Source organism: Rhododendron vialii, chromosome 5a, assembly GCF_030253575.1.
Source record: "Rhododendron vialii isolate Sample 1 chromosome 5a, ASM3025357v1".
In the NCBI taxonomy this organism is placed as follows: Eukaryota; Viridiplantae; Streptophyta; class Magnoliopsida; order Ericales; family Ericaceae; genus Rhododendron; species Rhododendron vialii.
In genome coordinates, this window is record NC_080561.1 from 4,359,304 (window position 1) to 4,489,465 (window position 130,162).

Genomic DNA, 130,162 nt, shown 5'->3' on the forward strand with positions numbered 1-130,162 from the left:
TTTGATATTCATATCAGCAATGCTACACACACAGCAAAAGTGCACAGATTTTGTGCACAGATTTTTTGTGGGGCCCACTATGGGTCTCACAAAAATAATCCGAGCCGTTCATTAAATGTAAAACATTTTTTCAAGGGCCCCCGCAAAAAAAAAAAAAGCTCAATCTGATACTCATAGGTGCTCGATTCAATCATTTAACTTTTCATTCGAGTTTCAGGATAATGAAAAGTTAGATGATTGAATCGAACACTTATAGGTGTTGGATTAAGTTGATTTTTTGCGGAGACCCTTGAAAAAATATTTTACATTTAATGAACGGCTTGGATTATTTGTGTGGGACCCGTAATGGGCCCCACAAAAAATCTGTGCACAAAATTTGTGCACTTTTGCTGTGTATGTAACATTCCTGTATTCATATTGAAAGATATAAGGAGTTAAAATTGACACGAATATAAAAAATTGACATTCAATTTGGAACGAAGGCAGTATTATTTTTTTCCCTTGTGTGGGGATTGTGTGTGTTGGTCCTCACATACAAGGTTCCAGATAAGCAAATGCCAGAATGAAAGCAGCATATCACTATATATCAGCATAGAGTAGGGTAGGGGACAGGCTAGAGTAGGGTAGGGGACAGGCCATTAAGGTGTGTACCAATTTATCTCCTGATTATTAAACAACCACCGCTGCATGTACCATACATGCAGATCCCACACACTGACACACATTAGTGCGTCCCTAACTGAGAAGTTTTTGGATGCTGGTAGGGTACCCGCGATCTGAACCGTCTAAATGTGTTTTAGACGGATTGAATTTTAGAGAGAAAAAAAGAGAAGAGAGATGGAATAAATTTGGATCATTTAAAACACATTCGGACAGTCTGGATCGCCGATAAATACTGCCACATAGTACCTGCTCGGCACCCAAAAATTCCCCCTAGATAGTAGGCATTTATTTTGATCTGATTTTGATGCAAAGAAAGTAAAAGCAAATGTTAGTTAGGGAAGATTATGAATTGTGATTAAAGGACCAACAAGGCATGCTAGGGCATGATCAATTAAGAGCTGGATAATTGGGTAAAATAATTAGTCCACCTAACGTTGCATTATTGGAAATTATTTCTCATGAAGAGGGGAATAATGACTTTGTGCACATTTGATTTCTGGAATATTTTTAAAAGATTTGTGATTTCTAGAATATTTTTAAAAGGATTGAAAATTTAGGAATTAAAAGGACAGAGATATACTAGAAGATAGGCAGGTTCCTGAGATAATAGATGAGATTTGTACTGTATTTGATTAGAATGGATAAAGAATGAGACAAAGGGTGGAAGATCACTTTTTTCTTTTTTTGTCAACAAGTAATATTGTGTTGATAAAAGTGTAGCGTCACTTAAGTTCATTACAAATATTGTTCAATTATTCCACTCTAATGGTATTTATAATTATTTTTTTGACAAAATGGAGAAGATTATATTAATAAAGGCCCAACGACACGTACATAACAAAATTCATTACAAATATTTTGGGCAACGTCAAACTAATAATCCAAATATAAAACGAGAACATACAAAACAATCAATGCCTTCTACCTCAACCTAGACATGGAGCCTGACGCAAACAACAACACTCGCTATTAGCCGTAGATTCATACATATAATTAGCAGTCTCGAAGAGATAAAGATAAAATACAACAAATATCCAGACGATTAGATAGATTTCAACTAAGTATAAACGTACTAATAATGAACTTCCAAAAACTGGAGATCTAACAAAGCCATCACGAGTTGCAAATCCAATTCCCTCCCCTTTCTATTTTGCATGACCAAACATGTTCCAAATCGTATGGTCACAAAGGATTAAAAAAACATGTTCTAATGGGCCTACTCTGCATTATCCACAAGCCTAATGGGCCTAGAAGCCTGATGTTGAAAAACTTCCAAAGTCTTTTACCCACGAGCCTAATGGGCCTACTCTTCGCCGTATCAAAAGCCCATTCCAACACATCAACGGGCCCGTACAGAACACAGCAAATCTCGGCCCAGAAGTAAACGAAAGGGAATCTTGAACGAAGGATCTGGCAAGGAGGCGCGACCAACTGCAACCAGGTTCTCAAAACTCAGTTCCGTTTGCCAAAATTGAATGCGGCGCATTTTAGTTCCTTCTCGCTCTTTGTCTTCCTGATTAAGCAATCCCAAATCTGCTTTCTCGCTCAGCTCAAAGCTTCCGCAATGTCTTCCCCCGCAGAGTAATTTCTTCTCTCTCTATATATGTATATGTTTATATATTTACATGTTTGTGTATTTGTAATTTTTTTTTTGTTTCCACGGTAAGGCGTTTGGCCCCCTTACGCTTACATCAACTAATCCTTGGTTCGGTCCTTACGAGCACATCAAATAATCCTTGGTTCGGTCAAAGGTAGGCCATCCACGTCGGGAATAAGAATTCACAATAAATTGTCTGGTCTGAGGCAAGACCATCCACGCCTGGACTAAGAATTCACAATAAATTACTTTCTTGCGGCCTGATCCAAGAATCGAACCAGGTCAATTATGTGGAGAGCTAACCCACCAACCAACCTGACTAACCCTTGGGGTTGTGTATTTTTTATTTTATTTTTATCTGTCGGGTTGTTGCGACCAATTGGATTGGTGTTGTTTTTGTGATCTAGTGTTTTTTTGCTACTTGAACCGTTTTCACCCTAGGAGGTTTAATTAGGGTTTATTTTTATTCCTGTTCTAGAACGTGTAGTTTGAAGATTTACGAACTTGTTCCTAGTTTGAAGAACAATGGTAAAGTTGTTCAGCTTGAGAAAAGATAAGTATGAGTGCAATTTTGTTCACCCTCCTTAAAAGAGGGTGAACGTTACCCTCCTTTCTATTGGTTGAAATGATGTGGAACTCACCACAAAGTGATGTCGTGCTTATCATGCAATACAACTCACTACAAAGTGATGTCATGCTTATCATGCAATACACTTTTTGGTAAGCATGAATTACTTTGTGGTGGATCCACACCATTTCAACCAATAGAAAGGATGGTAATGTTCAACCTATTAAGTGGAGGGTGAACAAAACTCAACTCTGCAAAATGTGGTTTTATATGAGGTTTTGAGATTGGGAAATAGTTGTAAAAATTGAGAAAAATGTGTTATAGAGGGTATGCATTAAACTGGTGTTTTCTATTTTTTTGTTTCTTGTTTTCCATTTTTGGTAGTTAGTATTGATCCAAGTCACATAACGAGCGGGAGCGTTAAGCTTCTTTGAATCACATCTCAAACTACTAAAATCTGCTAGAGCAAGGATTGAGAGCGTGAGCGCAGGGCATTTTGAAGGATTATGTGATTAGGGTACTGATAGAAGAGGAGATTTGAGATGGATTGGAGAGGAGATTTGAATGATGAATTAAGGAATAAACAGACTTGTTTTGCATTTATTGGACGTGATTTGAGATGATAGTACAGTGTGGGTCAGTTCATGTCATGTTAGTCTAATTCGGAAGGAGGCTTGAGTTGTTTGTGGTCTTCAATGTCTGTTTCCTTGCATGATTACGTATGTGCACGGGAGATTTGGGTAAGAGTATAATGCAGTTGGTTGGAGGAAAGATTCTTATTGGAGGACGATTCAAAGGCCATAAGGCAAAACCTACAACAGGGTAGAAAGTGTATGGGTTTCCATAATGGAGACTTTGCAACTTAATACTTACAATCACCTCTTTTAGGATTACGATCCATGTATTTGTAGACGTAGGTAATCGCAATTCCTCTTTCCTTTTGGGAAAAAGTATTGTTGCTCTGTGATGTTTTCTGTTCTTAGTAGTAGAGCCGACAATTCAAATAACCAATTCTTCGCTGTGAAAGTTGTCTTGCGCTTGCAGGATATCTGAAATGATTTAAATATTGCAAATGTAAATGTTAATAAAAGTTCTATGGTAGATGCTGTATTTTTAAGAATCATGAAGTTATAAGAGGATCTGGTCTATGTAATGAGTTTATATATACCAACAATGTTTTGATTCTTTTGAATAAGAGTATTTTGAATTAGATAGTAGATCTTGGCAGGAGAAGAGGAAATCTTATGTAGGAGAGAATATGGGGGTAGAAAGAAAATGTATGTAGGAGAAAATGTCAGCTTGGAGGCCAAGTGTCTCTAAACCTTCATAGTGGAATACACAAGACCACATGTTCACTTGCTTGTCATTTGTATGTTTATACGTGGATTGTGGGGAAAAAAATTCATGTGGGATGAATTTGCTAGCATTGAGAAAGCTTGAAGGAGGTTAGGGAATTCCAAAGGAAATGGATTACATACTAATGGACTCGTTACCAACCAGTGAAACGAAATAAAGTTCTGTATAGGCACAGGTGAATGGATGAGAGAGAAAGCTGGTGATGTGAAGGAGGGGGTCAGAAAGATGCTTACATTAATGCAATAGTATAGTTTTCTTAAACCTTCTTTTTACTGTGGGGATGACAGGCTTTATGCTAAGAGCTAATGTTCCTCAAGTTCCACTAAAGGGACCATCTTAAACAAACAAAACCAAGGGCTGCATTTTGATTACTAGTAGTTTGTTTTTCTAGCTCCTATTATGCATTATTCTGTTGCTCCGTCTACTCGAGTGTTGGGAGTCTTTTGAATGCAGAAATATGTTTGTCTAAGTAGCATGTAATTTGTGTTTGAGAGAGAAGTGATTTCCAGAAAGTTGTTTGAGTGTTTGTGTAAGCACAGGGACTCACGTATGCAACAGTTTCTTATCTAACTATCTACCTGCTTAACTTCGACAACTTCTAGTTGAAGAAGTTTTTACATTAGCCTTTAAATTGTCTGTCTGGTACTTTGGGAAGAGCTCTTACAGATTTATTGTGCTTCATCTTCTGTAATTCGTAATGAATGCATTTTTCTCTTAGTCAAATCTTTTCACCATTACCGACCTTTTTTTCTTTTTTCTTTTTTGCTTTTTCCAGATGGTACAATTCTCTTCCTCCTGTAACCAAGGCTTATGGGACCTTGTGTTTGATCTTCACCACCGCATATCAGTTCGGACTGTATCATCCTGCATATATTGCGTTGGTATATGAACGAGTATTCAAACATTTGGAGGTAAATTTCCATCTCCGTGATCTACTAGTTGAGGAAGTATCAATCCCAATTTTTGTAATTCAAGAAAGTATTTTTTCCCCTATATTTAAGTCCTATCCTTACAGCCTCAGCTCTTTAACTAATTATTTTTCTTCAATATCTAGGTGTGGAGGCCGATTACCTGCTGCTTTTTTCTTGGCCCATTCTCTGTCAATTTTGGAATTCGGTTGATAATGATGTAAGTATCCCATAAAATTCACATTAGCACCACAACTCCCGTGCTTCACTGGTTCGATGAATCTTTTAAAGTGCTGATGCTCTTGTTGTTGCTTCTTGATTTACAGCGCGAGATATGGAGTCCAACTAGAAAATGGGCCATTTCAAAGACGTACTGCAGATTTCCTGTGGATGATGTTATTTGGAGCCTTTACCTTACTGGTGAATGGGATTATCATTTTATTTTTGTTCAGTGTTGTGATAGTGTGATTCTGAGTATATCATTTTTTCATGTCTACCCTGGTAGCGTATTTTGAGCAAGTTTTTGGGACCTTGATTCTGGAGGTCTTGGGGTTATCCAGTTAGGATTTTGTTTTGTTCCTGTGCTCTCTCTCTCTCTCTCTCTCTCTCTCTCTCTCTCTCTCTCTCTCACATATCATCCTTCAAGTTCAGATGCCATTGATTACATTTTTTGGCCTTGAGATTGTCTACTCAATTTCTGTTCTCCTATTTTGCTTGGAAGTGATTCTGTATTTGATGATGTACTACATTATCCTTCTGTTTTTCACTAACTTACTGGTATGTTTAGGCATTATCTGCCATCCCCTGGTTGTGGTCCCCATTTCTAGGAGTGTCACTGGTTTTCATGCTGCTTTATGTCTGGAGTAGAGAATTCCCAAACGCCAATATCAGCATTTACGGTCTCGTTACACTCAAGGTACGTTTGTTCTCTCTCTAGTGTGTTGGTAAAAACCCACAACTTCAGTTCTCTATTTTTCGGAAAATTGTAACGTGCCACTGTATCGTCTTCCAATTTGCAGGCGTTTTACTTACCTTGGGCAATGCTTGGTCTGGATGTCATTTTTGGTTCTCCACTTCTGCCAGATCTGTTGGGGATCATTGCTGGGCATCTGTTTTACTTCTTGACTGTGTTGCATCCACTTGCTGGTGGAAGAACCGTTTTAAAAACTCCCATGTGGGTGTATCCTTTTGCCTCTGTGTGTGTGTGTGTAACATAATTCTCCAAGTGTGATTTTTCCATTGAAAAAAACTTGAATTTTGCAGGTTTTCTCAGTCCTTGGACATTGTACTCAATCCTTGAATCTCTTTCTTTCATCATTTGCTCTTTTACCTTTTTGGGTGTGTTGATTATTTTTTGTTGTGCACTTTGTTGGTAGCTTACTCGTTTTAGATGGTAGTTTTGTCTGCATTTTTTCCTTGACTTCGCATAGACATAAATTGGTTGCAAGGTTGGGAATTGGGGCTCCGGCACCTACCCAGGCTCAGCCTGACAGGAATACTGGCGGGGCTTTCAGAGGGAGATCCTATCGACTGGGGGGATGATGCTGTTTTCTTTCTCCCTCTTTTACAGGAATGAGTCGTCGTCGTCGTCTCAACTCTCTTTTAACAGTTTCCTAGAGAAGATCACTAACAAGGGCCAAGTTATGTGATAGTAGAAGAGATCCTACATGGATACCGACAACCGACAATTTGCAGCACAAGCAGATTCTCTTTGGTGTTTTTGGATGTCCATTTTATACTACATACTACCTAATCTTTTTTCAGTGTATATGAGGAATTTGAATCATTGCTTGGAAATTTGCTGCTGAAACATATTACAATGAATGCTTTAGCTTGGCTCTTTGGGGAACATATGTGACAAATTCATGAGAAATTGGAAAGCTTCAATTGAAATCTATAAGCCCTCGTGGTTGAGGCTGACAATTTTCGGGGAAGTTCTTACTTCTGAGCTGATAGATCTCGGCTGGAAATTTTCTTATAAAGCACCAACTCGTAGTATTTTTCTTGCATTTTGAGTTTGAGCTGAGTATTGAAATGTACAAACTTGGTTTTAGGGTTGGCAATGTGACGGAATGGGGTGGTTACCACAATCTCCGTCCCCAATCCACCCATTCCTATCCAATCCCCATAGATACTTGGCCAACCTCTTGGGATTGACTAACTATTTTGGTCCGGTGCAAACCTTGCAAGAATACCTCTATGTGGAACATACGAAACTTATGTAGTCCCACCCGAAGTCACACAATGCGCGGGTGTGAGTAGGTAGGCGTGTGGGAACGTCAAAGCTTATTTCAAAAACCTCCGGAACAATTAAAATTCTTCAGTGTGAAGATTGAGAGCAAGGGCATAGAGCAAAGGATTAAGACCTGAAGTGCAGAGTGAACAATTAAAATTCTTCAGTGTGAAGATTGAGAGCAAGGGCATAGAGCAAAGGATTAAGACCTGAAGTGCAGAGTGAAGAATTGATTGAGAGCGGGAGCGAATGCCATTTCAAAAGAGTTATGTGCTAAGTCACACAATGTGCGCATGTATACGGGAACGCGAACGTAAAAATGTTTTTGAAACACGTCTCAAACTACTGCATTTTGAATGATTGCGTTTCTGTTTTGAAAGTAGTAGTACAGTAATATGTAACGGTGAATTGGCCTTGAACAAAGGCGGGCGGACGAACGTGAATGGCGGTAATACAATCGAGTGAAAGGGGACGGTCGAGAGAAGATCGTGATCCCAATCATCGCCATCCCCATTTTTAGCGCGCTCTCTCTCTCTCTCTCTCCATTTATAGTATTTCCTTTCACAGACAGAAAAACAACCTCAAACTCGAACCACGGCGACGAAGCTGATCTCACAGACTGAGAGCGAGTAAATTTTAGAGAGAGAAAACGAGAGAGAGAGAATGTCGTGGCAAACTTACGTGGACGAGCACTTGATGTGTGATATCGACGGCCTTGGCCTACACCTCACCGCCGCCTCCATCATCGGCCTCGACGGTAGCGTCTGGGCTCAGAGCGCCTCCTTCCCTCAGGTCACCTCTCTCTCTCTCTCTCTCTCTCTCTCTCTCTCTCTCTACATATATAGATATAGATAGATACATCTATTTCACTCATTTGCTTATTTGTATAGTGTGTACATTTGTTGTCATCGATCGTGATATTGGCGTTTAATAGGGTACATTGCGGGTTAACTTGATCTATACTCATGACATGGACTGCTATTTCGTAAATGGATCACGTCTGTTTTTTTGATCTGGTTGTTGTTCATTGAATCATGAATGAATACGGTTGATCTTAAATTTGCGGAGGTGGCTTGTTTTTTTGTTTTTGATAACTCAGATGTTAGCTACCACTGCGTGTGAATCGATTGGTTTGATACGTAGGCTCGATGGATCTATTCGGTTACAATTTACATGCACTGTTGATAATAAATTGAAGAATGTGATGATCGTGTTGGTCATGTTGATTTTGTTCTGGTTCATAGATATCTAGTGATTTGTTTTTAAGGTTTGCAAATGCATGGCTTGGTTTTTTTGATAACTTAGGTGTTCGGGCCATCTTGAGGCCCAATCTCACCGCCTACTTGTGGAGAACTCAATTAAAGCTAGAGTAAGCTCTCTATGGATTGGTCCCAAATAAATTGATAGTACTTGATAGGTTTTAAACCTGAGACCTTAGGAGGAAGCAAAATAAGTCACAGGCCTTGACTACTAGGCCAACCCCTTGGATTTAATTGCATGGCTTGGTTTATATCTCGAACCGAGTAGTTCGAGAATCGAGACACCAACCCCTCGGGGTTAAAAGCATGGCTTGGTTGATAGCATCTTGAACTACTGTTTAGAAAGAAAGGTTGTTAATTGTTCTAGAACGGGAATTATATAAATTGAGGAGAAGAAAAATGATTTCCTTTAGATTGATGGAAGTGGATACTTCTATTCCTTTTTTCTTTTTTATATTAAAATAAAAAACAGCTTCAAAGCTGAATTGAGATTTGCTGAGCCTTTTTGTCAACATGGTCACATGCTTGATGAGGCTTTACTGAATGTCAAGGCAAAATCTCTGTTTTTTCCCAGCAATAATTCGGTTTGTTCAATATTTGTGCCACAACAAAGGTTTGCTTGTCGTTCTCCGTTACTTGTTGGAAGCCAGTATCGCGTATACTACTTTCCAGCAAAATATTCCTAAAGCCATGAATGGAGCCTTCACGTTCATATGCTCTTCTTAACACGTCCTAAGAGCAAGTGCAAGTTCAGTGCAACAGTCTCTCCGAATTTTGGACCAAATTAGCCATCCAGAAATCACTATTTGAGTTAATTTCTTTTTAGACAAACTCTCATCAGCCTGTCGACTTTAACTCTACTCTACTAAAATACTTTTCTTATTCTATTTTTATCATTCTGAAACACTGCTGGTGCTGCACATGTAAGTTTGCCTGTAGTCCTGTACCCTGTTGCACATGTAAAGCTAATAAACAGTTCCTCGCCCTGTCCGAAGAGTCACTGTGGCAAAGTAAAGGATTTTGGAAATTAGCGAGGGTTTTGGAGGGTCTCATGGAGAACTGTTTTATGGGTTTACCTGGCTACCTTATCAAAAAACGGTGTTTAATGAGCTTGCTGTACATGCCCCAAGGCCCAAGGATGGGATCAGAGGGGTCTAGTAGCGGCGACCGCTACGATAAAAATTTTAAAAAATGCAATTATTATATGTAAAAAAAAATTTATGCCCAATTATATAGTCTCGCCACCACTAAATTTTTTTAGTATACATTTTGCCACTGTTAGGGTAAAATCCTGGTTCCGTCCTTGCCAAAGCCAGTGTATTACTCGTGTATAATTGGAATGCAAAATAAGTTCAAGAATTTGACCATTGTTATGCTCCCTATTGATCAGCGTCAAACTGATGCTCGCCTGGGGTGAATGTGGTATTTATAAACTTACTCACTGCCACTGCGCCACAATGGAGGAAAACCAGAGACGACCAGTTTTTCTTTGATGTGGACAATTAATTGGGAAGTTTCAGTTTGTTAGCAGATTTCTGTTATTGTCTTCAGTGGTTTAAATTTTCGTACAGAAAACAGATAACACTGCTACGATAACAGACTAAAAAATAAACAAATAAATTTTCGTACACTATTTTTGGATAATAGGTGGCAAATTGAACCCAAATCTATTAACAAACTTAAACCCATCAACTAAAAAATAGACCCAATCTAACTCATTTATAAGTTGGGTCAGAATGGGTCTCAACCCATCTAACCCATCTATTAATGGATCTCAATTGGGTCAACTTAAATGACCACCAAATTCTCTCTCACTCTCTCTCTCTCTCTCTCTCTAAAACAAACCCATTTCAAAAGCAGTGAAATCCCTCATAAAAATAGCAGTGATTTCAAAGGATTAATTTCAAAGTTAAAACTGCTAATTCATTTATAATTTGTTATTCAATACTAAAAAAATTCTATAAATGCATTTTCCGGATAAGTCAAAAATCATTAGACCCTGCTCCGAAAACAACTTTCTCTTTTAGTAAAAGTCTTTATTCATTTTTTTTTGCGATTGTTCATTTTATGTTAATTTTTTTTGACTATTTGATTCTTCTTGACGAGACAAATTGAAAAAGTAAATTTTTTTTTTTACTTTTACCCAAATATTTTGGAAAATAACTACTTTTAAGTAAAAAAAAGTCCACTTTTTTTTTCCCTTTTTAGCGGTGTCGCTTTTCTACCGCAGCACTCAATCTCCTATCTGTCTCGACAATCAATGGTACAAATTTTGGAAAATCTCTTCCTGCCCTAGAAGAGTCTTTTAAAATCCCGAATGAGATTTGAGAAGGACCGAAATTTTAGATGAGTTTCGTTTTTTGAAAATTACCGAATTGGACGAGGAAATCGAAGAGGCGGCGGACGTTGAGGTAGATGTTAGAAATGAACTCTGGATTCTCCCAATTTGCTTGAACTGCTAGACCAGTGAGTCTAGAGAGAGAGAGAGAGAGAGAGAGAAAATGAATGCAACTAAACATGCAAGAACGGAAAAAAAAAATGCAACTAAACGAATTATACGGATTAGTAGTATTTATTTATTAAGTTTATATGGTCATTTCATTGTATATGGGTATTTTGGTCATTTTAAAATTTTAGTATATAGTATATAATTGGATTAATGGGAGGGTCGGGTTTGATTTTAAATAAATGGGTCGGGTTGGGTATGGGTATGGGTAATTGAACTCATAATTAATGGGTCTAAATGGGTGACCCATTAAAGACCCAACTCACTTACAACTTGACCATTTTAACCCAAATCCGCCCATTTGACACTCCTAAATTAACAGTGAACTGGAACTTAAAATGTTCTTTTCTCTAATAATGATTCACATTGTAATTGTGCCCGAAATTAATTGCTGATAATTGAACATCTTAGTGTCTGTGCCATTGTTCTTATTTTATATTTCACATTAGTTTTCTGCTTCTACCAATGCAGTTTAAGCCCGATGAGATCACCGGTATCATCACTGATTTTGCTGAACCAGGCCACCTTGCCCCTACAGGGTTACACCTGGGCGGCGTAAAGTACATGGTCATCCAAGGAGAGCCTGGAGCTGTAATCCGTGGAAAGAAGGTGAATGGAAAAAAAGAACATGCCCAACTGTCTCCTTTGACTAATTCCTGCATTTCTCAAGTGACAGATTCAGCATAACTCGACAAAACCTCCTTCAAAGCAATTGTTGTTGACAGTGCTTTGACTGAGGCATAAGTATGTTTGTTTTCAATCGACGGTTATATTTAACCAATGTGGGACGATTTCCAACATCTTAGGTAGGAAATCCATTGAACAAGAGGCGGATAGCGATAGAGACGTATACATGATAATCATACGCCACCAACTTGATTTTGCTTTCACAATTTCAATATTTAAAACGTACGCCCAGTTTTAATGTTTGGGAAGCGAAGATTGGGTACAGACCCAACACCAAGTGGCTGCTCTCAATACTCAAACACACAACGTCAAAGACTAGTTGGCTAAGCTTTAGTCCCATCTTAATGTTCACTGAAGCCATTAGCAGTGAGCGTATAAGCTTGCTCTGTCTGCGTTTATTCTCTGCTACCATTAGTTCCATTTCCAGCCAGAATAAGACCAAGAATCGCATCCAAATGGTGAAAGACAAACATAATCTCTACTTATTTTCTCTGTTTTTTTTTTTTCCAGTAAATTTATTGAAAAGGGACTTTCTATTATTTCTTTTCAAATTTTCATTTTCTTTTGGCAGGGATCAGGAGGCATCACTATAAAGAAGACAGGGCAAGCTCTGGTCTTTGGAATCTATGAGGAACCAGTAACCCCTGGACAGTGCAACATGGTTGTCGAGAGGTTGGGTGATTACCTCATTGATCAAGGCCTCTAAAGCCTAGATCTACTCATGATCTCTACTACATCTTGATCTTCACACTTAAATTCTTTGGGTTTTTTCCCCACCCATTTTTCCCCCACCCATTTTTCCCCCTTGCATCTATGCTCTAGTCTTCTTCCTCCAAACCCATGAGATGGAAGTGGAGTTATTCTGAGTAATAATTTAGGACAAACAGTTATTTGGTGTTTTGAGTCTTTTTTCCTGTGGTTATGGTGATGTGTATTTCGGCACGGTGTGAGCTGTTTCTTTTCGTCAGCACTGCAATACAAATTTCTGATATCTCATGAAATCTCTAAGTCATTTTGCCAATAATTCCATACGGTTTGTTTCGAGTATTGCATTGTCCAAATTTGTGAGATTATTTATTCTAGTAAAATGGTACTGATAATACACACCTAACTAATCCTGGAGAAAATATGAAGCGGCCTACGATTTTTTATTTTTAAATCGATTGGTTTCGTCATTCACTTTTACTCGGCGTACTTTGCTAACTCTTCGTGTTTTTCGATTTTTTCTGATTTATTTATGAGAATTAAGTTTCACATTCGACCTTTAAGTTCTCACTCTTCTTGTGAAACTCTGGAAATGGGGTGTAAGATGCTTTTGCATACTATTTCCAAAGAACTTTTAAATAGGTCAGAACATGATGGGTCACCATGCTAACATAGCATGAGCATGGTGTGGGCTCGTGATGAGCTCAGGTTTGGTCTCAGGTCTAGGCAAGGATAAAGTATTTTGTGTGACATTGACACCACATGGCACGTTAATGTTAATGTAGTATTGCTGCTCTATTCATTCCCTGCTGCATGTGCCTCTCTGATGGGGCCTATGAATGAGCTAGCCGGCCTCTTACCGGTTAGCATTGCCTGCTCGGCCTCGGACCTCACTTCGGACCCATCCAGCCGAGTATAAATAGATAGGTCGTTGCAATATGATAATGTGCGTGTCACGTGTTGTCACCGTTTTACGAAATACTTTCTCGAGGGGAATGGTTGGTATGAAATCTTTAAAAATCAGATTTGGTCCCAAACTAGGCTTTAAGCCCAATGATTAAAACGAATGAAGGCCCACCCCCTCTACCTGCAAGGCTGCAACTGGTAATCAAGGACAGAGATATTCTTTCTAAATCGCAAACAATAAAATAAAAAAGCAGAAAATTTAAAAAAAGAAAGAAAGTAGAGGCAGATGGTGTGGTGGTGGCCTGATCATTAACCAGCTCAACAATAACATTAACAGCCAATAAAATTAATAAGTTTCTGAAATTGATGATAATTTCCGAAGCTGGTGGACTAGAAGAACTAGTTAGGGGTGGGAATCGGACACCATTTTCGTATTTACATCGATGATCGAACTCGTTCATATCGTATATCTTGATAAGTTATATCTTGATAAGTAAAAAATCAAGTTAATCGAATTCCGGGCAATACCTAATAGAAGAATATTTATTTGGAAAGAAAAATATAAGTTGGATGTACTGAATTACATCTTGAAAGACCATTTTTTTTAAGACAAACATGCTTCAATCAAATATTGAACAATGTGCGATCAACTTGACGTCTACGTGGTCATTCTATAGATCTATAATATGAATGTGTTCGATCATCAAAACGACGGAACTGTACTGCTGAGAAGCCTTCTCCATAGAGGTATTGCAAATTGACATCCATAGCTATTAATGGGCATATGTTGAGTGACCCTACAGGCTACAGCAGCAGTGGATTGCTTGCCGATTCCCAAGTAAATAAATGCAATTTTTTACATCTAGCTAAATTTGACGAAAATCAGGGCAGCTTATTTTTGTCTTTATTTAAAAATATTTAAATTTCGATCACAATTATTTACTTTTTAGAGTTTTTTTGTCTTGACGAAGTAATAATTTTAAAAAAAATTGATAAAAAATTAAAAAATACGAAAAAAATTAATAAGAACAAAAATTAATCCAAATGAATTATTTATTCTTTGTTTAGATGAGTTTTTGAGAAATTTTTGATGAAAGTAATAATTGAAAATATGAGTAATGAGTGGAGAAATATAGAGAAAGAAATGATAATAATAATTGGAGATATGAGTAATGAGTGAAAAATAATGATTTAAAGTAGGAGTAATGAATATTTTTTGAGTCGGAATTTAAAAAAAAAAAAGAAGGAAATGAACAAGGCATTAGAGAAAAAAAAAAACCTAGTACTACTCCCTCCGTCCCTAATTAACTGTCCACGTTACTATTCTGGACATTTTAAAAAATCATTTATATCTTTCAAAGTATAATATTTTTTATATGCAATATAGATCTTGTTTGATAGATCTCGATTGATTCTATTAGACAAAATTTTGAAAATTATGAAAAATAGTATAAATTAAAAGATATAACTCATTTTAAAAAATTTGAAAAAAGTGAAAGTGAACAATTAATTAGGGACAGAGGGAGTACTTTACTAAGACCCTAGTTAGGTGTCACCTTGACCTACAAGAGGGTAGGTGCTCCAACACACACGTACTCCGGTCAAATAATTCGAAATACTATTCACCTATTTTAACTTTTTAATTAATAATATGAGATACCAATCAATCATCTTACACATCTGAGTCATCTCAACTAATCACGAAATTCTCGATTAACCCATAGTCGAAAGCTACTTCAAATATTGTTAATAGGGATGCAAATAAGACGAGTTATTAGCGAGCAGCTCCAAATTTAGCTCGTTTGCGGCTCGATTTGTTAGCAAACGAGTCGAGTTTGAGGTCAAATTGCGTCAGCTCGTTTAGTAACTGATAGAGCTTGAGTTAGGCTTGTTTTGAACAAGCCGAACTCAAACACTTAAATGAATAGTTATTTCACATGGAATTATTATTCATGCAAGAATAATTATTCCATTTGAAAGTAAATAATTACAATTCTATTCCAATATCCCTATTTGGATTGTCTAATTACTAATGCCATTCCAAATTTTATTATTGTCACTTCAAATTTTTCTGATGCCACCTCAACTTTTATTAATGTCGCTCTAAAATTTGCTAATGCAAATCCAAATTTCACTGATGTCTCTCATAAAATTATTATTGCCACTCTAAATTCCATTCTACAGTATTAAACATGTGATTCTAGCATACCAAACGCAGAAATCGAAATGTGAATTCAATTCATACAATTGATTACTAGCCACAACCACGCATGAAAATGATTATTCTATTCTCAGATTCCTCAATTCCATTTTATTTTTAAATTCATTCCAATTTACATTTCATTACATGATGTAATTTACATCCAACCAAATGCACTCAAAGTGTAATTATGGGGTATTCCGGTAGTGAATAAATTTAGTGAAAGAATTTGTTGCAATCAAGATGTTAGCTATTTCGGTAGTGAATAAGTTGTAGATGTGTATGTGAGCAAAAAAATTATTAATTTTTTTTGACAAATTAATAATTAGTACTATAAACAACAAGCTAAAATGCTACTAAAATTTATCGATTAGTAAAATAATTCACATTTTTTTCACCAAAAACGCCCCAATCAAAGTGATTTTAGTCGACCCAAAAAAAAGTTCCACTCTGTTCAAAAAAAAAAAAGGTTCCACTCAGACAGACTTTCCCCACTCAATAATGGATTTAAAAATGCACATATCGTTGCTCAGACGACAGACGCCATTAAAGCACCAATCTCGATTTGAATACCTGAAAACAAGAGTCCTCTCTCTCTCTCTCTCTCTTCATTGAGCTAAGCTGAGCTGAGTGCGTGGAGAAACAAGCTCAACAAATCACATACAAACACTAGTAATCAGCAGCAGCAGCATCTTACAGCGGCGGCGGGAAGATGTCGTGGCAGGCGTACGTGGACGACCACCTGATGTGCGAAATCGAGGGCAACTACCTCTCCTCCGCCGCCATCATCGGTCACGACGGCAGCCTCTGGGCCCAGAGCTCCAACTTCCCTCAGGTTTAATCTCTCTCTCTGTGAATTATCCTATGGTTTTGTTTTGATAACTGGGTATCCATAACAGCTTACGCGCGTCTCATCTGGAGTATTCCATCGTCCACTAGCGGGCCCAAAAGTCAGGGTAAAGCCCGTATGACGGTGTGAGTGGATTTTGTTCTGGTTTTGCTTTGATAAATCAGGTGTTTAGGATAGTTTACACGCGCATCTCGACTAATCTTGGGATCAATCCCACTGTCTAGACATGATTAAAATCATGGCAAATCCTACATGGACTGGCTCCAAGAAGTTGATAGACCTGGTGACGGAGGGAGCAAACCCGTAATTGTGCTATGGATTTTATGTTTGGGATGATATACTAAGTCAAAAGCTCCTGTCGAAATCCCGTAAACTCCTTTGGAGCCGGTTCATACGGAGCTTTGCCTCAGCTTTAGTTAACCCCGCTAGTAGATGTTGGGTTCGGTTCCAGCCTTCCAGGATTAGTCGGACCCAATCCATATGGAGCTTTTCTTCGGCTTTAATTAACCACGCTAGTAGATGGTGGGTTTGGTTCCAGAATTATTTGAGGTGCTCGTAAACATGCTAGTCCGGACACCTTAGATATCGAAGAAAACATAAAAGAAAAGAAAAGAAATCCAGTTGGATCTCTATGACTTTTTATGGGATTTGATGGGATTTTAGTGGAGATTTCGTTAGGAATTGGGGATTCCTAACAGGTGATTCAGGTTAGGAGAGCAATATATAAAAAGGAATTGAAAGTCTGATGAATCTATGACTTTGTTGTTGTGTTTTAGCTGTGTTTTGTGGGATTTAGTGGCTGATATGGATCTGATGGTCCAATGAATCTACCAGTACCTGGTTAGTGTTTGTTCAGTTGAACTGGGTGTGGATTAGATGTTAATATGACTTCAATCTTGATAATTGAACTTAAGAACAGAAAAAAGCAGGGGTTTGTTAAGTACAAATTGTGTTTTGTAGATTTGGTTGCTTGGGTTGATTAAATCGATCCGAACTTATAGGCCATCGCTGACCTTGAGTAGAATTCATATGCATCTACACTCGTGTTGAAAGGTTAGAAAATATATGAAATGATTGTTGTGGATTCATCTGGCCATCAATTGGTTGCTTTTGAGTGTAGTTGGATACATGCTTAATATGGTGATGTAGTTGGTGAAACCTCAATCTACTAGCCTCTACGTCATTAGTTCGAGTATTTAGGATAACCAGTTGTGCATTTATGCTAAAGGTTAGGTCTATACCGAATTTAGCTGTTTGAGACACCAATTATTAATGGGTACTAATTGGGCGTACTTGGCAAAGCTTGAGGATTTGTTGATATTGAGTGTGGACACAAATTTTCCAATATTGTTTTGTGCGTATTAGGACTGTGGAGCATTTGAAATACAGGAGTTATAAGGTACGAGTGATCTTTCAGGTGGAACAGTGACAATAGCCCCTTTGGTTCATCGAGAATATGGGAGTTAAAAAGGAACTGATGAATGTACTAAAACATGGGTGGCCTTTGTTAACAATTGATTGTTCATTCTTCTCAATTCTTCTCATGCTTTTCATTGGATCTATGGAAACTGACTGTCTGTAGAATGATGACATCTGAATTTTGAATTGTTCTGCCACCAAAAAGCTCATATTTTTGGGATCTACTTTTTTGGTTTAAGCAAACTTACTTACAAACAAGCCCATCTTTAAAATCTGCAGTTTTTGTCACATCATTGACAAGCTTTTAATTATTATTATTTTGGACTTGGGGTGCTTTGTCTAGTTCAAGCCTGAAGAAATAACTGCTGCTATGAATGATTTTGCTGAGCCGGGTACCCTTGCTCCAACTGGCTTATACCTCGGTGGAACAAAATACATGGTGATCCAAGGGGAACCAGGAGCTGTGATTCGAGGAAAGAAGGTATGAGCTCTTGCTCTCATACTGCTTTGGAACACATTTAATTGCACGCCACATAAGTGAAATGATGTTTCACGCATTTAACAAGGAGAAGATTTTGTGCACTATGATCAAACCGTAAAGATCAATGCTTAGAGGGTGCTGCTTCCCATATATTCTTTCCCGATGCTGATGGTCAAGCAAAAAGTTTGATTTTGCGTTCTGAAAATTGTTTCAGTTAGCCACATGGCTCTAGGAATGTTCTATAATCATTTTGTGTAGTTCATGATAGCATATTTCACACTCACAAAGGCACTTGCCTTCTACCAAGGTTGATGTTTACATATCCACGTCAAAATTCCAAGGCTAATATGATGTTTGTACTTATATTTGTTGCACAAAGTCTAGTTATGTTTTGACAAGAAGCATAATTTTATGCGTGCGTGGAACTATGGATCATGACGGTATATGCCTGCTCATAATTGAGATTGATTGTGACCATGCACTTGTCTTTGTATTTTTTATTGTTTGCTTGAGAAGATTGGATTCCAATTTGGTAAAATTTTCTAATTAGAACCTAAAAGTTCAGGAACTTTCATTTCTATTGGTTTGGCATATGTTTGGGACCCGTCCTTCTGTTGTCTCTGCTAATCATTTGCCCAAATATGATTGTATGTTGATCCTTGGGTAAATTGATTTCAGGGACCTGGTGGTGTTACTATTAAAAAGACCAATCTGGCATTGATCATTGGTATCTATGATGAGCCCATGACGCCAGGCCAGTGCAACATGATCGTTGAAAGGCTGGGTGATTACCTCCTTGAGCAGGGTTTCTGATTGCTTTGGTATGCATTTGTTCTTATACCTTAAAGTTTCCATACTTTCATTAGTGGCTTAAAGTTTCTACCTTCTGTTGAATCATTGCAGTGAAATAATAATGCAAGTGCTTGAACTCGTCCAAACTCCTTGTGGAAACAAAACTATTTGAAGCTTGAGAAGTGCTGCTATGTATGATCTTCTGAATTCCAACTGGATTGTCTTTGTAATCTTATATGACAAGTTCACTCTGATTTCCAGCAGAGGCACTTGCCTAAATTGGAATTGGTTTTCCTTTATTTGTTTTGATTCCTAATTTGTTTGGAACCACTGTATAATATATGGTTTGTGTTTTTGCGGCATTATTATTTTCAGACAGTTGTACTACTTTTCTGTCAAGTTGATTAGATGATGGCAAAGTTTGCCTAATCAATCCATCCTGTGCGTATACTACGAAGTACGAACATGTATTAGATATCATTTCTGATGTTTCAAAATTTGAAGTGCAAACCAATTTTTTGCACAAGTTTGGAGTATCATTTTCAAAAAACAAGGCCTTGTTCGTTTAACATATTTACTTTGTTTTAACTTTGTTTTCAATCATTACCCTATATCTTTTTCCAATCATTATTCTATTTCTCTAATAATTAATTTCATTTTTCTCTCTATCTCTTTCCAATCATTACTCCTCTCTCCAATCATTACTCTATTTCTTTCTTCACCCACTGTCAAAACTAAAATACCCAAAGTTACCAAATGAACAAAGTCAATGAAATTTGGAATGGATAAAATCCCATCATCTGTTACCACCCTCAAAGTGAGCTACAATCATTCCAAGCATTGGGGACCAGATTGTCGAAATGACTGAAATGTGCTTCAAATTTGGGGCTTTACTAATAAGCTAGAGGCAAAAAGTATGTCATGAGACATAGCTGCAACCCAGACTAAAGTCCTCAACACAGCAAGTAGGTACAAGGTGACGATTCACTAAAGTTTAGGTGACAATTCACCAAGTTTAGTAGCCAATCCATGGCTGTGCTATCATATATGCATACAAGAATCAACAAATAAGCGCTCAGCACCAACTAATATCTTACAAAACTAGGGATGGCGATTGCTCCACAGCGATACATCCTTGGCCTTGCAACAAAATGAGATGTTTATCTCATACCATCTTTTGGAGGTGCCGGCCTCTTGCTTGCTCTAGTACCAACACCGGATTGTCTGAGATTCAGCAAAACAAGATGAAGTCCAACAGCAGAAAGGTAGAAACCCACAGAGAAGATACAGTTCGAGCGGAGGAAGAAGTAGAATGAGCTGCTGTTGTTGTCCCATTACTTGTGGCAGTTTTGTTGCTGCTGTAAAAATTGCACAACCAAGACCAGGATTAGGAATATAGAGAAGTATAAAAATGACAACTTAAACTGGACGATTATCTGAAATGGGAAACATACCCGGCTGTCATGTACAAGCACTTGTCATAGCCTGCACAACAAACAAAGGGTTGTTTGGTCAGTCCCCTAGAAAAGGTTTTCAAGCAGATAAGTAAACATGTAAGATTGGCCTGTACTAATCCGCTAATTTTGGAAAACCAAGATGTTAAAGAGACGAGACCAAGGTACACCATATGATAGATCACAATAAGTTGATAGCTTGATTTACTATTCTCAAGAATCAAATGATTAGATCAAACTTTCACCATTGAATCTTTTAAGTTATTTGACAGTTTGAAATGGAATGGAGCCAAACCCAACAGATATGACTCACCCATCTCATTCTCAAGCATTTTTCTGTGCAACTAAAACAAAACAAGGAAAGAAAAATGTATCCCAAAAACTTATCAAAACCAACAAAATATCGAGAGAAAAAGGTTAATTTGTAAGCTACATACTTGGATTCTTGTTTGTTTTAACCCCTACTCCCCCAAAACTGCAAGCAATATCAGTAGCTGCATTTTGCTGGAAATAACTGTTGAACGCATAAGAAGCATGTGAAACTAGATTATCCGGCTCAAAACAAGGCTGACTGGGCTGAATAGGAGAACAGTCCACATTCCCAGCACTACAAGCCCAATCCAAGGCACTCTGTAAATCCACTTCTGAAGCTGTAGAAGAAGCAATACACCATTTTCCACTCGAACTGGAAACATTTGCCTGTGTGGTCGTATCCACAGCACCCTTCCCAGTGAAATCAAGGCTATAGACACTTGTTTGGTCTGGATAAAACAAACCCCAGTTCCTCTCTGATTCCAACCCGGGTTTCCGATTTTCATTAAACAATGAAAAGACATATACATCTAGCTCCTGTCCAGATTTTGCAGGAGTACCTGTATCATTGATAACGTGGCGTATCAGATTGGTATTATACGTTTGGGCATTATCTGGAGTTGCAGCTTTCTCTTTAGCAGACCCTTTAGAAGGCCACCCTGTCTCAGTAACCATAATCTTGATTGTCCGATAGTTCAGCCCCATCAGAGCAAAATAAATGGCATCAATTTGCGCATCAAACATGTTGGTATACAGCAAACCAGTATTTGGGTCGACAACCTCAGTGGACGACTCAAATAGAGCATAATCAAGAGAGACATTATTACGGGAATCACTATAAGCATAATAAGGGTATATGTCGACCATGAATGGAGACTGGTTCTCAGCAAGAAATTCCAACAAAGGCTTCAGAAAGAACGCATGGCTACTGTTAAAAGCACCAGCAGATGGTGGGAATGATCGAGACAAAACACCAAGAGAATGGGTAGTTGAAACCTTAATTTTCCTATGTAAACTGGCCTTTTTTAGAGCTGTTTGAACATTGTGCATTGCCGGTACTACCATAGAAGAAACATTGTTGGATGCTTCTGTTACTTCAGCGCCGACAGTTATATAGGTGATCTTCGTGGCCGGGTAGTAGGGAAGGATGTTGTTCTTTAGCCAGGTGTCTGCGTTGGATTGGAATTGGGAAAAAGGCAACAAGTCCAAATTTGTAATCCCAACCATGAGCTCAACTCCAGTGTTGGCAAAGGCCTTGAGGACCTGGATGTTAGCATCGTATATCCTCAGATACTTAATGTTGTGAAGTTTAACCAGCTGCGCTACCTTATCCGGTGTTGGGAGATCATCAGCATTTCTTCCATAACAAACACCAATTGTGCTTCCCTTGCAGAAATCTGCATGTAATTGAAGAAATTCAAATCCAAGAGTCCAATTGTCTTTTAGGGAAGGGTACGATTACTTATTCTAAGTACATATAAACTGAAGATGGAAGTTAAGGTCCAGATGAAAGCTTCTTCAATATCTTACAGTATCTACCCCTCCTTTAAAGTTCAAAACATAGCAAAGGCATTGCACAGATGTTTGAAAAGATTGCGCCCATCAGTGTTTTGAATTTTAATCATGAAGTTCAAAGCCTTAAATTACAGTTCAAAGTGACCCGACTAAGGTAGACACTGTTGATTTTTGATCTTCAGCAACACAAAAACCTCTTTGAATACCCACAAAACTTAAAAAAGAAACAAAAATTCTCGCGTTCATTGTAGACTGGAAAAGAAAATCTATGGCAATCAGGTGAGCGATCTATATTCCACACAATCAACTTCCTATATCAAGTAACCTTTGAATCTCAAAACGACTATATATATCATGGACCTGTCTTCAAGCCATAGACGACATATGCACGTTAAAAGAAAGTCAAAAAATAACCATAAGACTGATAGCTAACGGCAATTTGACTGCAAAGAGCAAGTCCAAGGGCATGCAAATCCCAAGCCATTGCAAAAATCTGACAAAATAAATATGGCAAAAGGTTCTCTACCAGGTAGCCGAACTTGCTGCCAAACTTTGGCAACAAATTTGGCTTTGCCAAACGCGCCACCCCACCCGACGAATTTCACCTCCCTTCTCTCATCTTTCAAGGGGAAAAAATCGCATTGTGCCAAAATAGCACCAAACGGGAACACCAACATTATGATTTGTTGACGTTTAGAGCTGTAACATGCCAAATAAATGACTTTTAACGAAATCAATATGGTATTTTGGTACCAAAGTGGACTTGCTCTAAGAGATGCAAACCAGTTAGGGCAAGACTGCCAAGGCAGCTTCAATCAATCCATTTTGCTGTCCAATACATTGATTTAAGACCGTAGGATTACGCTGCTAATTCAACTACTACTATTCTACTTTTTTTGGGTGATAACTCAGGTATCCGGGCCAAATTGGGACACAAGGCTCGGTATGGTTTGGGTTTGGTTTTGCAGGTATCCAGGGAAGCTTACGCGCACCTCGAACCTCGACTAATCGTTGGGGCTCAATCCCACTGCCCACTTAAAGCTGGGCCAATGCTTGTATGAACTGGCCCCTACTACTATTCTACTTTACCCTTTCAGAAGCAGAGAAAAATCAGCTACACGTATTCTTGGAACCGTGTAATGCTATATGACTATATGTGCCGTGAAAGAAAACCCAGAAAGAAACAATGTTAAAGTGAGGGAACAACCAAACAAAAGCACCAAAAACCATGATTTTTGGCTCTAAATAAAGCAGAAGCGAATACCCAATTAGTAGATTTGGCAACAATATTCTACAAACCCTTCAGAAATGAGGTGATAAATAGCAGCAGATAATGATATGATCATTGGTAAAAGTTAACCACAAAACAACGAAATGCAGATATACTGCACACATACCCACAAACGCAAACATGTACTATGCAGGTATATACAAACGGGGATTATACAAGAGAGATGAGAAATGAGGGAAGGCAGTACAAACCCAGAAGCATTAGGAGCAGAGAAGTTGCAAATATAACTCTGATTCCTTTTTCCCCCATTGCTCTCCAAGAAAGCTTTACCCTTTTGCAACGGTACTCTCTCCACTCTCTCTCTCTCTCTCGATCAGTCTCGGTACAGCACTCTGTTTATCTCACTAAAATTGGTCGGTGGAAACTGGAAACACTCTCGGAGAGACTGGCTATAGTGAGTGAGTGACAGTGAGAGGACGAGGACAGAGAGAGGGAGGTGTTTTGGGAAAATTATTCAATGCCCCTCGGATATCACCACGTGCCGCTCTAAACTTTTTTTCTACTTGAGATTTGTGCGGTTCATGCCATAAAGTAGGCAGTGAAGAAGAGTTTGAGGAACCGTCGTTTAGTGTTCCAGGGGCATGGAATAATTACTCGGGGGTGTTTTGTCTGTGGGTACAGAGGCGTGTCGGACGTGGGAGCGGACGTCAGGGTAGTTTATCAATTGAAATTCAATGGAAATCTCTCGATTCCACATATATTCTCTGTGGCCCCGATTTTACACAACGGGTGCTATACGCGGGATCGGATCCGGTCAAGTTTCTTCTAATTTTTTGCATCTAGGTCATTTAATTTTGAACGGTTTAGATTTGTTCGATTTGTACGACTCCGATTCAAAAACTTGGCAAAACTGATCGGGAGAAACTTGATAGGATCCGACCCGCTATCCGCACAGGAAATTTGCGCCAACACGCAAACATCTTTTTTGGACCTTTTCGGGACAAAAAAAAAAAAAAATCTTTTGTTTATGCCCTGACAAAAATCAGATGAATTTGAATATTAATAAGGGCCTTTATAAAACATTCAAATTTTGTCTCTCAATTAATTTTTAATCCAAAATGGTTTAAAAAGGATCTGTGTGCACTGGCACGGATTTCTTATCCATGTGGATATCTTTTTTGATTTTCCCCCAACACATTATACGTATCAAGATTTGTATAGTTTTTTTTTTTTTAACCAATGATTCCTGGTTTGATATGATCTCTTATCTGATTCGTAATGCAACAAAAATTAATCACGGGTCTAATTGATGATCCAAGCGGTTCATTCTATAAATTCCGGTATGTTTTATATTGAAGCAAAATATTAAGTTATTGGACATTAATATCCATTTGGATGAAACATATTTGTCGCTAGAAAAATGGTTCAGATGTTTATTTGTCATTACCAATCTCCGGTCGACGTAATTTATTGCATGAACATTAAACACATCGAATACTACACCTGAATGGTTTGGTAATTCGGTTGGCGAAATAAAATCATGGGTGCATGTTATTTGGCTAAATAAGTCAACTGATTTATTTTTTTGTCTTTATTTAAATTTTTTTCGTATTTATGAGTTTTTCGTTAATTTTTTGGAAATTATTGTATCGTCATGACAAGAGAAATCTAAAATGTAAAAAATTACGATCGAAATCTAATTTTTTTTGAATAAAGACAAAAATAAGCCAATAAGTCAATTTTTTCGTCTTTATTCAAAAAAAATTAGATTTTGATCATAATTTTTTACTTTTTAGATTTCTTTTGTCACGACGATGCAATAATCCTCCAAAAATTGACAAAAAACTAACAAATACAAAAAAAAAATTGAATAAAAACAAAAAAATAAGCCAGTTGACTTATTTAGCTGAACGGGGCTAGAATCAGATAAAGAATCTCACACATTAGAGGATAGAGATTGGCTTATTTACGGAGTTGCCATAAATAAGTCATTTGTCCTCCGTAAATAAACCATTTGCGAAGTTGAACGATCTCGGCTGTCTATTTCGGCATTCAACGGTCTACTGAATAACTTTATTGAAAATTTGAACTGTCGAATGCAATTTGTTAGCTCGTGATTCTTTTTTTTGGTCAAACACCTATTGTCTCTTTCGTTAAAAAGTTTTTCTCCAGAGGATATACATATACGCCACCACAATGCAGGACACCATAACCAACGGTTATAAACTAAAGTTACAAATCATCAATGGATTCATCTCTCTCCTCTCCTGTTTTTTTTTTGATCTTATCTCTCTCTCCTCTTCAGTCTTCATTTTATTTATACATTTAAGAGTATTATTTAGGAAAATAATTTTCACACTTCCTTTTTAGTCATCCACATTCCATTTTTAGCCACCCACACTCTTTTTTTTTTGTTTTTATCTACATGAATTTACTATATTGACCTTGCATGTGTGAAGAAGTGTATTGAATAATTAACAAGATAATAAATTCAAGTAAATAACGACAAAAAAGAGAGTATGGATAGCTAAAAGGGTAGTGTGGAAATCATATCATTTATCATACCTCGGTCTTCACTCTCTCATCAGTCTCTCTTCTATCTACATCAATAAAAATTTGTTTTATGCTTCGAGTACGCTAGTACTATAAAAATGACATTGCATGAGTTACTCCTTTTTTGATAAATGCACTCAATTTTTTATTGAAAATTTATAAATTGACGTTTCACTAACGGACAAACACTTGAGTGGATTTGTCAAAAAAAAAAAAAGGAGTGAAAATCACTACATTTTTTATTTGGCTATAATGTTGTGGAAAATAATTTTTGCACTCCTTTTTTTTTTTTTCTTTCTTTTTATTTTCATTCTCTTTTTTGTTTTTATCCACGTAAATATATCAAACTATCCTAACTTGTTTACTTACTTTTCGTATCTGAAGAGAATTTTTGCCATTCACGTGAATAAAGACAAGGAGACAAGTAAAATCATTTTCATAATGTTGTTATGTTAAATAATTATAAATTTTGTTTCACAAGTATAAATTATTTTGGTATAGTCATATTTTTTCTCTTTTGTAACAATTTTATCTCCATTTTGAAGATGATGTGACTCGTTTGATAATTGTCATATCTAGTTAAAGTTAACACTAGAATGACATGCATAATTAAAATTTGACATTTGAGATGATCGTGAGAAACGCAACTTTAAAAAAATTCGGATACAGTTGTGTCCATAGCTGTATAATTGTGTTCGGAAGCGTTCGGTGTACATGAACCCGCTTGTATTGTTTGGTGTAAATAAAAGATCTATTTTTTTGGGTAACTTTATTTCAGAATTCAGAGAGACGCCCAAGATTGAATAAAATGAAATTTAATTGGTCCTCTGAAATCGTTACCTATGTTTGGTACTCTAAAACCACCTCAGAGGGAACCTCTCCCAACGATGCGGTCAAAACGAAATTCTCTATCCCTTTCTCTCACTCGAAATCATTCGTCATTCTGGGAGCACCGTCATTTAGTACTCTAAATCACTCGTAACCACATATTTATTAGGCCTGTGTCCGTATACTTAGTCATGAATCTCACAAGAATGTTAGGTTGGGATACTTAAGGAGTGAAGTAGAACACTACGTAGCGGTGCTCTTGGACTTTCGAATAATTTCACCCCCTCTCTCCCATTTTCTTTGAAGTAGATGAAAAACTCTCTAAACCCACAACAGAAACACAGAGAAGCTGCAATCTGAGCAAAAAAAAGCCAAAAGCAACAAAAACCTCAAAGTTTCATTGATTTGGGTAATCCATGGACGACTGGAGAATCAGACACAAATCAAGGTTTCACATACCTCCCGGGATATTTTTCAAGAAAGGCGATGACGATGAGGATAGAGAACCCTATTGCGAAGACGCAGACGCGCCAATGTATCGATGTTTGTTCTCCCCTGCTTTGGCTAAACTTCTCTCTGCCATGATTCTTCTCTCTATTCTCTTCACCACAACCGTGCCGAGTTTCCGAACCTTGGAACTCGGACACTTGAGGTTGTGGAGGTGGCAACTCGTCGCCGTCTTTCCTTTTTACGGACGCTCTATCTCCCGCGCCATTACCACTCGCGTTCTTCAAGTAATCGAAAACGCGAATAACGCGAGGCTAAAGGGAAATCTCCCTCACGCGTATGCCGTGAAGAGAACCTTCGAGTATGTTCTACCGTTCGCCACATTGTTAACAACCTGGATTTTATTGATAGACACTCCCCTCAAGAAGCTTGGTAAAATGAATATTGCACTTGAAAACGTAACAAAGATACTGTCTTGCGTTGTTGTCTTGACGATAATTTGGGGCTTCAACATCGTTGTATGGAAGGTCGTGTCGATTTCGTTCCACAGGCGAAACTATTTGGAACAAATCAAAGAGGCCATCTTTGCTCTGTACATCTTACGTAGCATGTTAACTCCATTAAAGGATCCAAATCAGATGACAGAGGAGAGAGAGGTTATCATCGCTGCTGCCCCGAAAAATCGAAGGGGACACAAGCTTTTACACGGCCGGATGACCTTTTGTCAATGGCGTCTCGTGAGCGTGGACACCTCGAATGATTGGGAAGTTTGGAATATGGTGAATCTCGTCCGGAACGCGAATGCATTAGATGAAATGTTACGGCTACTTCCCCATCGCCGTTCTACCCGTCCTAACCTCAACCCATGGGATGACAAAGCGATGTCTGTATCCGAAGAGATAATTAAGAAGGTGTCGAAAAGCGAATCCAGGTAATTTACAAGTTATTAACATCTATAACTTGACTTTCTTGATGATTATCACCGTTTGGATGGTTCAACTAAAGATTTTGTGTATACATTCTGTACATTCACCTGAATTTTTATTAAATATGCGTAAACTTACACTGCACACGTATAGAATTTAATCTCTCTATTATTTCCATGATAGAGAAATTAGTCTTGGCGACCTATCGTACTGCATGCCGGAAGAGATTGCTGAGGAAGCGTTGAAGCGGATCGGAGCCAAACAAGGAAAGTTTGGGATAGATGAGCTCTTCATTTGGGTGGTAAGAAATTTTCATCTTCATATATGGTTATCAATTTCTAAGAGTGTTTTTGCACATATTCTTCTCTTGTCTACTGGTTATGCCATTTTTTATTTGACTCTTTGCGTATTTACATTTCTTAAAAGTTTGAAATGGTATCGTATGTGATTGGTACAGTAAGCACATAACAAAAGTAAGCAAAGTACACTAAATGGTTGAGGTGCACGTAAACTAGTTCCCATCCTGACCGTGAACCAAAAAAAGTAGTAGATGGTTGAGAGGGTAAATCATGAGCGAGAACCAAAAAAAAGGAGAAGTTAGGAGCTAGGAAACTGAGAACGAGAACGAAGAGAAACTAGGAGCGAAAAGCCGAAAGCCAAGAGAAACCAAATAAAGCCCGGAGCCTAGCTAGATAGTAGATACCATAAGCGTGTATTTCATGATTTGGGCCTAACCCGGTGGGAATTACTTTGAATTTTTTGTACCTACATGTTCGTTGCCCGAAATAGTAATAACCTAGTCTAAATAGAAAATATAGAATAATTAAACCCACAAATATCACAACACATATGCCAATATACCCTAAAACTCAAGTAAGTCTACTAACTTAAGTTTAAAAGTGAGAAGAAACGAAGAGTTAGGAGAAACAATCAGGAGAAATCATAAGCAAGAACCAAAAAAACAGAAGAAGCTAGGAGCTAGGAACCGAAGAATGAGAACCAAGAAAAACCAGAAAAAGCCAGGAGCCTGGAAATTAACCAAGACTGAGAATTAATCAAGAAAAGAGATCAGCAAGATTGAGACCCAGACTGAAAATATGAAGAATAACCTAGTCACGGATTACATATATATTCCCAATAATAGGGTAGAATGTATCTTTTGTCAACTATATCCAAGACAAGCACAAGAGCTTAGTGAAAATTCCAAGGCATGGCCGGCCTAGGACGATCGATCGATAATAAGGCCACTGTCACAAGTTTCTGCTTTCTCGGTTTCTTGTGGCGCGAAATGTAATCAAGTCTTGCATCGACTAGTCGTTTGGCGCGCACACACACATATTTCATGTACCATGACTTCAAATGACAACAACACTCGATCTGATCTACGCTGTGCTTACAGAGTCGCACTTTTCAGCAGCACAGAGGGCTTGAGTCATCACTCGGCGACACTCACCTTGTCTTGAGAGATTTGCATCGCGCCGTCAATGTCGTTGTCTTGGCAATACTTACATTCGCTTGGCTCGTCATACTAGACACCGTATGTGTCCTCCCAATAAACGAGGAATTGGGACACAAGTTTTACATGGTGATACTGTTTCATGCTCTGGTGGTTGCCTGTGTCTTTCACGTCATATGGAATATGTATGGCGACAGGGTTAGATTCTTTTTCCGCCACTCAATCCAAGTCGGGGAAACTTGCACCATTGACGGGAAAAAGGTACATATGTGCAACTTAGGCCTTGTTCGTTTTGGGGTTTCAAAACTCTTGGGCACGGTCTCCAATCAATTTTCTAATCTAATTCAACCATAAGTAGAAGTATCAATTGTATTCAAAATCGATCTGTAACTACCAGTACCTCAAATTATTGTAGATGCAAGTGGAGGAGTTGAGCGTTTTCAACACACTTTTTCTGACCATGGAGGGCGATGAGGCATTCTGACCCAATTCTGATCTCATGGTGAGGGAAATTATCAAGGATCCTACGTTTCTACTCCCTAGAGCTTGAAGTGATAAGGGTGATCTCTGTACCTCTATAACCATGTAGCTTGACGTTCTTCATAGCTCGTTCGCTCAAACTGGAGTTCCTTGATGTTTTGTTTTCCATACTTGATTAGTGCTGTTTTTTTTTTTTGCAACAGCAAAAAGATTTTATTAATCTTTATAAACGATTACAAAGATTAAATAGAACAAGGGTACACCGGCATAAGCCACCCAAGACCACCGAAACAAAAACAACAAAGAAGGCAAGACGCCAACTGGACACCAAAATTCTAAAGAGACCCGAACAAAAATAAACAAACACCTAGCGAGTCTCACGCCCAAGGAAACAGACCCAACAAACAAACACCCGGTGCTGTTCCATTTTTTATTTATGTTTTTTCCTAATTTCCATAAGTGGTGGGATTCACCGTGCCAAAGTTAAAAAAAGTTCATAGAAGACGATTTGATTAAAGCCTTTAACGGGTCTAATTGATGATCCATGCGGTTTATTTTATATATCCTGAAATTTTTTATATTTAAGCAAAAAATTAAGTCATTGAACATTGGTATCCATTTGGACGAAATATATTTATTGCTAGAGAAATAGTTCGGATGTTTATTTGTGATTACAGAGCTCTGATTGACCTAATTTACTGCATGAACATTAAACACATCGAAAACCACAAATGAATGGTTCGGTAATTCAGTTGGTCAAATAAAATCATGGTGTACTTTATTTTGAGTCAGATATAAAGAATCTCACCCAACACATTAAAGGATATACATATATATATACTAGTTACATCATTTGCCCTTTGATTGATGGAGTTCCCCATTCTTTTTTGATCGGATATGTAGTTCCCATTCATTCATTATGTTTCCAGTTACTGTGTTTTATGGACTTTTAGAATCCGTGGAATTTGAAGTGCCGTTACCAAACCGGCCTTTGGTCCAACGACAAGGAAAGGAAACCTATGTGTCGAGGACTAGGGAGTAGGGTCTCAAATTCGAATGGATAGATCTACGGTCGACCGCATTATTATCTACTAGTAACTATTACCAACTAAAGCAACCTATGGTAGAAAGAGAAAAATAAGAACTTGAAGTGTCGTTGTGCCCAATGGAAACTCTTTCTTTTCTTTTTTGTTCAACGGGTTACTGCCTATTGGTTAGCCTATCGTGTTGAGGTTAGAGCATCTTCAACTCTTACTTATATATATATATATATATATATATATTTGAATATGAGTAAAAACTACATTTACTATGAAACACTTCAATAGGAAAATTCAATTTTGAGTAAAAGCTTTATTAATAGTATTATTATAAATTTGAAAAAAAAAAAAATCTTGCAAACCTTGAGTAAAAATTCGAGTTTTCCTTGAGTTGAGTAGAATTTCAACAAAATTCAATGTGGAATAAGTTTTAGCCAAAGAGTGTAGTGAGTTTTATCTCAATATATATATATATATATATATATATATATATATATATATATATATTTTTTTTTGACAAAAGAAGAGATGCGTTATTAATCTGGAAAGCGTAAAAGTCTAAACACCATACAATTGGGAATCCCCTGGAGACAAAATGGAAGTCCACATACTGGACCAACCATTCAAAAGGGCCTTGACCAACCATTCAAAAGGGCCTTTTGAGCACGTACAACAATCAGATCCTCACTATGTACGACAACGCTTGAGTCCTCGTCGGCGATGGAGTCGACCATGGACGAAACACTACCAAACCGCTGGTACTGCCGAACACGACCTGGTCCAACCGTCAGCGGCGGTAAAGAATTAAAAGAACGGTCCAAGGAAGACGACGGAGTTGAGGAGGGTTGGGTCGGAGTCGCGGGTGCAGATCGCGAAGGTCTTGTTGCAGACAAGGTCATGGCTGGCGAGGATCCGTTGTCTCTGCCGACGTCGTCTCTTCTTCTGTCTTGATATTCTTTGTCTTCTTATCAAAACCTTCGTTGGCGTCAATCGATCGGTCATATTCATGGCCGGTTTTAGAGAGAGAGAGAGAGAGAGAGAGAGAGAGAGAGGATATGGCGTGAAGCGGTGGGACTACAAAAACCAACCACTACAAGAAAAGCCAAAATCAGGGACAAAATTTACTAAAACAAAAACCAAAAACCAAAAACCCCAAGTCCAACAGCTGTAATCAGATTTCCGTTTGGAATGGTTATTTCTCTAGTGATTCTTGAATTTGCTATTTGATTTTGTTCTGGTAGTATCTATTTTAGACCAAATATTTGAATCTGCGTTCAAATTTCTCGAGCGGATTGTGTCTTTTTCAAACGTGTGAATTCTTCATTTGAGTGCAAATTATGTCTTTTCTGAACGTGTGAATTTTTTATTTAGGCGTGAATTGCGTCTTTTTTCAAAGATTTGAATTCTAAGAGTGAAAATAGTGTGAATTCTTGCAAAAGAATGTGAATTCTTGGGGTATGTGAGTTCTTGGAGTGTGAATAGTTGAGATATGAATTCTCGAAGGTGTGAATTCTGCAAAGGAATGTGTATTTGAAGGGTGTGAATTCTTGCAAAGGGATGTGAATTTTGCAAAGTGTGAATTTTTGGAGGGTGTGAATTCTGCAAAGGAATGTGAATTCGAAGGATGTGAATTCTTGCAAAGGGGTGTGAATTCTACAAAGGAATGTGAATTTGAAGGGTGTGAATTCTGCAACGTGTAAATTCTTGAGGTGTGAATTGTTGGGGGTGTGAATTCTTGTGGTGTGAATTCTTCAGAGATGTGTGAATTCTGGGGGTGTAAAAAGTGACAAGGGTAAAATAGTAAAAGCATATTTAGAAAGGGTCTAGATAGGATAGCATTGACAAAAAATGGTTGACATGAAATCCCATCCAAAAAATGGGACCGGCCTGTCATTTCCCGTTACTATTATTATCTAACTATTTTATTACTATTATTATCAAACTATTTTTTTTTAAAAGTGAGAAAATTGTATTGATAAATTCACTGCACTTACACGGACACGGAGATCATTACAAAGAATTTGGACATAGCCAAACTAATCATCTAACAAATACAAAATGAGTAAATCACAAGGCAATTGATGTCTTTCATCATAACTTAGACGTGGCTTGACGCAACAACGACACTTTTAAACTGTTTAACATCTAATTAGAAGTCTCAAACGAGAAAAAGTGCAAAGTTAAAGGACAAGAGACACCAAATACCCTGACGATCAGATGCACTTCAACTAAGTGTGAACGCACCAATGAACTCTCAAGAATTACAGATCTGCCAAGTCGCCACGAGTTGTCCCGCCAAAGACATTGTGTAGGAATAGAATGCTGAAGCACAAATATAATTGTGAAGCAACCTCGATTGAAAGAACCAGATCTGTAGACAAAATTCGTTCAAAGACGAAACTAACAATTCTTGTAAAATGAGAGACAAAATTTTCACAGATCAAACGACAAGTCGTTGATCTGGAGAGATGAAAGAAAAAAATGAAAAGCAACGAAAGGGAGTCGGAATAGTACCATGACCTTCCCCTTCCGCCGCCACACGGGTATGGAACCCACGGGGGGAGGGGAAGGGAGAAGAAGAGTTGTGGTGGCTAGGATTGAGAGAGTGGGAGAGAGAGATAGGGTCGGCTCAATTAAATCTTTATTATTTATTCCCTCCGTTCCATATTGAGAGTCATCATGAAATGTCGTGTCATTTTTCAAATCAAAAAATCAATTAATTCTGTGTATAATTTTTTGAACTGTTTCGCACCAAATTAAAGTACTAATTGAGATCTTTAATACGGTGAGAAAAAATTTGAAAATTTATGTATGGGAATAGTTAATTTTTTAATTTGAAAAGAGATAAGAGAGAGAAAGTGAGACTGTTATTGTGAAACAGAAGGAGCAACATACTACCAATTAAAGCTACCTATGGCAGAAAGGAAAAAAAAGAGAAGAATTTGAAGTGTCGTCGTGCTGCCCAGTGGAAACTCTTTCTTTCCTTTTTTGTTCGACGGGTCACTACTGCCTATTGGTTAGATTATTGTGTTGATGTTAGAGTATCTTAAACCCTTGCTCATGGAATATTTTTTTTGGGATTGGAAAATCCTGTAATCCGGTTTTTGTGGGGCGCATTTAGATTGTCCATATCGAAAATTAATAGTTCATATATGTTTGTTATATTTGACCGGTAATAGTATCCCTACAGGCCCTGTAGGATAGCCCGCCCTACTGGATTCCTGGATCTTTTTTTTTTTTTTCATATATGAGTAAAAACTACATTTACTATGAAACACTTCAATAGAGAATTCAAATGTGAGTAAAAGCTTCATTAATAAGAATTTTAGCAAAACTCAATGTGGTATAAAAAAATAAGAACCTTAGAGGTTTACGAGACAAATAATTCCCTCACAATACATCACCTTTAATTTTAAAAAATAAGTATTACTTATTAATTTCTCTTAGCGGAACGGGGCCTAAGTTTTTAGCGAAAGAGTGGAGTGAATTTTATCTCAAATTTTGAGTTTGGAAAAAAAAGAAGTAACGACGAGATAGAGATGCTCTTATCTTATCAACTCAAATTCAGAATCATTCAAAATCGTTGCACAGCTTTTGCATCACCGTCCAAGAAAGGATGAGTTCGAAACCATTGCGGATAAGTTCGTAAATTATCTTTCTCATTATCGGCAAAATTTTAATTTTTTTTTGATTCACCAAAATCAAATATAATATAGAATGCATTGCTCAGATAATATAGAATTTTAGGGGTTGCTAAGGTTAGTAATGTAGAGGTCCACAATGGTAAAATCAAAATTGAATAACCAAAACTTACCACATCACATTTTTAACTTATAAAAATCTAGAAATTGTGACATAGAAAACAATTTTTTTTAAATAGTTTTCAAACTAATAAAAATAGGTTATTAGAAAAAGAGAAAATAGTTTTTTGAACAGTTTTTGAATAGAAAAAGTTTTTTTCAATCAAAAGAACATTTTTTGAAAAAAAAGTTTGAATAAAAAAACTGTTTTGAAATAAAACTGTTTAAAATTTTTTGGGGAAAAACAGTTTTAATAAAAAAACGTGTAAAAAACTATTTTTGCAAAAAAATAAAAATTATTTTTAAAAGTATTTTTGTTATAAACATGTTGAAAATGGAAGAAATAAGGTTTTTGTGTAATGATGGTATACTGATTGAGGAAATTGAAGACAATTAAATTTGATTATTAGCAAAAGGTTGGTAGTTTTGATTATCCAAAGGCCAAAATTTGATGAGTTGCTAACATATTTCTAAGTTTGGTTATTTCAACGTGAGCTCTTTATGAGCAAATGTTGCTAATCTTGTAAACCTTTTTGTTTTGATTATACAACTGTGGATGCTCTAATCATGTTAAGTTTAACTATTTTCTTTGTTTACTTTTTTTTGTCGACGAATTTTAATGATTTTGGTCAAACAAATATGCAATCCACGTTTGAAAACGCGTTCTCTTGAATAAACTAATCCACGAGGATTGTGGTGAATTAGTCTACTGATTTTGGTCAAACGAATACAATTTGTTAATTTCTTTGCCTCAAATATGATTTGGTGGCCCACAATATGGGATGGGGAGATGTATTTGTTTTGCCTAATAATATTCAAGAGGATTGTGTGGTGAACTTAAAAGGATGTATTTGTTTTGTCTTAACAATATTCGAGAGGATTGTGTGGTGAATTAACAAGGAGCCCCAAAAAATGTGGTAGACAGTTTTACCTATGCCCAAAATCCTCGCGAATAAACTACTTCACCTCAATCCTCGTGAATCTTGTGGGGCTAAATGAATACATTTCCCCATCTCAGTATTATGGGCCACCAAATCCAATTTGAGGCTAGAAATGAATGTGAATTTTTGTTCTCACGTGTATATAAATGTACACATACACACAAACGCTTAGATAAAAAATTCGACTAGATCCTCCTGTCAATATGTCACAATTTGGGAGCTTGCCTCTAGAAACTGTGGTTGATATCCTTTCAAGACTATCAATCACATCGCTTGGGCGATGTAGGTGCGTGTGCAAATCATGGCGCTCCGTGATTGCCGATCCTTTCCTCATCAACAAACAACTCTGTGTCAATCGACACCGGCATTCTATTGATGGTGATCCTAACCATTATTTCTTCCTTGCCTATTCAATTGTATTTGAGAGGGATTGCAGGAATTCAGCGTACGGCCTTGAGTATTTCGATTATTCTTGTCATTCTTTGCAGTGCTCTGAAACCTTCGAAGAGCGTAAGCGACTCCAATTCCCGACGGACATCGGGCACTTCCGCGTCAAGAGTTCTTGTAACGGGGTACTGTGCCTCCTTCGTTCTCATTACATAGGTTCTTCTTGTTATTCCTATGCTATAATCTTATGGAACCCTTCGATCAACAAATTCAAGATCCTCCCGAAGCCCGGTGGCCAGTTCCAAGCTTCGTCCCATGACAATGATGTGTTTGTCGGGATAGGATTTGTCCCTCAAACAAACGACTACAAAGTCGTGCGACTTATAAATCTGGCAACAAATTCGGACGTTTTCTTTTCTCCGCGGATTGAGATGTATTCGTTGAATACAGATTCTTGGACGACGTGGACAACGGGTTACGATGTTCAATGGAGGTTATGTGGCCGGGAAACTACCGATGCATCCGTCAACGGAGCCGTCCATTGGACAGCAAGGAAGACTACTTCGTGCGATAATGATGATGGTGATGATGATGGCTCACCATTTCTGATTGTTTCGTTCCATTTGGCGGATGAGGTCCTGAGAGAAATACGTCTGCCCAAATATCACTGTGCTCATCGTGATCCGTACCGGAAGTATGGGTTTATTTCAGTCATACATGGAAAACTTGCTTTTACGATTGATCGTGGAGACGAAAATTCCTTAGATCAAGAAGTTTGGGAAATATGGCTATTGGAAGATTATGACAACGAGGAATCGTGGACGAAGTTTTGTACCATAACTATGGTTCCTAGATGCAGGCACATAGTACCTTTACAATTTCTGAACAATGGTGAATTTGTCGTCTGCTCAGGGAAGGGCGGATTGATCGTATTTAACCTGGAAACCCAACAAATTGTTGGTAAGGAACTGCATGGCTCGGGATTTGAGGTGGTTAATTACACACAGAGTCTTGTTTTGGTTAAGGAAGGAGTTGATGGCTCGAGTACTGAAATGTCGAGTTTCGCTAAGGAGCTAAAGGAGTTTGAGGACGAGAAAAAAGAGGAGGAGAAGAGGAAAAGGTTGGAATATGAGAAGAGAAGAAAAGAGGAGGAGAAAAGAAGGAAAGAAGAAGAAGAAGAAGAAGAAGAGAAGGAGTTGGCCCAGTTGGGTATAGCAAGAAGGGTCATTAAGGGGGTAATGGAGTTTTTTCAAAGAGATATAGGAGATGATTCGGATTAATGAATTGATGTCATGATCTCTTTTTTATTTTTTTAAACTCTTACGCGATTGGAGTATGTTAGAAATAATTGATTTTGATTATGTTTAATGAATAAATTGATTTCTTAAAAGCTAGCATATTGAAATTAATTAAGTCCTTCACATATGTTTCTTTTTTGTCAATCGGTAGGTAGTTTTTTATTCATCAATGTATTGAAGAAATATCAACGGAAGCGCGCTTCTCTACAAACCCAATTCAGAACATTCTCCTGCCAGGTTATAGGAGCATCGAGGGATAAGGCATACTTGGCTATAGCGTTATCCACCCTATTACAATTACGAGAAACAAAATGAAAGAAACAAGAACAAAAGGTACGAGCATGAACTAAGGTGTCTCTGATGATGACTTCCAAACACGCCTTGACTGTAGCTTTCCCCTGCAGCATATTGATAACTGTTTGCGCATTGCCTTCTAGTAAATCATTTCTTAACTAGTTCTCATAAAACATTTTTTGGTCCAAACGTAAATTCATTTTTAATTCTAGCATTTGGACTGTTGTTTTTTTTTATTTTTGTCAATCGGCAGCCATTTTATTGATCAAAGCAATAACGGGAAGTCTAACGAGGCTTCTCGACAAGCCCAGTCCGGAAAATCTCCGTCTCAGGATACGGAGGACTCAACTGATAGGGCATATTTGGCTATAGCATGAGCAACCCTATTATAATTACGTGAAACAAAATAAAAGGAAGCAGAAGAAACAAAACTAACATAATTAATAGCATCCTTGATGATCACGGCCAAGCTGGATTTGGCCACTTGAAGCTCTTGTAGGCTGTAGCATCAGAATAAGACTTCTAGCATCTCCCTCAATAACATAATTCTCCCCTTCATAGTTCTTCGCAATATCTGCTGCCCATCTGAAGCCCAAGGCTTTAACCTTTTCTGCCGATGTCACATTGGAAACAGGGATAGCAACCATTCGTTGAATTCGCCCCGTCGGATCTCTAAGGCCCCATCTACATTGATCTTGAACCAGCCATGGTTTGGGGGAATCCAGTTGGTTGGAACCGGTAAGGGTGGTGGGCTCGTACCACTGATATCCTTCAACGATAGTAGGCAGAATTCGTTCACCGTCTTGGCTACAATCACTTATTCACTTACACCCATTCATTCCGAGCTTTCCAAATATTCGAACATATAGTCGCAAACAATCCAAGCACATTCCATTTTTCTTCTCCACGGCCCAAGACCCCAACATTTGTCCGCATTTCACTGAACCGGGTTGACGATGTAACCTCAGGCCTAAACCGCAAGGGAGACAGCAGCCAAACTCTACTCGCTCTATCACAACTCAACAACATGTGTGTGTTGTGGTCTCTGGTTCCAACCCACACAACGGACAGATTCTATCCGCCGGAACTCGCCTAGACACCGAAGCACAATCCACCCGTAAAACATCCCTCAGACATATCTGCACATGAAAATTTTAATTTTCATTGGGGTTTTAATGTGCCAAATCTGCTTCCACTTCCCTTCATCGGCCTCACCCCCACTCGTCTGCACCGGTCCTCTATTACGGACCATCTCCTTTGCAATGGCATAAGCTGTTTTAACCGAGAACTTCCCACTTGGAGTCGCCTTCCAAATTCGATTGTCAGATTGTCCCGTGGTGCTCAATTGGAGATTAAGAATTTCGTCTACATCGCGTTTATATTTTAGTCTTTGGCCCATTAATGAATTAGACTTTCCATGATTAATTGCCTTGTCCATAACACTTGTCAGAACGCAATGACCCTTTCTGTTCTTCACGAAATGGAGTCAACGGACTTCCAGTTCATAATGGTGGTCAACCAATCAGTGAAATTAATGGTCGACCACCATTATTGACTTCCCAAGCTTCCCTATTTATTTCTCGGTAACGTTGGGAATAAAGTTTACGCAGATTACGTCTCAACGATCATATATGCAATTGCTGAAGATAAGATTTTTGCAGAAGGAAGATTTTCCCGCAGCAGAAATGTTTCTAACGGTTCGAAATGCTCAGGCTATAGAAAGAACTTCAGCAGAGACTAACAACACCAAGAACCACAAAGTTACACCAGAGCAATTTAAAGAGCAATACAAATTCTCACACTTCATTTTCACAATATTAGTTTGAGGGCTATGAGAGCGAAACTGTTTTATTTCACATTTTTGGAGGATAGAGCTTTTCACTTTACACATTTTTCCTCAGTGGGTGTATTGAGAATGCACAAAATTCTCAGTGAGTATGTGATTCAGTTACAGAATTGGGTTTTGTTCTGTGAGTGATTCTAGAGTTTGGGAGATAAACTCTAGCGGTTCGGCTAACTCCTCGGAAAAGTTAGTGGCACGTTGTAAGGTTTAATCGGCACCAAAAGTTGGTTGATTGGATTAGTAAAACAACGACTCCTTTAAGTCAGTGGAATAGACTGAGCAGTGGACAAAACTTGGACCGAACCACCATACATCTTTGTGTGCTATCTCTCTCCCTTAACTCTTTATTTATGTCTACTGCTAGTTAATTATTTAGTTGCTTAATTCCTTTTGTTATTTAGTCAAGCAAATTTTCATTTGAGTATTTTAATTAGTAACCCAATTCACCCCCCCTTGAGTCTTGAGTTACCTTTTGGGTAATAGGGTATAATTTTTAGATGATATTGATAAGAAAAATTTGAGTATAAAAACATATATCAAAATTGAAAAAAATTCATATAAGATGACGAAAAAATTCAAAAATTCCAAAAGACAGACTTTTTTTTTTTGATTGGCAAAAGTAACATTTTATTAGGGGAAGAGAAATGGAGTCCAACCAAAAGTTGGAACTGAACAGCCAAAGGGCAAAGCCCAATATACACTTGAGGGCCTAAAGTGTCTAGATAAAATAATGAAAAACATAACAAGAACCGCCGCCACCCATCGAAATAGACAGATCCGCCACCACCACCAATCGATTAAACCTCCGACTTCCACCTAGCCACCTTTGGCCAACACCACAGAAGATTCAACCAAACCCAAAACATCACCAAAACCCAAAAGACGGACTTTTGGGTCTTTTACGTCGTCTTAAATGAATTTTTTTAACTTTGGAACAGTAAATACCACCACTCATGAGAATTAGGAAAAAAACATAAATTAAAAAAGGGAACATTACTAATCGAGTATGGAAAACAAAACATCAAGGAATTCTAGTTTGAGCGAACAGTTGAAACAAAACATCAAATTGTAGTCACTTTGGCACGGTGGATCCTCCATACTGGATTTTTTTTATACCTCTATACCAAAATGCATAGTCAGCCATTGGATCACATAAAATTTTTGAAATTTTTTTTGGTCACACATTCTAACGACCAAAATACATGAATATAGAAGTACAGAGGATTTCGGCACAGACGATCACCCTTCTCGCATTGGGAAACTTCAAGCTCTAGCGAAAATTTCCCTCCCCGGCCAGGAGCTTAAAATTGGGACAGAACATCTTGTGGCCCACCGTGTTCAGAAAAACTGTGTAGTAAATGCTCAACTCCTCCACTTGCATCTGCAATTTGATGTACTAGTAATTACATATAGATTTTGCATATATACAACTGATACTTCTTTTGCAATAAGAATCTGGCTTCTCTGCAGTCTGTTGTTGAACTGCAGAGTGCCATCCGCGTGATCTTAACCGTTTAAAAGTGTTTTTAACGGTTTAGATTTTAACAAAACTCATCCAGTCTGAAAGAGTTTTTTTTTTAAATCTGGAAAGATGAATGGTTATGATGAAACGGCAGACCCCAACGACAGAGAAGTTGGGTCCAAAAATAAATACCAAGATGCATGTCACACGTACCGTATCCCCGTCAATGGTGCAAGTTTCCCCGACTTGGATTTGGTGGCGGAAAAAGAATCTAACCCCATCGCCATCCTTCTCCCATACGACGTGAAAGACGTAGGCAACCACCAGAGCTAGAAATAGTATGAAAATGTAAGACATGCATATGAGTCCCGATTCCTCGTCTTTTGGGAGGAGATATACAGTGTCCAGTATGACGAGCCAAGCAAATGAAAATATCGCCAAGACAACAACGCCGATGGCACTATGCAAATCTTGCAAGATACGCTGAGTATCGTTGAGCGATAACTCGAGCCCTTTGTGCTGCTGAAAAGTGCGACTCTGTAAACACAGGGTAAAAGATCTGAGTGTTGTTGTCATTTGAAGCCATGGTACACTTACTGCTATTAGTCGATGCAAGACTGCAATACGTTTCGCGCAATGAGAAACCGAGAAAGCAGAAACTTGTGACGAGTGGCCTTATTATCAATCGCCCGAGGCCATGCCGCGGAATTTTCACTAAGCTCATCTGCTTGTTTTGGATATAGTTGACAAAAGATACATTCTAACCTATTAATTGGCAATATGTTAAACCGTGACTAGGTTATTATTCATATTTTCTTGCTCTAAGTTTCTCTTGGTTGAGTTGGTTCTCGTTCTTTGTTTCCTAGCTCGTGGCTTCTCCTTTTTTTTTGGTTCTGGCTCATGATTTCTTCTTACTTTTAAACTCAAGCAGGGTAGACTTACTTGAGTTTCACAGCATATTAGCATAATACTGGGATAATATTGTGTCACGATAGCTTACAAGAAAAATAAATCTGCAAAACAAGTAGAAAAAAAGAGAGGTTAAGATTCTATTTTTTTAAAAGGTTAAGATTCTATTTTTGGGCGACTGCTTTCATGGGTGATCTGCGGTGGAGAGTTTGGTTGTGGTCTATTGCAAATACGGTGTGGGTGGCGGCGGCGGTGAACAGAGATGCTGCTGGCAGGCGGCTAGGGTTAGAGTTTGGGGTTGGTTTTGGGCTTTGTCCATTTTGGTGTATTTAGATTTGTGTTGGTTTCTTACCAACCTTGGGCTGTTAGGTGTTTTTTCCTCCTAGTTTGGGCTTAATTTATTGGGCCTAAATCAACACCTCCATGTGGTTAGGAGAAGCCTAAATCAATACCTCTATGTGGTTAGGAGAAGAGGGTCTTGGGTGGTTAGGTCGGTATACCCAAGACCCTATTAGTTCTGTACTTCGTGTTATGAGTTAAAGAATTTTTTTTTTTCTCGATAAAAAAAAAGAAGAGAAATCAAAATCAAACGGAGAAAAACCAAAGACACGACTGATCAAGTGGAAGACGATATCAAATTTTCTTTTCATTAGTTTTGCTAATGCTTATGATCAAGAATGGGTTGTAAATCAAGAGAGAAGATACTCTTATTTTACTTATGCTCTGATCTACAAATGTATGTTGAACTGTCTCAATCATTTACTACTTTTTCTTGGTTCAACTTAACGGGCAGGATATTTGAACTAGTTTACGCGCACTTCAACCATTTAGTGATTTGTTTACTTTTGTTATGTGCTCATCGTACCAATCACATACGATACCATTTCAAGCTTTTAAGAAATGTAAATATGCAAAGATCGAGTCGAATAAAAAATGGCATAACCCATAGACAAGAGAGAAGAAGGCCAAAACACTCTTAGAAATTGACAACCATGAAGATGAAAATTTCTTACCATCCAAATGAAGAGCTCATCTATCCCAAACTTTCCTTGTGTGGCTCCGATCCGCTTCAACGCTTCCTCAGCAATCGCTTCCGGCATGCAGTATGATAGTTCTTCAAGACTAATTTCTCTATCATAGAAATAATATAGAGATTAAATTCTATACGCGTGCAGCTTAAGTTTATGCATATTTAGTTAAAATCTAGGGGAATGTACAGAATGTACGAATAATCGATACACAAAATCTTTAGTTGAACCATCCAAATGGTGATAATCATGGATCCGGGGACCGTACTGTAGCTATGCACGGTCTGGACCGTCGGTTGGTGTATTCGACAACCCAGATCTATAAGAGCATCCGCAATGGGTTTGTTAACTAGTATGTTAATTGTGTGTGTTAAGATTTACAGTAACAAACAAAATTGTATTTTTGGTGCCATAATACTTGTGTGTTAGAGTGTACTAGAGTGTGCTAAATGTAGTAGTGTGTTAGTATGGTTATCAAGTTTAGCAAAGAAGTTAACAAACAATAAGTGGGTCCTATCCTTATAAATTCAAACTTCAACCATAAAACATAAATGCCCACACTACTTTCTTTTTTTAAAACTTACCGTTAGCTTGATTTACCGTTGCCTTTTTCATTATTTTTTTATATATGCGTTGAACACCAAAGGTCACAATAAAGGCAAAATAGGCAATGGAATTTCATACTCTAAACATAATTCTTTTAAATGGGAAGTGGAGTGGCAGGAACATGGCCGTTGGCCTTTCCTTCATTACAGAAAAATGACGTTGGTGACATATAGTCATTGTAAAAGTTTTTATTATAGCCATTGTTTTGATACATTATTTTAAAGAGTTAACACATTCCTAACTAACCCATTGAGGTACTTATATATAAACTAACACACTTTTAAGTTAACACACACTTGTAGGACCTATTTTTTATTCTCACACATACTTTAACAAACATTTTGATACACAAATATAACACACCCATTGCGGATGCTCTAATGCGTAAATTACCTGGATTCGCTTTTCGAGACCACCTTAATTATCTCTTCGGATACAGACATCGCTTTGTCATCCCATGTGTTGAGGTTAGGACGGGTAGAACGGCGATGGGGAAGCAGCCGTAACGTTTCGTCCAATGCTTTTGCGTTCCTTACTAGATTTACCATATTCCAAACTCCCCAATCATTCGTGGTGTCTGTGCTCACGAGACGCCATTCACAAAAGGTAATCCGGCCCTGTAAAAGCTTGTGTCCCCTTCGATTGTTCGGGGCAGCAGCGACGATAACCTCTCTCTCCTCTGTCATCTGATTCGGATCCTTCAATGGAGTTAACATGGTACGCAAGATGTACAGGGAAAAGACGGCCTCTTTGATTTGTTCCAAATAGTTTCGCCTGTGAAACGAAATCGACACGACCTTCCATACAACGATCTTGAAGCCCCAAATGAACATCGAGACAACAACACAAGACAGTATCTTTGTTATGTTACCGAGCTTCTTGAGGGGAATGTCTTCTATCAATAAAATCCAGGCTGTTAGTAATGTGGCAAACGAGAGAAGATACTCAAAGGTTCTCTTCACGGCATACGCATGAGGGAGATTGCCCTTTAGCCTCGCATCATTCGAGTTTTCAATTACGTGAAGGACGCCATTGGTAATGGCGCGGGAGATAAAGCGTCCGTAAAAAGCAAAGAAGGCGACGAGTTGCCACCTCCACAGCCTCAAGTGTCCGAGTTCCCAGGTTTGGAAACTTGGCACGGTTGTGGTGAAGAGAATAGAGAGAAGAATCATGGCAAAGAGAAGTTTTGCCAAGGCAGGGGATGAGAAACATCGATATGTTGGCGCGTCTTCGCAATAGCGTTCCTCCCCATCCTCGTCGGCGTTCCTGAAAAATATCCCGGGAGGTAGGTGAAACCTCGAGTTGTTTCTGATTCTCCAATTTTCCATCATTGACTACCCAAATCAATGAAACTTTGGGTTTTTTTTTTTTGGCTCAGATTGCAGGTTCTTTGTGTTTTGGGAGACTTGGATTCTGTTCAGAATGGTAGAGAGGGGGTGAAATTATTCGGAAGTCCAGGAGCACCGCTATGCAGTGTTTAACTCCATTCCGCAACCAAACATTCTCGCGAGATTCACGAATTAAGTATACAGACACCACGTAAATATGTGGTTGCGGTGTGATCCGAGCACCAAATGGCGGTGCTCCTGGAATGTCGAATAATTTCGAGAGAGAAAAGGGGAGATATTTTCGTTTTGACCGCATCGTTGGGAGAGGTTTCCGCTGAGGTGGTTTTAGAGCACCAAAAGATCATCGTGTTGATGTTAAGCATGCATGCATTGGGAGAGGTTCCCGCTGAGGTGGTTTTACAGCACCAAAAGATCTGTCCCTTTCGTTATGATTAGGAAATAATTAGTACTAGAGGCGGGGCACACGCAGTGCAAGTCGGATTTTCACAACATTTGTGAAAATTTGATCAAATAATAAATGAGAAGTATTTTTACAAAAATATCGTAAAAATCCGACTTGCACACGCATCACGTGTGCCCCGGCTTCTAGTCTTCATAACCCAAATCGAAACTTAGAAGGTCATAATCAGTTATTATTCTATTATGTTGGGACAACAAGTCATTTAACTCTCTCAACAATCTGTTAATCAGATATGAAATGTTGGTAGAAATCGAAGATGGGCAGTCTTTACTCGTAAATACATGAAAATCATTTCATAAGTTATGAACACCCGTTATGCGAAAACTCAATGTATAAGTAGCAATTTTCCCCATTATTCTCAACATTTGTCCTTAAAAACTCAGTAAGCATTGTTCTAGCGCACCTTTCATTAGACAAAATGTAGGGAATACTTTTGGTAACAATAGAACGTGACTTGTTGCTTATTCGGTAGATGTATCTGTAAGCGCTCCATGGATGGATACATCCGAGTCATGGGAAATTTGAATATCTTCCATACTGCTTTAGAAGCACAAACCCATCTTGTGTCTACAAACTGTTGTATCTCATCATAGTTTGGGGCTGGATGCACTTCAAGAGATACTCGATTAGGACCCTTGTATACTTGTACAAATACTTCACACTGATAATGCTGCTACAAATTTCAACATTGATGCGACAATTGTACTTTAGAAGGAGCCATGGATTGTAAGGTATGACCCAACTATTGTCAATTACAGTTCTCTCACCATTGTTTGAAGATTTTGGCGGTCGTCTTTGATAAACTAGATAGGAATCTTCACCCATAGTGGTGACATTTGCAATTTTTTTGGGAAATTTCTTTTTGCACACTCAATTTTTCATGCAAGGATGATTGGCATTGTACGAATCACATGGACTATATATGTATCATATGATTCACCACAACATTATAAAGTTCGGGTTCTGTTTCTTTATATCTTTGCTTTGACAACAATATCATAATCATCAGGAGTTTTCAGCTTGTCATTCTCATCTAGGATAGGAAGAGAATATATTCACAAGTAACACAGTTTCTTGTGCAAGTATGAATAATGCAATCGAGAAATTCCACAAAAATTGTTCACTATGCCGCACAAGATCTCAAAAAAGTTATTCTAGGTAAAAAAAAATTCACATTTTTTTGGCAAGTGAGTAGATAACGATGAATTTTTTGAGTTTATGAAAAAAAAAAAAAACTATCTAGATTGATGGATGTTCATAGTATATTGAGGTGAGTGTTCAAATAAAAAATAACGTAATTAGGCTATTTAAATTGGATTGATTTGTGGATTGATTTTTTAGGCATGGTATTCAAATATTTTGGTATCGGGTGTTCAAAAGAAAAGTTGGTGTAAAATTTCTACATGTATTATGAACAAAAAAAATATTTGGGGGGTGTTCATGTGACCATCCAAAAGTCAATCTGGAGCCGCGCAAGTAGTACGAGTTTGCCTCTTTTTGGTTCATACATATAAATTTTGGGTTAGCCCAGAGCGGTATGAATTCCTAGTTCCGCCCTTGGAGTCTCACACAATGGATGTAGTGTCCCGTAGTTTGTACTTTGTATACTTCATATATGATGTAATTATCTTTCCTACGTACCGATTGGAGAACAAAAAAAAACTAGGAGACAGTTGAGGATATATCTGAGTCTTGATTTTATGGGATGGAGGCTGTTGTTTTAATCGGCAAATTTAAAATTAATTTTTTCGATTCGTCAATTATCTTGATTCAAGAATGCAAGGCTTAGGTAAGAGGTTATAGTAATGCGTTTTCAAATTAACCCCCTAATCATGTTAAGTTTAACTTATTTCTCTGTTTAATTTTGGCGTCGCGCGATTAATTTTAATTGATTTTGGTCAAACGAATACGCAATCCTCGTTTGAAAAAGCATCCTCCTAAATAAACTAATTCACAGGATTGTGGGGAATTAGTCTACTGATTTTGGTCAAACGAATGCAATCGATTTATTCGTTTTGCCTAACAATATTCAAGAGAATTGTGATGAACTAAAAATGAGCACCATAAAATGTGATAGAAAATTAATCTATTGTCCAAAATCCTCGCGAATAAACTAATTCACCACGATCCTCGTGAATATTGTGAGGCTAAACGAATACATCTCCCCATCTCAGTATTATGGGCCACCAAATCCTATTTGAGGCTCTTTTCCGTCAAAAAAAAAAATCTATTTGAGGCTAGAAATGAATGAAAATTATTGTTCTCGCGTATGTACACACAAACACATAAACCACGTAGGTAAAATATTCGACAAGCTAGCTCCTCCTAGCAATGTCACAATTTGGGAGCTTGCCCCTAGAAACTGTGGTTGATATCCTTTCAAGACTATCAATCACATCGCTTGGGCGATGCAGGTGCGTTTGCAAATCATGACACTCCCTGATCGCTGATCCTTTCTTCATCAACAAACAATTCTATGTCAATCGACACCGTCATTCTATTAATGGTGATCCTAACCATTATTTCTTCCTTGCCTATTCAATTGTATTTGAGAGGGATTGCGGAAATTCCTCGTTCGGAGGTTACGATTATTCTTGTCATTCTCTGCAGTGCTCTAAAACCTTCAAGGAGCGTAAGCGACTCCATTTCCCGACGGGCATTGGGCACTTCAGCGTCCAGAGTTCTTGTAAAGGGGTACTGTGCCTCCTTCGTTCTCACTATGTAGCTTCTTGTTATTCCTATGCTATAATCTTATGGAACCCTTCGATCAACAAATTCAAGATCCTCCCAAAGCCTGGCGGCCAGTTTGAAACTTCGTCCCTGTTGATGTGTTTGTCGGGATAGGATTTGTCCCTCGAACAAATGACTACAAGGTGGTGCGCCTTATGAGTATGACAAGAAATTTGGACGGTTTCTATCGCCCGCAGATTGAGATGTACTCCTTGAATACGGATTCTTGGACGACATGGACAGGTACTTATGATGTTCAATGGATGTTCCGCGGGGAAACTACCGATGCATCTGTCAATGGAGCCGTTCATTGGACAGCAAGGAAGACTAATACGCGCGACGATGACCTACAATTATTGATCGTTTCATTCCATTTGGCGGATGAGGTTCTGAGAGAAATATGCCTGCCCGAATATCACCGTGCTAATCCAAACCACCGGAGCTACTGGTTTACTTCGGTCATATATGAAAAACTTGCTTTCACCATGGGCCGTGGGGACGCAGGTTCATACAGTCAACAAGTCTGGGAAATATGGCTACTGGAGGATTATGACAACGACGAATCTTGGACGAAGTTTCGTACCACAACTACGGTTCCTACGTGCAGGTACATGGAGCCTTTACAGTTTCTGCACAACGGCGAATTCGTCGTCCTCGATGAAAATAAACACAATTGTGGAGTAATTTTCTGATAATTCCATTCATCGTAGTTGTACAATATATATAGTACAAACATTAACAAGGAAAGAATACAAGATTACATGGAAATATTCTACACTTATGGCATAAAATAAGATTACACAATTAAGGATATTGACCAAATCAAATATTGACTAAATCAAATATTGACTAAATCATATCCTTAATTCTAGCACTCCCCCTCAAGTTAGAGCATGTATATCGCACATGCCTAACTTGTCTAAAGAGTGACTAAAAACACTGCTGGCAACAGCTTTGGTAAGGACATCGGCTAGTTGGTCTGAAGACTTCACAAACGGGAAAGCAATGATTCCGGCTTCAAGTTTTTCTTTAATGAAGTGCCTATCAATTTCCACATGCTTCGTCCGATCGTGTTGGACTGGATTATGAGCAATCTCTATAGCAGAAGTGTTGTCACAATACAGCTTCATTGTCTCCTGAGAGTGAATACCCAAATCCTTAAGCAAGTTCCTTAACCATAGTAACTCACATACTCCAAAAGCCATGCCTCTATATTCAGCTTCTGCACTTGACCTTGCTACCACCTGTTGTTTTTTACTCCTCCAAGTCACAAGGTTGCCCCCTACAAAAGTAAAGTATCCTGATGTAGATTTTCTGTCGTCAGATGAACCACCCAATCTGCATCAGTGTAACCTTCTACCTTCAAGTGATTATTCTTGCTGAACAATAACCCTTTACCCGGAGCAGACTTTAAATATCGCAATATGCGTTCCACAGCATCCATGTGAGGTTTACGAGGATCATGCATAAACTGGCTTACTACGCATACTGAATAAGCAATATCTGGCCTAGTATGAGACAAGTAAATTAATTTTCCCACAAGTCTCTGGTATCTTGCTTTATCAGTAGAAGTTGCATGTAAACAATTAAACAACTTGTGATTTTGTTCAATAGGGGTATTTGCATGCTTACATCCAAGCATACCTGTTTCAGTTAACAAGTCAAGAATGTATTTTCGTTGAGACAAGAAAATACCATTCTTTGAGCGGGCTACCTCGATTCCGAGAAAGTATTTTAAATCTCCAAGTTGTTTCATTTCAAACTCTAAGGCCAAGTGTCGTTGTAAGCTCTCAATTTCTTCTTGATCATCTCCTGTCACCACCATGTCATCAACATATATAATCAAAGCAGTAATTTTACCCATTCGATGCTTTAAAAACAACGTATGGTCTGAGTTGCTTTGTTTATATCCGAAACTCTTCATAGACTTGGTAAATCTACCGAACCAAGCTCTTGGAGACTGTTTTAACCTATACAACGCCTTTTTAAGTTTGCATACCATTGTAATATCTGAGTATTTTTCCACACCTGGAGGGGGATCCATATACACTTCCTCTGTAAGATCTCCATGTAAAAAAGCATTTTTTACATCAAACTGAAGAAGTGGCCAATCTCGGTTCACCGCCAAAGACAGGAGCACTCTAACTGTATTAAGTTTGGCAACATGTGCAAAAGTTTCCTGATAGTCAACCCCATAAGATTGCGTATATCCTTTCGCAACCAATCGAGCTTTATACCTCTCAATTGTCCCATCTGCTTTATGCTTGACCGCAAAGACCCATCTACATCCCACGGTCTTTTTTCCTTTCGGTAGAGTCACAAGCTCCCAAGTATCATTTTTCTCAAGCGCTGCCATTTCTTCTGCCATGGCTTGAGTCCATCTATCATCTGCTAGAGCCTCCTGCATTTTACTAGGAATAGGAACAGATGATAACTGTAGCACATAAGACGCATATGACTTGGACAGTTTTTGACAAGACACATAATTACTAATGGGGTATCTAACGTTGGATTTAGGATCAGGCTCATATTTAACAGGTGGTACACCACGATTAGAACGAGGCGGAAGACGATATTGAGACACTTGAGATTCAGAAAAAAGATCATCACTACCAGTGGAGTTAGGGTTAGTGGATACCTCTAGAGGAATCTCAGAAGAAGACTGGCTCAGTGGTTGTGTTGAATTGTTGGGAGGCATTGTACTATCATGAAGAGCATTATCTTTAGTATGAGACGTCTCTGGTTCAACTACCGATAACTCTTCCCTTTCATCTGAAAATTCACCCTGTCCTGAAGAATCTCCGGACGAAGAAATATTTTCTGAGGTAAAAAATGCTTCCAGTTCTGCATAATTTATCACTTCGTCTGAATTCTCCCCTGGAAATGGTAAATTAGGAATTGGCGCCCTGTAAAAAAGTTCGGTCTCGTGGAAGGTAATATCCATGGAAACATAAAGCCTTCGAGTTTTTGGATCAAAACACTTGTAGCCTTTTTTATTGTTCCCATATCCCACAAAAACACACTTCAAAGCACGAGATTCAAGCTTAGTCCGTTGGCGCGGATGCAAATGAACATAAACCACACACCCAAAAATTCGTGGAGCCAGAAGTACTACCGGTGGGAGAGTGCAATGGTCAGAAAGGGCATCCAATGGTCTTCGAAAATTAAGAACACTGGATGGCGTACGGTTCATTAAATAGACCGCTGAATTCAAAGCTTCACCCCACAAGTAAATAGGAACATGACCCCCAATTAAAAGAGACCGAGTAATTTTCAATAAATGTCGAGGAGATTTTTTCGCTCTGCGACACCATTTTGTTGAGGAGAATCTGTGCAAGATGTTTGGTGAATAATCCCTTCAGAGTGCATAAATTCCATCAATTCTTTCTTTTCGTACTCACCACCATTATCAGAACGAAAGACTTTTATTGGAACACCAAACTGAGTAGTTATCATTTGATGGAACATGCGAAAAATTGAACAAACATCACTCTTGTGTTTCATTTGATAAACCCAAGTCATGCGAGTGCAATCATCAACAAAAGTTATAAACCACCTCATCCCATTAAGAGTAGAAATTGGGGCCGGTCCCCAAACATCTGAATGAACTAATGAAAAAGGTAAATCTGTTTTATGATCACTCAAATGAAATTTAGTACGACGGCTTTTTGCTTTCACACAAGTTTCGCAAACAAAATCTGAAAGATTACATCCATGAAACAAGGATCGAAATAATTTCCTAAGATAGCCAAAGGAAGGATGTCCCAATCTCCTATGCCATAACCAAATTTCCTCCTTTTTTTTATTCATCGAATCTCCATTTACCACAAGAGCGTGCCCTTTTTTATCGGATTGTTGGAATCCATCTTCAAGATAGTACAATCCGCCCATTTGTCTACCACTGCCAATCTTCTCCCGAGTATGGATGTTCTGAAAGACACAGTGAGTAGGAAAAAATAGAGCAACACAATCATGAGATTTGGCTAATTGATTCACAGAGAGAATATTACAATTTAACGACGGCACAAATAAGACATCATGGATTTTTAACGTGGAAGATAATGGAACTGTACCAACTCCAATAACCGGAGATGATACATCATTAGCAGTGGTGATAGTGGCTTTGGAACATTTAGGAGATAAATGACTAAACTTATAACGATCACAAGTCATATGGTCTGTTGCGCCAGAGTCAATTATCCAATTACTATTTCCAGTAAAAGACATACCAGACTTAGCAGTGAATGCAAGGGTTGTGGCTAGATTTGCTTTTGGATCAGAGTTCGCCTCCTTATGAGATGCCTTCTTACCCTTTGGATGCCATTCTGGATACCCATGAAGTCGGAAACACGTGTCCACCGTATGACCAGTACCATTACAGTGAGTACATTTTTAATCTTTCTTTGAGATGGTCATCTTCCGAGAAGCCATTACAGTCCCTTCTCCAATATTTTCTCCAAGCATAGCATCTTGGCGATTAGCTTCCGAACACACTATAGCATAAGCTGCCTGTATATCAGGAAGTGATTTTGTAGACAGTACACAACCTCGAACCCCATCTAAATGAGGATCAAGACCAGCCAAAAACTTATACACCCGTTCGGAATTAACCTTTGTGGTGTATATAGCAATATCATTAGCACACTCCATAATACATGCATCAATATCATCAAGTTCCTGCCATATTTTCTGTAGTTTGCCAAAGTAAGAAATAACAGAACCTCCATTCTGGCGGACAGAAAATACCTCGCAATGAAGTTGATAGGCTTTTGATGCATCTTGATCAACCGAATACGTATTTTTAACTGCCTCCCATATCTCCTTTGCCGTAGACAATCGAAGAAAGAGAGACCGAATATCCTTTGTCATCGCATCAAGAAGCCAAGATTTGACCAAACAGTTTTCATCCTCCCATTCTTCATACTCTTCAGACTTTTTATTTGATGGAGCAGCCTTGGTACCCGAAATATAACCCCAACGTTTTCTCCCACGGATTTTATTTCGGGCATTCAAAGACCACTCCACATAATTGGTACCGTCCAGCCGTTCCGGAGTGATGAGAGAGGATGTTTCCTGCATATGGAGACCAGACACAATAGTCGAAGATTCGTTCTTCTTTGGTGATTTAGCACCACTTACTTCAGCCATGACGGCACTAGAAGAAAATTTTGCAGCGGAATGATATGAACAGAAACACCAACAATTGTGAATACAGGACCTACTTCAATTCCTAGAGTTTAAGAAAAGGAGATTGAAGGTGGCTCTGATACCATGAAAATAAACACAATTGTGGAGTAATTTTCTGATAATTCCATTCATCGTAGTTGTACAATATATATAGTACAAACATTAACAAGGAAAGAATACAAGATTACATGGAAATATTCTACACTTATGGCATAAAATAAGATTACACAATTAAGGATATTGACCAAATCAAATATTGACTAAATTATATCCTTAATTCTAGCACTCGACACGTGGAAGAACAGATTGATCGTGTTCGACCCGAAAACCCGACAAATCGTTGGTAAGGTGATGCATGGATCGGAATTTGAGGTGGTTAACTTCACACAGAGTCTTGTTTTGGTTAAGGAAGGGATTGATGCCTCAAGTGCTGAAATGTCAAGTTTCGCCAAGGAGCTAAAGGAGTTTGAGAATGAGAAAAGAGAGGAGGAGAAGAGGGAATGGGCGGAGGAGAGGAGGAAAGAAGCTGAAGAGAAGGAGTGGGCCCATATAGCAAGAAGGGCCATTAAGGGAGTAATGGAGTTTTTCAAAAAGAGAAGGGATTCTTATATATGAGGGCCGCGGCTGCGACGACAGAGGCTTCTAATGAAAACCAGAACCACTCCACAAAATGAGTTGTCCATAAAGAGATGGGCCGGGAGATGAATGAATTGATGTCATGACCTAGTTTGGGGACCATTCCGGAGTCGTTACGATGCAAGTTAATATTTTAGTTATTCTGGAAATATCTCTATTTTCGTTTATTATTTTGAATTTAGTATTTTAGTAGGAGTCGTTCTGTCTGTTTAAGCGTAAATTGCCTAGAATTTTAGGTTTTGTTATTTGGGTTGATTTTGTTTCCTATTTATTATTTTCTTGTTCTTCAAGATTTAGATTTTTAGCTTTCCCTTTTAGTATTTCTAGGCTATCATCATCATCATTATAAATAAGAAATTAATGTAGGACTAGTTGGTTGTTTATGATTTGATTAATGAAAATTGAGAATTTTTCTCATTATTGTGATGTTCATTCTTGTCATAATTGCGCGTTCTTCTTTTTTAACACGCCTCCTTACATCACATCAGAACTGTCAAAATATCAGAATTTGACAAAATATATGGCAAAATGGTGCTTCATTTGTACCCTAACATTACTGAAACAACTTTGGCTGAGAAGGTTTTAATCCAACTTTTGCTGAAATTATGGTAGATAGAATGGCACTAGAACGATGCACAGCATTTCTAATATGTCGATTTGTCTGTCAATTTCTTACCTATACTGTTCATTATCAATTTTTACTTGTGCGCACAGCAGCGGCTGCATGATTTTAACTCAGAGGTAACTATATAAAAAATTTTGCATGCAAAACACCATGTAAGATAACTATATTTACTTTGTTTGAAGACTTATCGAGCCTAATTTTTTTTATTTTGTTGAACTATATGATCTATTTATTCAACAATGTCAGTAAATTTTTATTTATTCTGCTTTGCACAACTAATTCATTGCCGACAATAGGAAAAAAATGATCAAATTATATGCAAAAATATATAAAATTTTAGTACATTTTTTTGAAGAAAAATAAAAAAAAGTATAAAAAACACAAACCAAAGTTGAAAAAAATCATATAACATGACAAAAAGATCCAAAAGATGGACTTTTGGATATTTTACGTCATCTTATATGAACCTTTTTCACTTTGGCATGGTGAATCCCACCATTCATGGAAATTAGGAAAAAACATAAAATAAAAAATGTCATTGACGGGTATTAATTATTAAAACACGTCTTTGGCCGTCAATTTCCCATTCCAGTTTGAGTGAATGAGCTACAAAGAACGTCTTGATGTACCAAATCTTTTTTTTCTTTTTTTGCTGATAGGTATCATGGTTTTATTCATTCCAAAGACAATAAAACATATCGAAAGAGGCCTCCGCCCTTACCCAGTTTGGGATATTCCCTTGCCATGCAGGGTTGGACTAATTATATAGCTAGATAGGGCATATTTGCCTACTAAATGAGCCATCATATTACAAGAACGCAGAACAAAATTAAAAAGCCGAACTAAATGAAAAATATCTCGATTAATGACGTCCAAGCATGGTTTGGCATTAGTCACTCCTTTCAGCATCCACACGATGGTTGGATCAGATAAAATTTTTGAAAAAATATAATCTCCAACCTTCTAACGACCCAAAATACATGAATCACATAAAATTTTCGGGAAAAAAAAAAAAATCTCACACATTTTGACGACCCAAAATACATGGGTATAGACATACATGGGATTTTCGGTACAGAGGATCACCCTTGTCACATTGGGAAACTTCTAAGTTCTAGTGAGTAGAAACGTAGGATCATGCCTCATCACCCTCCATGGTCAGAAAAAGTGTGTTGTAAACGCTCAACTTCTCCACTTGCATCTGCAATAATTTGAGGTATTGGTAGTTATAGATCGTTTTGAATACATCTGATACTTCTGCATATGGTTGAATTAGATTAAAAAGTTGATCGAAGACCGTGCCCGGCCAGGAGTTTTGAGACCCGAAAACGAACAAAGCCTAAGTTGCACATACGTATGTACCTTTTTCCCGTCAATGATGCAAGCTCCCCCGACTTGTATTGAGTGGTGAAAAAAGAATCTAACCCCATCGCCATACATATCCCATACGACGTGAAAGACATAGGCAACCACCAGAGCTAGAAATAGTATCACCATGTAAAACTTGTGTCCCAATTCCTCATTTTTTGGGAGGACATATATATACGGTGTCTAGTATGACGAGCCAAGCGAATGTAAGTATCGCCAAGACAATGACATCAACGGCCTAATGCAAATCCCGCAAGACACAGTGAGTATCTTTGAGTGATAACTCAAGCCCTCTCTGTGCTGCTGAAAAGTGCGACTCTGTAAACACAGCATAGATTAGATTGAGTGTTGTTGTCATTTGAAATCATGGTACATGAAATGTGTGTGTGTGCCAAATGACTAGTCGATGCGAGACTTGATTACGTTAATGTGTGTGTGTGCCAAATGACTAGTCGATGCGAGACTTGATTACGCTTCGCGCCACGAGAAAGCAGAAACTTGTGACGAGTACTGGCCTTATTATCGCCCTAGCTAGGCAGGCCATGCCTCGGAATTTTCACTTAGCTCTTCTGCTGGTTTTGGATATAGTTGACAAAAGATACATTCTACCCTATTATTATTCATATTTTCTGTCTGGGTCTCAATCTTGGTCTCCTTCTTGATTCTAAGTCTTGGAGTACTATCTAGGCTCCTGGCTTTTTCTGATTTCTCTTGGTTTTTCTCATAGTTTCTCTTGATTCTCGTTCTTTAGTTTCGTAACTCCTAGCTTCTCATGTTTTTTAGGATGAGAACTAGTTTACGGCTTTACGCGCACCTCGACTTTTAGTACTTTGGTTACTTTTGTTATGTGCTTACTGTACCAATCACATAACCATTTCAAACTTTTAAGAAACTTAAATAAGCAAAGAGTCAAATAAAAAATGGCATAACCCATAGACAAGAGAAGAATGCAAAGAAAACTCTTAGAAATTGATAACCATATATGAAGATGAAAATTTCTTACCACCCAAATGAAGAGCTCATCTATCCCAAACTTTCCTTGCGTGGCTCCGATCCGCTTCAACGCTTCTTCAGCAATCACTTTCGGCATGCAGTACGATAGGTCTTCAAGACTAATTTCTCTATCATGGAAATAATAGCAAATTGACATATACTCCCTCCGTCCCATAATATTTGTCCGGTCCGCAAAATGGAGACGAAAAATAATACTATTTTTGTGAGAAAAGTTGAAAAAAAATTCAACAATTTACTAGATTTTGACGAGTTCTTTTAACTTATGAAAAAAATTTAAATTTTTTCCCGAAAGAAATGCATTATTTTGTAGTCCTCGTTTCGCAAACCGGACAAATATTATGGGACGGAGGGAGTATTCAATAGCAGGGATTTAAATATTGGCCGGTACGTGGGGGTTTTTGGGTCCTCCAGTACCGCAATATCCCATTATACCGGTGATGCAAAAAATTCACACCCATATCGACTGATTCCATCGCCGTTTCACTTTATCCTATTTTTTGCCCTCTAGCTTCACGACTGATACGCCCGGTTTAGGTGCTAAAATTCACGGTAACGACACCTGATTCCCTTTATGTATCATTTGCTACTTTCGCCGCTGATACACCGCTACCGCTACCACTATTTAAAATCTTGTTCAACAGTAAAATCCAAGTGAATGTACAGAACGTACAAATAATCGATACGCAAAATCTTCAATTGAACCATCAAAACAGTGATAAACATCAAGAAAACTAAGTCACATATGTTATCACGCGCGTAAATTAATTACCTGGATTCGCTTTTCGACACCTTCTTAATTATCTCTTCGGATACAGACATCGCTTTGTCATCCCATGTGTTGAGGTTAGGACGGGTAGAACGGCGATGGGGAAGTAGCCGTAAGGTTTCGTCTAATGCATTCGCGTTCCTGATGGGGACATGGCCGTAAGTCTAGGAGCTCCGCTATGTAGTGTTCTACTCCACTTTCCATTCAAACATTCTCATGAGCGGAGTGGTCTTGAGCACTAAGTGATGGTGCTCTCGGAATGCTGAATAATTTCGAGAGAGAGAAAAGGGGAGAGATTTTTGTTTTGACCGCATCGACTGAGGACCAATTAAATTTGATTTATTCAATCTTGGCCGTCTCTCTGAATTCTGAAATAAATTAAAGTTACCCAAATAAAAAGCTCTTTTTTCAGAATTTATCAAACTACCCTAACTTGTTTACTCACTTTTCATAAATGAAGGGAATTTTAGCAAAGAGCATCTCTCGTCCTTACTTCTTTTTTCCAAAACTCAAAATTAATTTTAGATAAAATTCACTCCCCTCTTTGGCTAAAACTTATTCCACATTGAGTTTTGCTGAAAATTTTACTCAAAACAAGGAAAATTAGAATTTTTACTCAAATTTTGCAAGATTGTTTTTCCCCTCAATTTACAATAATACTATTGATGAAACTTTTATTAAAAATTTGTGTTTAAATTTGAATTTCTCTATTGAAGTGTTTCAAACTAAATGTAGTTTATACTCAGATTTGAAAAGAAAAAAGAAGAAGAAACATATAAGGGTTGAAGATGCTCTTGGCAATCGACGGCTCCAGGGGCAGAGCCAGGATTAATGACAGTGGAGTCAATTATCTACAATATATAAATTATCTTTTCATACTTGATGATATGAAAAAAACGCATTGAAATGCCAAATATAGAAAGGAGTTTAAGTAACATATATACAATTATGCAGCAAAAAAATGCACCGAAATGCCAGATATTTTATAAAGTAGTTAAGTAGAAATTTATTCATAATGTATAATTGTGTTCGCAACTGACCCAAATGATTTTGTGGATGTAAGTCAATGCACAACAACACAAATTAAATTCTTCTTGCCAAAAAAAACACACAAGTTAAATTCTCACAAGATTCTCAATCGCAAGGTTCAACTAATTAAGTAACACAATCGCGTATAATTCCTTTACCTGCATAGTTTTATAAAAATTGTGGGAAAATTTTTCTAATATGTAGCCAACAACTTTGACTATGCCAAACCCAACTAAAATTTTCCAAGTTGGGGGAAGAAGAAGACAAAAAAACATGAGCTGTGAAAGGCAATGTGCTGTAATTTTTTAAGCTCTTTGGGACAAAATTACATCTTACATATATGGGGCAAGTTAATTAAATTCCCAAAGATATTACACATATCTAATGAAAACTTAACACTTCAGTGGGGTCAAGGGACCTTAATCCCTCCGCCCCTTGGACGGCTGGGATTTTAACCAAGCAATAAACGGTTCAAATTTGTATGTGTTCAGATTCAATTTGAGCCGTACGCGCGTGCTGAGATGAATGGCCGCTCGACACCACTTTGCTGCTCAGTAGCATCCCCGTCATCGGCAACATTTTTTATTTTATTTTTGATTCACCAAAACCATACTGTATAATGCAATGCTTAACCTCCTAATCATGTTGAGTTTAACTATTTTCTCTTTTTATTTTAGTTGTCGACTAATTTTAATGATTTTGGTCAAACAAATACTAAATCCTCGTTTGAAAAAGCATCCTCCTGAACAAACTAATTCACGAGGATTGTGGTGAATTAGTCTATTGATTTTGCTCAAACAGATACAATCTATTCATTTCTTGCCTCAAATAGGATTTGGCGGCCCACAATATGGAGACGGGGAGATATATTCGTTTGGCCTAACAATATTCACAAGGATTGTGGTGAATTAAAAAGATGCACCAAACAATGTGGTAGACAATCAATATATGTCCAAAATCCTTGCGAATAAACTAATTCACCACGATCCTCGTGAATATTGTGAGGCTAAACGAATACATCTCTCCATCTCAGTATTATGGGCCACCAAATCCTATTTGAGGCTAGAAATGAATGGAAGCTTTTGTTCTCGCATATATATAAATACACACAAACACTCGCCTAAAAAATCTGACTATCTCCTCCTGGCAATGTCACAATTTGGGAGCTTGCCCCTAGAAACTGTGGTTGATATCCTTGCAAGATTATCAATCACATCGCTTGGGCGATGTAGGTGCGTTTGCAAATCATGGCACTCCTTGATCGCCGACCCTTTCTTCATCAACAAACAACTCTGTGTTAATCGCCACGGACGTTATATTGACGGTGATCGTAACCATTATTTCTTTCTTGATTCAATATTTCAAAGGGATTGCAGAAATTCCTCGTCCCGCCATGAGCCTTACTTTTATTCTCGTCATTCTTTGCATTGCTTTGAAACCTTTGAAGAGAGTAAGCGACTCCAATTCCCGACGGACATTGGGGACTTCAGCATCCAGATCAGTTCTTGTAACGGGGTACTATGCCTCCTTCGCTGTCACGATCGAGGTTATTCCTATACTATAATTTTGTGGAACCCTTCGATTAACAAATTCAAGATCCTCCCAAAGCCCGGCGGCCAGTTCGAAACTTCATCCCCTGTTGATGTGTCCGTCGGGATAGGGTTTGTCCCTCGAACAAACGACTACAAGGTGGTGCGCCTTATGGATATGACAAGAAATTCGGACGTTTTTTATCGCCCGCAGATTGAGATGTACTCCTTGAATACGGATTCTTGGACAACATGGACAGGTACTTATGATGTTCAATGGAGGTTATGCAGGAAAACTTCCGATGCATCCGTCAATGGAGCCGTCCATTGGACAGCAAGGAAGACTACTTGGTGTGATGATGACGACAATGGCTCACAATTGATCGTTTCGTTCCATTTGGCGGATGAGGTTCTGAGAGAAATATGTCTGCCCAAATGTCACTGTGGCCTCCCTAATCGGAATCATGGGTTTATTTCAGTCATATATGAAAAACTTGCTTTTACCATTGATTGTGGAGATGAAGATTTGTTTTATCAGAAAGTCTGGGAAATATGGCTATTGGAGGATTACAACAACGACAGGGAATCTTGGACGAGGTTTCGTACCATAACTATGGGTCCTACATGCAGGAACATGGTACCTGTACAGTTTCTCAACAATGGTGAATTTGTCGTCTGCTCAGGGATGGGCAGATTGATCGTATTTGACCCGAAAACCCAACAAATTGTTGCTAAGGAATTGCGTGGCTCGGGATTCATCGTGGTTAATTACACACAGAGTCTTGTTTTGGTTAATGAAGGAACTGATGCCCCAAGTACTGAAATGTCAAGTTTGGCTAAGGAGCTAAAGGAGTTTGTGATGGGTGGGTACAGAGAGATTTACTCGCAAACACTACTCTTTTATTAATCTCTCTCATCTCTCTCTTTAACGCCTCCCCTGCTCTCCCTCTCATTGCTTCTTTTTCTAATCTCCCAGTCCAATCGCTACTAGTCGACTTTTGATGAAATCGTCAATCAAATTGTGATTAATCCATATATCATGAAATGGGGAATAAGGGATTTGACCCACCATCAAATATGGAGAGAGAGAGAGAGAGAGAGAGAGAGAGAGAGAGATGGCTAATTGGGTTTTTATTTTGTTTTATGCAGGCAAATGCGTTGCTACTCTCAGGAAATTCTCTGGACGCATGCATCGTTATATTACACAGAATTTAATAGAGCATGGAAGATGACATGCATGATGCAAGAATATTACTTTCTCTTCTTCCACATTTTGTGTGGCGCCCCGTTTTTTTTTCTTCTTCAGATCTCGTTCCTCCTAGGAAATCGCGGGAGAAAAGCCTTGAAGAAATAGAAAGAGTCTAATGATCAAGCCCAAGAAGAAATAGAAAGACCAGAACTGGAGGGACAACAGGAGGAAGTTGAAAGGAATGTAAGCAATTGTCAAATGGCCCTGTTGTGATTGAACCCAATGGAAACTTCAGACTTTCTCAATCGGCAGGTATTGAACTAGCGGTGGAATTGAACCCCAAGTATATATAATCAGGAAAACAATTTAGAAGCCAAGTATATGAAGAGTGCATGAGTACTTCTAATTAATGGAGCTAGCTATGATGATGGAGAATCTATTAATGCTACGCAAGATCGAGCTACAACAGGACGTAGTGGACAGAGAACTACTACAGTCTACTCTCTCAGTTGGCACTATTCTGGGCATCGATTACACGGACACAGATGTTATGAGAATGAGAAAAATGATTGAAACAAGAGGCTAAAGGAGTCCAATTATTTCAGAGGAATAACAGGTTTGCACCACTTCAGAGAAACTAGCTGGACGACATCGAAACCATTGTGAGGTTTATCCTTTAATACTTTCAGTTATGAAAATAATTTCTTGGACCATAAGGGGTTCGGGAAGCTTAGTTAAAAAAAAAAGGTTTTCGTCGAAGCTTATAAAGGAAAGGGAACCTGATATTTTATTAGTCCAGGAAACAAAGACAGAAAATTTAAAAGTAGTGTTATCCAAAGGATGTGGGGTAATTCTAATAAAGAGTCTGCTGAATCTGGAGTTCAAGGGAGTTCAGGGGGGATTTTAATGTTCTGAAAGTGCTGTGATGTTTCTGGTGGTTGGCGCTGTTCAATAAATTAGTGCTAGTTGTTTCTAACGTTTTGGAAGTGCTGTGATGTTTCTGCTGGTTGCTGCTGCAATATAGTGGTGCTAGTTGCTACTAAACGACTGGGATGCAAAGTTTAGTTCAGGATTGTTAGAACTGTGGTTCATATGTTAAGTATGAAGAGATACTAAAGAGTTCTAAAAATAGGCAAGTTGCCTGAACGGAGCGGAGAGGGAGCGAAGCGCAACGAGTGGAGCTGAGCAAAGTGAGGGCAATTGGCCCATAGCTGGTCCAGCAGAAAGGGTTGGGGGGTGCGAGGCCAAATACCAGATTAAGACTAGAATAGAGTAAATATAAATATTCTATGTTGTAAACCCTGTTTGATACTGTGATAATAAAAAATAGCAGCTGCTCTCTCGCTCCCGTGAACGTACCCAATTTTGGGGAACTACGTTATTCTGTGTGTTGATTTCTTTACTGTTTTGATACTCACATATCGTGTGTGTGCGCGCTCGGTCTTACAAGGATGGTTCTATTCTTTCTTGTTGCTATGGAATCTGGTTCTGCTAGTGACTTTCAAGTGCTGCTGCTCCTATATTGGTGTTGTGGTAAGCTATCACATTGTTGTTGCTGACGCTCATGTGAATTGGTGCTTGCTTTCCCTCTGATGTTCACTGGTATGAGTGGTTTTGGATGGGATCAATCTGTTTCCTTGGCACTGTGGTGATCTGCATGCTATGATCTTTTCATCTATGATGAAAGTTGGTTAAGTTTTTGGAAATGGAGTCCTTCATCTCCTTGGGGCTTCTTTCAATTTCTTATCGGATGCATTTTTTCTTTCTTTTACTTTTTCTTTCTGGCCTTTTCTATGGTTCAAGTCTTATTTGTATCTAGAGTTTTGGCCGTCTCGATGTATAGTACCCTTCGTAGAGTTTTAATAAAATCCTTTTTGCTGATCAAGAAAAAAAAAAGCCTTGATTATGGGTGAGTTTGGACGAACTTTATAGGGACTTTTTTGCACGAATTTTTTAGTTGTTTTCTCTCAAGCCCTATGTAACTGGAGTATAATTTTTACATGGTATTGATAAGAAAAATCGGAAAAGTATAAAAAATAGACTAATTATAGTTGAAAAGAATTTATATATGATGACGAAAAAGATCCAAACAGTCCCCAAAGTCAAACTTTTGGGTCTTTTATGTCATCTTACATGAACTTTTTTAATCCCACCACTTATGGGAATTAGGAAGAAAACCTAAATAAAAAAATGGAACAATACAAATCAAGTATGGAAACAGAACATCAAGGAATTCCAGTTTGAGTGATCAGGTTACAAAGAGCATTTTCATGTATTCCATTTAAACACGTAAGAAATTATTAAATCAGTTAAGTAGTTAATCAATAGAATGGAATGATATTGATGTTCACATCGAAATAAGCACATCATATCAAAGATAAATAGAGAAATCTACCGTATGTCTAAATTATGACAATTTGTGATTTTTATTATGTCGATTTTTGGTTTTCTAATGTATATTTATGATGCTAGTTATGATTCGTACTTTAAAATTAACCTGTTGAACAAGTCATTAGCAGGTTACTTATAATTAAAAAATATTGTTATTATGTAACCATAATTATTCAAACCAGAATCCATAATGCTTTTTTTTTTATAGGCAACAAAATTTTATTAAAAACTCGACAAGGGGTATATCGAGGAGAGACCAAATACAGACAACTGAGGAAGAAGTACTGTATAGGCCTGAAGGAAAAGAAAAGAAAAAAAAAACATTCAATGGATATTGAATGGTATCCCCCAAATCAGATTAACTCATTTCAGAGCATCCTCATTATAACATGAAACTTAACAAGAGGATCTTCCAAAAACTTAGTCGAGATCAGCTCCTCATCCAGCTCATTTCCATCGGCAACAAGTGTAGCAAAGCAATCTCATTATATTATGAATCCCAGCTAAAAGATTTGCAGCAAGATTCATCTAAATTGCAGAAAGAGCTCATCTCATAATGCAGCCATGTCCAATAGCAATAGAAGCTTCAGCATTTGGGAAAAAAATAGACAAGCTCAGAACGACAATAACCCAACATCTCTTAGCTAGCCCTCCCCAAGCTTGGGAGTTGGAAAGAGATAGTAAAATACACCTGAAGATCAATAGATCAGCCCCTCATTCAGCTCAGATCCATTAGCAGCAAAAGCCTCAAAAGCAGTCCCATTAAATCGTGAAATCAACAAACTAGTTTCCAGCAAGAATCAGCAATATTGCAGAATCCATAATACTTATATCCCAACCAAATATATTCGTACAATATCACAAATTAAATAATGATACCCACAAATGTTATAACAACACCATAAATTGGCATTCTCTTATCACAATGAGTCATACCAAAAATTCTTTGACAGGTATGATATTTTAACAAAATCAAAATATGTCGTACCAGAATCAACAATTGTTATACCCAAGCAAAATACATGTGTAGAATACCACAATTGTTATGACAACACCTAAAATTGTCACAACGTGTCATATCAAAAGAAAACATATGTCAAATACCACAAATTACGTAACATGACCACAATTGTTATGACAATACCAAAAATTGACGTTTTCTTATTACAACGTGTCATACCAAAGGAAATCGATGAAAATATTCTGTACCAAGACCAAAATATGTTGTATCACAATCAACAATAGTTATACACAAGCAAAATACACGTATAAAATACCACAAATTCAATAATATAACCGACTTTGTTATGACAACACCATAAATTGACGTTTTCATACCCACAACGTGTCATATAAAAAAAATCAATCAGAATATTCAATTAATGATAATTATAATCAACAAAATACCATACCATAATTAAATAAAAAAATCACAATTGTTATAATAAAATCATAAAGTGGCGTTACTTTACCACAACGTGTCGTACAATTTTTTTTGTGATGATATATTCCATAACATAAACAAAATACCAAAGCAAAATACATATATAAATTAAATACCACATATTGAATAACTTAATCACAAATATTATAACAATACCATAGGTTGTCGTTGTACGAAATTTAACCTAATTATTTTCAATTTCCGCCACATTATTTTTTCAAAATTTAAAATTTCCGCCATATATACTTAATTTCCAACTCCCTCCATACTATTTTTTCAAATTTCAAATTTTCCCTATAAAATACCTCAATAATTTAAACCAAAAATGAAGTTCTCACTCAAAATTTTCATCCAAGAAATTCACCAAAAAGTAAGTACTATACCCAAAATTTTGAATACAACTACAATTTGCTCTCAAAATATTCCTCTAAATCAAATTCTTTCTCTACAAAATTTAATTTAAAAAATTAAAATTCCTTTAATTTTTTGTGAAAAAATGAGAGTTCACTAAAAAAATAATTATCCAATTGTCTCAAGATAAGGATTCAGATTCGACATTTCTGATGAAATGGGTTGAGTATGACTGTCAAAAGAATGACCAATTTTAAATTGAGTTCTATTTTTTTTTAATTTTTTTGTTAGGACAATAATTTATTAGCGATGGACAGGAAAGATGTCGAGCATTCGATTTAACACAACTCTTATTATATTCACACTTCTTTTGATGTCTCTTAGCGAACAAAAATAAATACACTTTGAATACTAAAATACAAAAAAAATAAAAATAAATAAATAAAGTGTGAACATCAAAAAAATAAGAACCAATGCCTCGAAATGTACAGCTGTTTTCCCTCCCTCTCGGGAACCTATTTCAGGATCTTCAATGGTTAAGTCAATCTGTCAAAGACAATTCTATTTCCAGGCCCCTCGCACCAAAATAGATGACGTGATTGTACGGTTCTAATCGATGCTAGGACATACTTAATGAGTTTTCCAAATCAATTGATGGGCTCTGAGAAGATTTAGTGAACCTCATTGGGATTATCACCAAAATGAGGTCCACTATAGTAATTGAGCCCGTCACAAGTTGGCTAAACCAATTCCATGATGCCTCAAACATCGCAAATTTTCCCTCAATCCAGTTCCGCATTGTTTTTTGATCCAGCTCCAAATTGTTTTCATCCAGCTCCACATTGTTTCGCCATCCTTCGCTGGAAAAAAAAGGCTGAATCAAGTGAGACAGAATCACGAGCCCGACCTTCACATTAGCGCAGAAATCTATCTTCTTCGCAACCATCCTTTGATACGCATTTGCAGAGCTATCCTATTGCTTCAAGCAATGTTCATTAACCTTAGAGGTAAGCCCATTTTTCTTGTAGTGCATCAAGGTGATATAGATGATTGTACCATCCACTCTAAAACCCGCCACCGGCATCAAGACGCGAAAACAGGTCCAATTGCCCTCCACGGCCCGAACTTTCCTGCAAATGAAGCAGAGAAATCTCAAATCAACATTCCAATAAATATTAATAAGACCTCTATTCAAACTATAGAGAATGGCTTTCTACGACAAAACATACAAAGGAACATCTCCATTTCAGGACAATGAGGTAACATGTTTGCATCATCATTAAAGAGCTCATAAGCCATTTTTAATTACCCATTGATGCTAGAAGCACAATACACATATAGAATAAATCACCAGTACCAAAACTAGATTTTGCTGCAAAACAGAACATAGAGTTCTAGTTTTGCATACAAAAGCAGAGAGGAAGAAACCTTTGCTCGAATTCGTCAGTATTTTTCCGTTCTTCTATTCGGGAAGCAAGCGAGTGGATTTCTACTGAGATGTATTATGATTCAGCTTCGACAATAACGACTGAACCCGATTTGAAGCACAATCGAAATTATTGGCGAAGGAGGATCGAGAGTTGAGATTCTTATACCCGATCGCAGATTCGAAACCAATCGAAAGTATTGGCGAAAGAGGATCGAGGTCATGGGTGTTTGGATTAGGGTCTGCAACATGCAAGATTTATAGGTGTGAATGAATGCAAGGAGGAGAGGGAGAGAGAAATGTACGGGAAGTGGTTTCTCAGTTTCTTGGATACGGGTCATTAGGCCCTATTCCATGGGAAAGACTTTTTCCAACGGGAATCCGTTTCCCTCGAAACCCGCAAAATTAGGGACCTAATCACCTCTATGTTTTTTGATAACTCAGGTTTTCGACGAAGGCGGCCGAACAACTCACAGTCGGTTTTTCCGTGACTTGGGGTTCGGCCGCTTAATCTTCAGGAGATTTGTTGCAGATTCGACATAATTGTTGGAGAGACCATGTCCAGTCATGGGAGTCAGGTAAGTTTTATAGGTGCAATGAATCAGGATTTCGGGCTGCTGTTGTGCAGTGAGGTTCACTGTGTTGCACACCTCTGAGCCATCAGATCGTGCATCACACGGCTCGAATCTCATCTCGGCAACCAACGATCGAGTGCTGCGCACATCACTGCACAACATCATCCCCAATTCAATGAATCAACGGGGGGAGAGAGAGGGAATCGTTTTTCTGTTTGTCGATCAATTTTAGCCCTATTCAATAGGAAAGATTTTTCTATCCTTTCAAACTCGATTTTGTAGATCACACAGGCGTCCTACCCATGCACGGGAGCAAAAAATATACCGTTATGTTTTTTCAGTTTTTGTTTTTGTTTCCGATATTTTTTGAAATAGAAACCATAAACATATTTGTGTAACTGTTTTTGTTTACAAAAAACATAATCAATTCCACTAGTTTACAAAAATTCTAGAAACACAAAAATTGCATTTTCATTTGTTTTGAAAAACACTTTCGGCAGCCCAAAAAATAAATAAACAAAACTATTATGGTCACCAAACATGTTATTTATTTTTATTTTTAATAAATAAACAAAAATTCATTTCTTGTTTTTTATAAACGAAAAATAAAAAACTGACAACTTTACTAAACAGAGCCTTTTTTCTCTTTTCATTTCTTGTTTTATTTCATCTCTCCATTATCGAAGATATTAATGAATTCTTTTTCCAAATATTTGATTGCTACAGTTTTTCTTTGCGACATCTATGAATTCAATGGTTGAGATCAATTAATGTTCTTAGAACCCCGAATGAGACTCGCAAACTCGAGTTTGGAGGGGTTTTGAGAGATGCAAGTATGGAGGTGAGTTGTTCCCAAAAGATCATTCGGGTGGTCGTTTTTGGGCCCTTAACCTAAGCTTAATTTAAGCTATAAATCATTCCTCTTGTAAATCTTGCTTAGAAAATTATTTCAGCACATGGAAAAAAATTGTGAACAACTTGTATCTTTTCTCTAAACTAGGTGCATCGCGACGTGCAAGGCACGTCTATCATGCCTGTTGAATTGAATGGTGTTGAATATTTTCGTAAGCATAGGGTGCATAAGTTTCATATACATAAATACTCCATATTTCTGATGATTACAAAAGGCCTAGTGAAATTAGGCTGAACGTCTTCGATTACAAAAGGCCTTTACATAGTAAAAGGCTTCCTCTTCACTTGTAAATGCAGTTTGTCCATTTGTGTGAAGTTGTTGTAGAGAGTTGACTATTTGTGGTTGCAGCTACCTGCTCAACAAAGTTTAACGATTGTCATGAGGCATGAATTCAATCAACTTGAGTGGTTGTTGCAATTGATACGCTAAAAATAAAAAGATTAAAGTTAGTGTTGACTCAATGAGCCAACGTCAACAGAAGTAGTTACATGGCACTATGTTTCGAGGTTTGTACAATAGAAGCAATAGAACCGGATGGTACATCGACCTGATCTAGGGAGTAGAACGTTGAGCATACGGACCAAGTTAATTTTATGATCTTATAGGAAGAGGGGATCATTTGATAAGTCACAATGCACTGCTTCGCACTCAAGTACAACCAAAGATCAAATGCATAAATATTCAATAAACAATGTGTCCAAAAGTTACTGCATATACTTAAATGCTCTAATGGGAAAACTTTCAATGAGGAATGCCCACTGGACAAAAGGTACAAAAGGTTGTGTGACTTACTATTTCTTTTTCCTCATTTCCAAATTGGGTTGCATTGTTTACTCTAATGTTTCTGTTTTTGATCATTTAAAAAAAAAAAACCTTCATTTAAATTTCCCCAAACCTAAAAATACTTCAGTTTCATTCTTACATCAATAAAGCTTTTAGTAGAATAAATTCAATCGACAAGTTTAATGGCAAGAAAAAACTACTAACAAGCAAAAAATTGTACCAAGATAAAGATAGACATGTAACATATCATCCAATACCAAGTACAGTCCTCTCATCTTTTGAACTTGAAAGGCGATTTCGGGTGCATTAACAAAATATTTCCGTTCAAAGGGGAAAACGCAGACACACTTATGTACTTGTTCTACAAGGGTGAACTTACAAGCAAAACTCTTTTGCTGAACTAAAGCGTACGAGTTACGGGTGACTGACCATGCCTTGGTTCAAACTTGTTGCAACAAAGCATAACTACATGCAGAAAAGACAATAAGCTTACTCACCATCTATAAAAATCAATGAATAACTAAAAATTTGAAGGCCAGCAGAGAGAACTACGGAAACACACCACCTTACAAATCTTATTACAGCCCATTAAAATTGAAGAAAAGCTTATTTTCAGTTCTCAAAATAAAACAAGACTTGTGCTAACCACAATCATAAAAATAAGACAAAAATAATACACGTCTAAAATACCACAAATTCAATAATATAAGAAAACTTGTTATGACAACACTATAAATTAACGTTTTCATACCCACAACATGTCGTATAAAAAAATTCAATCAGAATATTCAATTAACAATAGTTATAATCAGCAAAATACCATACCATAATTAAATAAAAAACCACAATTGTTATAGGGAATTTATTTTGCCACTCCCTTTTTTGTTAACGCCACTCCTCTGCAAGTGTATTTTTGATGCAAAAATACACTTGCAGGGAAGTGACATTAACAAAAAAAGGAGTGGCAAAATCAGCTGCCTTGTTATACTCCAATAAAATCATAAAGTGGCATTACCTTGCCACAACGTGTCGTACAATTTTTTTTGTGATGATATATTCATAACATAAACAAAATACCGAAGCAAAATACATATGTAAATTAAATACCACATATTGAATAACATAATCACAAATATTATAACAATACCATAGGTTGTTGTTACCTTAGCACAACAAGTAATTGCCGCGATGATTGGCCGATCAAGATGAAAATTCGCTAGGTTTAGGAACTACTTTGTACCTGTGCGTGGTCGCATTACAAACAATGTATATCGGTTCGTGTTTAGAACTAGTCTCGCACAGCAGCAAGCCATTGCAGGAGTTTAGAATCCTGGGTTTGGGGTCGTTACCTTGAAGGCCATCGAGGAAGGCGAGAGATGGGAGGTTGTGGTGGCGGCCGTGAAGCGAAAGGGAGTGGAGTCGGTTGTTGCGTTTGTAGAAATAGAGGCCTGAGATTTTAGGCCCGGGGTTTTGGGAGGATTGGTCGGAGCACAATCGGGAATCAGAGATGAGGGAGAGCCAGTATTTGGACACGGACTTGAATCGTACGAGGGATTCCGCTGGCAGAAGCAGTAGGATTTCCGTGAGGAGATTGACGCTGCTGGCGATTGCTTGTGCCGACGGTGAGCTTTCCGATGGAGTAGAGCCGGTAGGGACCTTAAATGCTTTCCCGGCCATTTGTAAGGAGGAACTGAACAAAGTGATCACAAAATGCCTTTGTTTTGCTTTGTTTGTGCTTTCGCTCTCTCTTTCCTTTTCTTTCTCTGTAATTGGGATTTTCTCACCATCCAAACAGCGGAATCCTTTTCTTTCTCTGTAATTGCGATTTTTTCACCATCCAAACAGCGGAAAATTAACCAGAGAGACGGAAGTAGGAGTGGTTATAGGGGGCAGGTCCTGTCCAGTTTACTATTGAATCGTTCACTTTCTAGAGCTCATTGAGAACATTAATCATGCCAAAAATCACGTTGATCGGATATCGTTTGATATGATATCGAAATGTATTTATTTTCAGATAACTGTTTTAAATGGATTGCAATCCAGTGTTATACAATTTTTTTTCTTACGAACTTAATCCACTTAGAAATCATATCAAACGATATCTGAGCAACTTGATTTTTGGTGTGATTAATGTTCTCAACAAGTTTTAAAAAGTGAATGATTCCAATCGTTGTTGTGGACCCGGAAAAGGCCCACAAAGGGTCCAAAATTGGACCGTCCATAGTGAACTGGACAGAACCCTTGCCTGTGGTCATATGGGGGTCGAGGCCCCGCCGTTTGGGGTTTCACAGTTTGGGATTTTTTTTAAAAGAAAATTACATTTTAATATTAATACTTCACATGGGTGGCCTTGAAATAAAAAATTGAAAATAACCTTTTCAACTTCACAAGTTTTCGACTTTGCTAATCTGAGCCCCATAGGAGATGAATAATCCACATTTAAAGCGAAAAAAGCTAGAGTTTAAATGTACTTCCTATAGATATTTTTGCACTATTCTAGATAGGTATAAACTTTTCACAGATATCAATGTATTTTTTGCACATTAACTACTGTCCATTGGGTTGAGGTTAGCATTTTCGTATTTCAGCCCCCCGTTTAGGAAATTCTGATACGGTCGTCTCTGGTAATAACTCAACCCCGGATTTTGCAAGTTAAAAAAAGATAGATGATATGCGTTTGATTGGTTCTTTCAAACACATTCTTTTCCCTTTCCGAAATTAGCAATAAAAACACAACTTAAATCTGCATTTTTAAATTTAAAATTTTTCTCTATACAATACCTCAATAATTTAAACCAAAAATGAAGTTCTCGCTCAAAATTTTCATCCAAGAAATTCACCAAAAAGTAAGTACTATACCCAAATTTTCGAATACAACTACAATTTGCTCTCAAAATATTCCTCTAAATCAAATTCTTTCTCTAAAAAATTTAATTCAAAAAATCAAAATTCCTTTAATTTTTTCGTGGAAAAATGAGAGTTCACTAAAAAAATAATTATCCAACTGTCTCAAGATAAGAATTCGGGTTCAACCTTTCTAGTGGAATGGGTTGAGTATGACTGTCAAAAGAATGACCAATTTTAACTTGAGTTCTGTTTTTTTAACTTTTTGTTAGGACAATAATTTATTAGCGATGGATAGGAAAGATGTCGAGCCTTCGATTTAACACTCCTCTTTATTATATTCACACTTCTTTTGATGTCTCTTAGTGAACAAAAATAAATACACTTTCAGCACTAAAATATAAAAAATAAAATAAATAAATAAAAAGAGAGTGAACATCAAAAAAAAAAAAAAAAGAACCAATGCCTCGAAATGTACAACTGTTTTCCCTCCCTCTCGGGAACCTATTTCAGGATCTTCAATGGTGAAGTCATCTGTCAAAGACAATTCTATTTCCAGGCCCCTCACACCAAAATAGATGACTTGATTGTACGTTTCTAATCGATGCTTGGACATACTTAATGAGTTTTCCAAACCAAATGATGGGCTCTGAGAAAGATATAGTGGCTCAATTACTATAGTAAATTTCATTGGAATTATCACCAAAATGACGTCCACTATAGTAATTGAGCGCGTCACAATTAACCAGTTCCATGTTGCCTCAAACATCGCAAATTTTCCCTCAATCCAGTTCCGCATTGTTTTTTGATCCAGCTCCAAATTGTTTCTATCCAGCTCCACATTGTTTCTCCATCCTTCACTGGAAAAAAAAGGTTGGATCAAGTGAGACAGAATCATGAGCCCGGCCTTCACATTAGTGTAGAAATCTATCTTCTTCGCAACCATCCTTTGATACACATTTGCAGAGCTATCCTCTTGCTTCAAGCAATGTTCATTAACCTTAGAGGTAAGCCCATTTTTCTTGTAGTGCATCAAGGTGATATAGATGCACCATCCACTCTAAAACCCGCCACCGGCATCAAGATGCCAAAACAGGTCCAATTGCCTTTCACGGCCCAAACTTTCCTGCCAATGAAGCAGAGAAATCGCAAATCAACATCCCAATAAATATTACTAAGACCTCTATTCGAACCGCAGAAAATGGCTTTCTACGATAAAACATACAAAGGAACATCTCCATTTCAGGACAACTAGCATTCAACCCATTCTATGCACGGACAAAACTAACTCATTCTAACGTTCTGCCCGTTCGATGCACGGAACAATTAAAAAAAGTAGGTTTGAACGGGCACAACTCTAGAACGGGTTAGTTTTGCCCGTGTATAGAACGGGTTGAACGCTAGTTTATGAAAAAATATACTACAAGCACAATACACATATAGAAGAATAAATCACCAGTACCAAAACTAGATTTTGCTGCAAAACAGAACATAGAGTTCTAGTTTTGCATACAACAGCAGAAACCTTTGCTCGAATTCGTCGTATTTTTCCGTTCTTCTTTTCGGGAAGCAAGCGAGTCGATTACTACTGAGATGTATTATGATTCAGCTTTGACAATAACGACTGAATCCGATTTGAAGCACAATCGAAAGTATTGGTGAAGGAGGATCGAGGGTGGAGATTCGTGTACCTGATCGCAGATTCGAAACCAATCGAAAGTATTGGCGAAGGAGGATCGAGGTCATGGGTGTTTGGATTAGGGTCTGCAACATGCAAGATTTATAGCTGTGAATGAATGCAAGGAGGAGAGGGAGAGAGAAATGTACGGGAAGTAATTTCTCAGTTTCTTGGATACGGGTCATTAGGCCCTATTCCATGGGAAAGACTTTTTCCAGCGGGAATCCGTTTCCCTCAAAACCCGCAAAATTAGGGACCTGATGATCACCTCTATTTTTTTTTTGATAACTCAGGTTTTTGATGCAGGCGGCTGAACCACTCACAGTCGGTTTTTTCGCAGACTTGGGGTTCGGCCGCTTAATCTTCAGGAGGTTTGTTGCAGATTCGACATAATTATAGGAGAGACCATGTCCAGTCATGGGAGTCAGGTAAGTTTTATAGGTGTAATGAATCAGGACTTCGGGTTGGTGTTATACAGTGAGGTTTACTGCACAATTTGCGCACCTCCGAGTCATCTGATTCTACATCCCACGGTTCGAATATCATCTCAGCAACTAAAGATCGAGTGTTGCGCACACCACTGCACAACACCATCTCCAATTCATTGAATCAAGATAGGAAATCGTTTTTCAGTTTGTCGATCAATTTTAGCCCTATTCAATCGGAGAGATTTTTCTATCCCTTCAAACTTGATTTTGTAGATCACACAGGTGTCCTACCCATGCACGGGAGCAAAAAATAATACCGTTATGTTTATTTTCAGCTTTTGTTTTCGATATTTTTTAAAATAGGAATTATAAATGTGTTTGTGTTATTGTTTTTGTTTACAAAATATGTAATCAATTCCACTAGTTTACAGAAATTCTAGAAACACAAAAATTATATTTTCATTTGTTTTGAAAAACACTTTCGGCAGCCCAAAAAACAAATAAACAAAACTATTATGGTCACCAAATATGTTCTATGTTTTTATTTTTTAATAAATAAACAAAAATTCATTTCTTATTTTTCATAAACGAAAAACAAAAAACTGGCAACTTTACCAAACGGAGCCTTTTTTCTCTTTTCATTTCTTGTTTTATTTCATGTCTCCATTACCAAAGATATTAATGAATTCTTTTTCCAAATATTTGGTTGCTACAGTTTTTCTCTGCGACATCTATGAATTCAATGGTTGAGATCAATTAATGTATTTGGAACCCGAATGAGACTCGCAAACTCGAGTTTGGAGGGGTTTTGAGAGATGCAAGTATGGAGGTGAGTTGTTCCCAAAAGATCATTCAGGTGGTCGTTTTTGGACCCTTAACCTAATTAAGCTTAATTTAATCGTTCCTCTTGTAAATCTTGCTTAGAAAATTATTTCAGCACATGGAAAAAAATTGTGAACAACTTGTATCTTTTCTCTAAACTAGGTGCATCGCGACGTGCATGTCATGCCCGTTGAATTTAATGGTGTTGAATATTTCCGTAAGCATAGGGTGTATAAGTTTCATATACATAAATACGCCATATTTTTTATGATTACAAAAGGCCTAGTGAAAAATTAGGCTGAATGTCTTTGATTACAAAAGGCCTTTACATAGTAAAAGGCTTCCTCACTTGTAGTTGCAGTTTGTCTGTTTGTGTGAAGTTGTTGTAGAGAGTTGACTATTTGTGGTTGTAGCTACCTGCTCAACAAAGTTTAGTGATTGTCATGAGGCATGAATTCAATCAGCTTGAGTGGTTGCAGCAATTGATGCGCTGAAAATAAGAACATGCAAGTTAGTGTTGACTCAATGAGCCAACGTCAACAGAAGTAGTTACATGGCACTATGTTTTGAGGTTTGTACAATAGAAACAATAGAACTTGATTCAAGTTAGGGAGTAGAACACTGAACATGCGGACCAAGTTAATTTTATGATCTTATAGGAAGAGGGGATCATTTGATAAGTCACAATGCACTGCTTCGCACTCAAGTACAACCAAAGATCAAATGCATAAATATTCAATAAACAATGTGTCCAAAAGAGTACAATGGAATGCACCTATGGCAGGAACGAGGGAAAATAAAAGAGAGGGAAAAAGACCGATTCTACATGTACTTGAATGCTCTCATGGGAAAACTTTCAATGAGGAATGCACACTCCACAAAAGGTTGTTTGACTTACTATTTTTTTTCCTCATTTCTAAATTGGGCTACATTGTCTACTCTAATGTTTCTGCTTTTGATCATTTAAAAAAAAAAAACCTTCATTTAAATTTACCCAAACCCAACAATACTTCAGTTTCAGTCTTACATTAACAAAGCTTTTAGTAGAATAAATTCAGTCGACAAGTTTGATGACAAGAGAAAACTACTAACAAGCAAAAAGTTGTACCAAGATAGACATGTAACATATCATCCAATACTAGGTACTGTCCTCTCATCTTTGGAACTTGAAAGGCGATTTCGCACTACAAGAAATCAGGCTTTTTGCGAGGACCATAATTCCTCGCAAAATCCGAATTGTTCCTTGCCAAAAGCCTTTTGCGAGGAAATTTCATTCGTCGTCAGTTCCTCGCAAAAATATAGTCTCCGATTCTCTTTTGCGAGGAATTTTTTTTCCCTCGCAAAAAGAATACATTTTGCGAGAAATTGACTTTGTCGCAATTGAGTACACCGTTTAGCGAGGAAATTAATTGAACGCTAGTATTAAACGAATTAGTCACCAAAAGTGGGCAGTTCCTTGCAAAAAATATCTCATTGGCGACAAAGTGTTTCCTCGCTAAAACAATAAATATTTTGGCGAGGAATAGATTTCTCGCAAAAGACTATTCCTGCCAAAATAAGTCTTGCTTTTTGCAAGGAATATTTTTGTCGCAGAAAGTGATTTCTTTTTGCGAGGAAGAAATACCTCGTCAAAGACGATTTCTTTTGACAAACCGGTAAATCCTTTTTGCTAGGAAACTTGCCCCTCGCAAAAAAGGAATTTCTTATAGCAAGGAATTTTTTGACAAAAATAGTTCTTTTTGCTACAAACTAAATCATCACACAAAAATACTAGTTGCTAGATGTTTTCTTTTGCTTCCTGTCATGATTTCAAAGACATAATTCATCAAACTCAAAGGCAATAGAATAACATTAACTTAAACCAGTTAACATAAGTCAAAACACGGTATCTTAACCTTAATCTTCTTCAATACCCAAAACAAAAACCAAAAACCCCCCGAACATAACATCAAGCGTCAATGGCAAAAACCACAATCCAAGGTCTATATATAATGTGTACTGCCTTATACCAAAAACTAAAAGACATCCTTCTTCCATCTAGTAGTACCAAAACATAAGACAAAAGGCAGTTTTGTCCCTCCAAAACATTGTTCATTTCATATCTCCTACTACATTGTATCTTCATCTACCAAATGATCACCATCAATTGTTGAGCAATCTGCATGTAACACAATAAAAAGCTTTACAAATTATAGTCATGAGTAATAATTGATTGCAATATGTCATCACTAATAAACATGAATATCCCTAGTAGTTTAACGCATAGATTGTGACTTAACCACAAGAAATGAAGCAGCAATAGAATTTTCCCTTTTAGCCCCTTAACTGAATTATAGCTGTTGGCCTCCCCCGCCAATGAATTATCCTTCTCTACTTTCTATCTAGTCAATTATTTGTGTCTAAAGGCACAACGCAACATGTTCTGAACACAACGAAAATAAATTACCCTTCCGTGCTACTGACCAATTCTATCCATGAACCCAACTTCTTTAAGAAACCGTTTTTTTTTCTAAAATGCTTCGAACATGATCCCAAAATCATACAACAGTTTACAAAGTAAAAAAACAGTGTTCAACAATCAACCAACTATTCTCTCATGCACCCTCAACACTAAAGGAATAAGATAAGAACTAACATTTTAAAATTTAAGCACACCAGTTAGTTAGTGCTTTGCATCAACGAAATCAAAAAAAATCTAAGCACACCGGCTAGTGCGCTGCATTTAAAAACATAAGTACATCTAAGCACACCAGCCAGTGCTCAGCATAATAAGGGAATACTTACGGATCCGAAGCATCGCGATTCGACGTACTCTTTCCTTCCAATGCGTCCTTCGCTTTTCTTCCATTTCACTTTTGTGCACCTCGTTGCCTACAACAAAAAATCATGCAAGTGTTTTACGTGATTTGTATCATTTTGCTCGAGATTCTTTCAAGCTCCACTGACTTGTCCTAGTTTATTGATGATGTTTCCGAGAAGCAAATGAAAATTAAGGAATGTGAAGTAGAAGTACTAATAAACTTGTTTCCCTTGAATTCTTTTAGTCTGACTTGGCAAATTAGAAACTAAACAAAGGTTATTATTCTCTCTCTCTCTCTCTCTCTCTCTCTCTCTCTCTCTCTCTCTCTCTCTCTCTCTCAAGAAAGAAAGAAAGAAAGAAAGAAAGAAGGGATCAAATTATAGGAGATCATCAATAAGCCAAAGACCACCATTCAGAAGTGCAATTGGCAAATTGAGGAGATTAATCTCAGCTCAGGAAATGAAGGATCTGTTCAAAAGAGAGAATATTGAAAACATTCAAGTAAGACCTATGGGTGGAAGATTTCTGATTTTATCCTTTCAAAATGAGGAATCAGAAATGAAGTTATAAAGAAACACTGGCTAATGGGATGGTTTGAAGAGATCAGTACCTGGAATGGTGAATCAGCTAAACAAGATTTGTATGGGCAGCTTTTTTTTTTTTGTATGGGCAGCTTGCTTTGGTATGCCCCTTAATGCTTGGAATGTTCCTTCCTTTAAAGCAATAGCCAGTAATTGGGGTTATTTTATCGAACTGGATGATAGCACACTGCAAGAAGCCTCTTTTGATAAAGGTCGATTTCTTATAGCTACAAAATTTCTAAAAAGATTGAAGGTGAAGTTCAAGTGGTTGTTGATGGTTCTAAGTATATGGTTAGAGTGGAAGAAGAAGATTCGTTCAGGGTAGTTACATCAAGCTCACAGTTCTCAAGTTCTGGTCCAAGGCCTACAGGGGAAGAAGATGATGACGTGGACGGAACAAATGAGGAGGTGGATGATGATTGCACTGGGGGCAAGAAACAAGTGGATGATTTGGCAATTCAGGGGAAGTCAGAAGCTGACAAGAAGTCCATTAATGCACCTAGTTTGAACCCTGATATGCTCCTCTTGAAGGGTACCTCGTCAGGCACGAACAGAAGAAGAAACTGAAGGGACAGCCGCTACATTAATTGTAACAGGGAACAAGGTCCAACTTTCCTCATTACCAAGGACGGCAGATCAGGTATTTCAAAAAAGGTGGTTGATATCAATGATACTAATTCAAATTCCTATCAGGGTCTGGACTTTTTAGTTCAAGACTCACAAAGCCCATCACAAGTAGAAAGTCAAGCCTCAGAGAGTACTAACAAACCCAAGTCAGTGAAGCCCAAGAAAAAATAAGAGGAAATGATTTAGTAAGACAATAGGAGGAAATGGAAAGGATTGCAATGTTGACATACGACCCAGTGGTGATTGAAAGACCTTCTCAAGTGCCAGGAATTGAACTAGAAGTGGATCTAAACTCAAGAAATATCAGGAAAATAGTTAGAAGCCAAATGTATGAAGAATGCATGAGTTCTAATGGTGTTAATTCTGATGATGAAACGTACATCAGTACCTCACAGGAGCAACTACAAAACTTAGTGGATAAAGAACTACAGCTTACTATCTCAGCTGGTACCATCTTGGGGATTGACTACAAAGACACTGCTGCCATGAGAATGAGAAAGATGATTGAAACAGAGGCTAAGGAACTCCAATTACTTCAGAGGAACAACAGGTTTGCTCCACTCTTCTAGAACCACTAAATGAATTGTGGAGTGAGCTTTTAATCTAAAAGTAGCAAGCCAAATCCCTTGAACGGAATGAAAGTAACAAAGCAAAAGGAAGGATTATAGCTATAGGATCCCAGCAATGCAAAGTTGTCTTCCCATTATGAAAGAAGGGTTCACAGCTGTAACATTGGACTTGCACTTAAAAAAGAATGGTTTTTACGTACCTCGAGTTCATAAGATTTTGGTAGAAATTGGCTTAAAGTGAGGGACCGATTCTGCCGAAGATTCTGGAAAATAATTACACAAAAAAATGAACGAAACCATAAAGCTATTATAGTTGGCACATTTTATCAAACACTTGTTTAGAAATGCTGAAAAACTTACAGTAAGGACACACATCCAAGCTCAAGAAACTGTGAGGCTAATTAACACATTAAGATCTTTTAGTTTCCATATTTCTTTTCCACATTGGTTTGCACGTGTGAGTTTGCTACAACTAAGCACTTCCAAAAAAATATAATTCTGTATCAGATGTATTATAATTGATTCCCGAAATATTACATTCCAAATGCACGTTGTTCTACATAGATTGGAAATAGGTAAGCATTCCTTGGCACATTCTAAAATCAGAACTGCAAACAACCAATTACCAGAATCTAGGAATCCAATCAAGAATTCTCCATATTTTTCTGTTGAGCTTCAGATATGATATACTTAGTAGCAACATCAGCATTTAATCAAACACCTGGAATGCGTTCAAAAAAATGAACGCAGAGAGAGAGATAGAGAGCAGTAATTTAGCCCACGCAAGAGAAATTGTCAATACTAACCCGATTATCCTCTTATTCGAACAACCAATTTGGGGTTTTGCTTTAGATCTTCTACCTGTTTAGTCTACTGACACACACCGGCTTCGAGGACTTGTATAAACCACGGATGGATCGACATACAGTACTTCTGGATTTTCGCTCAAAAACTCCGTACTTCATGCTGTCAAACGACTCTAGCAACGGCGGCAACAGAAGAGCTTCAGATTCAGAGAGATCGAACCCAGAACTTGAGATAAACCATACCCTGTGCATGTGTGTGCTCCAAATCGCGTTACGACCAAACACAGAGAGAGAGAGAGAGAGAGAGAGAGAGAGAGAGAGAGAGAGAGAGAGAGAGATCGTGTGCACTTGCGACGGACGGTGAGAGATGGACAACCAGTGACAGATCGACGACGATTAGAAATAAATCAGGATTTGGGGCTTTTCGTCTTAACCCTCAAGGGATTTTCGTTTTGGGGGCGGAGGAAAATTTTGGAGGGTAGTTCAAAAGAAAGTGAAAAAAGGAGGAGGGAAATATGATTTTGGGTATACCGTAGACGACGGTGTTTTAGGAGGGATGAAATTTCGCGGGTGTTTCTGGAACGATTGACGTGCATAATCAGACCACATTTTCTTGTAGTGATCCGGATCTCTACTCGATTATCCAAATCATTCATGTTGCAGAAATCGTCAAATTGAATCTTTACACAAAAGTTCAAATTGATCGGACATCCGCAACTACCTCATTCGAAATACTTTTACACAATAAAAAAAATTAGATGAGTCTAATCATTTTTTTTTGGCATGAATAACCTATTCCAATATGGTGGTTACATGTGTTCGTTAATCTTATTTTCGGTAGGAATGATCAGCAGTACAAGGTACAAATGATAGACGGTTTTGATCGTGAATAAATACCTCGAGTGGTGTTCAGGTGGTATATTATGAGACTTTAATACCTCCGGACGCATTGAATGTCTTCCGATCAAGTAAGTGTTGATATCCGATGATCTTCTATTTGGGTGACACTAATTGAATTGGTAGAATATGAAATTCTAACGGTTTAGATCATCCATTATAATAATAGACTCAACAATGACCTTGAGAATTTATACGTTTAACTTACTTGATAGTAAACTAAGTCGTGTGCTGTAGGCGAATGTACAGTAGCCACGTAACTACAACACAATCATGACGATCGATACCGTTGATTTCCTTGAGCTTGTCGATTAAATCATTCAAGTGAATTTTTGGCTCAATTGCTTTAGAAAAACCCCTTCATCGGTATGCAAATTTTTTAATAAAATGAAAATTTTAAGTCTGATCAAGTGTCTAACGATATGCGATCAACTTCATTCTTGGTACAAAGTGATTTAGTCCATATTACGAAAAACATAGACGATTTTGATCGCAAAAGAAGTCCTCATGCGGTGCACTATAAGACTTTAATTTCTTTGGACGTGTTAATTTCTTTTTGCAGTAACGCCGATTCCTCACAAACTATGCTTTTAACTATTGCATGGACTAACATAGCCACAAAAAGGAAGTTTAGACTTATAGCGACAAATTTATTATTTTCTAGCAAAAAAATAATTTTTTGCGAGGAACACAATTTCCCGCAAAAAATAACCATAGTCTTTAGCAACGAATTCTTTATTTCCTTGCAAATAACCAATATTTTTACGAGAAAACTAATTCCTCGCAAAAGGTTTTCAACTTTAGCGTTCCAATAAGTTTGCCACAAAAAGTCACTACAGGCTTTTGGCGACAAAATACTGTATTTCCTCGCAAATTCATTTTTCCCGCCTACATAAAAAATTCCCGCCACATTTTTTGCGACAACAATTAGCGAGGAATTTTGAAACTTCGTCGCAAATACTCTTTAGCGACAAGTAAATAGCGAGGAAAATATGCCTTCCACGCAAAAAAAACACCATTCGCGAGGAAACAATAATTTTCTCGCAAAAACTCTTCCTTTAGCGAGGAAATAGACATCCTCACTAAAAATTTCCTCGCAGAAAGGCTAATTTCTTGTAGTGTCGGGTGCATTAACAAAATATTTCCGTTCGAAGGAGAAAACACAGACACACTTATGTACTTGTTCTACAAGGATGAACTTACAAGCAAAACTCTTTTGCTGAACTAAAGCGCACGAGTTGCGGGTGACCGACCATGCCTTGGTTCAAACTTGTTACTACGAAGCACAACTACATGCAAAAAAGACAATAAGCTTAATCACCATCTATAAAAATCAATGAATAACTAAAAATTTGAAGGTTAGCAGAGAGAACTACGGAAACACATCTCCACCTTACAAATCTTATTACAACCCATTAAAATTGAGGAAAAGTTGACTTTCAGTTCTCAAAATAAAACATGACTTGTGCTAACTGCTATCATAAAAATAAGACAAAAATAATACATGTCTAAAGTACCACAAATCCAATAATATAATCAAATTTGTTATGGCAATACTATAAATTGACATTTTTATTTCCATAACGTGTCGTATAAAAAAATCAATCAGAATATTCAATTAACAATAGTTATAATCAGCAAAATACCATACTATAATTAAATAAAAAAACCACAATTATTATAGAGAAATGATCTTGACACTTCAAAATCAATGTAATTTCAAAGTCATTTTCATTTGTTTTTTAGAGTGCTTACATCAATTTTTGGAGTGCTAATATTATTTCCCTTATTATACTCCAATAAAATCATAAAGGGATATTACCTTACCACAACATGTCGTACAATTTTTTTTGTGATCATATATTCATAACATAAACAAAATACTGAAGCAAAGTACATATGTAAATTAAATACCACATATTGAATAACATAATCACAAATATTATAACAATACCATAGGTTGTCGTTGCCTTAGCACGACAAGTAATCACGGCGATGATTGGCCGATCGAGATGAAAATCCGCTAGGTTTAGGAACTACTTTGCACTTGTGCGCGGTCGCGTTACAAACAATGTATATCGGTTCGTGTTTAGAACCAGTCTCGCACAGCAGTAAGCCATTGCAGGAGTTTAGAATCCTAGGTTTGGGGCCGTTACCTTGAAGGCCATCGAGGAAGGCGAGAGACGGGAGGTTGTGGCGGCGGCCGTGAAGCGAGAGGGAGTGGAGTCGGTTGTTGCGTTTGAAGAAATAGAGGCCTGAGATTTTAGGCCTGGGGTTTCGGGAGCAGTGGTCGGAGCAGAATCGGGAATTGGAGATGAGGGAGAGTCAGTGCTTGGACACGGACTTGAATCGCACGAGGGATTTCGCCAGCAGAAGCAGTAGGATTTCCGTGAGGAGATCGACGCTGCTGGCGATTGCTTGTGCCGACGGTGAGCTTTCTGATGGAGTAGAGCCGGTAGTGACCTTAAATGCTTTCCCGGCCATTTGCAAGGAGGAACTGAACAAAGTGATCACAGAATGCCTTTGTTTTGCTTTGTTTGTGCTGTCGCTGTCGCTGTCGCTGTCGCTGTCTCTTTCCTTTTCTTTCTCTGTAATTGCGATTTTCTCACCATCCAAACAGCGGAAAAATAACCAGAGAGACGGAAGTAGGAGTGGTTATAGGGGGCAGGTCCTGTCTAGTTTACTATGGAATCGTTCACTTTTTAGAGCTCATTGAAAACATTGATCATGCAAAAAATTACGTTGATCGGATATCGTTTGATATGATATCGAAATGTATTTATCTTTAGATAATTATGTTAAATAGGTTGCAATCCAGTGTTGCACAATTTTTTATTTACAAACTTAATCAACTTAGAAATCAAATCAAATGATATCCGAGCAACTTAATTTTTGATGTGGTTAATGTTTTCAACAAGTTCTAAAAAGTGAACGGTTTCGATCATTGTTGTGGACCCGAAAAAGACTCACAAAAGGTCCAAAATTGGACCGTCCATAGTGAACTGGACAGAACCCTTGCCAATGGTCATATGGGGGCCGAGGCCCCGCAGTTTGGGGTTTTTTTTTTTTAAAAAAAAAATACATTTTAATATTAGTACTTCACATGGGTGACCCTAACCTTTTCAACTTCACAAGTTTTCGACTTTGCTAATCTGAGCCCTATAGAGAATAGATAATCCACATTTCAAGCGAAAAAAGCTAGAGTTTCAATGTACTTCCTACAGATATTCTTGCACTATTCTAGATCTCTATATACTTTTCACTGATATCAATGCATTTTTTGCATATTAACCGTTATCCACTGGGTTGAGGTTAGCATTTTCGTATTTCGGCCCTCCGTTTACAAAATTCTGATACGGTCATCTCTGGTAATAACTCAACCCCGGATTTTTCAAGTGAAAGAAAGATAGATGATATGCATTTGATTGATTCTTTCAAACACATTCTTTTCCCTTTCTGAAATTAGCAATACAAATTAACACAACTTAAATCTGCATTTTTTAGTTTTCAAAATTCTTAAATAGCCTATATACATATGTTGTTGCAGCTGGTCATCTTTCCCACGATGAAAAACTAGACAAACAATCGTCAAGTTACAAAGAACTTCCGGACGCAGTCTCTATTATATATAGCAGTTGGACGAATTATACGAAGAGGATCTCTTTGTGCGAAAAAAAGGAAGGAAGGAATCACAAAATCAAAGAAAAAAGGTTCATAATGTCATTTATTAAGCTGATGGATCTACCTAACCCTGTGGCTGTAGCACCATTTGCAAGATCCATTTTCGAATTTGAGAATCAAATGGCATGCATCAGCAAATTCACCAAAGAGAGTTATTCAAGTTTTCGAGTATGCCCCTAAAAGGAATGAGCCAAAAAAAATAAATAATAAAAGGAGAATTTAACCCCTTTCTCATACAATTTTCCTGTGCAGTATATAAACAATGAGAAGGTATTATTAAGACCTCTACTCAAACTATAGAGAATGGCTTTCTGCGACGAAGTATTTGCTTTACCTCATTTCCTTCTTCTTGATTTTTCCTGTTATAGGTGGAAATATCTCTGATTAAAATTTTTTTATAATAGATAACTCAAGAACAAACATAAGCCACACGTTAAAAGAAAAAAGTATGTTCCATCTCTTTTATTTTCAGTGTGATGTTCTTTTTATCTCTCGTTTTTTCCTCGATGTACCCCTTCGAGATTAATAAAATTTCGTTTGCCGAGAAAAAAAAAAGAAAAAAGTAATGTCGTACCCTAGCAATCTGAGTACCCCAAAAACATAAATCACTGTTTCCGGTAACTGTTTGCATCATCAATAAACATTGTTTCAGAAAAATTAAAAAAAAAAAAAAAATGCGGCATGGAACCAAAATGAAGAAGATTAATCACCCATTGATGATAGAAGCATAATATTCATATAGAAGCTTAAACACCAGTAACAAATGCAGCAACCTTAGTATAGTTCGTTATAGTTTTAGAGGAGTACAATTTGGCTAATCAGGCGAATTTCAATTGACTTTTAAGCGTTTGGCTGATATTACAAATGGAATCAAATAAAAAGTACAAGAAGATGTATAATGTCTATCCAATATCCTGTTGTTACCACAACTAAAGACTCTCTGAGTGAACTAGCAGCCGACAATAGGCATGACAGAGTGAATGACCTGAGGCACTTATCAGCAGAAAACACTCTTTCACCGTTGTAGGTAGGTAGGTGATCACTTGTCGGCATGGTAGCGGCATAGTAGAGTTCAATGTCAACATAAAGTAGAAGTGGCAAGGTGACAAACTTATGCAAGTTCCAAATTTTCCTCTCAATACACATATAGAAGCACTAAAGGGTAATTTTTCTCCTTGCATGCACTTTTGGTGTGGAGGGTAGGATCTTGAGTCTTACCATCATGTTGGCAGGCGACCATTTGTCAGACGATGATATACCACGGTATTCACGCGAATGAAATGTCTGGGTGATTGTCCTGATCATCCTCAATACAACAAGGGCGGTGGTAATTAGAAGGAGAAAAGATGGTCCCACTGTTGACGGAACAAAAGCTCCAGACACGGAGAGTGGCCTCAGACAACAGATCCCCCAACAGGGTCTCCTGCAACAGAAATGGAGCCTGATAGCGGTGGTGATAGTTCAGAGGCTACGCTAGGTGAGAAGATTGAACAGACACTTGTTTCCACTCCTCCCAAAAGGGTAACTTCTCATACTCCCCAATAGTGCTTGCATGAGCTTCATTTCTTGGTGCGATGCCAGAGCCTAGTAAGGTCTTTTCGTCGATAAGTGATTCTTTCTCCGCTCTTGTTCCATTTTTTCCCTCCTCTATCAAGGTGATATAGATGATTGTACCATCCACTCTAAAACCCGCCACCGGCATCAAGATGCCAAAACAGGTCCAATTGCCCTCCACGGCCCAAACTTTCCTGCAAATGAAGCAGAGAAATCTCAAATCAACGTCCCAATAAATATTACTAAGACCTCTACTCGAACTACGGAGAATGGCTTTCTACGACAAAACATACAAAGGAACATCTCCATTTCAGGACTTTGCATCATCATTAAAGGGCTCATAAGCCATTTTTAATTACCCATTGATGCTAGAAGCACAATACACATATAGAAGAATAAATCACCAGTACCAAAACTAGATTTTGCTGCAAAACAGAAGAGAGAGTTCTAGTTTTGCATACAAAAGCGGAGAGGAAGAAACCTTTGCTAGAATTCGTCGTATTTTTCTGTTCTTCTATTCTGGAAGCGAGCGAGTCGATTACTAATGGAATGTATTACGATTCAGCTTCGACAATAACGACTGAAGCCAATTTCAAGCACAACCGAAATTTTCGGCGAAGGAGGAGAGTCAAGATTTGTGTACCCAATCGATGCAGATTCGAAACCAATGGATGGATGTTTGGTTTAGGGTCTGCAACATCATAAGATTTATAGGTGTGAATGGATCAAGGATGAGAGGGAGAGAGAAATGATCGGAAAATCATTTCACAGTTTGTAAGGGTCATTAGGCCCCATTCCATGAGGAAAGTTCCAACGGGAATCCGTTTCCCTCGAAACCCCACAAAATTAGGGACCAGATCACCTCTAATTATACGATACCTTGACCCTTTCAAACTCAACTTTTTGGATTAAGATACTAACAGGGCCGGTCCTGGATGAGCCCAACAAGCCTCCAGATTTGGGCAACCCCCACCACGGTGTAACCAAAAAAAACTGCATGTAGTTTGTTTGGCCCGGCGGTAACGTAGACACTCTCCACAGAATTTGCAAAGGTTCGAGTCACGTCGTGGGGAATGTCCTCTTATGTTTTTCAGTTCGTTAGGAGTATCTGCCAAAGGGAGCTCGCATCCATTCTTCTTTATCTGTGAACATCTTTATTATTATTATTATTATTTGCTTAAGATTCTTACAGTCTTACTATTATTTTTCGTTTTATTTTTTCACGTGATCTCTAATATTAAAAGTGAAAGAGTTTAATTAGTTGGTAAATAAACTTTGTTGTAATATATCTTTTTTTGTTTAGGTCAAACTATTTTGCTTTCATATTTTTTTTATTACAATTATTGATATAGACATTAAAATGTATATTGGTAAATATTGCACGCTTAATTTTAATCTTTTTTTGGTTCATCTTAATTTTAATCTTATTAGTAGGCTTTTTTTTTTTTTTTTTTGCTAAAAAGGATTTGTAAAAATAGTTGCTTCGGCGGAGAGTAGTTTTTCTTAGTTGAAGTCACATAAAAATTTACCTTCGGACTACTATGTCATACTAGAGATTAAGTAAGATTAGCTATGATCTCAATTGAAAATGAGTACATGAAGTACGATAACTTAATTGAAGATTTTACTTCAAAAATTACAAGAAGAAGTTGTTTTTTTTAAGTCAGATTGTGATAATCATAAAGCAATATACCCGGAGTTATATTTTGATTTTGATCTTTTGATGTAATTCAAGTTAAAAGCACAATCTAACGTTGATTTTTTTTACTTGTATGTTAATGTCATTCTATTTTTTTATGACGTAATGGTATGTGGGCAACCAAACTTAGAGTCGGATTTGGGCAACCCAAACTTCAGGGCTGGCACTGGATACTAACATCCTATCGTTTGGTTAAAAAAAAAAAAAAAAACCCTCAATCTTTTGGAAGTTGCACCTGGACTTGTGAACGTACCAGTGATAGTTGTACCTCATTTTGCAAAGATAAAGTTACGAGGAGAAAATCTTTTTCACATCTACGTTGTGAATAGTTGTTTACGGCACTAATCAAGGGCATCCAAAAGTATTTTGGACGGTCCGAATTTTAATAAACTTAAGTTTCATTAAGTGTTTTGGACGATTCTGATTTTAATGAAACTTAAAATCTGGACCGTCCAGAACACTTTTAGACGGCCACGATTGATTGCTGCCATAAAGAACCTATTTGCCGTGAATAGGTTTATCTCAGTTAGGAGTGGCTTTCTCTCTGTTTTGACAAAGAATGTGTATTCTCAATGTCTGTAGAAAGGCTCTGATGGTATATTGGTATTCGTAAAGAAGAAAGTTATGATATACAGAGTATATCATATGTCTAAATTATGACAATTTATAATTTTCATTATGCCGATTTTTGATTTTTTAATGCATATTTATGATACTAGTTACGACTTGTACTTTAAAATTTATCTATTGAACATTTCATTCGCAGGTTAACCATAATTAAAAAAGGATGATGCTATGGTTATGTAACCATAATTATTCGTACCAGAATCCATAATACTTGTACCACAACCAAATATATGCGTATAATATCAAAAATTAAATAATGCTACCCACAAATATTATAACAACACTATAAATTGACATTATCTTATCACAATTAGTCGTACCAAAAATTCTTTGACTCATGATAATCCGTAACTATATCAAAATATGTCGTATCATAATCAATAATTGTTATACCCAAGCCAAAAGTATTTGTAAAATACCACAAATTTTATAAAATAACCACAATTGTTATGATAACACCTAAAATTGTCCACAACGTATCGTATCAAAAGAAAACATATGCAAATACCACAAATTATATAAGAAACCACAATTATTATGACAATATCATAAATTGACGTTTTCTTACCACAACATGTCGTACCAAAGGAAATCGATTAAAATATTCAGTAATAAAACCAAAATATGTCGTACCACAATCAATAATAATTATACCCAAGCAAAATATATGTCTAAAAAATTACAAATTCAGTAACAATACCATACATTATCATTACCTTAGTACAATGTGTTGTACGAAATTTAAACTAAAATTATTTTTAATTTCCGCCACATTATTTTTTTAAATTTTAAAATTTCTGCCATATTATCTTAATTTTCAATTCCATCCATATTATTTTTTTGAAATTTTAATTTTTTCCTATACAATACCTCAAAAATTTTGACTAAAAATGAAATTCTCGCTCCAAATTTTCATCCAAGAAATTCACCAAAAAGTGAGTATTATATCCAAATCCAAATTTTTTAATACAATTGCAATTTCCTCTCAAAATATTTCTCCAAATCAAATTCTCTCTCTAAAAAATTTAATCCAAAAAATCAAAATCCCTCCAATTTTTCGTGGATAAATGAGAGTTCATTAAAAAATTAATTATTCAACTGTCTCAAGACAAGGATTTGGGTTCGACCTTTCAGGTGATAATGAGTTGAGTATGACTGTCAAAAGTATGACCAATTTTAACTTAAGTTTTATTTTTTGATTTTTTGTTAGGATGATCGATCTAAACCGTTAGGATATCAAGTCTTACGATATTCAACATTGTAACCAAAATCAAAGATTATCGGATATTGACAAATACGTATCCGAAGACAGTAAAATTTAATAATGCCATATTGATCAAATTGGACTAAAAAATTGATCATATCGAACAGTTTAACTTTATTGGTTTATTGAATTAGTTTTAAATTATTTTATTGTTTTCATAATTTTAAATTTAATAGTTTAGAAGTAAAAAAAAAATCTTTAAAACCCCAATTTCTAGTCCACCCAAATTGATATTGGACCGCATTTGACAGCACATTGAAAATAGAAGAGAGAGAAATTCAACAATAGAGTAAGTGATGACTGTTTAGACAGGTTGCCCTTTTATTTAATTAAAAAATTGAATAGTTAAGATTAGATTATCTCAAATCCAAGAGAATATATAGATGGTGCGTACGGTACATACTTATTAAGGGGTGTGTACCATAGGTCTACTCTAAAGATAAATACACTAGCTATGAGCCATACTACAAAATCATTACGTCCAATAAATATAGAGTAACAAATTGTAGCCACTCTGACACAGAGGATCCTCCGTACTGAAAAATTCTCTGTGCCTCCGTACCGAATTGCATTGCCAGCCGCTTTCGCTACGGCTCCAATGGGTTCCCTTAACCAAGCCACTGCCAATGAGTCGCCGATTTATTCTTCAACAGGCACATGGTCAGAGCCACGGGCTCCTCCCACTGCTTGGGAACGACCCAAAATACTTGGATCGCATAAGGCTTTTGAAAAAAACAAAAAATTCTCACACATTCTAACTCACACACCCACCCACCAAAATACATGGGTATAGAGGTACCGAGGATCACCCTTCTCTTCTCACATTGGGAAACTTCAAGCTTGAGTGAGTAGAAACGGAGGATCCTTGATAATTTCCTTCCCCAGGAGCATAGAATTGCGACAGCACGGCTCATGGCCAGCCATGGTCAGAAACTGTGTGCTCCAAACGCCCAACTTCTCCACTTGCATCTGCAATTTGAGGTACTGGTAATTATAGGAGTATAACACAACAGATACTCGTACATATGGTTGAATTAGATTAGAGAAATAAATACTACAACCCCGTTCCGCCAAGGGTTTTTTTTTTCCTTCTTAAGTATTTATTTCAGTTAATGGAACGGGGGCCTAAATTGCACGTCATACGTACCTTTTTCCCGTCCATGGTGCAAGTTTCCCCAACTTGGAGTGCGTGGCGGAAAAAGAATCTAACCCCATAGCCATCGATATCCCATAGGAAGTGATAAACAAAGGCAACTGCTAGAGCTAGAAATAGTATCACAATGTAAATCGTCTGTCCCATTTCCTCGTCTCTGGGGAGGACATTTACAGTGTTTAGTATGGCGAGCCAAGCAAATGAAAGTATCTTCAAGACAACGCCATCGACGGTGCCATGCAAACTTCGCAAGGCACGGTGAGTATCGTCGAGAGATAACTCAAGCCCTTTGTGCTTCTCAAAATTGCGACTCTGCAGTAAACACAGCGTAGATTGATCATCGAGTGTTGTAATATTGTCATGATTTGAAATCATGGTACACGAAATGTGTGTGCATGCATAATTTACCAAATAAATTTTGTAGCCAAAGTCATAATCCACATATATGCAATAAACCAACAACCTCAGTGGCGTAGCCACAAATTTAGGTTTGTGGGGCACCATTAAACATGGTTTTGAAATTTTCTATCTTTTATTTATAGTACACAACCATAAGAGGAAAAATGTATAATTTTGATACAAATTGTCATGGCTTTTTATAATTTGAGGTAAAATTGAAATTATTGAAAATTGCAGTGGGGGCACACTGTGGCTCCGCCACTAAGCAACCTCCTGACTTATGCATGCTGGTTCTGGATTCATTTTTGCTAAAGCTGAAGGGAAAAGTATGCACAAACTAAATACTCCACAACTACGATTTCCAAAGAAAAAGCCCAAAATTCCAAGTGACTTGTAAGACTTCTTACGATTTCAAGCCAAACTACTAGTCGATGATCGCGCTACGAGAAACCAGAAATTTGTGATGAGTGGCCTTATTATCGCGCAAAATATCAAATTTTCTTTTCATTTGTTTTGCTAATGCTTATAATCAAGAATGGGTTGTAAATCAAGAGAGAAGATACTCTTTGTTTACTTATGCTCTGATGAACAATCGTATGTTGAACCCTCTCAACCATTTACTTTTTTTTTTTTTGGGTTCAACGGTCAGGATGTCTAGACTAGTTTGCGGGCACCTCGGCCATTTAGTCCTCTGTTACTCTCGTTATGTGCTTACTTTACCAATCACATACGATACGGCCATTTCAAACTTTTAAGAAAGGTAAATATGCAATAAAAAATGGCATAACCCGTACACAAGAGAAGAACGCAATTATGTAAAAACACTCTTAGAAATTGACAACCATGAAGATGAAAATTTCTTACCATCCAAATGACGAGCTCATCTATCCCAAACTTTCCTTGTGTGGCTCCGATCCGCTTCAACGCTTCCTCAACAATCGCTTTCGGCATGCAGTACGATAGGTCTTCAAGACTAATTTCTCTATCATGGAAATAATATAGAGATTAAATTCTATACGCGTACGACGTAAACTTCTTAATTTTGAAGTTTACGCATATTCAATTAACAATTGACGTCTCATTAATTTATTAAAGATTTAAGAAATCTGTTATTGATAGTACCATATATTGTTAACCAAACCTGTGTTAAAAGTAAATAGACCCAACTCTCTGTTGGAGGGTGTTGTTAGTTGTTCCTTTTTTTCTTCTAGTTTGAACGAGTAAGTATGTAATTTTATTATGTTCGAGCCCACCTGATGTATCCTTTTGAATTGTTATAAAAGTTTTGTTTGTCGAGAAAAAAAAAAGTGAATGGACCCCACTTTTATTTTGGCTAACAAAAATAATTACAGATAAGTAGTGTTTGATAACTATTACTCTGTTTAGGGTTTAAATGGTTGGAAGAAAAAAAGAAAAAGAAAACAGGAAGAAGATTAGATCGAAGATCAAGAACGATGGCTAAACAAAATCACGCATGCACGGAACAAAAGAGAGCTTCAATGGAATATTTTCAAACATACCTCAATATTTTCAAGATTGTGTTCGTTTTGGATATCTAGATTCAATTTTTTCTTTGTGCGCACCATTCCCAATAAGATTTCTCGTCAATAATTACTCTAATTTTTCTATCTATCTCGCTTTACTCATTACCTTCAAAATCACCCTCGAACCCAACCAAATAAAGTCAACGAATGGGCAAGGCAAAAATATGGTGGAATTAAATTTTTGATAAAACTGGAGTTGGAGAAAAGACTAGCGATTGTTCTTAATTGCAAGACACACACGTCAAAATGTTCTTTGCAAAAGTGCTAGCCGACTGAGCGAGCCTCGGTTGGTTGATTTCTTAATGCCTTTGATGAATTGATGATGTTGTTGATTGTTGATTGGATATCCGTAAGCCCTAGATTACGCTACGTGCGTATAGAATTTAATCTCAATAATATAATGTGCCAAATGTGCTTTTTTCATTTTTTTATTCACTAATAAAACAAGATGTGAAAAGACATTGAGAATCAGTCAAATGTGTAGGGGCTTGTGGGTCCTCTAGTACCTCTATACCCTACTGTGCCGGCGATTAAAAAAATTCACACTCGTGCCAATTCCCTCTTCTTTTCACTTTTTATCCTATGTTTTGCTCGCTTCATGACAGATACGCCCGGTTCAGGTGCTATAGCGACAACTGATTCCCTTCACGTATCATTCGATACTTCGGCCACTCCTACAATGTAATCGCTACCACCATTTAAAATCTTGTTCAACAGTAAAATCCAAGTGAATGTACAAAACATACAAATAATCGATACAGAAAATCTTCAATTGAACCATCAAAACAGTGATAATCATCATGAAAACTAAAAGTCACGTATGATAACGCGTAAATTACCTGGATTCGCTTTTCGACACCTTCTTAATTATCTCTTCGGATACAGAAATCGCTTTGTCATCCCATGTGTTGAGGTTAGGATGGGTAGAACGGCGATGGGGAAGTAGCCGTAACGTTTCGTCTAATGCATTTGCATTCCGCACAAGATTTATCATATTCCAGACTACCCAATCATTCGAGCTGTCTGCACTCACGAGACGCCATTGACAAAAGGTCATCTGGCCTTGTAAAAGCTTGTGTCCCCTTCGATTTTTCAGGGCAGCAGCAACGATAACCTCTCTCTCCTCTGTCATCTGATTTGGATCCTTTAATGGAGTTAACATGCTACGTAAGATGTACAGGGCAAAGATTGCCTCTTTGATTTGTTCCAAATAGTTTCGCCTGTGGAACGAAATTGACATGGCCTTCCATACAATGACCTTGGAGCACCAAATTATCATGGTGACAACGGCGCAAGACAGTATCTTTGTTATATTACCAAGCTTCTTGAGGGGAGTGTCTATCAATAAAATCCAGGTTGTTAATAATATGGCGAACGATAGAAGATACTCAAAGGTTCTCTTCACGGCATACGCATGAGGGAGATTTCCCTTTAGCCTCGCATCATTCGAGTTTTCGATTACGTGAAGGACGCCAGTGGTAATGGCACGGGAGATAAAGCGTCCGTAAAAAGCAAAGAAGGCGACGAGTTGCCACCTCCACAGCCTCACGTGTCCGAGTTCCCTGGTTTGGAAACTCGGCACGGTTGTGGTGAAAAGAATAGAGAGATGAATCATGGCAAAGAGAAGTTTTGCCAAGGCAGGGGATAACGAACATTGAAACGTTGGCGCGCCTTCGCAATAGGGTTCTCTATCCTCATCGTCATCGGCTCTCTCGAAAAATATCCCGGGAGGTACGTGAAACCTCGAGTTGCGTCTGATCCTCCAGTCGTCCATCATTTGGGCTTCTTTTTTTTTTTTGCTCAGATTGCAGGTTCTCTGTGCTTTGGGAGACTTGGATTCTGTTAAAAATGGGAGAGGGGAGTGAAATTATTCGGAAATCCAGGAGCACGCCACGTAGTGTTTAATGCCGCTCCCCAACCAAATGTTCTCGTGAGATTCATGAACTAAGCATACAGGCACCACATAAATATGCAGTTGAGGAGTGGTTCGGATTACTAAGTGACGGTGTTCTCTGAATGCTGAATAATTTCGAGAGAGAGAAAGGGGCAGAGATTTTCGTTTTGACCGCATCGTTGGGAGGGGTTCCCACATCTATTTTTTGATCAGCAAAATTTAGTTCTTTTTTTTTTTATTCGTCAATCATCTTGATTCACAAAAATCATCTCATATAGAATGCAATGCTTAGATAAGAGGTTAGTAAGGGAGCGTAACAAAGAAATAAACACTCACAAAAGGGTGATTTTTCATCACATTGTAATATTTTATTTTTCATATAATAGAATCTCTCTTTCCCGTGGAGTAGACATCGGGGCCGAACCACATGAACTCTTGTGTGTCTCTTTTGTGAGCGTTTATTTCTTTGTTACGCTGCCATTGCGGGTGGGATCGAATTAATCCTAACATTTTCAAATTAATTAACCTCCTAATCATGTTCAGTTTAACTAACTTTCTCTGTTTATTTTTGTTGTCGACTAATTTTAATGATTTTATCCAAACGAATACACAATCCTCGTTTGAAAACGCATCCTCCTCATGAATAAACTAAATCACGAGAATTGTGGTGAATTAGTCTATTGATTATGAGGCTAAACCAATACATCTCGCCATCTTAGTATTATGGGCCACCAAATTTTATTTGAGGCTCGACATGAATGGAAGTTTTTGTTCTCGCATATATATAAATACACACAAACACGTACATAAAAAACTCAACTAGCTCCTCCTAGCAATATGTTACAATTTGGGAGCTTGCCCTTAGAAATTGTGGTTGATATCCTTGCAAGACTATTAATCACATCGCTCGGGCGATGTAGGTGCGTTTGCAAATCATGGCACTCCTTGATCGCCAATTCTTCCTTCATTAACAAACAACTCTGTGTCAATTGACACGGACATTCTATTGACGGTGATCTTAACCATTATTTCTTCATCGCCTATTCAATTCTATTTCAAAGGGATCGTGTAAATTACTCTTCCCTCCACGAGTATCACACATATTCTTGGCATTCTATGCAGTGCTCTGGAACCTTCGAAGAGCATAAGCGACTCCAAATTCAAGGATGGAACCAGGGGGTTTAGTGGCTGCGACTGCTACGATAAAAATTTTAGAAAATACAATTATTATATGTGAAAAAATAATTATATTCCCAACTTATATAGTTTCGCCACTGCTAGGTTTTTTTTTCCTTATTTTTTATTATATACTAATCACAAATCTTCTATTTTTTTTCAAGAAAGAAGACCCAAAAAACTATTCCAAAACTAAATTCAATAAGCCAAAGTGAAATAATATAAATGATGATATGTAATTAAGGAAAAAAACTCCACACTCTAACCCTAAAATAACTTAACCTAAAAAATTAAGGGAATTTAATTATATTGCCACTCCCTAAATTTATAATGTCACTCTCAAAAAGGGAGTTCGGTTATCAATTTGAAAATTTTATATAGGGATCTGAAGAGTGACATTATAAATTTGGGAAGAATTGATGTCCAAAATTAAAGTTAGTCTTATTGCGTACTCCATGTGCAAAAAATATCATGCCGTAGAGGATATGGACATGGATCTGGCTATGCATCTAGTTCTACTGCGTAATAAACTGACAAGATGTAGATCACGAACTAGAATTACTATAGTTTTTGTTATGTTATTTTTATTTTTTGTGGAGTTGATGACTATTAATATTGTAATGCATATTTTTATTTTTTAAATATTAGTGCTTGCCCGTGCCTACGGCACTAACCTCTCCGATTGGAATTAGAATTACCTTTTGAATCTTGATAGTGGCTCAAATTGCTAAAAATTAACCTAGTACAAAGAAGTCTGTTATCAAAATCGTATTTTTCAATTTACATGGAGAAAGCATTAACAAAGTACAAAACCACCAAATACAACCAAAGAACTCAACTTCAATATTCCAGATTCGTGACTTCCCCCTTAGACTACTACACTATTTGCTACAAAGCTAACCCAGCATTAAACACGACTACACTATTTGCTCCAGTACACTTTAAAATGACCAAAAGAAAATACTAATCTCCAGGTGAAAACAGAAAAGGGAGACCAAAACAAACAACAAAGCAAGCCTGAGAAGAAGATCGAAATAGACACCGACAATACATGCAGTTCAATGAAAATAACACCTAGTCACCTGATTTCTGATCAAAAGGATAACTTATCCAAGTAAATACCGACCTGGTACCAACCTGCTATCAAAACCATCTTTTCAATTTCCATCAAGAAGGCAATAACAAAGTACAAAACCACAAAAATCAGCTTCAATATTGCAAATGAAATGCTCCAGGAATTCTCTTCGAAATAGAGATTTTTAGAATATCAAATGGGATATTTTTAGAAAGCCATGACTCCAAATTAAGCACATTCAATTTTCCTTTGAAATGGACATTCCAATTGGTAACAATGAACTACAGTGGACATTCCAAAAAAAAGGCCAGAATTATTCTCGAATATTGGAAAGATCAAAATTAAAAAAGGTTAGGATAGTTAGGATAAAAGAGTTTTCACTGGAACACAAAGCCTAAAAAATTAGAAAAAACAAACTCATAGAGATGGGAACCTACAAAAAGTAAAGCAACATAATCTCTGTTCTCTAGCTCTCTCTTTTCCCAATTTCTCTAACAATAAATCCCACATATTGGGATAGATTATGAAAGTAGTGGCTAACTTTGTGGTGCAATTGGCCTTGGGTTTTCATTTTGTTGTGACAGACGATGCTTCAAGGGTTGAAGGATGCTAGCTCTAACCTAGTTGTGAAAAAAAAAAAACCTCTATGAATCCCACATTGCCGAAGCCCCCTAAAACTAAAACGTCCGCTGAAGTTCCCCTAAAACTAAAAAGTCCCCTTTCCCTTTATCTCCCTTTATAAAAGTCCCCCTTTTCCTTTTCATTCACGTGCAATTTTAAATATTCCCAATTTTCACGTGCATGCCGAAACCTACAGAATTGCCCGTGCTTTATGGCACTACCAATGATGGTCCAAATCAATAAATACGAAGTTGCATTGATGGGATCCAAATTCAACTATAACACGACACATAAATTAAATTCTGAACAATACTATGATACATTTACAGGAGACAAGCCCAAAAATTACCTTAAAAAGACTAAATTACCTTAAAACCGTGCAATCCAAAGTCAAATAATACCACTACTATCACGAATAAGAAAACCAAACTGCGGACACAGTCATGGTTATAATGCACCAATGCCCTAATGCTGGCATCAAACTCCTGATGTGAAGTACTTTTGTGTAGGAATAGAACCATGACTTGTGTGCTAAACAGATTACAATACAAATTCATAACTAAGATTCCAACTCGACATCAGCATAAGAACAAACCCACGAAATCAAATCCTAACTATGGCCCAAATACTAATTAGCAGAAGCTGTAAGTATACAATTTGGATGGAAGTAGTCAATTGAGATGGAAAAATGGCCAAATTTGAGACAACACCACCGAGGCTCTAATAATTTTCAAATTCAGATTCATGTCTAGAAAACAAAAACGAAGGGAGAAAAACTCTCAAGATAATGGTAATGCAAGACTAAGCTTTAATTGAAAACATGAAAAGAATCATAGAAAGGGCAAGTGAAAACTCTTGGGAACCAATTTCACCCTGGAACCAAAAACTCTCAAAATGGTTTCTTTGTTAGACCCATTACCTTTGCTTTCACAAAGGTTTCTTGGCCCGGCTTTCTTCGACCAGCTTTGGACGAGACTTGATTTCTTCGTGGTATTCCGATGGTCGGAGTTGCCGGATGGAGTGAGATGTTGGGGGTTAGGGTTTAGAATGTTTGTATGAGAGAGAGAGAGAGAGAGGGTTTGAAACGTGGAAGGGAAAGACAAACTATAGTAAATGAGACATGTATGGCAGTTGTGTAATTTAGTTTAAAACTATGGGCACTTTAATCAAATGAGGAGAATGGCTTTCAACCCTTGGATCAAACAAATCCAGACCATTCCAACAACTTATCCCCATACTTTTCTGTTTTATAATATAGATACATTTCGCCACTACTAGGCAGTAATCCTGATTCTGTCCCAGATTCCAATTCCCGACAGACTCCAATTCCCGACAGACATCGGACACTTCAGCGTCAAGAATTCCCGACAGATCGACATCGGGCACTTCAGCGTCAAGAGTTCTTGTAATAGGGTACTGTGCCTCCTTTGTTGTCCCTATATAGGCTCTTTTTATTATTCCTATGCTATAATTTTATGGAACCCTTCGATCAACAAATTCAAGATCCTCCCAAAACCCGGCGGCCAATTCCAAGCTTCGTCCCGTGTTGATGTGTCTGTCGGGATAGGATTTGTCCCTCAAACAAACGACTACAAAGTGGTGTGCCTTATAAATATGGAAACAAATTCGGACATTTTCTTTTCTCCGCGGATTGAGATGTATTCCTTGAGTACAGATTCTTGGACGACATGGACAGGTACTTATGATGTTCAATGGAGGTTATACGGTGAAACTACCGTCGCATCCATCAATGGAGCCGTCCATTGGACAGCAAGGAAGACTACTTTGTGTGATGATCATGACTTGCAATTGATCGTTTCGTTCCAGTTGACAGATGAGGTTCTGAGAGAAATATGTCTACCCAAATATCACTGTGCTGATCCATACGGCAAGTATGGGTTTATTTCAGTCATATATGGAAAACTTGCTTTTACCATTAATTCGCCAAGGAGAAAATTCGCATGAAAATGTCTGGGAAATGTGGCTATTGGAGGATTATGACAACGGGGAATCTTGGACGAAGTTTCATACCATAACTACGGTTCCTAGCTACATGTAGGCACATGGTACCTTTACAGTTTCTGAACAATGGTGAATTTGTCGTCCGTGGGAACCAGAGGTCGATCGTATTTGACCCGAAAACCCTACAAATTGTTGACAAATTGTTGATAAGCTACCGCATGGCTCGAGTTTTAAGGTGGTTAATTACACGCAGAGTCTTATTTTGGTTAAGGAAGGGATTGATGCCTCAAGTACTGAATTAATGTCAAGTTTCGCCAAGGAGCTAAAGGAGTTTGAGAATGAGAATAAAGAGGAGGAGAAGAAGAGGAAAAGGTTGGAATATGAGAAGAGAATAAAAGAGGAGGAGAAAAAAAGGAAAGAAGAGAAGCAGTTGGCCCAGTTGGGTATGCCGCGACAACGACGACACGACGGAGGCTTCTAATGAAAACCAAAACCAATCCACAGAATGAGTTCTCCATAAAGAGACAGGAGATGAATGAATAGATGTCATGAACTAGTTTGGGTACGATTCAGGAGTCATTACGATGGAGGTTAATGTTTTCGTTTATTATTTTGAATTTAGTATTTTAGTAAGAGTCGTTTAGTTTTAGCGTAAATTATCTAGAATATTAGGTTTTGTTATTTAGGTTGATTCTATTTTCTATTTATTATTTTCTTGTTCTTTAAGATTTAGATTTTTAGCTTTCCTTTTTAAAAAAATTTTAGGGATTTTTTAAAGTTGTTTTCTCTCAACCTTTACAGGATCGGAGTATAATTTAACATGGTATTGAATCTATTGATAAGAAAAATCGAAAAGAAAAAAAGAAAAAGAAGAGACCAGAATTGAAAAAAATCATATAAGATGACAAAAAATCCAAAAAGGAGGACTTTTAATTAGATCATCTTATATGAATTTTTTTTAACTTTGACACGTGGAATATCCCACCACATATGAGAATTAGGAAAAAACATAAATAGAACAAATGGAACAATCTAATCAAGTATGGAAAACAAAACATCAATGAATTAGATCTGGATCTTCTGCGAGGATTTTCTTGTGAGGATTTCGATGAGAGGGTGCCACCTATTAATAAGAAGATCCAATGGTTCACAATAGGTACCCCAATTGGTTTGATCTTCTTCTTCTCCTCAACCAACGCCCCTGTGTCTTCCTCTCTTTCAATTTCCATCGAGGTTCTGATTTTCATCCAATCAACACCCTCCATTTTTCTTTCAGTTATTGCCAAATTAAAATTATGGCTGTTTTTTTTTTTTGTCAACAATTACGGCTGTTGTTACTCCTTTTCTTGTTCACTTTTCACTCCAGCTACGAATCAAAAATTTCAAATCATCTGACCAAATCAGAAGTGGAAACTAAAAACGAGGGGAAGACTGAGATTTTTTTGAATGTTTGGTAGATCTTCACAAGTTCCAAATCCTCACAGAGAATCCGGATCCCAAGCCAACGAGCTACAAAGAATATTTTGATGTACCCCATCTTTCTCATAAAGTTAGGTCTCTACGAATCTACATGCAATTTTCAAACTTAAAAATAATATATTAACTAATGTAATTTTTTTTTTTTTGCACTGTTCAAAAGTTCTTATCAAGAGTTATTAAATAAGATCCATATTGCCCAAAAAATTATTTCAGTAAGTACATTATTTTTTAGCTTTAAAATTGCACGCAGTTTCGTATGAGACAAACTTTACAGGACGGAGAGGGAATAACATTTTTTTTTGGCCAAAATAGTAGGAGTTGTATTATATTAGAAAACAACCGAATACATCGAAGTTGGTTATTGTCCCAAAGAGGAGTAAATAAGCAAACAAGAGGCCTAGCTACCCGAGATCACCCACTAGAGCCTCGCAACCAGGCTTTGCCAGCTAATCAACCATGACCGACCTCCAAATAGAGAGAGTAACACAAACCCTCAACTGCGATAAAGGCAACCAAAAGAACACCAGAAACCCACACACGGGAGGGAAAACTACCATTAAAGGTAGAGAACCAAACCAACAAAATTCAAAACAAACGAAACCAAAAGGAGACAGGAACAAAAAAAAAAAAGAAGAAAGTTGAGGACGTTGTCGCCGGAAGCCACCGCAGCGGATCCGTCGACTTATTCACCAGATGAGCAAAGCCAAGTCATCCCATCTTCAAATCTTCACCATTTTAAACACACAAGAAATTACTAAATCTGGGCAAGTAATTAATCCATTGAATGGAATGATATGTCTTCATCGAAATAAGCACATCATAGCAAAAATAACTATATTAGGTACTAGCCATATGACAAAATCATATTGCCCTACGTCCAATAAATATAGAGTAACAAATTAGTCACTTTGGCACGATGGACTCTCTGTGCTGAAATTTTCTGTACTCCTGTGCCAAAATGCATTGCTAGTCGTTGAATCGATTTAAACTTTTGAAAAAAAAATATTCTCTAATGACCCAAAATTCCTGGGTATAGAAGTACAGAGGATCACCCTTGTCACCTTGGGAAACTTCAAGCTCTAGTGAGTAGAAACGTAGGATCATGCCTCATCGCCCTCCATGGACAGACAAATTATCATGTAAACGCTCAACTTCTCCACTTGCATCTGCAATAATTTTAGGTACTGGTAGTTATAGATCGTTTTGAATACAATTGATACTTCTGCATATGGTTGAATTAGATTAGATAATTGATTGGAGATCATGCCCAGAAATTTTGAGACCCCAAAACAAACAAGGCCTAAGTTGCACATACAAACCTTTTTCCCGTCACTGATGCAAATTTCCCCGACATGGAGTGCATGGCGGAAAAAGATTCCAACTCCATCTCCATACATAGCCCATGCGACGTGAAAGACATAGGCAACCACCAGAGCTAGAAATAGTATCACCAAGTAAAGCTTCTGTCCCAATTCCTTGTTGTTTGGGAGGAGATATACGGTGTCTAGTATGACGAGCCAAGCGAATGTAAGTATCGCCAAGACAACGACACCGACGGCGCGATGCAAATGTTGCAAGACACGGTGAGTGTCGTACAGTGATAACTCAAGCCCTCTGTGCCGCTGAAAAATGCGACTCTGTAAACACAGCGTAGATCAGATCGAGTGGTGTTCTCATTTGAAGTCATGGTACATGAAATGTGTGTGTGTACCAAACGACTGGTTGATGCAAGACTTTATTACATTTCGTGCCACGAGAAACCGAGAAAGCAGAAACTTGTGAGAGTGGCCTTACTATGGATTGCCCTAGGCCATGCCTTGGAATTTTCACTAAGCTCTTGTGCTTGTTTTGGATACAGTTGACAAAAGATACATTCTACCCTATTATTGGGAATATATATGTAATCAGTGACTAGGTTATTATTCATATTTTCTGTCTGGGTCTCAATCTTGATTCTCAGTCTTTGTATCTACTAGCTAGGCTCATGGCTTTTCTTGGTTTCTCTTGATTTTCACTCCTAGTTTCTCTTGGTTCTCGTCCTTAGTTTCCTAGCTCCTAACTTCTCTTGTTTTTTTTTTCTTCTCACTCATGAATATGTTAAACCGTGACTAGGTTATTATTCATATTTTTAGTCTGGGTCTCAATCTTAGTCTCTTTCATGATTCTCAGTCTTGGTTAATTTCTAGGCTCCAGGCTTTTTCTAGTTTTTCTTGGTTCTCGTTCTCAGTTTCCTAGCTCCTGACTTCTCCTGTTTTTTTAGTTTTCACTCATAATTTCTCTTGATTGATTGTTTCTCCGGACTACTTGTTTCTTCTTATCTTTAAACTCAAGTTGATAGACCTACTTAAGTTTTACGGTATATTAGCATATAATATTGTGATATTTGTGGGTTTAATTATTCTATGTTTTTTATTTAGACTAGGTTATTACTATTTCGAACAACCAACATGTAGGTACAAAAAAATCTAAAGTAATTCTCACCGGGTACCGCCCAAATCATGAAATACACATGTATAGTAAGTCAATTTTTTATACAAAAATACTCCTCCACCACTAGTGTTGATTGTTAACCAACTATCGGCATTGGCCATTGACCATTGGCGTTTGACAGTTGAGAAACGTTCTCAAGAATGTTCTCGGCACACGTCTAGACTTATTGGTAATACTGGTAGCTCCGGGAACATTCTCAGCACACGCTGGCACTTAATGATAATACTGATAGCTCTGGAAATTTCAGAACTGATAACGTTCTCAGCACATGCCTAGACTTAGTGGTAATTCGTTCTCAGATGTTCTCAGATGTTCTCAACGCACGCCTAGATTTTGTGGTAATTAAAAAGTGAGTTACTCTTTAATGAGAATTAAGATACATTTTTCTCTACTTAATGGTAAAAAGCCCTATTATGTTTCTAGTGAGTATATGTGTGCTTGTTATGCATATTACTTAGTTCTAATAGTTTTATTGGTTAATAACTAGTTTTGTTGCCAACATAAAGACATGCTAGGATATGTATCAGGGCTAGGTTCTTCACAATGCACTCTTATATCATGGTATTAAAGTTTATAAAATGAGAAATCAAAATCAAGGGCAACACCAAATCACTAATATTAATATCAAACAGGTAAATAGACGATAGCTTGCAAGAAAAATAGATCTGCAAAAAACAAGTAGAAAAAAGAAAAAAGAAAAAGAGAGAGGTTAAGATTCTATTTTTGTAAAATGAGAAATCAAAATCAAATGGAGAAAAAACAGAGACACGACTGATCAAGTGGAAGACGATAGATATAGTGATAGGCCCACTATAGATATTTCATAAGTCCAAAAGTTTACCTAATAGTTTTGTAAAATCACAAGTCCACACAACCTAAACCATTGGGTATTATCCTATGAAAGTGCCAAAATCCTAAACCCTATGAAAGTGCCTAAACCACTAAAACCATATAAGGGGAAGTGCATCCTAAAACCCTAGGGTAACCTATGCTAGGGTAATCTATCCTACTTTAGGGTCCTAAAATAAAAAAATGCACACTAAAATCTTATGAAAGTGCCGAAACTCTAAGGTATCCTACCCTACTCTAGGGTACCCTAAAATGGACTTGAGACTTTACAAAATTAATAGATGGACTTGTGGACTTATGAAGTTCGTATAATGGACACAAGACTAATTTTCTAATTTTCTTTTCATTAGTTTTGCTAATGCTTATGATCAAGAATGGGTTGCTAATCAAGAGAGAATTTACTCTTAGTTTACTTATGCTCTGATCTACAATCGTATTTTGAACCCTCTCAACCATCACTACAAGAAATTTTGTGTTCGGAGACAAATTAAATCGTCAAAAGATGCATTTTTTTATGGTCGCCAATAGAAAGGTTATCACCTATTAGTTGTCGCCAAAAGTCACCTAATAACGAAAATATTGTTGTTTTATCACCTATAGTAACTTTTGGGAACGAAAATATTGTTGTTTCATCACCTATAGTAACTTTTGGGAACGAAAATATAGTTGTTTCATCACCTATAGTAACATTAAATTTCGTCACCACTTTTTTTGTCAACAAAAATACTTTTTCTTGTAGCGATATTTACTACTACTTTTTTTTTTTGGTTCACAGTCAAGATGTCTGTAATAGTTAGATGCACCTCGACCATTTGATTTAGTACTTTGTTTACTTTTGTTATGTGCTCACCGTACCAATCACGTAACCATTTCTCAAACTTTTAAGAAACTTAAATAAGCAAAGAGTCAAATAAAAAATGGCATAACCCATAGACAAGAGAGAAGAATGCAAGAAAACTCTTAGAAATTGATTGATAACCATGAAGATGAAAATTTCTTACCACCCAAATGAAGAGCTCATCTATCCCAAACTTTCCTCGTTTGGCTCCGATCCGCTTCAACGCTTCCTTAGCAATCGCTTTCGGCATGCAGTACGACAGGTCTTCAAGACTAATTTCTCTATCATGGAAATAATATAGAGATTAAATTCTATACGCGTGCAGTGTAAACTCACGCGTATCCAATTAACAATTGACACCTCATTAATTCATTAAAGATTTAAGAAATCTGTTATTGAGACCATTTTTAACCAAAACTGAAGTTTAATCCGATTGATTGAAGGCTCTGTTTGGTTCCGTGCGTGAATTCGTGATTTTGTTCTTACTTCTTAGTAACGATCCGATTCTCTCTCCGTTTCACTTTTATCCTATTTTTTGCCCGCTTCACGAGTGATACGCCCGGTTCAGGTGTTCTAACGACAAAAATAATAATAATTCACGGTAGTAACACCTGATTCCCCTTACGTATCATACGCTACTTCTGCCACTGCTACACCGTTACCGTTATTTAAAATCTTGTTCACCAGTAAAATCTAGGTGAATGTACAGAACATACAAATAATTGATACACAAAACCTTCAATTGAACCATCAAAATGGTTAATCATCAAGAAAACTAAGTCACATATGTTATAACGCGTAAATTACCCGGATTCGTCTTTCGATACGTTCTTAATTATATCTTCGGATACAGACATCGCTTTGTCATCCCATGTGTTGAGGTTAGGACGGGTAGAACAGCGATGGGGAAATAGCCATAACGTTTCGTCTAATGCATTCGTGTTCTTCACAAGATTCACCATATTCCATACTTCCCAATCATTCGAGGTGTCTGCGCTCACGAGACGCCATTGACCGAAGGTCATCCGGCCCTGAAAAATCTTGTGTCCCCTTCGATTTTTCGGGGCATCATCGACGATAATCTCTCTCTCCTCTGTCATCTGATTTGGATCCTTCAATGGAGTTAACATGCTACGTAAGATGTACAGAGCAAAGACGGCCTCTTTGATTTGATTCAAATAGTGTTTCCTGTGGAACGAAATCGACACGACCTTCCATACAACGATCTTGAAGCCCCAAATTATAATCGAGACAACAACGCAAGACAGTATCTTTGTCATGTTTTCAAGTGCAATATTCATTTTACCAAGCTTCTTGAGGGGAGTGTCTATCAATAAAATCCAGGTTGTTAATAATGTGGCGAACGATAGAAGATACTCAAAGGTTCTCTTCGCGGCATACGCATGAGGGAGATTTCCCTTTAGCCTCGCATTATTCACGTTTTCGATTACTTGAAGAACACGAGTGGTTATGGCGCGGGAGATAGAGTGTCCGTAAAAAGTAAAGAAGGCAACGAGTAGCCACCTCCACAACCCCAGTTGTCCGAGTTCCGAGGTCTGGAAACTTGGCACGGTTGTGGTGAAGAGAATCGAGAGAAGAATCATGGCGGAGAGAAGTTTAGCCAAATCAGGGGATAACGAACATCGATTCCTTGGTGCGTCTACGTCTTCGAAATAGCGTTCTCTATCCTCATCGTCATCGCCTTTCTTGAAAAATGTCCCGGGAGGTACATGAAACCTCGAGTGTTGTCTGATTCTCCAGTCCTCCATGGATTACCCAAATCAATGAAACTTTGAGGTTTTTGTTGCTTTTGGCTTTTTTTGCTCAGATTGCAGCTTCTTTGTGTTTCTGTTGTGGGTTTATAGAGATGAGAGATGGGGGTGAAACTATTTGGTGGTCCAAGAGCACCGCTAAGTGGTGTTCTACTCCACTCTCCAACCAAACATTCTCGTTAGACTCATGACTAAGTTTACAGACACCACATAAATATGCGGTTGTAGAGAGAAAGGGGGAGAGTTTGACTGCAGGTTTTACGTTCTAATATGCGAGTCGTTAGGAGAGGTTACCGGTAAGGTGGTTTTAGAGTACCAAATATAGGTAACGATTTTAGCATCCGAGATAAGTGAGTAGCAGTCGCCTATTTTCCTTTACTGCTCCAACCATGGCCAAAATGGACATGAAAAACATAAATATTCCAAAGAGCAAACCTTTCATGGGGAGATCGGGATTGCATGGGTTAGGGCCGGTAGCAAGTCCGTATGAGGACATGAAGATGATGAGGATGGACCCATAAACGCAAGCACAATGTGGCTAATTCTCTCCTAGGTTGTTTGATATGGCCGGCTGCTTTCAATTTTAGACTGGTAAAGTTGATCAAATATCCGTGAAAGAAATCTGTGAAAGAAGAATAAACCACAAATTTAGAAGATTGAAACCAGAGATATCTTTCAAGGAAATAGATGCCGAAATTAGAAGATAGAAACCAGAGAAATATGTCAAAGTAATAGACGCGCGTCAAAATTAGAAAATCTACGAACAAGTTTGTAAAACCAGTTGGCATGACGAGGTTTTGGCTGTGCTGCGGAGATGACTAACTGTCTTTCAAATGCTATTGAAGTGTTATGTAGACGCTATCATCCTTTTCAAATGCTATAGAAATTTTTCAAACCAGAGAAATCTCATTTCCAGGGGGAAAAAAATGAGATTTGGGGGCAAAGCACAGAGAAGGGCGAAAGGATTCCTGCCTCTTTTCCCCACATTTTCAAATGCTATAGAAGTGTTATGTAGACGCTATGATATGTTATTACAGCGTTCTCTATCATGTTACAGTAGGCCTGTCAATGGACCGAATCTAATCCGGATCCGATCCGAAAAATTCGATCCGATCCGGATCCGATAAAGTCGATCCGATAATCCGAATTCGGTAATTCAATACGGATCCGGATCGGATCGGATTAAATCCGTTATCAATACGAATCCGAACTTTATTTTTTAAATTTTTTTTAAATTTTTTGAAAAAAAAAATGTTTAAGAAGTTGTATTTTTATTTTTTTATTTTTAATTTTTTTTAATTTTTTTCCGAAAATATTTTTTTTTGAAAAAAAAAATTGTATTTTTTTGAAAAATATATATATATTTTTTTGCTAAAATTTTTGAAATAAAAAAAGTTTCCGGATCGGATTCGGATTTTTCGGATCCGGATTACCACTATCGGATTTGAGTCTTATCGGATCCGGATCCGGATTCGGATCTGTCGAATTCGGATCGGATCCGGTCCATTGACAAGCCTATGTTACAGCGTGGCCCTGGAAAACGCTATCATCCTTTTGATATTAAATGCTGAAAAAAAAAATAAAAAAAAAAAAGAAACAGACTATTATCCTTGTTGGGGTTAAACAGACTATTCGCTATTTTTTCTGGGAAAAACAGTTAGTCATCTCCGCAGCACAGCCAAAACCTCGTCATGCCAACTGGTTTTACAAATTTGTTCATAAATTTTCTAATTTTGACACGCGTCTATTTCTTTGACATATTTCTCTAATTTCTATCTTCTCATTTCGGCATCTATTTCCTTGAAAGATTTTACTGGTTTTAATCTTCTAAATTAATTTGTGGTTTATTCTTCTTTCACAGATTTCTTTCACGGATCTTTGATCAACTTTACCTGCCTAAAATTGAAAGCGGCCAGCCATATCAAACAACCTAGGAGAACCGTTACCTTCATACCCCAAGTGCTCTCTAAAATCAAGCGTGGAAGCACAAAGGCTATACCTGAAGAAACTTCTTTATACAGCAATGGAAAGAATTAGCCACATTGTGCTTGCGTTTTCGAATGCTGTCACGTTTTATGGGTCCATCCTCATCATCTTCATGTCCTCATATGGACTTGCTACCGGCCCTAACCCATGCGATCCCAATCTCCCCGTGAAAGGTTTGCTCTTTGGAATATTTTTGTTTTTCCGGTCCATTTGGGCCATGGTTGGAACAGTTAAGGAAAATAGTCGTTTGACTGCAGGTTTTACGTTCGGCGACTGAAAAAAATACAGTGTGCTTCTATGCCGAGTGTCTTCGGGCAGTTAGATTGTGTGATTTTCTTTTATGTTTTAAAATTTGTACGGACAAGATGCTACTTTGTAGACTAAACTAGCAAAAGAAAAATCTAGGATAATCTTTGTGGCCGAAGTGGATTCTATAGCCTTGGGGCTTTCTTCAAATGAATGTTCAATAGATTTATTTATGCTGATAAGTTCGTATATTATTAATCTCCTTTCTTTTATCGGAAAAATTTTTATTTTATTTTTGATTCGTCAATTATCTTGATTCACCAAAATCATTTATCATATGGAATGCAAGATAGACTTTTTCACGGAGGCTTCGTGAACAGGTTGTTCACAGAGCAACGCAATCTCAACCGTTCATTCGCGCAATCAATGGCAGAGATTCATTAATTGAAGAGGTTAGTAATGCGTTTTCAAATTAACCTCCTAATCATGTTGAGTTTAACTATTTTCTCTATGTTTGTTTTTTTTTGTCGACTAATTTTAATGATTTTGGTCAAACGAATACGCAATTCTCGTTTGAAAACACAACCTCCTAAGCAACTAATTCACGAGAATTGTGGTGAATTAGTCTATTTATTTCTTGCCTCAAATAGGTTTTGGTGGCCCACAATAAGGAGATGGGGAGATGTATCCATATGGCCTAACAATATTCAAGAGGATTGTAGCGAATTAAAAAGGTGCACATAAAATGTAATAGACAATCAATCTATGTCCAAAATCCTCATGAATAAACTAATTCACCATGATCCATGTAAATATTGTGAGGTGTGTGTGTATATATATATATATATAATAAACAAAGGAAATTCTAAAATCAGCTCATTGGGCTGACGATAATAGATGTGTGAATGTGTATTAAAAGATGTAGAAAGTGCACAGAAATACGTATTTTTCTTGTCTTTTAGTATGTTTATCGTCAGCCCAGTAGGCTGACAATAGCAAGACCGATAAACAAATACATGAACATTTTGACTAACTCCTCCTAGCAAAATTTGGGAACTCGTCCTTAGAAACTGTGGTTGATATCCTTGCAAGACTATCAATCACATTGTTGGGGCGATGTAGGTGTGTTTGCAAATCATGGTGCTCCCTGATTGCCAATCTTTCTTCATCAACAAACAACTCTGTGTCAATCAACACCGGCATAATTTTATTGATGGTGATCATAACCATTATTTCTTCCTTGTCTATTCAATTAAATTTAAGTGGGATGATTGCGGAAATTCCTCGTCCGGAGGTGAGTATTACAATTATTCTTGTCACTCTTTGCAGTGCTTTGAAACCTTTGAAGAGCGTAAGCGACTCCAATTCCTGACGAACATTGGGCATAGCGTCAAGAGTTCTTGTAACAAGGTATTGTGCCTCCGTCATTCTCACTTGAAGGTTCGCAGCCAGTTCCAAGCTCAGTTGCATGTTGGTGTGTCTCTCGGAATAGGATTTGTCCCTAAAACACACGACTACAAAGTGGTGTGCCTTATAAATACGACAACAAATTTAGACGTTTTCTTTTCTCTGCAGATTGAGATGTATTCGTTGAATACAGATTCTTGGACGACGTGGACAGCAGGTTATGATGTCCAATGGGCACATCCATCAATGGATCCGCCCATTGGACAGTGTTAGGGTGCTTAGTTATATTTTGAATGAAATTGGACAAGAGAAGTAGGTTGTAAAGAAAGAAAGGGATGATTGATGCAATTAGTACAAAGGAGTCAAAGGCTTTAAGCTTACATTCATACCTGGAAAAGTACATCAATGCTCTATTTATAGAGCTACTCCACCGACTTTTTTTTTCTCTAGAAAAGTCTAGTTAAGCACATGTGCTTAATTACATAAAAGATCTCTCATCTTCTAGAATTATCTAATTCTATCCATGTGCATAAATACAAATATCTTCTAGTGTATTTATTACTTCTACACACTCCTAATTTATTTTTAACTTAGATATTTAAATATTTATTCTACATTATTCTAAAAGATTATAAATTACTTTTTCTAACAGACAACAGGATGTGATTTTCAATTGAGATTAGACAGGGAAACTACGGATGGATCCATCAATGGAGCCGTCCATTGGATAGCAAGGAAGACTACTTCGTGGTGATGATGATGATGATGATGATGGGTCACAATTACTGATCGTTTCATTCCATTTGGCGGATGAGGTTATGAGAAAAATATGTTTGCCCAAATATCGCTGTGCTCATGATCATCCAAACCGAAAGTATGGGTTTATTTCAGTCATATGTGGAAAACTTACTTTTACCATTGATCATGGAGACAAAGATACGTATGGAGGATTCTGGGAAATATGGCTATTGGAGGATTATAACAACGATGAATCTTGGACAAAGTTTCGTACTTTAGTTCTTTTCTGCTACAAGTACATGGTGCCTTTATAGTTTCTGAATAATGGTGAATTTGTCGTCCTCGTTTCACGGAACAACAGATTGATCATATTCAACACAAAAAACCAAGTAGTTGTTGCTAAGGAACTCCATGGCTCAGGATTTGAGGTGGTTAATTACACACAAAGTCTTGTTTTGGTGAAGGAATTGATGCCTCAAGTACTGAAATGTCAAGTTTCGCTAAGGAGCTAAAGGAGTTTGAGAATGAGAAGAAGAAGAGGAGGGGGAGGAGGAGGAGTTGGCCCAGTTGGGTATAGCAAGAAGGTTCATTAAGGGAGTTGGGTATAGCAAGAAGGTTCATTAAGGGGGTAATGAAGTTTTTCAAAGAGAGATGAGATGAATGAATTGATATGATGATCCAATTTTTTTCCCTCGGCGAAAGTTAGGCTCTGTTTGTTTCAAAGTAGTAAAATGTTTTCCGATATAAAAAATTTCTACATAAAATAATTTTGCAAGAAACAAAAGTTTCATTTTTATTTTTCCGTGTTTGGTAGATAGTTGGTTATAGTTGTAAAATGATGTGTGCATGAATGTATATACAAATTTTTTTCGTTTTGATGAGAAAACAAAGGGCTAGGTAATATGTGGATGAGATTGGGGCTGTGGGGGAGCTCATGAAGTAATGCAATTATTCGTCGAGTAGTGAGACCAAGTTCGAAAAATGACTTACCACTTTTTCAAGGAAAAAAATATTTTCAACTATATGAAGTACAATCTTTTACCAGGTAAAATATTTTCCTGCCTTTTGTATAACCAAACACCAAATTTCTTTGAGAAAAAAATTTTCTTTCTGCACGGTTCTCAGTAATTTTTTCTATATATCTCTCTATTTATTACTATTCATTACATCAAAAATATGTTTCAAAACTCAAAACCAAACAAAAGCTTTAGGTTTTTATCTTACCAAATTAGTCGAGTTGCAACTGGATGAGGAATTGAAAGTGAAGGGAGCTTTGGTATACAAGTAGATGGCGTGAATCAAAGAGTTTATGAATGCAGTTTTTTGTAATATTCTTTTCTTTTGTTCGTTATTCAATGACTAGTGGATACCCGTGCATTACAACATAATAGGTAGTGGCGAAGTTAAGATTTTGAGAATGCCCATGCATGCTAAAGTTCAACCCAACTATTTTATCATATTCCACACTCCCCAATCGTTCACCATATTCCACACCCCCCATATGGGAATGACTATATTCACCATATTCCACACTCCCCAATCGTTCGAGGTGTCAGCGCTCATGAGACGCCACTGACAAAAGGTCATCCGGCCCTGTATAAGCTTGTGCCCCCTTCGATTTTTTGGGGCAGCATCGACGACAACCTCTCTCTCCTCTGTCATCTGATTCGGATCCTTTAATGGAGTTAACATGCTATGCAAGATGTACATGTTAGGGGTGCAAACAACTTTCAGCAGTGGTTTAGTTCAGGGGTATGGGGGCGGAGCCCCACGGCACAAAGTGCCACAGTTCTGGGTGCGACTTTAGAAACTGAAGTTGTGTTCAACTTCAGTTGGCCTTCATGCTTGAAAAAGATAATGGGGCTGGAGCCACACCAAGAGAGGTCAGAAGACTACATCCGCGTTGATTGAGATTAGTTGGGTTTGCAGTTGTTTGTTTGTTAATGCTTCGGTTATCTTCAAGTGGGAGATTGTTAGAGGTGCAGACAACCTTCTACATAGGACCTGACCTATTTACATTGCAATTTATATGTAATTAAGTTAATGTATTTTTAGAGAAAAACAGAGAGAGGCGAGAGAAAACCTAGGTCTCAGAGAGATTGCGAGAAGACTTGTACTCTTAATTCGATTTCATAGTGGACTGGTGTGGCTTCCGTGGTTTTTTCTCGCGTTGAGGTTTTCCACGTATATCTCGTGTTCCTTCTTTTCTTGTTCATTATGCACTATTTCTGTTTGCTTGTAATTTCTGTAATCCTAGTTTTCAAGATTCGTAGGGCGTTATGAGTTGAACAAGGAGTTAGATTCCTAAAAGTACAGGGAAAAGACAGCCTCTTTGATTTGTTCCAAATAGTTTCGCCTGCGGAAGGAAATCGACACGGCCTTCCATACAACGATCTTGAAGCCCCAAATTATAATCGAGACAATAACGCAAGACAGTATCTTTGTTATATTACCAAGCTTCTTGAGGGGAGTATCTATCAATAAAATCCAGGTTGTTAATAATGTGGCGAACGATAAAAGATACTCAAAGGTTCTCTTCACGGCATACGCACGAGGGAGATTTCCCTTTAGCCTCGCATTGTTCACGTTTTCGATTACTTGAAGAACGCGAGTGGTTATGGCGCAGGAGATAAAGCATCCGTAAAAAGTAAAGAAGGCAATGAGTTGCCACCTCCACAACCTCAACTGTCCGAGTTCCAAGGTTTGGAAACTCGGCACGGTTGTAGTGAAGGGAATAGAGAGAAGAACCATGGCAAAGAGAAGTTTTGCCAAAGGAGGGAATGCGGAACATCGATACATTGGGGCATCTAAGTCTTCGAAGTAGCGTTTTCCATCCTCATCGTTGTCGGCTTTCTTGAAAAATATCCCGGGAGGTACGTGAAACCTCGAGTTGTCTCTGATTCTCCAGTCGTCCATGGATTACCCAAATCATTGAAACTTTGAGTTTTTTTGTTGCTTTTGGCCTTTATTTTGCTCAGATTGCAGGTTCTCTGTGTTTTGGGATATGGTTTCTGTTGTGGGTTTAGCGAGATGTTCATTGACTCATCAAAAAAATAAGAGAGAGAGAGAGAGAGGGCGGTGAACAGACCGGCCCACATAAATATGTGGTTGCGGAGTGTTCCGAAGCACCAAGTGATTGTGCTTCCGGAATGTTGAATAAATTCAATGGAGAGAGAGAGGGAGAGAGATTTTCGTTTGAGCATAGGTTTTACGTTGTATGAGAGTCGTTAGGTTTTACGTTGTATGATAGTCGTTGGGAGAGGTTGCCACTGAGGTGGTTTTAGAGTACCAAATATGGGTAACGATTTTAGCACTTTTTGCCGGAAAAACGGAGTGCCTCTGTGTCGAGTGTATTTGGCCTGTTAGATTGTGTGAGTTTTTTTTTTTTTGTATGTTTCACAATTTGTGTGCGACCCAATAACCCAAATACACTCGGCACAGAAGTACACCATTTTCTGGCATAGACAATATTGGGTGTGATATAGTGAATCAATTAAATTTCATTTATCAATCTTGGCCGTCTCTCTGAATTCTGAAAAACATTTACCCAAATAAAAGTAGAAAATTAGTCTAAGGTCTATTATGTGAACTTCATAAGCCCACAAGTCTCCCTATTAATTTTGTAAGGTCTCAAGTCCATTTTAAGGTACAATAGGGTTTAGACATTTTCATAATATTTTAGGGTGCACTTTTTTATTATAGGACATGGTACTCTAGGGTAGGATAGATTATCCTAGCGTAGAGTACCCTAAGGTTTAGGTATCTTTATAGGGTTTTAGTGTGCACTTTTCTATTATAGGAATTTAGTGGTTTAGATACTTTTAGACACTTTCATAGGGTACCCTAGGGTTTAGGTTGTGTGGACTTATGGCTTTACAAAACTATTAGGGGGACTTGTGGGCTTATGAAATATCTATAGTTGACATATCACTAAATCTCCCAACAAAAAGCTCTTTTTTTCTTAATCAACGTCAACGATGAAGAAACTTTATGTTCATCTCAAGGCCAATTGGTAATTACTGGAGAGGTCACAAATGTTATTAAGTGGTCACTCATTCAACTCCCAAACAATGTGGGACTATATTTCCTTAAAAAATGATTCTCATTCAACAAGCTCAATTGCACCTACAAGGAATTACAACCAAAATGCAATAACGAGAACCTAATACAAACTCGGTACACAAAAGATAGTAAGGGAAGACCATCTCCAATCTTGACCCATTCTAATATCCAAATTCAAAATTTGGGCAAAAACTTCAAAAATCATATCCAATCATTTACCCAAATCCTTCCTCATTTTGGGTTTTATCTATTTCTCTACTCAAATCTGGAACAATCCCAACCCTTTACCCATTTTTAGTTAAAGTACTTAGAATGACATTACTAAAATTTGACATTCAAAATGAGCGTGAGGATCGGAACACAACTTTAAAAAAATTCGGATACAGTTGTGTTCATAGCCGTACAACATGACCGAGTTCATGTACACCAAACGCTTTCGAACACGATTATATCCAAAAGTTGTATTTCAAATTTGTGTTTGGCAAAAGATTGAGGCAAAGTTCTTTAACCGGATAAGAAAGTATTATGGTTGTACCATTTGCCCTCTGATTAATCGAGTTCCCATTCATTCATTATGTTTAGGAAATATTGCACAACCACCCTGTTACTGTGTTTTATATGACTTTTAGAATCCGTGGAATTTGAGTCCTTGCCAACGGGCCTTTGGTCCAGCGGCATGGGAGGGAGTGGGGTCTCAAGTTCGAGTTCTACGGTCAACCGCATATTATCTAACTATTACCAACTAAATAAAGCTACCTATGGCAGGAAAAAAAAAAATTCGAAGTGTTGCCGTGTTGCCCAATGGAGACTCTTTCTTTCCTTCTTGGTTCGACGGGTTACTGCCTCCTGGTTAGATTATCTTGTTGATGTTAGAGCATATATCTTCAACTCTTACTAATATTTTTTTTCTTCTAATCTGAGTAAAAACTACATTTAGTAAGGAACACTTCAATAGAGAATTGCAAATTTAAACACAAATTCAAGTAAAAACTTCATTAATAATGTTATCGTAAATTTGGGGAAAAAACAATCTCGCAAAATCTGAGTAAAAATTCGAGTTTTCCTTGATCTGAGTAGAACTTCGGCAAAACTCAATGTGGAATAAGTTTTAGCCAAAGAGTTTTATCTCAAATTTTGAGTTTGGAAAAAAGAAGCAAGGACGAGAGATGCTCCAATCTATCAGCTCAAATTAAGAATCATTCAAAACGGTTGCACAACCTTTGCATCACCGTCCAAGAAAGGATGACCCACCAAAAAAAAAAGCTAATTCACGAGGATTGTGGTGATTTAGTCTACTGATTTTGGTCAAACAAATACAATCCATTCATTTCTTGGACAAATAGAATTCAGTGGCCCATAATACGGAGATGGGGAGATGTATATACTCGTTTGGCCTAACAATATTCAAGAGAATTATGGTGAATTAAAAAGGTGCACCATAAAATATGGTAGAGAATTAATCTATGTCCGAAATCCTCGCAAATAAATTAATTCACCACAATCCTCGTGAATATTTTGAGGCTAAACGAATACATCTCTCCATCTCAGTATTATGGGCCACCAATCCTATTTGAGGCTAGAAATGAATGAAAATTTATGTTCTCACATATCTATAAATATACACAAACACGTACATAAAAAATTCAACTAGCTCCTAATCCTGGCAATATTTCACAATTTGGGAGCCTATGGAAAACCTATATTGCCACCAAAGAACTTCTGAACGCTACATAACTATCGGATGTCCCGTGTAAGCATCTCATCGGCCCCTCGAGATCCTTGGGGAAGTTCTCACGGCTGGCAAAAATGGAGAACAATAATGAACAGCCTCCCCAGAGGTGGTGGCGGAGAATATCGTTTCGGAACACTGCAGGCAATGATATTTAGCGTTCTCTTCACAGAGGTAACAAAATTGAGTATGGGGATGGTAATGATCAAGAAGAGGAAAACATAGTCATGTTGGAGATTTTATTTATGTTCATGCTGGATGCTCTGGCTGTCATACCTCTGTATATGGAGCCAAATGCGCATCCGTCACTGGAGGAAGTGGCATTGAATGCCATATAGCCTGATCAAGACCAGAATGTCTCTTCTTTTGGTCTTCTGAACTATTGAGTTTTCATGACGAGTGACGAGAAAGCATTTGAGATTGTATCGTTTGGGACGAAAGCTTGTAATTCAAAATTACTTTGTAGTACCCATCTCAGATAACTTAAAAATGACGTATTATTTACTGCTCTTTTTGTCGCGATTTGATTATCCACTTTTGAGAATCTACAAAGAAAACATAGTCAATTATACTTTTGTAATAATCTCCGTTTTGTAAATGTCGTTGAGCGTTTATCAATACAATCTTCTCACTTAGTCAATTAGTTTGGCTTTGTCAAAATTCTTTGTAATGATCTCCGTTTTGTAAGTGTCGCTCGGCGTTTATCAATATAATCTTTTCACTTTTGACCAAAAAAAAAAAGACGCTACTAATAATCAAACTTATTGAGAATCAAGCGGTTACTTCTCTTGTTCTTCCTCATTCTTCTCCTGGCTCTGGGTGAGGTAGTTATTCTGGCAAACTGCTTCTTCGTGCACCTTGTCTTCAACTACCTTTGCCATGATCCAAACGTGTTTTGCTTGCTTCTTGACCATATGCCATGCGTCCTTAATGTATGTTTTCGACGAGTCGACTAGTCCTTTCGTTGCTTTAAGCCACGGGTATGTCATGATCCAACCTGGTCGATCAATGGTGGCCAATTTGCTAAATTATGTTGTAAACAGAACCCAACGAGGCGGGTGCGGCTGTGGCTGGGGACGTACAAGACGGAGGAGGAGGCCGCGATTGTTTACAATAATGCCGCGCTCAAGCAGCGTGGACCAGATGCTCTGAGGCCGCCGGGTAGGGATAAAACGGAGATCAACGTGACGTCGGTCTCCGGTTATACGAATCGGGAGAGGAGTGTAATAACGTCATATCTTCTCCTACTTCGGTACTTCGGTTCAGGACTCTTTCCAATGATCGATGCCGAACCGGTTCGAGAGGCCACAGGCGAAAAGACGATACTAATAAGGATCATCAACCAGTACTTCAAACGAGGCAATGACTGCTGTGTACCGGTCGAGACGAAGACCGAACCAAGTGGTCAAACGGTTCAAGAAGTTGTTCAGTGTCGCGGTGAAACTAATCCATTACAAAATGAATGGCTAGGAAGCTAAAGGAGTTTGAGGAGGTGAGAAGAAGAAGAGGAGAAGGAGTTGGCCCTGTTGGGTATAGCAAGAAGGGTCATTAAGGGGGTAATGGAGTTTTTCAAAGAGATATAGGAGATGATTCAGATTAATGAATTGAAGTCATGATCTAATTTTTGGATGAAAAATAATCCGATGGCTACAAAGTTAATAGAAAGTGATAGAATCCGTTGTAGAGGTTGTTCTCGTTTACATGCGCCTATATATTTTTAATAGAAATCGCTATGTTTTATAATATAGTTGATGTTAGATGTTTGGCCAAAACTCCTACTTCACCTTCTATGTTTTATAATATAGATGATTTTAGCACCAGAATCCTCTTTGCCGGAAAAACGGTGTGCCTCTGTGCTCAGTGTATTTGGCCTGTCAGATTGTGTGAGTTTTTTTTTTTTATGTTTCACAATTTGCGTGCAACCCAACAACCCAAATACGCTCGGCACAGAAGTGCACCATTTTTTCGGCATAGACGATATCGGGTGTGATTTTGGTGAACCAATTAAAATTTCGTTTATCAATCTTGGCCGTCTCTCTGAATTCTGAAAAACATGTACGTAAATAAAAGTAGAAAATTAGTCTTAGGTCTATTATGTAAACTTCATAAGCCCACAAGTCCACCTATTAATTTTGTAAGGTCTCAAGTCCATTTTAGGGTACCCTAGGGTTTAAACACTTTCATAATATTTTAGGGTGCACTTTTTTATTATAGGATAGGGTACCCTAGGGTTTAGGCACTTTTATATGGTTTTAGGTTCCACTTTCCTATTATAAAATTTTAGTAGTTTAGACATTTTCATAGAGTTTAAGGTTTTAGACACTTTTATAGGGTATTCTAGGGTTTAGGTTGTGTTGCCTTGTGATTTTACAAAACTATTACGTGGATTTGTGGGCTTATGAAATGTCTATAATGGACTTGTAAATAAATCTCCCAATAAAAAACTCTTTTTTCCCTCCTACGCCTTTTTTTTTTTCTTAATCAACGTCAATGATGAAGAAACATTATATCCATATCAAGGCCAATTAGTAATGAGCGAAGATGTCTCAAATGTTATTAAGTGATCACCTATTCCACTCCCAAGCAATATTGGGACTCTATTTCCTTAACAAATGATTCTCATTCAACAAGCTCAATCGCACCTACAAGGAATTACATCCAAAACGCAATAATGAGAACCAAATACACACTCGGTACACAAAAGATAGCTAGGAAAGACCATCTCCAATCTTGACCCATATCAATATCCAAATTCAAATTTTTGGCAAAAACTTCAAAAAATCCCTATCCACTAATTTACCCAAATCCTTCCTCATTTTGGATTTTATCTATTTCTATGCTCAAATCTGAAACAATCCCAACCCTTTACCCATTTTTAGTTAAAGTACTTAGAATGATTACTAAAATTTGACATTCGGAATGAGCGTGAGGAACACAACTTTAAAAAAATTTGGATACAATTGTGTTCATAGTTGTACAACATGACCGATTACATGTACACCAAACACTTTCGAACACAATTATATTCGAAAGTTGTATTTCAAATTTTTGTTTGGCAAAAGGTTGAGGCAAAGTTCTTTAACTGGAAAAGAAAGTATTATGGTTGTACCATTTGCCCTTTGATTAATCGAGTTCCCATTCATTCATTATGTTTAGGAAATATTGCACAACCACCCAGTTACTGTGTTTTATATGACTTTTAGAATCCGTGAAATTTGAGTCCTTGCCAACGGGCCTTTGATCCAATGGCATGGGAGGGGGAACTACTTGTCTAGGACCAGAGAGTGGGGTCTCAGGTTGGAGTTCTACGGTCGACCGCATTACTATCTAACTATAACCAACTAAATAAAGCTACCTATGGCAGGGAAAAAAAAAAATTTCGAAGTGTTGTCGTGTTGCCCAATGGAGAATCGTTCTTTCCTTTTTGGTTCGACGAGTTACTGCCTCCTGGTTAGATTATCATGTTGATGTTAGAGCATATATCTTCAAATCTTACTAATATATTTTTTCTTCAAATCTGAGTAAAAACTACATTTAGTAAGGAACACTTCAATAGAGAATTGCAAATTTAAACACAAATTCAAGTAAAAACTTCATTAATAATGTTATCGTAAATTTGGGGAAAAAACAATCTCGCAAAATCTGAGTAAAAATTCGAGTTTTCCTTGATCTGAGTAGAACTTCGGCAAAACTCAATGTGGAATAAGTTTTAGCCAAAGAGTTTTATCTCAAATTTTGAGTTTGGAAAAAAGAAGCAAGGACGAGAGATGCTCCAATCTATCAGCTCAAATTAAGAATCATTCAAAACGGTTGCCCAACCTTTGCATCACCGTCCAAGAAAGGATGACCCACCAAAAAAAAAAAGCTAATTCACGAGGATTGTGGTGATTTAGTCTACTGATTTTGGCCAAACAAATACAATCCATTCATTTCTTGCGTCAAATAGAATTCAGTGGCCCATAATACGGAGATGGGGAGATGTATATACTCGTTTGGCCTAACAATATTCAAGAGAATTGTGGTGAATTAAAAAGGTGCACCATAAAATATGGTAGAGAATTAATCTATGTCCGAAATCCTCGCAAATAAATTAATTCACCACAATCCTCGTGAATATTTTGAGGCTAAACGAATACATCTCTCCATCTCAGTATTATGGGCCACCAATCCTATTTGAGGCTAGAAATGAATGAAAATTTATGTTCTCACATATCTATAAATATACACAAACACGTACATAAAAAATTCAACTAGCTCCTAATCCTGGCAATATTTCACAATTTGGGAGCCTATGGAAAACCTATATTGCCGCCAAAGAACTTCTGAACGCTACATAACTATCGGATGTCCCGTGTAAGCATCTCATCGGCCCCTCGAGATCCTTGGGGAAGTTCTCACGGCTGGCAAAAATGGAGAACAATAATGAACAGCCTCCCCAGTGGTGGTGGCGGAGAATATCGTTTCGGAACACTGCAGGCAATGATATTTATCGTTCTCTTCACAGAGGTAACAAAATTGAGTATGGGGATGGTAATGATCAAGAAGAGGAAAACATAGTCATGTTTGAGATTTTCTTTATGTTCATGCTGGATGCTCTGGCTGTCATACCTCTGTATATGGAGCCAAATGCGCATCCGTCACTGGAGGAAGTGGCATTGAATGCCATATAGCCTGATCAAGACCAGAATGTCTCTTCTTTTGGTCTTCTGAACTATTGAGTTTTCATGACGAGTGACGAGAAAGCATTTGAGATTGTATCGTTTGGGACGAAAGCTTGTAATTCAAAATTACTTTGTAGTACCCATCTCAGATAACTTAAAAATGACGTATTATTTACTGCTCTTTTTGTCGCGATTTGATTATCCACTTTTGAGAATCTACAAAGAAAACATAGTCAATTATACTTTTGTAATAATCTCCGTTTTGTAAATGTCGTTGAGCGTTTATTAATACAATCTTCTCACTTAGTCAATTAGTTTGGCTTTGTCAAAATTCTTTGTAATGATCTCTGTTTTGTAAGTGTCGCTCGGCGTTTATCAATATAATCTTTTCACTTTTGACCAAAAAAAAAAAGACGCTACTAATAATCAAACTTATTGAGAATCAAGCGGTTACTTCTCTTGTTCTTCCTCATTCTTCTCCTGGCTCTGGGTGAGGTAGTTATTCTGGCAAACTGCTTCTTCGTGCACCTTGTCTTCAACTACCTTTGCCATGATCCAAACGTGTTTTGCTTGATTCTTGACCATATGCCATGCGTCCTTAATGTATGTTTTCGACGAGTCGACTAGTCCTTTCGTTGCTTTAAGCCACGGGTATGTCATGATCCAACCTGGTCGATCAATGGTGGCCAATTTGCTAAATTATGTTGTAAACAGAACCCATCAACCCAACGAGGCGGGTGCGGCTGTGGCTGGGGACGTACAAGACGGAGGAGGAGGCCACGATTGTTTACAATAATGCCGCGCTCAAGCTGCGTGGACCAGATGCTCTGAGGCCGCCGGGTAGGGATAAAACGGAGATCAACGTGACGTTGGTCTCCGGTTATACGAGTCGGGAGAGGAGTGTAATAACGTCATATCTTCTCCTACTTCGGTACTGCGGTTCAGGACTCTTTCCAATGATCGATGCCGAACCGGTTCAAGAGGCCACAGGCGAAAAGACGCTACTAATAAGGATCATCAACCAGTACTTCAAACGAGGCAATGACTGCTGTGTACCGGTCGAGACGAAGACCAAACCAAGTGGGCAAACGGTTCAAGAAGTTGTTCAGTGTCGCGGTGAAACTAATCCATGGCCATTACGAAATGAATGGCTAGGAAGCTAAAGGAGTTTGAGGAGGAGAGGAGAAGAAGAGGAGAAGGAGTTGGCCCAGTTGGGTATAGCAAGAAAGGTCATTGAGGGGGTAATGGAGTTTTTCAAAGAGATATAGGAGATGATTCAGATTAATGAATTGAAGTCATGATCTAATTTTTGGAAGAAAAATAATTCGATGGCTACAAAGTTAATAGAAAGTGATAGAATCCGTTGTAGAGGTTGTTCTCATTTACAGGCGCTTATATATTTTTAATAGAAATCACTATGTTTTATAATATAGTTGATGTTAGATGTTTGGCCAAAACTCCTACTTCACCTTCTATGTTTTATAATATAGATGATTTTAGCACCAGAATCCTCTTTGCCGGAAAAACGGTGTGCCTCTGTGCTCAGTGTATTTGGCCTGTCAGATTGTGTGAGTTTTTTTTTTTTATGTTTCACAATTTGCGTGCAACCCAACAACCCAAATACGCTCGGCACAGAAGTGCACCATTTTTTCGGCATAGACGATATCGGGTGTGATTTTGGTGAACCAATTAAAATTTCGTTTATCAATCTTGGCCGTCTCTCTGAATTCTGAAAAACATGTACGTAAATAAAAGTAGAAAATTAGTCTTAGATCTATTATGTAAACTTCATAAGCCCACAAGTCCACCTATTAATTTTGTAAGGTCTCAAGTCCATTTTAGGGTATCCTAGGGTTTAAACACTTTCATAATATTTTAGGGTGCACTTTTTTATTATAGGATAGGGTACCCTAGGGTTTAGGCACTTTTATATGGTTTTAGGTTCCACTTTCCTATTATAAAATTTTAGTAGTTTAGACATTTTCATAGAGTTTAAGGTTTTAGACACTTTTATAGGGTATTCTAGGGTTTAGGTTGTGTTGCCTTGTGATTTTACAAAACTATTATGTGGATTTGTGGGCTTATGAAATGTCTATAATGGACTTATAAATAAATCTCCCAATAAAAAGCTCTTTTTTCCCTCCTACGCCTTTTTTTTTTCTTAATCAACGTCAATGATGAAGAAACATTATATCCATATCAAGGCCAATTAGTAATGAGCGAAGATGTCTCAAATGTTATTAAGTGATCACTTATTCCACTCCCAAGCAATATTGGGACTCTATTTCCTTAACAAATGATTCTCACTCAACAAGCTCAATCGCACCTACAAGGAATTACATCCAAAATGCAATAATGAGAACCAAATACACACTCGGTACACAAAAGATAGCTAGGAAAGACCATCTCCAATCTTGACCCATTTCAATATCCAAATTCAAATTTTTGGCAAAAACTTCAAAAAATCCCTATCCACTAATTTACCCAAATCCTTCCTCATTTTGGATTTTATCTATTTCTATGCTCAAATCTGAAACAATCCCAACCCTTTACCCATTTTTAGTTAAAGTACTTAGAATGATTACTAAAATTTGACATTCGGAATGAGCGTGAGGAACACAACTTTAAAAAAATTTGGATACAATTGTGTTCATAGTTGTACAACATGACCGATTACATGTACACCAAACACTTTCGAACACAATTATATTCGAAAGTTGTATTTCAAATTTTTGTTTGGCAAAAGGTTGAGGCAAAGTTCTTTAACTGGAAAAGAAAGTATTATGGTTGTACCATTTGCCCTTTGATTAATCGAGTTCCCATTCATTCATTATGTTTAGGAAATATTGCACAACCACCCAGTTACTGTGTTTTATATGACTTTTAGAATCCGTGAAATTTGAGTCCTTGCCAACGGGCCTTTGATCCAATGGCATGGGAGGGGGAACTACTTGTCTAGGACCAGAGAGTGGGGTCTCAGGTTGGAGTTCTACGGTCGACCGCATTATTATCTAACTATAACCAACTAAATAAAGCTACCTATGGCAGGGAAAAAAAAAAATTTCGAAGTGTTGTCGTGTTGCCCAATGGAGAATCGTTCTTTCCTTTTTGGTTCGACGAGTTACTGCCTCCTGGTTAGATTATCATGTTGATGTTAGAGCATATATCTTCAAATCTTACTAATATATTTTTTCTTCAAATCTGAGTAAAAACTACATTTAGTAAGGAACACTTCAATAGAGAATTGCAAATTTAAACACAAATTCAAGTAAAAACTTCATTAATAATGTTATCGTAAATTTGGGGAAAAAACAATCTCGCAAAATCTGAGTAAAAATTCGAGTTTTCCTTGATCGATCTGAGTAGAACTTCAGCAAAACTCAATGTGGAATAAGTTTTAGCCAAAGAGTTTTATCTCAAATTTTGAATTTGGAAAAAAGAAGCAAGGACGAGAGATGCTCCAATCTATCAGCTCAAATTAAGAATCATTCAAAACGGTTGCACAACCTTTGCATCACCGTCCAAGAAAGGATGACCCCAAAAAAAAAAAAGCTAATTCACGAGGATTGTGGTGATTTAGTCTACTGATTTTGGTCAAACAAATACAATCCATTCATTTCTTGCCTCAAATAGAATTCGGTGGCCCATAATCCGGAGATGGGGAGATCTATATACTCGTTTGGCCTAACAATATTCAAGAGAATTGCGGTGAATTAAAAAGGTGCACCATAAAATATGGTAGAGAATTAATCTATGTCCGAAATCCTCGCAAATAAATTAATTCACCACAATCCTCGTGAATATTTTGAGGCTAAACGAATACATCTCTCCATCTCAGTATTATGGGCCACCAATCCTATTTGAGGCTAGAAATGAATGGAAATATATGTTCTCGCATATCTATAAATATACACAAACACGTACAAAAAAAATTCAACTAGCTCCTGATCCTGGCAATATTTCACAATTTGGGAGCCTATGGAAAACCTATATTGCCGCCAAAGAACTTCTGAACGCTACATAACTATCGGATGTCCCGTGTAAGCATCTCATCGGCCCCTCGAGATCCTTGGGGAAGTTCTCACGGCTGGCAAAAATGGAGAACAATAATGAACAGCCTCCCCAGAGGTGGTGGCGGAGAATATCGTTTCGGAACACTGCAGGCAATGATATTTAGCGTTCTCTTCGCAGAGGTAACAAAATTGAGTATGGGGATGGTAATGATCAAGAAGAGGAAAACATAGTCATGTTGGAGATTTTCTTTATGTTCATGCTGGATGCTCTGGCTGTCATACCTCTTTATATGGAGCCAAATGCGCATCCGTCACTGGAGGAAGTGCTGATCAAGACCAGAATGTCGAGTTCGGCTCCTCTTCAATTATTGGAGAGAATACTCTCTCCAATCTCAGCCCATAAAAAATTTTTACGATCTTATGTCAATGATCGAAATAGTTCATTTTATTTTTCTCGTTGAGAACATGAAGTATGCCAAAAATCAAGTTTATTGGACATCATTAGATATGATTTTGAAACACATTAGAACACATTATCTTGCAAAATATAAGATTGCAACATTAGAACAAAACCCCTTTCTAATTTTTTTCAATATAAATTTGTTTCGAAATCATATCAAACGATAATTGATCAAAATAATTTTTGGCATGCTTGATGCTCTTAGTGCATTAAAAATTATGAACAATTCCGATCATTGAAGTGTGATTTAAAAAGTTTTTCCCTAGCCGGAATTGGAGAGAGTGTTCTCTCCAATCCCTTTCCATTTAAAGAGATTGGAGAGGAGCCGGGCTCGAGAATGTCTCTCCTTTTGGTCTTTTGAACTATTGAGTTTTCAAAATAACTTGGTAGTATCCATATTAGATAACTTAAAAATAACGTATTATCTACTGCTCTTTTTGTTGCGATTTGATTATCCACTTTTGAGAATCTACGAAGAAAACATAGTCAATTATACTTCTGTAATAATCTCTGTATTGTAAGTGTCGTTGGGCGTTTATCAATACAATCTTCTTACTTAGTCAATTAGTTCGGCTTTGTCCAAATTCTTTGTAATGATCTTTGTTTTGTAAGTACCGTTGGACATTTATCAATACAATCTTCTCACTTTTGACCCCAAAAAAAAAAGACGCTACTAATAATTAAACTTATTGAGAATCAAGAGATTACTTCTCTTGTTCTTCCTCGTCCTTCTCCACGTTCTGGGTGTGGTAGTTATTCTCTCAAATTGCTTTTTCGTGCACCTTGTCTTCAACTGCCTTAGCCATGATCCAAACGTGTTTTGCTTTCTTCTTGACCATATGCCACGCGTCCTTAATGCATGTTTTCGACGAATTGACTCGTCCATTCGTAGCTTTAAGCCACGTGTATCTCTGAAATATAGCTAATTCAGCCAACTCATTGTTGCCACGTGTCATGATCACACCAGATCGATCAACGGTGGCCAATTTGCTAAATTATGTTGTAAACAGAACCCGATGAGGCGGGTGCGGCTGTGGCTTTGGCTGGGGTCGTACGAGACGGGGAGGAGGAGGCCGCGATTGTTTACGATAACGCCGCGATCAAGCTGCGTGGACCTCATGCTCTGAGGCTGCCGGGTTGGGACTTGGGATAAAACGGAGATCAACGTGATGTCGGTCTCCGGTTATACGAGTCGGGAGAGGAGTCTAATAACGTCATATCTTCTCCTACTTCGGTGCTGCGGTTCAGGACTCTTTCCAATGATCGATGCCGAACTGGTTCGAGAGGCCACGGCGAAAAGACAATACGAATAAGGATCATCAACCAGTACTTCAACGAGGCAATGACTGCTGTGTACCGGTCGAGACAAAGACCGAACCGATCGAGTGGGCAAACGGTTCAAGAAGTTTGTTCAGTGTCGCGATGAAACTAATCCATTACGAAATGAATGGCTAGAAAGCTAAAGGAGTTTGAGGAGGAGAAAAATGGAGAGAAGAAGAAGAGGAGAAGGAGTTAGCCCAGTTGGGTATAGCAAGAAGGGTCATTAAGGGGGTAATGGAGTTTTTCAAAGAGATATAGGAGATGATTCAGATTAATGAATTGATGTCATGATCTAATTTTTGGAAGAGAAATAATTAGATGACTACAAAATTAATAAAAAGTGATCGAACCCATTGTAGAGGTTGTTCTTGTATACATGCGCCTAGATATTTTTAACAGAAATTGCTATGTTTATAATATAGATAATGTTAAATATTTGGCCAAAACTCCTACTTCACCTTCCAACGGAATTGGATATTATAGACGGAATATCCAATTTGATGAGCAACAAAGAACATTTTGATGCAACACTTAACACACTTGACGTTATTATAGACGGAATTGAATTTTATGTGTACAGTTCACAAACAACACACTTGACGTTATTATAGACGGAATTGGATTTTATGTGCACAGTTCACAAACCACAAGGTTGCAAACTTTTGTACCATAAAGGATGTATCCGCACGTGACCTAAACCTCAGGAGGTCAAAGTAAACTTTGCCCTTATTTTTTCTTCTCCCTCTTTTTTTCACATCTCGTTCCTCGTAGGATTGCAGGGAGAAAAGCCTTGACTATGATTGAGTTTGGACAAACTTTTAAGGGACTTTTTCGCACGTTTTTTTCAGTTGTTTTCTCTCAACCGTTACTCAATTGGAGTATAAATTTTGCATGGTATTGATAAGTATAAAAACATAGACCAAAGTTTAAAAAATACATATAAGATGACGAAAAGATTCAAAAAAATTCTAAAAAGACGGACTTTTGGGTCTTTGATTTCGTCTTATGTGAACTCTTTTAACTTTGGCATGATCCCACCACTTATGAGAATTGGGGGGGTCTTTGATTTCGTCTTATATGAACTTTTTTAACTTTGGCATGATCCCACCACTTATGAGAATTCGGGGGGGGGGGCGGCCAAACATAAATAAAAAAAATGGAACAGTACTAATCAAGTATGAAAAACAATAAACATCAAGGAATTCTAGTTTGAGCGAACGAGCTACAAAGAACATTTTCATGTACCATTTAAACGTGTAAGAAATTACTAAATCAGGGCAAGTAATTAATCGATAGAACGGAATGATATTGACGTTCATTGAAATAAGCACATCATAGCAAAGATAAATAGATTAGATACGAGCCATACGACAAATTAAATCATATTGTTGTACGTGCAATAAATTAATTAATATAGAGTAACAAATTGTAGTCAATTTGGCACGGTGGATCCTCTGTACTGAAATTCTCTGTACTTCTGTACCAGAATACATTGCAAGACGTTGAATAGGGTAAAATTTTTGAAAAAAAAAATTCACACACATTCTAATGACCCAACATGCATGGTTATAGAGGTGATAGGTGTGTAAATGTTAACATAAGCGCCTCCTAATTTATTCTTGCAAAGTCCATTTATATCGTTACATACTCAGAGTTTAATGCTTGATAAAAGTATTGTAGGTTTGGAAGCTTAATACGTTAAAACC

General features: G+C 37.5%; 14 protein-coding genes and 1 long non-coding RNA gene across 17 annotated transcripts; 9 read left to right on the forward strand and 6 right to left on the reverse strand.

The window, feature by feature from the left end:
* The first annotated feature begins 2,033 nt into the window (after positions 1-2,033).
* LOC131325936 (derlin-1) lies at positions 2,034-7,015 on the forward strand. Its single transcript, XM_058358442.1, has 7 exons — positions 2,034-2,244; positions 4,960-5,095; positions 5,239-5,312; positions 5,419-5,512; positions 5,880-6,008; positions 6,112-6,272; positions 6,523-7,015. Exons 1-7 carry the CDS (start codon positions 2,228-2,230, stop codon positions 6,632-6,634), a joined length of 723 nt encoding a protein of 240 aa, XP_058214425.1. The 5' UTR covers positions 2,034-2,227; the 3' UTR covers positions 6,635-7,015.
* A 748-nt stretch (positions 7,016-7,763) lies between these two features.
* Positions 7,764-12,778, forward strand: LOC131325937 (profilin-2). Its single transcript, XM_058358443.1, has 3 exons — positions 7,764-8,117; positions 11,562-11,699; positions 12,349-12,778. The coding sequence occupies exons 1-3, from the start codon at positions 7,989-7,991 to the stop codon at positions 12,481-12,483; spliced, it is 402 nt and encodes a 133-aa protein (XP_058214426.1). The 5' UTR covers positions 7,764-7,988; the 3' UTR covers positions 12,484-12,778.
* A 3,300-nt stretch (positions 12,779-16,078) lies between these two features.
* On the forward strand, positions 16,079-19,492 carry LOC131325938 (profilin). Its single transcript, XM_058358444.1, has 4 exons — positions 16,079-16,423; positions 18,201-18,338; positions 19,017-19,159; positions 19,242-19,492. The coding sequence occupies exons 1-3, from the start codon at positions 16,301-16,303 to the stop codon at positions 19,149-19,151; spliced, it is 396 nt and encodes a 131-aa protein (XP_058214427.1). The 5' UTR covers positions 16,079-16,300; the 3' UTR covers positions 19,152-19,159; positions 19,242-19,492.
* A 540-nt stretch (positions 19,493-20,032) lies between these two features.
* Positions 20,033-27,311, reverse strand: LOC131325939 (glucan endo-1,3-beta-glucosidase 13-like). 2 transcript variants are annotated; one of them, XM_058358446.1, is made up of 5 exons: positions 27,305-27,311; positions 23,894-23,996; positions 21,022-22,293; positions 20,585-20,615; positions 20,033-20,488 (listed from the first exon to the last, which is right to left on the reverse strand). In XM_058358446.1, the coding sequence occupies exons 2-5, from the start codon at positions 23,949-23,951 to the stop codon at positions 20,362-20,364; spliced, it is 1,488 nt and encodes a 495-aa protein (XP_058214429.1). In that variant the 5' UTR covers positions 23,952-23,996; positions 27,305-27,311; the 3' UTR covers positions 20,033-20,361. The 2 variants fall into 2 exon arrangements, with proteins under 2 accessions (XP_058214429.1, XP_058214430.1); XM_058358447.1 differs by lacking the exon at positions 27,305-27,311 and having other exon boundaries at positions 20,033-20,485; positions 23,894-24,128.
* LOC131325940 (mechanosensitive ion channel protein 6-like) lies at positions 27,310-30,399 on the forward strand. Its single transcript, XM_058358448.1, has 4 exons — positions 27,310-28,401; positions 28,580-28,697; positions 29,796-30,113; positions 30,268-30,399. The coding sequence occupies exons 1-4, from the start codon at positions 27,440-27,442 to the stop codon at positions 30,334-30,336; spliced, it is 1,467 nt and encodes a 488-aa protein (XP_058214431.1). The 5' UTR covers positions 27,310-27,439; the 3' UTR covers positions 30,337-30,399.
* A 5,917-nt stretch (positions 30,400-36,316) lies between these two features.
* LOC131327454 (F-box protein At3g07870-like) lies at positions 36,317-38,469 on the forward strand. The gene is made up of 2 exons (XM_058360621.1): positions 36,317-37,620; positions 38,346-38,469. The coding sequence occupies exons 1-2, from the start codon at positions 36,317-36,319 to the stop codon at positions 38,467-38,469; spliced, it is 1,428 nt and encodes a 475-aa protein (XP_058216604.1).
* Positions 38,470-40,909: 2,440 nt separating this feature from the next.
* Positions 40,910-45,481, reverse strand: LOC131325941 (mechanosensitive ion channel protein 6-like). The gene is made up of 4 exons (XM_058358449.1): positions 44,334-45,481; positions 43,320-43,437; positions 41,611-41,934; positions 40,910-41,316 (listed from the first exon to the last, which is right to left on the reverse strand). The coding sequence occupies exons 1-4, from the start codon at positions 45,269-45,271 to the stop codon at positions 41,206-41,208; spliced, it is 1,491 nt and encodes a 496-aa protein (XP_058214432.1). The 5' UTR covers positions 45,272-45,481; the 3' UTR covers positions 40,910-41,205.
* A 10,521-nt stretch (positions 45,482-56,002) lies between these two features.
* Positions 56,003-58,216, reverse strand: LOC131325942 (uncharacterized). 2 transcript variants are annotated; one of them, XM_058358451.1, is made up of 3 exons: positions 58,079-58,216; positions 57,299-57,416; positions 56,003-56,128 (listed from the first exon to the last, which is right to left on the reverse strand). In XM_058358451.1, the coding sequence occupies exons 1-3, from the start codon at positions 58,126-58,128 to the stop codon at positions 56,063-56,065; spliced, it is 234 nt and encodes a 77-aa protein (XP_058214434.1). In that variant the 5' UTR covers positions 58,129-58,216; the 3' UTR covers positions 56,003-56,062. The 2 variants fall into 2 exon arrangements, with proteins under 2 accessions (XP_058214434.1, XP_058214433.1); XM_058358450.1 differs by lacking the exon at positions 56,003-56,128 and adding an exon at positions 56,180-56,613.
* A 1,983-nt stretch (positions 58,217-60,199) lies between these two features.
* Positions 60,200-63,075, forward strand: LOC131325943 (putative F-box protein At3g16210). Its single transcript, XM_058358452.1, has 2 exons — positions 60,200-61,496; positions 61,783-63,075. The coding sequence occupies exons 1-2, from the start codon at positions 60,254-60,256 to the stop codon at positions 61,863-61,865; spliced, it is 1,326 nt and encodes a 441-aa protein (XP_058214435.1). The 5' UTR covers positions 60,200-60,253; the 3' UTR covers positions 61,866-63,075.
* Positions 63,076-77,305: 14,230 nt separating this feature from the next.
* Positions 77,306-81,173, reverse strand: LOC131325944 (uncharacterized). The gene is made up of 4 exons (XR_009199882.1): positions 80,861-81,173; positions 80,255-80,317; positions 78,262-78,348; positions 77,306-77,635 (listed from the first exon to the last, which is right to left on the reverse strand). It is a non-coding gene; the product is annotated as an uncharacterized LOC131325944 (long non-coding RNA).
* Positions 81,174-91,064: 9,891 nt separating this feature from the next.
* Positions 91,065-95,576, reverse strand: LOC131325945 (mechanosensitive ion channel protein 6-like). Its single transcript, XM_058358455.1, has 4 exons — positions 94,518-95,576; positions 92,999-93,116; positions 91,730-92,047; positions 91,065-91,551 (listed from the first exon to the last, which is right to left on the reverse strand). The coding sequence occupies exons 1-4, from the start codon at positions 95,453-95,455 to the stop codon at positions 91,417-91,419; spliced, it is 1,509 nt and encodes a 502-aa protein (XP_058214438.1). The 5' UTR covers positions 95,456-95,576; the 3' UTR covers positions 91,065-91,416.
* Positions 95,577-102,260: 6,684 nt separating this feature from the next.
* Positions 102,261-108,221, reverse strand: LOC131325946 (mechanosensitive ion channel protein 5-like). Its single transcript, XM_058358456.1, has 5 exons — positions 106,870-108,221; positions 106,226-106,343; positions 103,205-103,522; positions 102,938-103,051; positions 102,261-102,610 (listed from the first exon to the last, which is right to left on the reverse strand). Exons 1-4 carry the CDS (start codon positions 107,829-107,831, stop codon positions 102,986-102,988), a joined length of 1,464 nt encoding a protein of 487 aa, XP_058214439.1. The 5' UTR covers positions 107,832-108,221; the 3' UTR covers positions 102,261-102,610; positions 102,938-102,985.
* A 2,874-nt stretch (positions 108,222-111,095) lies between these two features.
* On the forward strand, positions 111,096-112,799 carry LOC131326793 (uncharacterized). Its single transcript, XM_058359672.1, has 2 exons — positions 111,096-111,476; positions 112,126-112,799. Exons 1-2 carry the CDS (start codon positions 111,204-111,206, stop codon positions 112,225-112,227), a joined length of 375 nt encoding a protein of 124 aa, XP_058215655.1. The 5' UTR covers positions 111,096-111,203; the 3' UTR covers positions 112,228-112,799.
* Positions 112,800-118,916: 6,117 nt separating this feature from the next.
* On the forward strand, positions 118,917-119,480 carry LOC131327455 (uncharacterized). The gene is made up of 2 exons (XM_058360622.1): positions 118,917-118,934; positions 119,046-119,480. Exons 1-2 carry the CDS (start codon positions 118,917-118,919, stop codon positions 119,478-119,480), a joined length of 453 nt encoding a protein of 150 aa, XP_058216605.1.
* Positions 119,481-123,264: 3,784 nt separating this feature from the next.
* Positions 123,265-123,826, forward strand: LOC131327456 (uncharacterized). Its single transcript, XM_058360623.1, has 2 exons — positions 123,265-123,334; positions 123,378-123,826. Exons 1-2 carry the CDS (start codon positions 123,265-123,267, stop codon positions 123,824-123,826), a joined length of 519 nt encoding a protein of 172 aa, XP_058216606.1.
* Positions 123,827-130,162: the final 6,336 nt, after the last annotated feature.

Excerpts from the sequence above, each read along its gene's own strand:
- LOC131325936 (XM_058358442.1), top strand. Across the intron at positions 5,096-5,238 it reads GAGTATTCAAACATTTGGAG|GTGTGGAGGCCGATTACCTG; the intron begins GTAAATTTCCAT and ends TTCAATATCTAG. Across the intron at positions 5,313-5,418 it reads GGAATTCGGTTGATAATGAT|CGCGAGATATGGAGTCCAAC; the intron begins GTAAGTATCCCA and ends CTTGATTTACAG.
- LOC131325937 (XM_058358443.1), top strand. The coding sequence starts at position 7,989 with ATGTCGTGGCAAACTTACGTGGACGAGCACTTGATGTGTGATATCGAC. Across the intron at positions 8,118-11,561 it reads AGAGCGCCTCCTTCCCTCAG|TTTAAGCCCGATGAGATCAC; the intron begins GTCACCTCTCTC and ends CTACCAATGCAG. Across the intron at positions 11,700-12,348 it reads CTGTAATCCGTGGAAAGAAG|GGATCAGGAGGCATCACTAT; the intron begins GTGAATGGAAAA and ends TTCTTTTGGCAG.
- LOC131325938 (XM_058358444.1), top strand. The coding sequence starts at position 16,301 with ATGTCGTGGCAGGCGTACGTGGACGACCACCTGATGTGCGAAATCGAG. Across the intron at positions 16,424-18,200 it reads AGAGCTCCAACTTCCCTCAG|TTCAAGCCTGAAGAAATAAC; the intron begins GTTTAATCTCTC and ends TGCTTTGTCTAG. Across the intron at positions 18,339-19,016 it reads CTGTGATTCGAGGAAAGAAG|GGACCTGGTGGTGTTACTAT; the intron begins GTATGAGCTCTT and ends AATTGATTTCAG.
- LOC131325939 (XM_058358446.1), bottom strand. The coding sequence starts at position 23,951 with ATGGGGGAAAAAGGAATCAGAGTTATATTTGCAACTTCTCTGCTCCTA. Across the intron at positions 20,616-21,021 it reads TAAAACAAACAAGAATCCAA|GCTATGACAAGTGCTTGTAC; the intron begins GTATGTAGCTTA and ends TTTGTTGTGCAG. Across the intron at positions 20,489-20,584 it reads TGCTTGTACATGACAGCCGG|CAGCAACAAAACTGCCACAA; the intron begins GTATGTTTCCCA and ends CAATTTTTACAG.
- LOC131325940 (XM_058358448.1), top strand. The coding sequence starts at position 27,440 with ATGGACGACTGGAGAATCAGACACAAATCAAGGTTTCACATACCTCCC. Across the intron at positions 28,402-28,579 it reads GTGTCGAAAAGCGAATCCAG|AGAAATTAGTCTTGGCGACC; the intron begins GTAATTTACAAG and ends TTTCCATGATAG. Across the intron at positions 28,698-29,795 it reads ATGAGCTCTTCATTTGGGTG|AGTCGCACTTTTCAGCAGCA; the intron begins GTAAGAAATTTT and ends CTGTGCTTACAG.
- LOC131327454 (XM_058360621.1), top strand. The coding sequence starts at position 36,317 with ATGTCACAATTTGGGAGCTTGCCTCTAGAAACTGTGGTTGATATCCTT. Across the intron at positions 37,621-38,345 it reads GAGGAGGAGAAGAGGAAAAG|CCATTTTATTGATCAAAGCA; the intron begins GTTGGAATATGA and ends GTCAATCGGCAG.
- LOC131325941 (XM_058358449.1), bottom strand. The coding sequence starts at position 45,271 with ATGATGGAAAATTGGAGAATCAGAAACAACTCGAGGTTTCACCTACCT. Across the intron at positions 43,438-44,333 it reads GTCTCGAAAAGCGAATCCAG|AGAAATTAGTCTTGAAGAAC; the intron begins GTAATTTACGCA and ends TTTCTATGATAG. Across the intron at positions 41,935-43,319 it reads ATGAGCTCTTCATTTGGATG|AGTCGCACTTTTCAGCAGCA; the intron begins GTAAGAAATTTT and ends CTGTGTTTACAG.
- LOC131325942 (XM_058358450.1), bottom strand. The coding sequence starts at position 58,128 with ATGTCTGTATCCGAAGAGATAATTAAGAAGGTGTCGAAAAGCGAATCC. Across the intron at positions 57,417-58,078 it reads GTGTCGAAAAGCGAATCCAG|AGAAATTAGTCTTGAAGACC; the intron begins GTAATTAATTTA and ends TTTCCATGATAG. Across the intron at positions 56,614-57,298 it reads ATGAGCTCTTCATTTGGGTG|AGTCGCACTTTTCAGCAGCA; the intron begins GTAAGAAATTTT and ends CTGTGTTTACAG.
- LOC131325943 (XM_058358452.1), top strand. The coding sequence starts at position 60,254 with ATGTCACAATTTGGGAGCTTGCCCCTAGAAACTGTGGTTGATATCCTT. Across the intron at positions 61,497-61,782 it reads GCTAAAGGAGTTTGTGATGG|GCAAATGCGTTGCTACTCTC; the intron begins GTGGGTACAGAG and ends TGTTTTATGCAG.
- LOC131325945 (XM_058358455.1), bottom strand. The coding sequence starts at position 95,455 with ATGATGGACGACTGGAGGATCAGACGCAACTCGAGGTTTCACGTACCT. Across the intron at positions 93,117-94,517 it reads GTGTCGAAAAGCGAATCCAG|AGAAATTAGTCTTGAAGACC; the intron begins GTAATTTACGCG and ends TTTCCATGATAG. Across the intron at positions 91,552-91,729 it reads GCACCATGGACGGGAAAAAG|ATGCAAGTGGAGAAGTTGGG; the intron begins GTACGTATGACG and ends CTCAAATTGCAG.
- LOC131325946 (XM_058358456.1), bottom strand. The coding sequence starts at position 107,831 with ATGGAGGACTGGAGAATCAGACAACACTCGAGGTTTCATGTACCTCCC. Across the intron at positions 103,523-106,225 it reads ATGAGCTCTTCATTTGGGTG|AGTCGCATTTTTCAGCGGCA; the intron begins GTAAGAAATTTT and ends CTGTGTTTACAG. Across the intron at positions 103,052-103,204 it reads GCATCAGTGACGGGAAAAAG|ATGCAAGTGGAGAAGTTGAG; the intron begins GTTTGTATGTGC and ends AAATTATTGCAG.
- LOC131326793 (XM_058359672.1), top strand. The coding sequence starts at position 111,204 with ATGGTGCTCCCTGATTGCCAATCTTTCTTCATCAACAAACAACTCTGT. Across the intron at positions 111,477-112,125 it reads TCAAGAGTTCTTGTAACAAG|ACAACAGGATGTGATTTTCA; the intron begins GTATTGTGCCTC and ends TTTTTCTAACAG.
- LOC131327456 (XM_058360623.1), top strand. The coding sequence starts at position 123,265 with ATGTATGTTTTCGACGAGTCGACTAGTCCTTTCGTTGCTTTAAGCCAC. Across the intron at positions 123,335-123,377 it reads GTATGTCATGATCCAACCTG|AACCCATCAACCCAACGAGG; the intron begins GTCGATCAATGG and ends TGTTGTAAACAG.